This window comes from Syngnathus leptorhynchus, unplaced genomic scaffold, assembly GCF_054491065.1.
Source record: "Syngnathus leptorhynchus isolate UIUO unplaced genomic scaffold, UIUO_Slep HiC_scaffold_48, whole genome shotgun sequence".
NCBI lineage: Eukaryota > Metazoa > Chordata > Actinopteri > Syngnathiformes > Syngnathidae > Syngnathus > Syngnathus leptorhynchus.
Window position 1 is genome coordinate 412 of NW_028232015.1, and position 121,516 is coordinate 121,927.

The following is a 121,516-nucleotide window of genomic DNA, read 5'->3' on the forward strand; positions in this document are numbered from 1 at the left end:
TGTGCTTCTCAAAGTCTCCCATGACCGTATACCAAAACATCAATCCTAACTTATTTTGATCAACATCGCGGCGGTATTTACGGTTGACCGAAGCTGACGCCGTTAGCTAATGCTAATCAAAGCTAACGCCGCAGCTCTGCTTACCTTCAAGATTTGAAATTAAAGTGCTATTGGCATGGCACATCTTATAACTTGGAAGTTCTGTGCGGACAAACACGATATAAGTAATTAAAAAAAAAAAAAAAAAGACTCGCATTTTCAAAAATAGGCGCGGAGTTAAAAAATCGACTGGCGTACGAGCAATTCAAAGCTAAATACACCGTAACGTGACAGGCTGGAGTAATATGTCAACACTAGCCTGCACGATTTCCCCATCAAGATCTGTCGACAGCCTTGTGTGGAAGGCTGAAATGACAAGCTTCTCCAAAGGCTCTGCTATTTAAAGCCTTTGAACTGGGCTCTGCCTGACTTTTCGTACACTGCGCAGTAAGAAGTGGCTTGGAGGCTGGGAGCCTTCCAGTGGGCACGCCACAAAGCGCTTTCATCTACTCCTAAAGCACACAAAGCGCAAGCTAGCCATTGGAGTAAAACCCATATGCAGTCCTCAGTTTGGAGCTAATCCCCGCTAGCTAGCTAGCTAGCATATTGCTAGCGCAGCAAAAGCAATCCCGCCGGTGACGCACGCGGCCAAATCCGTTTCCGATATCCAATGGCGCGCTAATGGCACGCACGCGGCTCTATCCTCTTGCTTCCCAAAAAAAGTCCTATGAAGTCCTAGCATTTTTCGAATCCCAGTGTGTCATGGCCAGGGAACCAACGTATGTAGGTCAATCTGCTTTGCCTCATCTAAAGCCATGCAGATACACATATGTGGCCCTCATATTAATATGACACATCCATACAGTTGTTGCGCATTCTGGAAAATGGATGTTTTCATCCTCATTTTTCCCCATTGAGCAAATAAGTCGCTTACACAAAATGTGGCTCTTCTCGAAGTGCTGAGGTTAACTCTGGCGTTTGGTCAGCGAGCACGCAAAGCAACGCAACGCAAAGCAACGCAACGCAACACAACACAACGCAACAGCGTTGCTCGTGTAGTGTAGCACATGAGCAAAGTGTGGAGAGGCATATCCAGGTGCCTCCTTTCTCAACCCGTCAGTCCATCCGTCTCCAGAGTTCAGCCACTGCTATGAAATCCTCTTTTCGCGTGGAAAGCCACATCATTTGGCAAGCGTGGCTTTGCGTGTCGCTGGCTCCTAGCAATTTGTCAAACCAGTCAAATGTGCTGTTCCCTCCCCTTGGAGAAGCTGTGATCTTCTCTTTCTTGTGAGCCAACTTGTGCTTGCACCCCCCCCCCCCCCCCCCCCCCTTGTCACAGCTGATGTTTTGGGTGCAGCAAATCGCACAGCCAGCACACACGCGCGCTCCGCTCTCTCCTTTTTTTAATTCTCCGCTCGCTCGCTCGCCGTGGCGCCGTTCCCGACTCGGCTCGCCACCTGACATTGCGGGGACAAGAGACCAAAGAGTAGATGATGGATGGATGGAGGGGGGGGGGGGAGAGGGAAGCAAGCGGAAGGAGAATAAGCGGCACGAGACCGAGCCCGGCCACCGAACCCGAGCCACGCACGCGAGCGGCGCATCTGGAACAGCTTGGAACCGGGACTTTGGCTCCTTTTTCCACGTTGACCAGCGGGATCTAGTCAGATAAAGAAGAGGAAGCAAAGGTGCCAGGTCGGAATGAGATGCTGAAGGAGGACAAATCAAGAGTCACTGGCCAGGAACATTCTGTTAGTTTTGGCAAAGCTGCTCCGCAGGTTTACGCACACGCTCGTTGTTTGTTTTGGAGAATGAGCCCAGCAGGCCACGCCAGGAGAGGAGAGCACCTTCCACAGAGCTAATCATCCCCCACCCCCAAATTCCCCTCCCTTTCTCCCTCCCTCACTCCCTCCCCCCAGCGGCCTGCCTGCCTACCTACCTGCCTGCCTGCCTGCGCCAGTCACAACACGCCGGAGAGCCGCGGGGAGTTCCGAGAGGACGCGGGCGCACAGACCGACTCCAGATGATGTCCAAAAGCTCCAGGGGCCGGGCCGGATCCGAGCTGCCCTCCCCTAGGAAGGAATGCCCCGGCACGGTCGCTCGGGCGCAGAGCGTGGGCGAGAAGCCGACGAAGGCGGGCACCGGCGGCCTCTTAAGCAGACGCAAAGCGCCGAGCCAAAAGAGCCCGCCGGGCGAGGCCACCGCCAACAGCGTGGAGTCCGTCGTCCCTGGGAAGAGTGGAAGCAAAGCGTGGAGCCGGCCTCAAAGCAGTGAGTGGAATCCTCAACTTGTATTGGCTCACTTTGAAGTGGGGCCTTCTCATTTTTCACTCGTTCTTTTCTTCTTGCTTCAATTTGGGCATGAAGGCTTCCTCCTTTAACTCTGGCCATCGGTCATCTTCTTAGGCACTTGTTGCGACGGCTTCTTCCAAGATACTACCTTTTCAAATCACAACAGACAATTGCTTTTTTGTCGCAAAAATAGCTCAGACCGAACAAAGGACTTTTATCGTTCCCTTTTGACTTTCGCTCGACTCGGCGGGGCGCCGACTTTCACGCTGGCCTCGGGAATGGCAGCGCCTTTCCAAACGTCTGCTATGGCTTCCTGTCAGCGGAGGAAGGGCCATTTTAGTCTTTGGGTCAGAGAGGCCGGCCAAAAGGGGCTGAACTTAGAGAGTTGACACAAGGAGGTCAGGAATGCGAGCAGGGCAGGCCAGGGCATGCAGGGGACTCAACAGTCCCCCCACAAAAAAAAAAAAAAGCCCGCTAATGGGGTACAAGGGGGGTGGGGGTTGGGCAGCTTTCTACTGGAAACCAGATGTTTGTGGGAAGACAAATTAGGCCGCTGTCTCTTTGTGAGCCTCTGAGCCCGATCCAAACCCTAGCCACGGGGTCACGGACGAGACGAGGCAAAGACGATAAGCGCGCGTGACAGGTGACATTTCCACCGTGCCGACCGAAGCTTCGGAGCTGCCCGCCGCTCGACACCGAGCCCAATTTCACACCTGCAAGAAGAATCCGATAGAATAGGACCTTGACCAAAGGATCGGCTTTTCATTTCATTCACGCTGGCTTGTCCTCTCGCTCGTGTCGTTTGAAAACGCGGGCCCCGTCATGCTAGGATTGGCTCACGAGACCCGGCGGCCGACCGGCTCGCCCGCCCGCCATCTCTTTGGTTGATGACTCACGAAAAGCTCAGCGAGCGTGTTGTGGCGCGAGCCCAGCTCTTGCTTGTGCAAGAAGATGACAAAAGGATTTCCATTCCTTTTGTTGGGAGAAATGTTTGGAGAGAATGAAAATGAGAAGATGAATTGCATTCTTTGAATTTGTTGGACAATGCTTTTGACTTGGCCAGATCTTCATTCAGCACTCACTACCTGTGAGGAGTGCAACAAAGGAGAGCTTTTAAAAAGCTTTTCTTCCAAATGCGGCCCCTCTGAGTCATTGGAGACGCAACGGACTGATGGTGCGTTGCTTGCGTGGCTGGTTGGCGGGGCCCGCAGTCTCACATTTGCAAATGAGCGGACGTGACTGCCCCCGAAAAAGAACAAGTGTATATTGTAAATTCTTCCCACTAGGGACTGCCGTGGGTATAATTTCCAGTGTTGCTTTTTTTTTTTTTTTTTCTCCCCCTTCTCCTCCTCTGCTGCAGAGGCGGGAGCCTGTCGAGGTGATTGGCTGCAGCTGGAGAATGAATTAAAAGAAAAGAGGCCTTCTAATGGAAGACCACCATGGTGTTGCAGCTCCATTTGTTGAATTTCATCTTCTGAGTTGTTCTTTAAAGGATTGGGCAGCTCTTCAATTGCTTCTTTTTCTTTAGTCTCATTCAAACTGAAAATGAAGTCCCAGAATTTGTTTGGGGTTCCACCGGGGACCATCACCTTAACCTTTTATTTTGGCTGTGGACTTGTGAACATTATTCACATGTACAGAACAGCTTAAGGTTTTTTGGACTGTAGGCGTTTTGCCCCCCACCCCCCCCCTTTTGGGCTTTTGGTTGTTCAGTTTCACACGCTCGTCGCTGCCTCTGTTTGGTCTGATCCAGTGTCGGAATCTGCAAGTATTGACTACAGCCTCGTTGGCTCACTGATAGCAAGTTGTGGGGTGGGGGGGGGGGGGAGCCACCTTAGACGAGGGCCTGCCTGTAAAAGTGTCCTTGAACTGCTCTGGGCGCCGAAGCTGGTGTCAGAAAGCCAACGAGTTTTTACAAGTCCCGAGGTCGCTGAGAAAACCAAACGGGATGCGTCAAAGCGCGCACGCACTCAGGGCTGTGCGTCAGATTTATTCCCGACGCATAGCTCCCGGAGAAAAATCCACTTCCTGCCCACCTTTGAATCGCTGTCTGTCTCTCTTTCTCAGCTCCTTCACATAATTGCACCTGGAGGCTCCTTGCTCTTCTAGCACCTTGGCAGGCAGCTGGCGCCCCCTGCTGTCAAAGCCATGGGATTTGAACTTGAACCCTTCATCTGACTCGTGTGGCCGGCGGGCGGGCGGGCGTGCGTTCTGTCAGCGAGTCACGTGACGTTTCCACTTTTATCCCTCCCAGCGTGACTTGTTCAATGAGGAACTTCTGACTAAACGCCCAGATGGTTTGACTTCTCTCATCGCTTTTGTATTGAATCATTGATTTGGGGGATAAGCGCCGCCCTTCCGTTTGCTCTCAGATCAGGGGGATTTTTTGGGAGAAAGGGAATAATACGCTTTGGCCCGGCGATGAAGTCAGCGGTTAGACATTGCAGCTTGTCAACGAGACGACGAGACGGCTCAGCCCGGCCGGCCGCGTCGCTAAGCTGCAGGATGGGGAGGGAGAGAGGGAGGGGTTCTGCTGAGTCAAGTCAAGTCAAGTCAAGTTTATTTGTATAGCCCTAAATCACAAGCAGTCTCTTAGGGTTAGGGTTAGGGTTAGTTATTAGTTAGTTATTGATTGTCTAATCAATTGACAATAATTCTCAAAGCATCCCCTGATCTTAGGCTCCCAAAAGGGCAAGGAAAAACTCAAAAAACCCCTACAAGGGGAAAAATGAGAAACCTTGAGAAGGGACCACAGATGGAAGGATCCCCCTTTCAGGATCACCAGGCTGCAATGGATGCAAAGAGGGCACATAAAATACATCATATGGAAACCAAAAAGTGGATGCCCAGGCCAAAGCCAAGAGCTGTCGGAGGTGCCTTCGATTGTCCTGGCAGTGTCCTCCAGGAGGGTATTCCACTGCAGTTCCCTCATGGTGAATTGGTCCACGAGAATCTAGATAGCCATCGTCAGCATGGGTGTCACCTAACCACCTCCCCAGCCGGGGAGGGGTGGGGGAGTGGGGTCGGGGAGAGGTTAAAGGCCACATCATAGAAATACGTCTTTAAACGTGTCTTAAATGTTTCTACTGAGGTAGCACTTCTAATATCCATTGGCAGGGCATTCCAGAGCTCTGGAGCCCGAATGGAAAATGCTCTAGCCCCTGCAGACATTTTCTTGGCCCTCTGTGTCACTAAAAAACTAGCGTTTTGCGAACGAAGGTTACGAGACGGAACATAAGGAACAACTAAGTCGACGAGATATGAAGGCGCTAAGCCATGCAATGATTTATAGGTTAACAAAAGAACTTTGAAGTCACATCTTAAATGGACCGGGAGCCAATGTAAATTGGCTAATATTGGGGTAATGTGATCAAATTTTCTTGTCCGTGAGAGCAGCCTCGCAGCAGCATTTTGCACTAACTGTAGACTTTTGATGCTGGACTTGGGAAGACCAGAGAATAATGCATTACAGTAGTCCAGGCGCGACGTGATAAATGCATGTATAATAATTTCGGCATCACTGGTCGAGAGGATTGGGCGAATCTTAGCAATATTACGAAGGTGAAAAAATGCTATTCTGGTTATATTTTTAATATGCTGTTGAAAGGAGAGCGTTTGGTCAAATATTACCCCGAGATTAGTTACAGTATCACTCTGAGTGATAGTACGGCTATCTAGAGTTATAGCGGTTTCCTTAAATAAATGTTGATAACTGAGCCGGCCGGCTGGACTTTAAATTGCTTCAGAAAACTGAGAAACATACGGTGATGTCATTTTTTTTTACAAAAGTCGCTTTAGAGCGGAGCGGAGCAGCTCACTCGGGGCTTTGGCTGATCGGAGGCTAAATATATACGGAAACGGTAGCTCCGGGGGGGGATGGAGGGCGACGGCGGCCAAGGCCTTTTAGGCCCTTTTGATGCCACCCCACCCTGCTCTCACTCTCCATATCACTTTGCTAGGAACATGCCCCGGAAGCCAATGCTAACGTGAGCCAGCAAGAGCCTGACTTGTGGCTCTTTCTCACGCCTTTGAAATGTATTTGGGTATAAAACACAAATAGCCAAGGAATGATTTCCATTTTGCTAAGGTCTCACGAGCATCTTTAGGAATAAGCGCATTTTGTGTGGCTAGAAGAGAAGAGGGTCTGTACAGGAGAGTATAGCCCCCCCGCCCCCTTTCCTCACTCCAACATGTGGTGCCCAGACTAAACACCAAGATGAACGTGGCTGGCAAGCGAGGTGGCGCGATGGGCCTCGTGGCTCGGCTGACGTGCGCTTGGGGAACAATTAGAGACGGCTTTTGGAACAAAAACATGGCTTGAGAAGATAACGAGTGGCTCTTTTTGGTTTCACCGCTAAGATAATTGCAGTGAATTACAAATGAGGTTTTATTTTCATAGTTGAGCACATCAGAGCTGAAAAGGGACCAGGTTCGAGCTGAACTATCGGCAGGTCAGGTCAGGAGGTGTTGGGGCAATGATGAAGGTGTTGACGAGGGAAAACAAAAGCTCAGTGTGCTCCCGTCAAGCTGCCTCCTCCCGCTCGGCACCTCCCGGCCCCGCACCCCCAAATCGCACCTCGGAACTGGCCGCCCGACTTACGCTTGGGTGGAGGCAGAAAAGCCGCTAAAAGGCAGGCAGGCAGGCGGGCGGGCGGGCGGGCGGGCGGGCAGGCAGGCAGGCAGGCAGGCAGGCAGGCAAGCAGGCAGGCAGGCGTCTTGTGTTTGGAATTGGGCAGCTCTAAACTTGAGCAGCGAACTACTGGCTTTGGAGAGAAAGTTCCAGACGCATGAAAAAAAAAAAAAAAAAAAAAGATCTTCCCCCCCACCCCTAATTCAAAAAAACGATTCGTCCTCGTCAGACATTCAAGCTGGGAGTCAAGCACCGTTCTCAGTGCGCACTCTCTCTTGCGGGCATACATGTGACAAGCCTTTGCCAAAACAATGGCCGAGCGAAAGGGAGGGAGGGAGGGGGTGAGCACTTTTGTATGGATGACCTGATTGGAGCATAAGCAGCAGCCCAGGAAGTAAGAAAGCGAGCGAGCGAGAGAGAGAGAAAGAGGGGAGGCAGTGGGAGTTGGGAAAAGGAGCGGAAAAAGTTTTTGGGACTGTTGCGTTTGGACGCTTAATCCTAAAGGTGAGTCCCTGGCCTCGCCTGTTCTCGCCGCTACCATCAAGTGTACATCTTGACTTCTTGTCATTTGCATGGCAAAGTCAATTCCCTTTGGGGATCTTTGTCTTTCCCTGCTGGGTTGCTTCCATATGCCTGCCGCTGAAAGCTTGTTTTGCATTTGGGTTGTTGTGTTTTTGTCCTGATCTGAACTGCAGCCAAGCGTTGAGTGAAGCTGCTTTCTGGCTGTCTCTAATTAAACTGCAGGGGTGTTGGGCGGGGGGCTCCAAACAAGAGATTGTGCGTTAAGTCAAAGAAGCGTTTTGTTGCATGCGTCGGCTGCCGCCGCATAGTCATTCCTCCTGAGAAGCTGGCTCTCCTCCCTCCCTCCCTCCCTCCCTCCCTCCCTCCCTCCCTCCCTCCCTCCCTCCGTGGATCACGAGGAAGCCGACAGTCAACGGCTGACTGGGGCTCAGGCTCGCGTGAGATTTGGACGTCCGAGTTTGCTCAACGAGGGGGCGAGCGAGGTTTTTTCCCACGAGGGGACATGCGCTAGCTTCTCTGACGGCACTGATGTCGTCACGGAACTTCCAGCAACGTCCTGTATTTTCTACTTATCAAAGAGACGGAACCTCATCATTGGCCGTGGTCGTCTCTCGCGGGTTTCCTGCGTGCTGATGTTCTTAAATGGAAGGCGACGGCTGCCAGTGGAATTTGGCCAAGCTGCCCGCCTGAGTCTTGAAATGCCATTATATGAGCGGCAGATTCTGTCTTTTTTGGTAGACCAGGTGTTTGTCGATCCTCATTGTGGCGCTCACATTGCATCATTACTGCTTCTGGAGCTGCTTGAATTAGCTTGTGTAGTAGATATTTGGATTAGCATTGCGCTTTCTTTACATCTTTATGACCTCGCTCGCCCGCCACTTGCTTCTCCGACTCTATCTCCTTTGTCGCTTGCCTTTGACAGGGACGGAGGCCCTAGACGAATGTCCCGTCTGGCGCTCTTCTGGCGCTATTAACCTGCCAAGCTCTTTCTCCTCCAGTGTAAACAGAAGCCAGCCCCTTTTAGAAGCGTAGCGAGTAGTTCTTGCTCACTCGCCCGCCTCTTAGCAAACAGATGAAGGTCAAGGAAACAATCTTCAGCAAATCTACCATTGGAAAGAAGTGTCCCTTTTCCGCCCACTCTGAGATGTTTTTGTTAGCGAGAGCTATTTTGGGCCAAAGCTGTCTGTGCGTGATGTGTTAGGAGAACTCCTTCCTGCTCTGATTGATAACTGGACAGACAGCATTGTGTAAATACCCAACCTGATGCAAAGCAAAGTGTCTATACAAACATCTTGGCTTCCCGTCTATTTTGACGCACGCGGCCAGCCCAAAAAGTTATCGTTCAAAGCCCAAAGCAAGCCCTGAAGCGCAGCTGCGCAGACCGTGCGTTCCGGAGAACCTCGACGATTAGCGTCGCCACGTAGCGCCGCAGTAGTTTATTTGGAGTGGGCGCTATGGCGTCCATTGGCTGAGCCTCACTTCTTTTGGGGGCTCTCCACTTTGTTTCCACTGTAGGCGTTTGCGGTCTCCAAGTCGCTCTCCGAGTCTAGACGGCACCCCAGAGTACGTCTTGAGCCATTCCCGCCTCGCCTCGCCTCACCTCACCCGCTGGCTCTACAGTTACCGGCGCTAATAAAAGCGAAACGATTCCCCAGCGTGTAAATGTTTCGGTATGCTTTTTGCGGGCGCAAAATGAGGTCATAACCCAGACGGGCTTCTCGTATCCTTTCCCCAAACTGTACCCGAGAGGTATTGGCCCATTCAAATTCTTGGAAGAAAGCCAAGACTGCGGCCCGGCTTCTCCATTCCTTCCCCCAAGACGGCGACGGCGCTACCTTAGGCAACGTTCCGTAAGCTTTCCGTTGATTTCCAGAATGGCAGGAAGAAGGAAGGCCTGGCAAACACACCACGGGATCTTTGTCTACTTTGTTTTCGAGGTTTTCTTCCTTCCGCAACAGTCTTTCCTTCTCGGCGGCAGTGCAGCAACGCCCCCCCCCCCTCACTCCAGTCCTGAGCCACCAAACCTGCCTGATCCATTTCGCGGGTTATGGGAAAGAAAATGGCACGTAAACCTCCAAAAATAGGCAATTGAATTGCAGCGAAACAAAAGGTCCATTCAGCTCTGACTTGTTGAAGAGGAGCTTTTGGTTATTCGACGCATCCCGTTGAGTGGGTCAGCTCTGACAGCTCGATGGAGGTTGGGAGGACTCGCTCTGTGGGGCCGCGGAGAGACTTCATTATAGTCACGATCGCACTTTGGCTTTAGCGTATCCGTAATGCATGGCTTCCTCGCAATCACGCTCGCTAGCTTGGGCCCGTCTTTCCGACGCGCCAAAACCAAAGTCGCCGCCGCTGTTCCCAAATCCCATTTAGGGGGAGCGTAATTGCAGAGTCACGGCAAACTAACCGGTGGCGACCAGATTTGACCTCCGAAAGATTATTATTTTTTGCTCAACTCTTCTGTCCGTATGGAGAATCAATCCATTGCTTGCTGCTTTGTTTTTGAGCGGGTTGCTCGTTACAGCTGGCGAGGCTTAATGAGCCACGTGTTTTCGAGGCAAAGTCGTGGCTCGTAAATGGCCGACAATCCGCCCAAAGATAGATACTAAAGCTCCGTCTTGAAGCTGAGGGAGACCATAAAGCCGGCCATGGTTTCCGGTGAGCGCAAACAAAGCCATTTGCGCATAAATCCACCTGTCGTTAGAATAATAGCATCGTTATTAATAGTAATAGATGGTTTTCGGCCAACGAGGAGGGAAGGAAGTGTCGGACGGCGAGCCGACAAAACCCATCAAGATTCCAATAAACAGTTGTTTTAATTGGGAGCGGTGAGACCATCTTCGGGCTTAAAGGCGTAGCTCGTTAAAAAGAGTGACGATGGCGTTCCACTTTCCTGCCTTTTGTAAAAACATTCGCAAATGGTTTCTTTGATAGCTTTGCCAGATATCAAAGGAGCATTTGCTTGTATCCTAACTCCTCCCACGTGGAAATTTTGTTCCAATCGGCTCGGCGAGTGCAGCAAGCGGGTGCAAGTGTGCAAAGTTTCAATTGAGGATTTTAATCGAGATGTTCTCGCTGTGACGTATTTGCGCAGCACTAGCTCATGTCCTCCCTTCAGTAAGCTGAATTTGCCGCCGCCGCCGCTTTGATCAGCAAAGAGTCCCGTCGCTAATCCTCTTGAGCTGTGGATGTTTGCCCGGGACACACACTTTCCAAATGTGATTAAAAAACAGATGCAAAGGCCCCACCAAAAAAACAAGTTGGAATCGGAAGTGACATAACGCTGATGTGTACAACTTTTGATGCCTTGCCACCCATTTGGAACATCAGAAAAGAAAAGCCGCTTGAACGTCAGCCCTGCCCCCCATTACATCACTGGTGGAGTTCTGGGAGGGTGGAGCTGTTCCCTGAGAATGATGTCATTCATAACCAGTGGGAGCAGTCTTGTTCCCGACTTGTGGAACCTCTAACACCACACTTTGAAAATGTGAATATTCATTTGAAAACATCCTAATTATTGTGTGTGCAATTTGTAGCATAGAAGTTCTGACCTTTTCCTCGACACATTTTCCCACACCTATCTGACTCCCTCCCAAGATCCAGATATCAAGCTTCAGCCCTCCATCTCGAGGAGCTTAGGAAAACTTCAGGTGAGAGAACTGGGCTCCAATTCCTTCACCCGGCGGCAGCTGTTCAGTGCATTTACACCCCCTCTTAGTTGGCCCACAGAGCGCCGTTGCCACGGGAGACCGGCGAGGCATTCGACTCTCCCTCCACACACTCAGAGCACAAGTTAATGAAGTGCACATTAACGCACGCTCTGTTCGGCTCGGCTCGGTTCAGTTAATGAACGGCAAAAGACGGACGGACTGGACCGACTCCCTGATCGCGTCACAGCGCGGGGACTGATCAGTGTTTGCAAGTTGTGAGCGTAAGAAATGAATGCGGCCTTTGGCATTGCGCGGGCGGCCGAGCTTTGCGACATTTCCGGTATGGCTTACCTGTGCCCAAACTGACAGAAAGCCACATTTGAGCTGCTGCTTTGTAGCACAGGTTGTTCATTTTCAAGCTTTTATTTCATAAAGAGCAATTCAGCTGTGTAAAAAGAAATCCTCATCGTAGTAGCGCTGTTTTTTTTTCCCCCCCCAATGAGCTAAACCATTGAGTAGCGTTTTTGTTGTTTTATTTTTTTTGTTTTTAGGTCCGAGTCAGCACTTTGTGTATCCAGAGGCTTAGTTGCACGGCAGAGTTTGGCACGAGCACGGGGCTGGCTTCATTCCTGCGTACGGCCGGCCGACAGGTGGAGGCTCGCCAAGCTGGATGTTCAAACTGCATAATTTACTCGCGGAACCTTTGTGATGCTGTCAGAAACGGTGGTGGTGGTGGTGGGGGGTTATTTATTTGTTTTTTTTTCATGTGGAATGCTAAGGGGCTGTAATTTTTGGTTGTGGTTGGATACATTTGACTCTTTAGGAAAAAAAAAGATCTTTACAGTTTATCATTTAAAACTGTGCCTCCCGAGAAAAAACTACAACTGATACTAAAACGGATACAAACTCAACTCAAAGCATACGTACCTCAGCAAGAAAAATCAAATCTTCTCTAAAAACTAAGACTGAATTAAAAAGGGCCAAAACAAAAGCAAGAGCAAAATCCCCAAGTTTCTCGAAGCCCGCTCTGTACCTAAAAGCTGCGAATCTCATTTTATGATGCTAGCTAGGCAGCATCTGCAAAGCAACAGGTTGGAGCCTGTTCTCCGGAGCTTTCCGCCTCCATTTAAGGGCATTGCAAGACGCCATGGCCAACAAAAACACTTTGGCAAAGATCCCCGTCGGGGCTGAAAGAGCTCATGAGGGTTGGCGGAGAAAGATAATATTGCATCGGAGACCAGACGTGACCAAAACGGCAGCGGCTGGGTTCTTCTCCTACCGGGTGGGTTCCTAATTGGGAACAAGGGCTGTCGGCTTGGGAGTGGATTTGCTTAGGCTCGGTTTTAGCTCAAATGATAGTCCAAGGATTTAACATGACACCTGGTCATTTTTGTTGTTGTCGCAAGTGTTGTGGCGGTGTTGACACGCACTCTGTGCTTGCCGTAGATGTTCGGAGGAGCGCGAGGAGGCTGGTCGCACTTTGTCCTGGAATGCAGTTGACTTTCTAAATCCCCCAGCAGTCTATCCTGGGGCGAGGGAGGCGGGGGCAGGGCCTATCTCAAGCCCCCCCTTTTTGTCCACGTGAGCTGCTCCTGGAATCTCAAAGCCAGCCAGCCAGCGAGCAGCCAGTCAGAGGGTCAACTGGAGATCCGTCCCCTCTTTTGCGCGATGGAGGAAGAAATGCCAGATGAAGAGTGTTCCTTTGTGGAAGGTAATGAGTTGTTGTTGTTGTTGTTATTTGAGTTTTCGCATAGCACCCAAGCCAGCCATACCGGTCGGTGAGCCCGGTACACTTTGACTTTTTGTTTTTGTCTGCTGAGTGTAACTTAGTGAGCGGTGAGGGGGAACTGTTTGGGTGTTAAAAATAGCTCTCCGAGTACACCAGACGTGCCGTGGCCCCGAATTAGCGCAGGGAGTCGGGCGGGAGGTGCTGTGTTTGGGACAGTGGCTGGCCGGCGACAGACGCCGCATGCTTATGCATAGTCGTCGCTGTTTTTTCTGCGCGTGTGTGTGTGTGTGTTTACCCATCAAAGCTGGGATTCCTCAAGAAAAGATTTGCCGTTAGAAACGGGATCATCAAATTTGCATAAGGTTTCCTCCAATTTGCTCGAGTTCAAAGGCTGCTTGAGCGCAAACGGCATGGCGTCTCAAAAACATTTTCCCGTAAACGACTTGACCTCCGCAAAGGTAAACCTTAACCGATCGACACGTTAGCTTCATTCTGTCATCTTGACTTTATTTTCCCCTTCCGGTGCTTTGACATTTTGTGTTTGCAAGGATCAATCCACATCTGGTATTTTTGGAGAAATGGGCCATGATGATGATGCTGATGATGATGTGTTTCTTGCGCTGTCAAGCGGAGACGCTGTTTATGCGCGCAAACGCTCGGGCGAGTGCGAGGAGACAACTCGGCGCTACAAAAGTGGAAAACTCAAGTGGCGCTCTTTGGTGACAATTGTCAGAAATAGAAAAAAGACAAATAGCATCCCTGGGTAGCGCCGCTCGACAGATAAGAAGCCTTTATTGTCGTTGTATGGTGAGATGAAGAGAACAATAAAACAAGTCAAACATAGAGCATACACCGGATACGCTGCAGAGCAGATTTGATGTGAAATTTCTAAGCATAACGGTGCAATGCAAAATAGGCGGGCGGACGGACGGACGGACGGACGTATGTGTTGTGTGCAGTAGCAGCAATGGCATTTGGAGTTCAGTGCAGTGATGGCCTGCCTGTTCCTGAGTCTGTTTTGGTCCAACGGTACAAGGTCACGAGCAGCTTCTGGCACTAAACTTCTCGTCCAAATAACTTTTGATCTTCGGAACATTTCTCGACCGGCCTACGAGTAGATAAAAGATGGAGCCAAAGTATATTTGAGAAGATCCTTGAAGAATGCAGTATCATGTGTCTTGCTTGACCTTGTGTGTTTTCTATGTTCAGAGCAGACCAAGAGCAACCTCAGGGTCACCTCCCCGGAGGACGCCGCGCACAGGCAGGCCTCGCCAAATGGGCCACCCGCTTCCAGGGCAGCAGACGGCAAAGTCGGCGACCGCGCCGTCCCGCGGAGACACACGTTAGGGGGCGCCCGCGGTAGCCGAGAGATCCTGGCCATGCAGCCGCCCGACATGGACAAGAAGAGGGAGGCCTTCCTGGAGCACCTCAAGCACAAGTACCCCCACCACGCGTCGGCCATCATGGGCCACCAGGAAAGGCTGCGGGAGCAGGTAAGATGGATGAGCTCCGCGGAATGTGTGTGCGTGTGCGTGTGGGGAGGGGCCATATTGCCAAAATTGCATCGGGGACTCGTGGAGGCTGCCGATGCTGTGCACCGATACTTAAAGGAAAACCATCTGACAAAGTGACTGTATGTAGACAAAACAATGAAGGTAGTGGCGACTTTGGAATCAGGCCATGACATCTCTCTCTCTCTCTCTCTCTCTCTTTCTCTCTCTCTCTCTCTCTCTCTCTCTTTCTCTCTCTCTTTCTCTCTCTCTTTCTCTCTCTCTTTCTCTCTCTCTCTTTCTCTCTCTCTTTCTCTCTCTCTCTCTCTCTCGATCATGTTCTATCATCACCTACCACAAGGGGGAGCCTGCATACCACCAGTTGCACGAGGTTGCAAACACTAAATAAATCACTGTGACGTAGCATCCCATCATCATAAATCTGCCATCGTATTTTTTCCAAGCAAGAGAGCAAATCTAATTGTTCAAGAATACGGTATTAAGGTGTGGTTTTTGTTGTTGTTGTTGTTGTTGTTGTTTTTTTTAATGCTGCTTTTGTTTTGCATCATCTAGTGTCTGACAAATGTGTGAGCGCAGCAAAATGCACTTTGCTGTCGCGTGCTTGTCAAACAGGTAGGTTCAGTCAGCTGCAGCCCGGCGTGATTGGCTGGGCCGGGCCGGGCCAGGCTGGGTGGAGTCACGGCCGGTCGCCATGGCGACGCCGCGTGATGTCACCACTGGAGGGGGCTCGCTGGTTAGGAGCTTGACTTGCAGCAGCCTGCCTGCCTGCCCGCCCCCCTGCCTGCAAGAGAAAGAGGTGTCGAGACTGAGCCATGGTCGCACAGCAGAGCTTGCGCGTGGATTATCACATTCTTTGACATGAGCACAACAACTTTTTCCACACTCCGTCTACAATTATTTGTTTACCAGTAAGGTAGGTTGCCATTCTTTTGCCTTCCTCTGAGTCCAAGTTGGAGTTGTTTGACGTGCGCAGACTCGTTTGGCAACTTGCACGCTGGGCAGGTGCTCGTTGGCTCCATTGCAAAACGACCAAAGGGGAAAAAAAAAAAAAACCTGTTGTTATTAATGGGGAAATTGTGCTTGTCGGTGTCGCAACATAATCTATAGAATCACTTGTTGTCGTTTTTACGCAAATGTGTTCCAGAAAAGAATCGAGCGTTCTCATTTGTTTTGGCAATATTGCAAGAGTGTTGCCATTTGAAGTGAAATCTAATGGGCTGTCCTTTCAACAGTCCTACTTGTTGAAGAAATATTTTGGAAGTCATATTTCATAGTTGTATCTGCCATTGCCAAGCTCAATATTTGTTTTGACTGTTGGGTGGCAATGTTTTTGTGTTGTGCCATAATAATGCTCTAATGCATAATGACCTCCTAGTGGCAGAAATGCACGTTATCAACTTGTTTTGTATTATAGTTTACAATATTGGAGGGAGAATTATCATATAGTGTCATTATTTTCTCTTCTTGACCTTTTTGCACATTATTCTGAATTTTGCGAATATTTGGGTGGGCCTAAATGAGTCACCTTTCACTGCGTGATTAATCATAAAAACATTTTGTTGTGATATGTTAGTTGTGGGTCACCTAACCCCCCCGAAAAAATGAAATACATTCAAAAAAAAAAAAAAAAAAAAAAGAATTGGACCACATTAAGCGGTGTCACACTGCACCCTTTTATTCAAGCAAGACTGAACGGACGTTTTTCCCACGCTGTGCCCACCATACAGGAAGAGCAAACCCCGCTGGCTGGCCTGGCCACGGTGCATGCCTCGCGGGTGTCAAAAAACAAAACGCTCTCAGGAGGTTTGAGTTACTCGAGGCGGAGAGATTGAGAAAAGCCCAAGCTATTATCTCACGCCTAACTTCCTGAATTGTCACCTCCAGTGTGTTTGACTGAAATTGCCATTTCTGTATCTGTCTGCCTCACAAAAGCCAGCCCTTTCATTTCCGGGGCTGTGAAAGACACGGATCACTGGAGATGAGATAACATCTACACTGGCAACAGAACCGCTTGACCCCTCGCAAACACACGCGCGCACAATTCCTTCCTTCCTTCCTTCCTTCCTTCCTTCCTTCCTTCCTTCCTTCCTTCCTTCCTTCCTTCCTTCCTTCCTTCCTTCCTTCCTTTCTTTCTTTCTTTCTTTCTTTCTTTCTTTCTTTCTTTCTTTCTTTCTTTCTTTCTTTCTTTCTTTCTTTCTTTCTTTCTTTCTTTCTTTCTTTCTTTCTTTCTTTCTTTCTTTCTTGCCCACTGGAAGGAGCTCAGACCCGATTAGCTGCTCTGATTAAGACACTTGTATTGTGTCGTGTTAAAAACAACAAAAAGCGCCGTCTGGCTTTCGTGGCTATCTGCGGCGATCACATGCAGGCCGATCATGCGGCCTTCTGTCGGGAGGGGCTTAACCCCAGAGACGCGCCGGATTAGACGAGACGAGGGGGCATCAGCGCCACTGCGCATGCCGCTTGCCCCCGAAACTTCAACGGGGGGGTCGCGGTGCACGCCGCCAACTTGCTCGCTTGTTCTGAGTCATTAAGACGGACGGCCTCTGCTACGAATTTGGCCGATGATTGGAAACAGACGCTCTGCTAGGAACCGCAGTGACAATCCTTCCAGGAGGACAATAAATGATTGTTTCCTGCAGGAGTCCATATTCCAGCGTCTTGAGATGTTCTCACCCGAGTAGATCTTTTCACATCAACAAACCCAGGTGAAATTTGATCTTCAGCCAGTCTGACTGGATGGATGGATGCGCTCTTCCTCTTTGTGTTCCACCATCGGTGCTGTGTGTTATTCTGGCCGATTAAAGGGCAAGTCTGGGCAGATTGGAGCAGTGTTACCCCGTCAGCAAATAGTTTGGAGGTGGCAAGAGAGGCAGTTTGGACCAAAGCCTGTGTGTGTGCGTGCATGTGTGCGTGTGCGTGTTTTGTCCATCACCTGCTGAGTGTCTTGCATAGACTGCCGTCTTATCTCCGTGGGATACGAGTAGTATCTCTTTATCTTCCGACACGCCGGCACGAGTGTTGAGAGGCTTTTTGAAATGCATAAGAAGGGTTAGTGCAGGGCAGTGGCTTGAGGTAGACCAGAAAGGAAAAGAGTCAGGAACAGTTGTACAGAGAAAGTGCTACAAGGTCTAAAACAACACTCAGAGGAAGAACTGCTATCCTCTGGACCGGGGGCTTTCCATTTGCACATGTTGGTCGGAGCACCACACCTTCCCAATATGGTAAATGCTGCATACTTTCATGTTTGTTTCTTTGCTCTATTCTTGATGTGAATTTTCTCATGCTAAAGCAATAGCAAATGTTAGCATGTTAACATTTTCCCCTTTGTGTGAGATGCAACTCGGGTTACCGTCTTGCTCTGTTACGGAGCCAAAAAGTCATCCAATTAGACTTCTTGTATGAGCATATTTGAATAGAAAACCCAAAATGAAAATAGCAGAGCCCTTGAGTGCCGTTATGTGTAAATGTTATTCGCATGCTAGCATTTGAACAATTTGACATAGTGTGTGAGAGATGTAACTCGGGTCTTTGCTGTGTCAAGTGCCGAGAGTGTTAACAAGTCATCCATTTGTACTTTTTGATGAACTTTTTATTTGAATAGAAAAGCAGAAAATGAAAATTGCAGAGCTACGGCGTGCTCGTCGTTCCCGGCGGCAGCCGTGTCTGATGCTTATGCAAAGTTGACTCTTGAACGCCGCTCGCTCGCTCGCTCGCTCGTTCGACGGAGCGTGGACCCGATGTCTGCCCGTGATAACCGCGACTAATTTGGATACGCTTGCGAGCGTGAAATCGATCGGACCGCTCAGACGTCGGAAATGTCAGCGAGGTGGACGGGCACGTCATTGTCTCTCCGCTGTTACTGCTCACATGTCGAATGGCTAGGACCAAAAAAAAAAAAAAAAAAAGGCTCCTCCAAAAGTCACGTTTGACCAAAGAGTCATTCCCGAACGAGTCGGCGCAAGTCAGAAAGTCCATCGGTGGAGTTTAGAAGAGGAATGCATCAGAGGAGTGAATGGATGATCAGGGCCGTAATGGCCATCATTAAGGAAGACAGCTCTCGTGATGTGCCATTTGGAAAAACACACTTCCATTATTGAGTTCTTTGGAATAGACAACTAAGCACGCCTGAAGGGAAAGCAGATAAAAGGAAGCGAAAATGTGTGTTTTGCAATGCGCCTCGTCCCGTCCCGTCCCGTGTGTGTTTTGGAGCGAGGAGGCTCACAAAAAGGGACACGCATGAGCGAGTAGGAGCCATTGTTCCAGAAAATGTGACCCCAGCCCAGGACATCCTGGAAACATTTCCGCCGCCTTATTTGTATGCTAGTCAAATCTCACAGGTCAGCGCAACGGCTTGTTTTTGAGCACATATCGCCACGCGCATGAGAAAAAAAAAAGCTTTCAAGCCAACGACCCGTCAGCCTTCGGTCGAGATGGCGCGATTAAAGAAAATTGCCGAGAGTAGCCCGCTGCGAAGTTATTCTAGTGTAATGTACCTGGCGGCAGCCCACACAAAGGCTGCCGCCGCCGCCACCAGATGCCCTTTTTTCCTAGCAAGAGGCGAGGCCTGGGTGTGAATTTGGGAGCACGCACTAGCAGCAATGCACACCCAAAAGAAAAGGTTCCATGACGCCCGCCTGTTGTCGAAAATCCCAAGGCGTTGCTATGGACACGCATGAATCTTTCAAAGCGCGTCGCACGTGTGGTTTTGGGTGAGCCGTGGACTGCGGGTCAGCAGAAGAGCGCATCTTTATTCATGTTTTTAATCATCGGTTTTGTCGGCAAAGCCAATCAAATGGAGCTGGAAGCACTTTTCGCCTCAAAAGTCCCAAAGGCTCAATGATCATTGACACACACACACACACACACACACACACACACACACACACACACACACACACACACACACACACACACACACACACACCTGGGTGTGGTGTCATTTCTCCTCTGCATTGAACCCATCCCCATGTGATTTGGAACCATCCCCCGGGGGATGGGGGAGCAGTGAGCAGCAGCGGTGCCGCGCTCGGGAATCATTTGCTGATCTAACCCCCCCCAATTCCAACCCTTAATGCTGAGTGCCAAGCAGGGAGGCAATGGGTCCCATTTTTATAGTATGACCCGACCCGGCCGGGGTTTGAATCCACAACCTTCCAGTCTCAGGGCGGACACTCTACCACTAGGCCACTGAGCTGGTGTTGTCGTTGTCTCCACGGCAGCGCCCCGTTTGGTACGATGAGCGTCGTGTTTTCCAATCTCGGGCCTCCCTCCCGCCGGCACTTGAATCTGCTCCTTTTCCTTCTCCTCAGTCTCTGCAGGCCATGCTCTCCTCCCTGCGCTCGGAGCTGGACATTCAGAGCTACTTGATGACCATCCGCTCGCCCGCTCGCACAGTTAGTCGGCTCGTCTCGGGTCTCTGCATTTTGCCGTGTGGCGTGTGTGTGTGTGTGTCTTGTAACGATCCGCTTTTTTAGAAGGTCAGTGCATAAAGAGCCTACTGTCCCACGACCCCCCCACTCCACCCCGGCACCCCCACCTCGTCCTCGCGGAGCAGATCGTCTTACCGACGGCACAAAAGCTCGGCGAGCTCCTGGGTCCCGTCCCACACACGGCCGTATGGAAGTTTCGCTTAACCAAGACCCGATCCGATTACAAGCGACGGTCACGTCTCGGAACTCCGTAATGACTGGCTGCGACTTTTTTTTCGTCTGTGTGAGAAACTTTGCCACTTAATGCATCGTTTGTCCGACGTTATCGCACGTTGGCGAAGACGGAGTCGTCGGACTGGGACTTAACAATTCTAGCACGGCTTGACAAACTTGCACTGCATGAGTTTGATCAAAAGTTTTTTTTCAATAGTAACTTTTGTCTGCAGCTTCTTACATTGCATTTTTTTTTGTCTTCCAGAGCAGAAGCCCCAAGCACTGCTCCAGCCCGCAGCCCGGCGTGGACGCCGACCACCTCTCACTCACCTCCTTGGACTCGCTGGAGGCCATGTCCGAGGCGGACGCGCCAATGGGCTTCACCCGGGGCAGCCGGGTCCGCGCCAGCCTGCCCGTGGTGCGATCCACCAACCAGACCAAAGATCGCTCGCTCGGTACGTTGGAGATATGGAGCTTGTGTATGCTTTCACCAAAATCATTTCCCCCCTTGCTTTGTGAGTAGTTTTATTACCTCAGATAGTTGGCAAAGAGGTGCTCTACGTCATTTGGGAGAGGGGGCAGGGGGGTTGTTATGGTGTGACAAGAGGGAGGGGCGGAGTGAAGCGGGGCTTTACTGCCTCGTCCCTCCCGTGATGACACACACACATACACATAGAAAACGCTCATCAAAAAATGTCTGCGCGACTTCTGCTCTGAGAGAGAATATGTGAGTATGGAGCTTTTGTGTTTTTAACTTGGATGGGAGGGTTGCAAGGCCATTTGCGATCGCTCCGTTCGTTCACCTTTGTCCTATTCCGTCAAACATCTGGATGCAGAGTGCCGACAGAGCGGCTCTCGGGGGGGGGGGGCCTTAGCCGCCAGGAATGGGAATGGGAATCTCACCGACATCTGGTAGCTTTTACCAGCTCGCACCAAGTAAAAGCGCGCTTTGTTTGCTGTCCTCCTTCCTCCTGTCGCGCCAAATGGTTTCTTCTGGAAATATGACACTGCGGTCAGTTCAGTTCCTTTCTTTTAGCGTGGAATCTTCACCAGACATTTTATTTCTGTCCGCTATTGTTTGCACAAGTGGGCGTGTCGCAGCGCAGCTGCTTTTTCCAAAATCCTTCCACGTCCGACTTTGATTCCGGCCCGTCGCCCCCTCAGGCGTGCTCTACTTGCAGTACGGCGACGAAACTAAGCAGATCCGCATGCCCAACGAGATCACCGGAATGGACACGGTCCGAGCCTTGTTCGTGGGCGCCTTCCCGCAGATGCTCACCATGAAGATGCTGGAGTCGCCCAGCGTGGCCGTCTACGTCAAGGACGACATGAGGAACGTCTACTACGAGCTCAGCGACGTCAGGTAATACGTAACCGGATTTGAAGTCATCGGTTGGCTGATTGATGGCTCGTTGCAGTTTGATTCTGCCAAATATAGCCTTAAAAAAAACAAAAAAACATTTGTCGGGCTCCGGCAGTAACCGTGAGAATGATTTCAAAAGAATCCATCCCATTTTCCATTGACATTTCAAAACAAATAAGCGCAGCAGCACAGGCCCACTCTCCGTAAGGGGCCATTTTGTTATCTTCAAACGATAAGCGCTTCCACCTCCTCCGAGGCCGTGTGTACTTTGGGCCCGACACGTTTATCAGGTGCTGTAAAATGGCTTTTGCGCTTGCTGAAGGTTGGCACGAGCGTCCCTCCCGCCCCTCATCGTGAGAATAGGGAGCGGAGCCGAGCGGTGGTGTCGATCGAGGCTGCATTTGAAAGCACCATGGAGCGCAGCGGCGGGCGATTGTCAGCGCCCGTCTTGGGCTACGTGCCGCTGGCAGGGCTGCTCAAGAGGAGGAGCGGGCCGTCGGCACCGCGTCGGCCCTATTCCGACGGCGACGCCTGGGCCGCCTTCTTACCCTTGCGCGCCTCTTCCCCCTACAGGAACATCACGGCCCACTCCTGCCTGAAGGTGTACCACAAGGACCCGGCGCAGGCCTTCAGCCACGGGCCCCGGCCGGCCAACGGCGACACCAGGGTGAGCGAGCGAGCGAGCAAGGTCCATTTTCTTCCCTGGAACTGATTTTCAGATCCTTTCATTCAGATCTTGATACAATACGCTGCTGGTTTCTTCTTTGTTGTTTTGAGGGGCTGGGACGCACGATTGCCATTTCAATTCATTTCACTCGGAAAATGGGATCAATCTCATGGTGTCTGTACTCCTTTCCTCTTGGCCTGCAAGTTTAAATTGGGAAAGAAAATTGCATACTATGTTTTACAACAGGCAGTAATGGTGACGCAAAAGAGGGCAGGCAGGCAGGCAGGCAGGCAGGCAGCCAGGTAGGGCAGCTTGTAAACAAGACTTTCTTATCGTCATTCACTGGAAGATGGGTGTCGCGATAGCTCTGTCACTCTTTGACCCGTGTGCGCTTGAACCAGATACAAAAGTTTCGCGTGGATGAGACGTGCGTGTGTCAATGCATTGCATCATGATCATAAGCGGCATATAGTAGCCCGTACATCTAAGAGGACACTGGAAAGTTGAAGAGAAGCCCTAATTGAAAGCAAATGTTTGTGTCATTTGCCAAGCGCTACTGATTCAACAAAGCTCCTTTCTGTGATCTCCAAGCTTTGAGAGATTTATGCGTATTGTGCTGCGAGGTAGCCAAACACGGCTCGGAAATTCTGTTTTGTTTTTCTTTTTTACCATTATTTGTTGTGTTCTATGTGTTGTCCGGTCTCCCTTCCTGCATGCGAGTTTTCTTGACAATTTGAAAAGCACTTAAGTTGAAGTACAAACAAATGGAAAACAAGGCTAGTAAGAGCAGCAACTTAAAAGGCGTCGGCCGCTGTGCTCGTCACACCTCTCCCTTTTGTCAATCTCATGAGAAATGGAGGCCTCAAAAAAAAAAAAAGATACCTGAAGCCCAAGTGAACTTTGCATGTGGCTTTGACTTCCTATGAGTCAGGCTTTTAGTCTGTGTGAACAATAGGTTGTTTGTTTGTCAGGAAGAGTGTTGACTCTGCACTGCGACATGATGGTAGAATTGTTTTTTGTTTTTTTTGCTCGGCACTCCACATAACTTCCCTCACGTTTCACATGAAGACTTGCTGGATTTTTTTTTTCAGGTCTATCTGCTCAATATTTTGTTCCCACCCATAATCGACCTCCACCAGCCCGAGCACGAGGTTAGATTTATTGCCCTGTTTGAGGTTATCGCACCTCACTCCGGCGGCCCCAGATTAGCTGACGGCTGAAATGTTGTCGCAGATTAACCTCTCAGGCTGCGGTGTTATTGCTTGGCCGGGGCCCGTGGGCGCAAGCGAGCGCGTACCCGGCCGGCCGATGGGACCTTTGCCAGCGTGTCTGGAAAATGTGCTGACAACGGCACTTTTGTCGTAAAAAGCAACAGTGTCAAAAATGAGCTGGGTGAATGTTTTTGTTTCAAGGGCAGTTTCCAGAAACTCCGGATTTATACGGGACTCAAGCCAGAGCGCCACTCGGCAAGCGTAAGGAGCAGAATTTGGACGGGCGCCGACTGGCGGAATTTTGTGAATCACGTATTGACAAAAGTGGGAGGGAAAACTATTAGTCTCCATTTTCTCGCAGACCGGTTTTGCCTTGTTGTGACATTCCACTGAAGCTCCACATTTTTGTTGTCCAGATGCACAGCGACATGGTGAATCCTCTGAGGCAGATTCCCACGGGGGCGCAGCACCCGTTACAGGCGGCCGTGCCGCCCTCGCCGCACTCGCCCTCCCGGATCCCGTTCAGCCCGCGGCAGGGCTCTTTGCCCGGCAATGGCACGGTGCCCAGGGAGCGCCTGTCCAACCCCCCGGCCCGCTCCAGCTCGCCCTGCCCCAGCGCCATCCTGGAGAGGCGGGACGTCAAGCCCGACAGCGACGTGAGCGGCAAGGCTCACGGCCTCGCCAGGGGGAACGAAGGCTCGTACGCCGACCCGTACCTTCTGCAGGAGGGACGCACGGCCCACGGAGCGCACCCCAACCTGGGGCCCGACGGTCCCGACCACGGCTTCCACCGGGCGTCCATTCGTTCCATTGGCTCCTACAGCGGGCCCAGCCCCACGGACTCGGTGGACCACCCTTCCCTGTACAGGCAGAAGTCGAGAAACAGCCAACTTCCCACGCTGGGCTCCAAGACGCCGCCGCCGTCCCCTCACCGGATGGCCGACGCGCGGCTCGTCGACATCCACGTTCCCGTGGAGAGGAGCTCGTCACTGCGCCAGTCCTTCCGCAAAGAGGATGCGGCGGGGAGCAAAGCCAGGAATAACGGGGCGGCGTCAGACCCGCAGGGCCACCCGCCGCCGAGTGACATTCAGACACGGTAAAGCAAAAGAGTGCGCCGCAGCATGAGCTAACTAACTCTGCATCCCAGTTTTCAAGCTAACGTCACCTTACCTCACCTCGCGTCACGTCTTCTCCCTCACCCGCCCGAGATGTGCGAGTTGCCGCCCGGCTAATGCGCAGGATCGTCACTTGGGTTTGTGGAAAAAACAGAAGCGGGAGACTCGGATCCATTCAATTGACTGGCTCGTTGTAGTTCTTGGCTTAGATTCTGACTTGGCTTTCACCCTGTATTCCTGAGACTTGACATAGTCCGGCGTCTTTCTGTAAGGAAAAGTGATTTCAAAACCAAGCCTACTGAGTTGGGGGGGGGTATGGGGGGGCAGTCCTCCCTCCCTCCTTCCCTCTCTCCCTCTCTCCCTCTCTCCCTCCCGCATCTCAGGCCTCGGGCGCTGAAAGTAGAATTTTCTGCTGTCTTCTGCAGAGAGCGAATGAAGGCAATGGAGCAACAGATTGCCAGCTTGACTGGTCTTGTTCAGCATGCACTTTTAAAGGGGCCAGACAAGGAGCCTCTCAGGTAAGTAGAAGACGCATCAGAACGGGCATCAGGGCATTAAAAAAGGCAACCACCAGACAAAATAGCTCACAATGACATTGGAAAATCCTTTTGCTGTAACGCTTTCCAAGCAGACGTTTGCCTGCCCGGCAGACAGACGCGTGTGTGATTTTAACCCGGCTTTGTCCGACTCTTCCCGTCCGTCATCCTTGGTCTTGCCGTGTCCTGACTAACCCCCAATGCCTTCTAAATGCCTGCAAATCTTTTGCTTTCAAATTTGCTGACAAATGTCTTTTCGTGGTCGCAGTGAGAGACCCTCAAAGACGTCGTCTCCAGCCCACAGCGCGCACAGCTCCGGTGAGTATCCAAAAAGTTTTCTTTGGACTTTTTTGAGGGCGTGTGTGTGCGTGCGTGCGTGCGTGTGTGTGGCTTTTAAACTGCTTGCCAACAGCGATTATGTGATGATGTGACTCGACAATCGAGTTCAAGTCAGGGCCTGTATAATCTGCGAGTGGTCTCGTCGCCCACGAGACAACGCCGCGGTCACCCTCGCTCGCTCGAGCGGCGGCTGAACTTGAGTTGACATTGGGCGGGCTCGTGCGCACGCTAACCTGCACTTCAAGTCGGGGCAGCTGTCAATCAGCCCGGCCGGCCAGCCGGCCGGCTGGCAGGTAAGCGGGCGTCATTTGTGGTGGAGACACGAATTTATTCCCCAGAGACGGAGCTAGATTGTACCAACCCACTTTCTGAATGATTGTGTTGCCTCTGGGCAGGAAGATAACATTGTTTTATGGTGCTCATTAGTGTTGCTTCGGGAAAAAAAAAAAAAAAAGAATGTCTTATTATTGCAGCACGTTTGGGTGCTGGAGTCATTTTGTGCGCAGAACGCAGGCCAAAATTTGGATTTGCTCTCTCAATTGTTGACCAACTTTTCTCATGGCTAGCGCAATTGTGAACGGGATCCCGGTGAAGTTTCAGAACCACACTGTAACTCGCCTGAAGTGTCCTAGGTTATTTGGTTGATTATTTCTATGTTATTTTGTGATTTTTCACGGTTCAGGTGGCTCACCGGTTTTGGCGCCCAAGTACAACCCTTCCACTTTGGCGGCGGCAGCAGCAGCAACGCAAGACCAGCAGAGCCAGATTCCTCTCAAAGCCAACCTTCTGCAGTTCAGGAAGAATGTGTCGGACCTCAGGATGCAGCTGCATCAGATGAGGCAGCTGCAGGTAAGCAACTGTATGTGAAAACGAAAAAAAAAAAACATCCCCAACGTTTTTCAATCTTTCCTATTCAGCTGCAAAACCAGGAGATCATGCGAGTGCAGCTGAAGCGGGCCGAGCAGGAGCTCGGCGCTAAACTGGCAGAGGCCGTGCGACGCCTGGAGGACCCGGTCCAAAAGCAGAGGCTTCTGGTGGAAGAGGACCGGCAGAAGTACTTGGGTCTGGAGGAGCGTGTACTAACGCAACTGGGGTAGGGAGGCCGCGCCGAGCGCGCGCACGCACGCGCACACCCGTGTTGTCGGGCAAATGTCTCCGAGGCTTGATTTATGCCGAGCCCCGATTTTCAAGACGCAGGTTAGGACAGGGAAACTATGCCGAGCTCTCATTTCCACTTGCGCTATCTTGCCTAGGACAGCCGAAGCCTTTTGACGAGCACAATTTGGCCACTGGCGTGTAAACATTTGCGGGTGAGGTCTGCCACTAAAACAGGTCGAAGCAGTCTGGAAAGTGCAACGCTAATTGTCTGACTTTGTTTGTTTTGTTTTTTTGGGCCCTCTTTAAACATCGTGTGTCATTTCCAATGTTTTTGGTCTCTAGGGATCTGGAGCAATACGTGGGCACGCTGCAGAAGGACTCGTCGGGCCCTCACCGAGCGGCGGCAGCGGCGGCGACCCTCAAGGACGTGGAGGATGGCGCGGTGAGGCTGAGGCAGGTCGGAGAGTCTCTCGCAGGGCTTAAAGGTGACTCTTGGCTCGCTCTTTTACAGTCCACCTACAAAGACATCACTCAATGTGAAATGGCACAATTTGCACGCCACACTCTTGTGTACGTTGACACAAACGTGTTTCTTTGTCTGTCTCGGACCAGGAGAGTTTCCAGCCCTGCAAACCAGGATGCGCGCCGTTCTCCGCGTGGAGGTGGAAGCCGTCAAGTTTCTCAAGGAGGAGCCTCACAAACTGGACAGCATGCTGAAAAGGGTCAGGAGCCTGACTGACACGCTGAGCGCTCTGAGAAGGTGAGGGGCAAAAGTGGGAAACAAAGCCAGCTGATAGGGCGGCCGTAGTCACAAAGCGTGACTTGTCCCCATCACCTCTACTCAAGCATGAGCTGAATTCAGTGGGTGGACGCAGCAGCGCTACCTTTCCTTTTTTTGTACGAAGTAGAATTAGAAGTGATGTCGGTCGCACGCACAGGCGTTTATTCTTTATCCTCTGCCAAGAACGGCTGGAACTTACCGAGGAGCTGCGTATAAGTCGTTCAGTAGGTTCCTCTCATGGTTGCAGATCTGCTAGTGAGAACAATCAGAGAGTAGGCCATCCTTCTTCGAACATCCCGCTGGACAACATCCCGTCTCCAGTGGAGAAGTCGGTAGCCACGGCCGCCCCGCCGGAGTCCCAGAGCTCCAGCGCAAAGCCCTCCTCTCCGCCGCTGATCCATCACGTCCAGAGCCCCTCGGTTCCTGTGCGGCAGTCGACCGGCTTGTCCGTGGCTCAGCCCAGCTCGCCTCTCACGCCCGCGGACCCGCCGAGCCCGGCCCACCCCAAGAGGGCGCACGGGAGCCCGGCGAACCACGGCAACGGGAACGCCAGACAGGATCTGGTCATTGAAGAGTTTCAGCATAGTAAGGACAGATGCAAGAACAGAGCAATGTCCATCGAGGTACGTGCGGCTATTTTTTTTTCTCAAATTAATTTATTCATGGATAACTATCCGGTGAATAAATAGAAGGCAACAACTGAAAGGCTTTTTCCAATTAGACTTTAAAAACAGTCCAAAGAAATCATCTCCTAAAAAAAGGAATAAATGATCAAGGCAATTGGGCTTGATTTTTTTTTTTTCATCTATTTATACTTCAAAAATAATGGTGTATTAATGGCTGTCAAAATTCCAAACCTTATGTCTAATGTTCAGCCTCGGCACTCTACTTTTCAGCCTTTTCTGTTTTTTTCTCCGTAGGCAGCAGAGAAAGAGTGGGAGGAGAGGAGGCAGAACATGGGGCAGTATGATGAAAAAGAGTTTGAAAAGATTCTGCAGGAGGCCCAGGCCAATATGATCAAGGGCCTTCCCAGTCCTGATGTGGAAAGTAACCCAATACTGCCCCCTGCTGTCTGCAGAGAGCAAGCGAAAAGCCCTTTGGAGTCCCCAACAGGTGTCTGCACTAATCAACCTATATGACCTTCAGTGACTAATAAACATTTTTCTGCTTCATCTTAGAGTCACAACATGAGCCTCGGTCGGACAAACCGCCCAAGAGGGTTCTGGAGAAACTTCCCAAGCCGGCCATGGAGAAAGCCGCCAAAGCGCCACCGGAAAGACCCTCCAAGACAAAACCCGCGTCCCTGGATTCTTTGAACAAGCCGGGATCCGAAAAGGTCGCCAAGTCCCCGCCGCCGCCCCCCCCTCCCAGGAAGACCTTTGCCACCTCTGGCATGACCACCACGCGTTCTGGAGAGGTGGTCTACACCAACAAGAGGGACTCTCGGGTGAGTCTCGTAGACTCAAAAAGCACAAAATGCTACAATTGAATTTTTTGGTTTGTTTCTTCCAGGAGGGTGAAGAGGAGGGACTCCTTCCCGCCGCTCAAATCAAGCCCAACAAAAGCGGCCCGCCGGAACCCACCCCACCTCCTGTTGGTGCCAGGGAGGAGGAGGATGATGGTGACAGGATCATGGCAGAACTTCAGGTTGGTCATGCACGCGCGCAGGCACACGTGCGCACGCGCGCGCGCACGCACGCACACACACACACACGCACACACTCTTCTTTCTTGTGTGATTTGACTTGGGTGGCTGATTTCCACACTGTTGGTGTTGGGTTGCCTTCCTTCCCAATGCGGTGAGTGCTGGTCATCGCAACAAATCCAGTTTTCCTTCAAATCCCTTGTCCCTGCAACTTTCCTGCACCAGGTTTTCCAGAAGTGCACAATTCAGGAAGTAGGCCCGCCAAACACGGTGGAGCCCACTACTCACATGGAAGCTCAAATCAGAGAGCTAAGAGCCGAAAAGAAGGTAACCCCCCCCCCCCCCTTTTTTTTTTTTGTGCATGCTGCCTGCACCTCCTAACACTCGCTTGGGCTTCGCTGACACTTTTAACCTCCAAGTCTCCTTCTGCTGCCTCCTCATCACGCTTCCCTCTTTGGATTCTGCCGTTTGAAAGGATTGTCTGCATGACAGGAAGCCTCTGGACACCAACACGGATAACATCTTCCGACCTTGCTTTCACCAAATCGACCCCAAAACAAAAAAAACAGTGCACTTTGATGATCATCCCCAATTGGACAAAAACCTCGAACTGCAGACTCTGTCCGTCCGTGCGGCCTGGGGCGCATGCTTCTCTCACGTCCGTCCGTCGGCCTTTTTTTTCCTTTTTTTTTTTTTTCCGTCTCTGCTTAACTTTCCTCGGCCTCACCACTTCAACCTTTCAATCATAATCGCCGGTACGGTGAGGATACGTACAGTAGGTTCCAAAATCGAGCGTAGAGCCTAGCTTACCACACGGTGATATCATTTCCTAAACTGCAGAGCTCAGAGCCAAAACGGGACGAAAAAGATCCGGACACGGACGAAAACGGAAACACGACTGTGCGGCAAAGCCAAGGGGTACGTACCGCGTCAACTTTGGCTGACTTCCGAATGCTGCCGGGCCCTTCCTTTTTAACGACGGCAAACTTTGCAGGTCATATACTACGTGACAGGAAAGATTCCCAAAGAGCATCCGCCCCATTCCGGAACGGAGGAAAGCCACGCCCATCGGGAGCCCGCCCAGTCTTCAACACAGGTGTCAAATGTCACTCTTAATGACAATTCCCCAGGCCAGCAGGAGCCGCGGCCGTCAAAATCACCGGCGCTCAAGTCCCCGCCGCCAATTTCGCCCAAGCCCGTTGGACTGTCCGCGTTCCGACTGCCCGGGAAGGCCCTCAAGCGCTCGGAGTCCTCCGAGACCAATGCGGAAATTGAGAAGGCAGAGAAAAAGAGTCAGACCGTCCTGGAGTCCGTTCCTTCTACTAAGCATGTCAAAACAGAAGCTGGCGGTGCCAAAGAAGGCTCTAAAAGTTTCACTCCGCCACCACCGCCGCCGCAGAGGAAGTCCTCATCAAGTGAGGAGCAGCATCCAGCCAAAGCTACCTTTGACGAAGAAGCCACTCTTAGTCCTGATTTGCCAGGGGAGGAGGCACCTCCACCGCCGGACAACATTGCCTTTATGATCACCAACACCAAGGTTCAGGCCCTTTCGTGCGGGGAGTACAAGGAGCTGGTCAATGCCAAGAAAGGAAGCGTCCAGACCGTGACGGTCGGCGGAGGGAACAGCACGGGGGATCCCCGCACGCCGCTGGACAACGGCTTCAACAAGAAGCCCGTCATCATTATTTTCGACCAACCCATGGACATCCGGGCCGCCTACAAGCGCCTCTCCACCATCTTTGAGTGCGAGGAGGAGCTGGACCGGATGCTCGCGGCGGAGCGCATCGACGAGGAGAGCGAGGAATCGGACACGGACAAGAGCGGCGGGCCGCAGGGGATAGCCGGAGCGCTCGATGGCGAAAAAGTCACGTCTCCTCCAGCCGCAGGAGATCGCACCAGCCTGTCGTCGTCGTCGTCGTCATTAATCTCGGAAGACGCCAAGCAGGACGGCAAGAAGAAGTTCAAGTTCAAATTCCCCAAGAAGCAGCTGGCGGCTCTCACGCAAGCCATCCGCGCGGGCACCAAGTCGGGAAAGAAGACGCTGCAGGTGGTCGTGTACGAGGACGAGGAGGAATCGGACGGAACGGTCAAGCGGCACAAAGAGGCTAAGAGATTTGAGATCTCACGCCCAAAGCCCTCAGCGGAGGCACCGAGCCCCGCTCCGCTAAAGAGGCAGAACTCGGAGCCTCTGTGCAGGACCGACCAGATCCGCAAGAACACGTACAAGACGCTGGACAGCTTAGAACAGACCATCAAGCAGCTGGAGAGCACCATTAACGAGATAGGGCCCGTCTCCTCCGAGGAGAAGAAGGGAGAGAACGGGAAAGTGTCCGAAGGCCTGAGGAGGTCGGCCTCGCTCCCGACCTACAAGGCCTCGGCGCTTAAGCTAGCCGGCAAAGGTTCTTTCCAGAAGAAGAGCAAACCTCTGCTCCTCCCGCGCCCTGTCGTCATCCCCACCACTGGCAGCGGCGGCAGCGGCACCATGGGTTCCCCCCCCGGTGCTCCCGGCACCATCCAACAGGTCTCTCTCTAGCTCTTGCCGCTCCACAAAGGCTTCGGGTCCTTCTCTTTCCGACCTCCCTCCTTCACTTCGAGCTTCCCCGCTCAAATGACAAAAGCATTAATCCACTCCGCAGGAAATGTTGGAAAAGTCCACCTTGGCTTTGTGTTGGGTTCCTGCCTCCCACCTAACTCCTTCACTTCATTGCTGAAAGGTTTTCAGCGATCAATAATCAAAGACACCTCAATCAATCTCAATGGTTGCATGAGTGTGAGGTTCAACATGGCTGCATGATCTGTCACTGGTGGTGGTGGTGGTGGTGGTGGTGGTGGTGGTTGTTGTTTTTTTCTTTCTCCAACTCTCGGTGCCTTAATGTCTGACTCTTCTTATGTGTTTTGTTGTTCCTCCCTCCTTCTTCTTTTGTTTTATTTGTTGTTGCTTTTTTTGTTCCCCCTTTTGGGTCCCCCTGCAGAACACCAGTTCCCCCACTAGTCGGATGCCTGTCCCTTTGTCGGCCAAGTCCAGGCAGTCGCCGGCTACTACTGACAAAGCAGCAAAACAGCAAAAACTGCAGGACGCTCAAAGGCAGTTCCGACAGGTAGTTTTACTCTAGGGCCACACCACGACCAGTGTTTTGATTGCGGGACACCCCCCCCCCCCCCCCCCCCCCGCTTTGACGGGAAGGCATGATTGACTCTTGACTGTTACCCCATAACATCACTGTATGCTTCTGCATGTCCACACTGCTCATGGTGTTCACTGTGTTGGTGACTTGAAAAAAAACAAAGAAAAGCGGAACACGCCTGCAAAATGCTCATCGCATCTCCAGTTCCCACCACAGCTGAGTTCCTAAACAGTGTCGCCGAACCCTGCCATCGACCCCCCCCCCTCCCCCTTCCAGGATGCTTCCATTTCACACTTGCCCCCAACCCTTCTTCTCACCGTACACCCCAAACAACTGCTTTGACAACTTCTTAACCTTACTCCGACTGGTTTCCTCTCCTATCCAATTTTGAAACTCAACTCACCACGTACTGCCTGCTCACACACAAACACACCCCTTAACTGGGTTATCTCCCCCCAAACCTTCGGTACATCTAAGCTAACACTCCGACTAACAAAGGAAGCTGAAGAGACGTCCCTTCCAGTCTAACCTATGCTGCATCCTGTTTCCTGGTAACGTCTCTCTGTTCAAAGTGTCCATGTGGATCAAGTGACCCGTACCAGACAAAAAGTTGAATCAAAGGCAACTGGACTCCTTAATTGCGGTTGGAGCACGCCAGTCCAAAAATGTTCCATTGAGTGGCCGGCTGGGGGATGAGATACAATTCTGAAAGAAGAAAATGGCGGCGCTAGCAATACTAAGCGAGCATTAGCAGTAAACAAGCCACGTTTAGCCAGCGCGAGTGTGGCTATGACACTAAATTCATGGGTTTCCAATGCACTTAAAATATCCTTCTCCAAGTCATTTATACCTTGTTGTCCAGTTGCCTTGGTTTCAAACCTCCTAAAAAAAAAAAAAATGACGGTGTGCAGATATCAAGAGTGACTGCTGTCTTTCCTCATGCAATCCAAGTAGACCGATTGTGTTCATTGTCTGCGTAGCATTATTAGTCTTCACTGTTGTGTTCCAGTTTGTATAGACTTTTCATGTGTATAGTTGGACCTTTTTTTCTTTTGACAATCAGTTTGTGTTTTGGCATCTCTTTTCACAGGCTAACGGAAGTACTAAAAGAGTGGGAGGGGATCATAAAAGCACTTCCCCCACTGTCTCTAAAATCCCCGCTTTTTATCCTAGCGCTACTAAAGATGCCGCTAACCCGTCCTCTTCTTCATCTTCCTCCAAATCCTCCCTCCTCCCCCCCCACAACGCTCGCTCGGCTTCCCTGCCCTCTTCGCACATCCCCTCGCTGTCCAACGGCTCCCTGAAGCCCCCCTCGCAGCACGCGGCTAAAGCTCTCTCCTTCTCCTCCTCCTCACAGACCCCCAACGGTCGAGTGCACTCTTCCCCCTCCTCCTTCTCCTCCTCTTCATCCTCCTCCTCCACCTCCCCCTCCCCTCTGTCACCTTTGGGCCCGGGCGGGAAGAGCATCCGCACCATACACACCCCCAGCTTCACCAGCTACAGGGCCCACAACGGCAGCGGCGGCAAATCCTGCATCCCGACAGCCTCGGCGGCTAAGGACTAGCCACGCTTTAATCTCCCCGCGGCCCCCACCATTGGTTTTTTTTTTTTTTTTTACACAGAGACCAGGTGAAAAGGCCGCATCTTCATTTTTAATGGGTGGCAGTGGACTAACCCACCTCTGAATACAATCACATCATGTGAAGCAAATTTGAAATCTGATTGGTTAAAAAAAAAAAACAACAACACAAAATTCCCCATAGTTGAAGTTACATCAGCAAGCACCCCTGCTGCTGAAGACCCTGGGAAATGTGATTGGACAAAAAAAAAATGTAGCCAAAAGAAATGTTACTAAATGAAGAAAGTAGATCGTAGGGAATACTGTAAATCCAATAGTCCATTGATCATATATTGGAATTCATAGGTTTTAAAAAGGTCCGTTTTAAACCAGCAGCGATTGCCTTTGTGGCAAACTACTGCCTTAAAAACAAAGTTGAACCTGGCTTTCAGCGCTACAGAGCAGTAGAAACGTGTGACCCGCTGTCCCGTCTCTCGTGGCTTTCTTCTAGTCTGCCTTGCTTCATCCTCATTCGTACGTATAGAAAAGTGTCAAAAATGTACGAGCACTTTGAAAGAGGCAACGACATTCAAATCAGATGTGTAGTGTATTACACAGACAGTGCACAGAATGTTTTATTTTTCATACCAGAGCTTTGGATAAGCGTAGTATATTTAATCGGTTGATGTTTATTCACCCTTGTAAATGCCTTGTATACAGATCGAGTATTTTCTCATAAAAGTTAACGCGTCTCATCTGACAACACTTTGTGGGGGGATTGATAAAGTAGCAACACGTGGACGAAAAAAAAAGTGTGCCTATTTGCCAAAGTTGTCCAGGTTTTGCAGGAAATTTAGGGGGACGTGCGCTCGTGTACCGTCACGGAAACTACTCGAAACAAATCAAAGCGGGGGCTGTAAACAGTAAATGCCTATCAGTGTAAGTAGTAAGTAGTTTTGTTAGCACACCAAAGTTTTTATGCATGATTTCATCAGACACTATAGGAGAGTGGTGTAAAAAAATGTTTGCACAGACAGACCTTGTAAATATGTTTTGTTTTTGTAAAGCTTTAAGTCATATCTCCATGTTGGGTAGCCACAGACATTGAAGCCGGTTTATAAACCAGGGGTGGGCAACCTGTCATAAAAGGCCTCACAAACGTTTAACACGCGAATGCTTGTCATCTCTATAACCTTGTAAAGGTTGTTTCATCTTATTTTTTCATCATTTAAACAAGGAAAAAGGTTCCGCACTCTTGCTGGAATGTGAGCTTCCGTAGTTGTTTTTTTCCTAAATAAAAGGTTTAAAAAAAAAAAAAATCCTGTGTGTGTGTGTGTGTGTGTGTGTGTGTGTGTGTGTGTGTGTGTGTGTGTGTGTGTGTGTGTGTGTGTGTGTGTGTGTGTGTGTGTGTGTGTGTGTGTGTGTGTGTGTGTGTGTGTGTGTGTGTGTGTGTGTGTGCGTGTGTGCGTGCGTGCGTGCGTGCGTGCGTGCGTGCGTGCGTGCGTGCGTGCGTGCGTGCGTGCGTGCGTGCGTGCGTGCGTGCGTGCGTGCGTGCGTGCGTGCGTGCGTGCGTGCGTGCGTGCTATTTTTAGGCCAAAGAAAGGTTTTCCAGGAGTGTAAGATGCATGACTTGTCCTCCCTGAAACTTCTGCATCAAGACCTCACAGGTGAGAAAATGACTAGAAAGTCAATTTTGCATCTTAATATTTGAATAAAAGTTGCATTGTAGGTAAAAGGTAAGCACATTCTATTCAAAAGTGGCAATTTAACCAGTGGATTTTAATTTAAAAGCGACTTCTACACAGTTTGTCCCTTGCGAGTTCCCGTATGCGCTTTTTACACGGTTTGTCCCTTACGACTCCCCTTATGCACTGCCTGTTACCAAGGTAGCCCGGAAGAAGCCCAAGTGAGTGATTGCAGAACGCACATTTTATCCAACATTCATTTTCACCGCGTCAACGTTGCGGATAATATAGTGTTGTTGTAACGCCCCCCCCCCCCCGGTATCCCTAAAAATATATATAAATATATTTTTTTACATTACTGTTTTCTTCGAGAGCCATCTTCGTGATGCTAACGCTAACTAAACCAGCAACAGGTTGTATACGGTCGGTGCTAATTAGCATGTAGCATAGTGGGAGTTTGTGTATGTGGAGTATTTTAAGACAAGTTTCGTTTAATGACATTTTTACGGCAACAATTTGCAACACATACCCCCAAAAGGCGAACGGGGCCCCCTTTGCTACCATGGGAACGGCCTCCTCCCTGGTCAGCCCCGGGGAGGTGATCGAGGATGGCTACGGGGGCGAGGGCGGCGAAGCGTGCGAGATTCCCGTGGAGGTGAAGCCAAAAGCCCGACTCTTGCGCAGCTCCTTCCGCCGGGGACCTCGGGCGATTGGGGCCAGTTTCAAGTCGACTGGCTCCGTAGACCTCGAATACGCCGCCGAGTACGAGCGGCTGCGGAAAGAGTACGAGATCTTCCGCGTAAGCAAGAACAACGAGATCACGTCCATGCAGAAGAAGGAGTCCAAGCTGGACGAGGAGAATAAGAGGCTGAGAGCTGAGTTGCAGGTACTGCAAGACTGCTGAAAGAAAGTAGAAGCTCTGTGCTTAACTCTTAAAAATAGTAATAATAATTTGCAAATACGTACCAAGTGCTTATAATGTTCAGAGGAAATCTGCCGTTTTGCTCTAAGTGTCTTCCATGTGACCCCAGGCTTTGCAGAAGACCTACCAAAAGATCCTGAGAGAGAAGGAGAACGCCCTGGAGGCCAAGTACCAAGCCATGGAGAGGGCTTCCACTTTTGAGCACGACAGGGATAAAGTAAAAAGACAATTTAAGGTATGTCCCAGTGATTCAAACATTCTCCGTCACGTTAATGTTGTTGCATTTGTTCACCAGATTTTTAGAGAGACGAAAGAAAAAGAAATCCAGGATCTCCTTCGCGCTAAGAGGGACCTGGAGTCCAAAATGCAACAACTGCAAGCCCAGGGCATCCAGGTGTACTCTCCCGACGATTCCGATTCGGACGACAACCAAACGACTGTGACCGGTAAGGGCCCGACCCACGTTGAATTACAAGAAGTAAAGCTGCCGGCAAGTTGCGCTATCCGTAGCCAGTGACGTTTCATGTCTCCAGCTGTGGGAACCCAGTCCGAGTACTGGACCGGCGGTGTGCTGGGAAGCGAGCCTTCTATGGGCAGCATGATGCAGCTGCAGCAGACCTTCCGGGGACCCGAGTTGGCCCATAGCCTCATTGACGTCGAGGGCCCCTTCGCAAACGTGAGCCGAGGTAAGGGAGCGAGTGGGATGTCACCAGTAGCACGTGTTCAAGCGGTATAGCGTGCTAGCAGTCGGTGTGCTAACGCCACAGCGACTTCAGTGGAAAGAGCGCAAAAGCAAATTGCTAACGAGAACTCGTCAAATGCTAGACGACTGGGATGCTGCGGTGGCCAGTCTGCTGCAGGTGTCGCCTCACGTGCCTCAGGCCTTGTGGAGCAACACGGTACGCTGCTACTTCATCTGCACGCCGGAGACCAAAGCTGAGATGGACATTTTTACCAAGGTGCGACGAGTGTTCTGACGTCGTCATTCAAAGAAAACCTGTACGGTATTTGTTGCACGCAAATGATCTGTCAAATGAAAACCTTGCACAAATGACTCGAACGCAGAAGCACTCTCTGGCGCTGAGGAGGCTGTGTGAAGGTCTAGGACATTTCTACCTTAACGTCTGCTTCCACGAAGACGCCGCCTCGTTTGCGTCGGCACGCAAACGGGAGATTGAGAGGAGCTCCGTGTGCGTGCTGCTTCTCAAATCCACCGTCAACAGGTCATGCGCCTCCCTCCCAAGCTCGGGCTGAAGCTTCCCTTTGCTAACGTGACCCTGTTGTGACGTCACAGCTCCGTGGTGGAGGATTGCGAGGAGGCTTTTGTGAAGAATCCAGACGGCCATCCATTAGTGCTCTACCTCAGGACGGAAGGAGATGGGAACCTGTCCGGACCCACCAGGAAGCTTCTGGAAAGGGTCAATGTTGCGGACAAGGCTGCTAAAATAAAGGTCCCAGTTGCTGATGCATTTGTCAGTATTGGCACATGCAGACCTTGATACTTGTGTTGAACATGCAAGCAGGTCTTGGATCACAACGGTTCTGCTGAAGATGGAGCCAGCCTCATTTCAGCTCAGCTGGAGAAAGTAATCGAGCAGGTACTTGGCCACACCTGCTTTCGTACGCTCGTCTCATTTTCAAGTGGCGCTTATTTTTCCGGTGCAGGAGTTGCTCGGTTTGGAAGGAGCGGACGCCGACACGAAGGACTCCGGGATGGAGGAGGGCCGCGAGGAAGACGCAGGCGACGTCCTGTGGGACCTTCATGACGAGCAGGAGCAGTTGGAGTCCTGCCAGCAGGCGTGCAGCAGCACCAGCTCTCAGCTGGGCTTCCAAAAGGTGAGCTTCCCTTCCCTCTTTGTCAAGTTTTGGTCAACTTCAGAATCCCCACGAGGTTATTCCTCTCAGTATGTGGAGCGGCTCAACGACATGATCGCCGCCCCTCCTCCGACTCCGCCTCTGCTGGTTTCGGGTGGGCCGGGCTCCGGGAAGTCCCTTCTCCTCGCCAAATGGCAAGTGGAATTCTCCTTTTTGTTTGCGGCTGTCACGTTTGTCGGTGAGAAAAGCAGCGTGACTATTTGCGGTCCTCCTCGGTAGGATGGAGCTGCAGCAGAAGCAGTCACCCAACACCTTGTTCCTCTCCCATTTCGTCGGGCAACCTTTTTCCTCCAGCTCCGAGCCTGTGCTCATCATCAAGCGCCTGACCGTGAAAGTGAGAGATGGCTTCCCTTCTGTTGAATTGTCTCACGTCAAACAAACATTGGTTGTCCGAATGCAGCTGCTGCAACATTTCTGGTCCATTTCGGGCTTGTCCACGGAGCCCAGCAAGATCCTGGAGGAGTTCCCACGCTGGCTCGAGAGGCTCTCGGCGCGCCACCAGGGCAATATCATCATCATTATAGACTCCATCGACCAAATACAGGTGAGGGAAGGCGGGGCGGGGCGATTGCAGTTCACCACCACCACCACCACCACCACGACATTGCCGTGCGTCATCTTTCCACAGCACGCGGAAAGACACATGAAGTGGCTGATCGACCCGCTGCCCGTCAACGTCAGAGTGGTTGTGTCGGTCAACGTGGAGACATGTCCTCAAGCGTGGCGGTCGGTCCCACGCGGCAGACATCCATTCAGTATTTGCACAAATCATGGCAAACAGCGATGAGCCTCTCAGCGCATTTGTGATTTCTTCCCCCCCCCCAGGTTGTGGCCCACTCTCCACTTGGACCCGCTGAGCCCCAGGGAAGTCAGTAGTGTGGTGAACGCCGAGCGCCTCAGCGTGGACCTCCAACTAGGCAAGGATCAGGTAGGAAGGATCAAGTCACCATCTGAGTGCTGTGGGAGTGACTTGACCCTTTGTTCTCAAGGAGCAGAAGCTGGAAAAGCACTGCCGCTCAGCGTCCACCTGCAACGCTCTATACGTCACGCTGCTCGCCAGGATGAGCACCAGGTTCCTTTGATGCCTTCTTTTTTTTTTGTGTGTATCTTTAGGATTTGAAAAATTTACATCACCTTTTTTTTCTTTGTGTGTAGCGGATGGTGGTCGGAGAAGAGCCTGGAGCGGTGCCTGCAGTGTCAGGACATCTTGTCGCTTTACCGCCTGGCGCTCAAAAGCACGCTGGACTCCCTCGGCTCGGACAGAGAGCGACACGTCGCCAGAGAGGTGCTAGGTCGGAAAGTGGCAAACGGGCACTCGTCGGGAAAGTGACACGCCTCTTGTGGTTTGTGTCTGGCGCGTAGATGCTCTGCCTGGTGTATTGCAGCCACAATGGCGTGAGCGAGTCGGAGGTTCTCGACCTTTTCCCGGAATTGCAATTTCCGGCGCTGGCGTCGCTGCTCTTTGGTCTGAGTCGACTCTGCGTGTTCACCCTCCGCTGCGGCCTCATCAGGTTCTGCCATCTGCAGGTACCTTTTTATTAGGTACACGGGAGGAAATTGAAAGGATGTATTGGGAATGATTTTTGCCTTGTGGGAAAAATCTTGACCTTTGTCCCCTCACCAGGCACGGGAGGCAGTGCGATTGGAGTTTCTAAGCGGAGGCCGCGGCTGCGCTTCCTACCGAGAAAAGCTGATCCACTACTTCAGCCGGCAGCTCAGGTGCCGCCGGCCGTACGTCCGTCGTTCTTTTTTTCCATTCGCTCTTTTTATGCGGGATGTCTTGCGGGTGCTAGTCACGACGGCGTGACGTGGCGCGTCGCTGACGAGCTGCCCTGGTTGCTTCAGCAGCAGGAGGACCGCAGCAAACTGCAGCTGAGCCTTCTCAATCTCTTTGTCTCCCAGAACCTGTACAAGAGGTCGTAAATACCAGGCCGAGGCGACGCTCGGCCAAACCTTCAACTAATTGAGTTTGGATTTCCAGGGGTCATTTCTCCGAGTTGCTGGCCTACTGGCAGTACGTGGGCAAGGACAAAAGCTCCATGGCCGCCGAGTACTTTGACTCGCTCAAGCGTTACGAGAAGAACTGCGAGAGCGAGGATGGCGTGACCAAGCTGGCCGACTTGTATGAGACGTTGGGACGTTTCCTCAAAGACCTGGGGCTGCCCAGTCAGGTGAGCTGACGGCTTTTAGCTTCGTGGCTTGTGAGAAGCGTAAAAGCCAGCTGGTTCTCCGCCAGGCGGTGGGTCCTCTCCAGCGGTCGCTGGAGATTCGGGAGACGGCGCTGGACCCCGACCATCCCAGCGTGGCGCGCTCCCTGCACCAGTTGGCCGCCGTGTACGTCCAGTGGAAAAAGTACGGCAACGCCGAGCAGCTGTACAAGCAGGCGCTGGAAATCAGCGAGAACGCCTACGGGGCCGAGCATGGCAGCGTGGCCCGAGAGCTGGAGTCCCTCGCCACCCTCTACCAGAAACAAAACAAGTACAAAAGCGCCGCCGTCGCTGCCCCCTGTCATTGCCGCAGCCGAGCCATCGACTTTTTATCACTGTCGTGGTCAGGTACGATCAGGCGGAGAAACTCAGGAAGAGGTCCATGAAGATAAGGCAGAAAACAGCTCGCCAGAAAGGCCATATGGTGACTATAGAAATAATATCGGGCTTCTCCACATACATATGCTACGCTACGCTACGCTACGCTACACTATACTATACTATACTATACTATACTATACTATACTATACTATACTATACTATAGGTGAGATTGTGTCACAAGACTTGCGTGTTCTCCGCACTGCAGTACGGCTTCAGTGACTTGCGTGTTCTCCGCACTGCAGTACGGCTTCAGTTTGTTGCGTCGCCGGGCCCTCCAGCTGGAAGAGCTCACCCTTGGGACCGACTCGGCCGACTGCGCCCGGACCCTCAATGAACTAGGAGTGCTTTACTACCTCCAGGACAACCTGGAGTCAGTCTCGGCCGCCGACGTTTAGCGCACGTGGATCTTTCCGGAAGCGCTTCCTATCCTCTTTGTGTCTTCTGACCACCAGCGCGGCCAAGGTGTTCCTGACGCGCTCGCTGGAGATGCGCCAGCGCGTCCTGGGCCCGGAGCACCCCGACTGCGCGCAGTCCCTCAACAATTTGGCGGCGCTGCACACAGAGAGGCGGGACTACGAGGCGGCCGAGGACATGTACGAGAGGGCGCTGGACATCCGCAAGAAGGCCCTCTCGCCGGACCACCCCTCGCTCGCCTACACGCTCAAACACCTGGCCATGCTCTACAAGCGCCGGGTGAGGTGGAAACATTCCTTCGGCGCTTGTTTCTTCCAGCTGAGATAAGACGCCTTACTTCAAATGCCAGGAAGGGATGAAGACGTTGTGGCTGGCACAGAAAATCAAAGAATCAAATCAAACATTCTGTCTACGCAGGGGAAGCTGGAGAAGGCGGCGCCCCTCTACGAGCTCTCGCTGGACATCCGGGAAAAGAGTTTTGGGCCCAAACATCCTAGCGTGGCGACGGCACTGGTCAACCTGGCGGTCATCTACTGTCAGCTGGTAAATGCCCATTTTTCCCCTCAATACATACATCTATGTGTATACTATTTTTTTGCGCACGGTCACGAGAGGCTGCGTTCGGGTTGGTTTGTCAGAAGAAGCACGGCGAAGCCTTGCCCCTCTACGAACGAGCGCTCAAAGTGTACGAAGACAGCCTGGGACGCTCGCATCCTCGTGTCGGCGAGACGCTCAAGAACCTGGCAGTGCTGAGGTACGCAACCTGGATAAACACCAGGCGCTTTTTTCTTCTTTGTGTGACGCTCTCCATTTTGCAGCTACGAAGAGGGCGACTTTGAGACGGCGGCCGAGCTGTACAAGCGAGCCATGGAGATCAAAGAGACGGAGCCTCCGCCGACGTGCGGTAACGGGCCGCCGTCGCGCCACTCGTCCACTGCCGACACCTTCGGCCTGAGGGGACCGGCCCCCCTCCCTCAAGGCCCCAGGTGAGTACGCGATGGCTTGGGAAAATGAAAACCTCTACGTACAAATTTCATTTGTTCTGGGACCTACTTCACATGTTGAAATAGTAATATGTTGGATGAGATATTCCCATAAGAGTATGGTGTAATTTAATAAAAGTGCAGATAATTGCACATAGCAATAAAACAAATGCATTATATTGGAGAGATGAAATCAATTGCAAGTTCTAATGACATGACTGCAGTATTTTACAAGTGAAGTGTTAACAAGTGCGAAAATCTCTTATTTGTGTAAGATGTGACTTTGCCAAATCACGCGTTCTACGCAGGCTTTCTCGATATCTCTTCTTCCAATGTAAAGTTTCGATTGCAAAGTTGGCAATGACCGAACAAATGTTATGTTTCTACCGGTATAGAGAAGCTCTTTAACCCAAGTATGTTTAATGCTAAAATATGACTGTCTTACCAAAAAAAGTCAAATTTCACAGCGATGTCAAATTCTAGTTACTCACTTCCATTTCTGAAAAAGCAGCAGTTGTAGTGACTTGTGTTTTTATATGTATGTATGTGTTGTTGTAATAGTGTTCACTTTGTTGCCATTCAACATTGCACATGTATTCTTGCTAATAAATACTTTATTGAGATGTTAACGTTAGCCAAGCATTGTAAGCTTAGTTCATGCATTCAGCTTTTTGTGTTTTTATTGATGGTCAGTCGTGGGCTGTCATCCAATGTATGCCATGATCATTTCTTTCAATTTGCCCGCCCGCCGTGCAGCTTACAACTTTCTCATCTGCGCCATCAGGTCCTCCAGACTCTGTTCCGTCTCTTCCACCATCTCCCCGTCGCCCTTGTTCTGTTTTCAATGAAAAAGAAAAGCCTAAATTGACAACATCCCAGCCCCATCAGTCATCAATGGTTTGTTAGTTGTGAACTGACCGCCGCCGCCGGGACGGTGTAGGCGACGGTGATGCCTTCGGGGAGGTCGGCGACGGCCGCCGTCTCCTCCTCGTTGGCCTCCTCTGACACCAGTTGGATGCCCCATTCGTTGTCCTCGTGCAGCACGTCTTCTTCTTCCTGGACCACCTCAGTCTTGGGTCGTTCCGCTTCCCGTTTCTGGCAGGACACATTGGGACGCCACGTTAGCTAGCCCATGTTGCGACGGTAGATATTAAATTGGAATCCTGCGCAGAGTTCAACTTGACCTCGTACACCTCCTGCTGTCTTCGGCAGTGGCGGTCGTTGCACTGCGGGTTGGGCTTCATAGCCATGCTAGGAAAGAAATCCTGCATGGCGTTGTAGCCCAGGTAATAAGTGACGCGACCGAACTTCAACAAATACCTGCAATGTCAACAAAGTCACGTTGAACCGACAAAATCCATCTCCAAATGAAGGAAATTGACTGTAATTTGCTTATAAAATACCATTTGGAACTTATTACTAATTATTCTCATAATCTTCCACAAGAGTTTTTTGTAGTGAAAAAAACAAAAACCTAATTTTTGATGGAGCTGTGTGTGAAATTTACTTGAGGACATTTTGGACCAGGATGCCAGCGACGACGCCCATGGTCGTGGGCAAGCTGGCGGCGCACACGCCCTCCCTCTTGAGTGTCTTCTCGTCGATGTTGGCAGCCACCACCAGAGGCGGAGCGCACTGCGCAAGGACATGTCAAATACTGACTCGGTAGAAACAATTGCAAGGATGCAGATGTAAGCCTCCGGAAAAGGCGTGTGTATTGCATTTGTTTGTATTTACAGCGAAGCACGCCGTCTCTCCCGGGTTGATGAGCTGTATGTGTCCCGACACGGCGTTCTCGCTAACTCCGGACTCCATCCAAGTCTGTCCGAGTTCATTACAAGCCTTTGCGAAAAAAAAAGAGTGCAACGATGACACGCAGAAACTAACAAAAGCTGAAGAAAAAGTCATCCCTTACTGTATTGATGGCCATGCGGGCCTCAAAGTTGTCCACGCAGCTCAGGACTAAATCCACCGGCTTGTTGTCGTCCAGGCCTCCGTGACTGAGAAGACAGAGGAGAAGTGAGGAAGGACAATTTGGCTGAGTGCGGAAGAGAGAATGTGAGCAAAAGCCACCTGAGACGCTCCATGAAGTGGTTGAAATTGTCCAAGGTGGTGATGTTGTAGTTGTGCGTCTCAAACGACACGTCCGGATTGATGTTTCTGGTCAACGGGTGAGTACGAAAAAGCATTTACTATTATTACTACTACTTTGTCCAATAGGCCAGTAATAAGTGTTACCTTAGCGTGTGTTCCGCGGCCTCCACTTTGCTGAGGCCTGCCTGGTGCGGCTGGAAGAAGAGTCGGTTCATGTTGGCGAGCTCCACCTTGTCGTAATCGAACAGCAGCAGCTGTGGAAACAGAATTAGGTAGGTAAAATACGTACTTTAAAAATGAGTCAAATTCTCATGTTGCAAAGAAGTCCGTTTCCTTTCACATCCCTCACTTACGGCAATTTTTCAACAGTGCAGGTGTATCTAATATCCTGACCAACTTAAAAAAAGGAAAAGAGTTTTGCATCATTACCTTACCGATGCCACACCGAGTGAGCATTTCGGCTGTGACGCTGCCCACTCCCCCGACCCCTACCACGGCTACCGTGAACGTCCGGATGCGCTGTCACACACAATGAAGAAAAATATGGAAACAAACCATGCATAATTTAGGCAAAAAGCTAGGTGAGCTTACCTCGTAGTTATCAACAATGCCCATTCTCTTCAGCGCCATCAGGCGACTGCAAGAACAGCAAAGAGAGAGATAAAAATGAGTCACTCGTCTCCTGATGGGCGCGTCACTCTTCCAAAAACATTTCAAATATCATGAAACATTACCTGTAAGGGTTGGAATCGACAACCTCTGCGCTCATCTTTTCAATTTTGGGTCTGTGTTGCTGCTCGGCGGCGCACTGCTTTTGCTGACACTTAATCAGCTCGTTCTCCAATTCCCTCACGCGTAGCTTCAGTTCCTCTACCGTCGCCATGAGGTCACGCTAAAACTAACAATGAAAAAAAAAATCATAAAATAAGTGTAAAAACGTAAAGTCCAGACAGCAACAATTGACACGGGAAAGAAAGTACACGTCTTCACAAGTCCAATCAGCTGTCAGGGTATGTGTTACAGCAAATACAGTTCGTGTGGAAACGTGGGTGTCTAAGATGTTTCAGATAACTTGCCAATAACATATACAGTATTTTTTTTTTACTCTTTTGCGTTCAAATATTACTATGCGCACGACCAATTATTTTATTGATTGATTGATCGATTGATTGTGGTTGTGTTTTGATCCAATGTGCGTCGCCATAAACCACCCGACATGGCAATTGCGCTAGCTTCCGAGCGAGCAACAGCTGGAAAATAATTAGTCCACTCTTTTCAGGATGGACGAATTGACGACTCCCGTGCGACCGCAGCATAAATTCAACGAGCATAGACTCAAAAAGTATCTGTGCGCCAAGTTGTTCGTGTCAAACGACGACACGCTCGTTGTCAGGCAGTACAGGTGAGTTAGTGTTTGGGTCACAGGTTGACGACTACGTTGGGCTAACATGCTAAGGTCTTTCCAGTGCGGGGCAGTCGAATCCCACTTTCCTGATTCAAACACCTTCCAAAAGTTATGTTCTAAGGAAGAAGCCACCGGGTGCGTTGCTACCTGGCGCACACAAGGTATAAGTCAACTAAAAAACACGACATAAAGTACTGTACTTTGTCACGAATTATATTGTATGTAGTACTAATACTTGTCCAGCAGGGGGAGCTATTTCATGCGAAACCTCTGTGATGGCATTCCATTTTATTTAAACCTATTTTTATTACGAGCCATCACAACATCATTGTTGACTTAATTCAACATGCATACATACATGCATGCATACACATAGATGCATACATACATACATAAAAGTTCAATATTTCTGTCACTCATTTCAGAGCATTAAACCAATATCATTCATTACACAGAGTGAACATTTTTAGCGTTTTTTTCCCCTTGCAAGTTGATGGTTATATTTCACATAAAAGGAAAAGCAAAAATTACTGTTTGCGAGAGTTTAAACAGAAAGAGATAGTTTAAAGATAAATATATATTTGTTTACAGGTGGACAGGGAATATCGTGTCCAGAAGGCATTGCATTCCGCTGGTTTCCCCGTGCCTCAGCCCCTTCTCCACTGCACCGACATGGAGGTCATGGGAACAGAGTTCTACCTGATGGAGCACGTTGTGGTCAGTTTGCAGAGGTATGCCTGAAATATAAAGTGATATATTAGGTAACGGCAATGATAACCGAGCAGGGCCGCGTATTTCGGGACCTTCGTCTGCCCGGAGTGATCCCGGCGGAGAGGGCGGCTCTCTACGTGGCAGCTGTGGAAGTTTTGGCCAAACTGCATTCATTGGACCTGGCGTCGCTGAAGCTCGACGGCTACGGGAAAGGAGCAGGATACTGTAGGAGACAGGTTTGCAAATTCATGTTTTCTTTCTTGAGGCCCAAGCAATTAAAAATTTTTCAATATGTCCCCTTGAATGACATTAGCGGCGTGTCTCTTCTTCAAGGTGTCCACGTGGACCAAGCAGTACACAGCCTCATCTCACCGAGACATCCCTGCCATGAACGAGCTCTCCTTGTGGTTGATGAGCAACCTGCCCGTTGAGGATCAGGAGGTCACGCTGGTCCACGGTGACTTCCGAGTGGACAACTTGGTATTCCATCCGAGCGAGGTACCGTACGCCTTCTCATTTGCTCACGCGACTGTTAGGAGTGACGTGCGTCGTGGCTCCTTTAGGCTCGGCTGCTGGCAGTGCTGGACTGGGAGTTGTCCACCAGCGGGCAGCCCCTGGCAGACCTGGCCTACTTCCTCATGCCTCACTACTGGCCCTTTGGCCTCAACATACTGAGCTCTATGGGTAGCTTGAAAGGAATAGAAGGTGTGATCTCAGCTAACACTCGGCGTTGAAATCAATCAACAAGGCGCCTATGAAACGTTTCTTTCCGTGTGTTGAGCAGGTATCCCCTCAGTGGACGACCTGATTTCCATTTATAAATGCTGCCGGGGGGTCCCGTCACCTTTGCCCTGTTTAAATTTCTACTTGGCGCTCTCCTTCTTCAAAATGGCAGGAATCGCTCAGGTGAGGCTTGAATGAAAAGTTTCTGCGTGAGTCGGCATTCTTGTTTTGGTTCAGGAGTGATCATTGTTTGCAAATGCTCAAAAACATTTGAACTAGGTTTAAAAAGCATCAAAACCTCTGATTGGGTCCTAAGTTTCACAATCTGACCCTCAAATCAAATCATTACAATCCTTCCATCATCATATATGAAGGCCACTGTGATTGACTTTGTTTTTCCTTTCTCTGTCCAGGGTGTTTATGCCCGCCACCTGCTGGGCAATGCCAGCGCTCCCAATGCCGCCGAGTTAGGCCAGTGCGTCGAGCCCTTGGCCGTGCTAGCCCTGCAGCTGGCGCAGAGGTTGGTTATTTCTGTTCACGTGTTTCCCTTCACACCGGTATAAATGTTGTGTCTAGTCCATTTGACATGCGTTCCACCTGCTGTTTGGAGCCTTTGCCAGTAAACGTTGGAATCCAGCATCCGGCTGCTGGGCTGACTTCCGTCTCGCACTCTCCGCAGGCCTCCGGAGGCCGCACAGGAAGCCGGGCTGTTTCTGCAGACGGCCAAAGGCCAGGCGGTGCTCCGGCAGGTGAAGGACTTCATGAGGCAGCACGTGCTTCCCGCCCAGAAGGTCAGCGCCGACACAAAGCCTCCCTTTGTCCACTCGTCGTTTTCCCACGAAACCTTTGGACCTGGTTAATGCAGCGAGAGAACAAAACCTCTATTGATTTCACATATCATACAATTGCCCAGTCGTCACCATCGCGGCCATCTTTCTGTTGTGCTTGTCGAAAGGAAAGCAAATAGAAGATTTTCACGACAGCTTTGTTTTTCCAGGAAGTAGCGGAGTACTACATCAAGTATGCTCACTCACCCCTGAGGTGGAACACCCCCCCAATAATCGAAGATCTAAAGGTAGGTTTTAGAGGGGAACCTCACTTCGGAGGAATCTTCAGAGCATTACATTGGAAGTGGGTGTGGCCAGGTGAAAGCTCGAGAGGCAGGATTATGGAATCTCTTCCTGCCGGCGGCCAGCGGCCTCTCTCAGCTGGACTACGCCCACATCGCCGAGGAGACCGGACGCTGCCTCTTTGCTCCGGAGGTTTTTAACTGCCAGGCGCCGGGTAAACAATAACCCCTTCATGGCCCATCTGCTCACTGACAAGTTATTCGAGTTTCGGGCTTGCCTGAAAAGACGCAGGAAGTAAGTCTGTCATTTGAGGCTCAATTCCGGGGGTCAGGCAAAAGCAAACTTGGTGCATCCGTTTTCAACAGGATCTGCCTATACAAAGCTGGCAGTCCCTTGCGTGTTGCATATTCCCAGTCACGCTTTCCCTCTCCTGTCAACAGACACTGGCAACATGGAGGTGCTGCACATGTTTGGCAGCGAGGAACAAAAGAAGACGTGGCTGGAACCTCTGCTCAGAGGAGAGATGCGCTCCTGCTTCTGCATGACAGGTACACTCCACGCACACTAGAGTAGCGCCTTTATTTAGGAGGATGAAGGAGCGCGCTTTTTTGGCCAAGCTTTTGGCTATACGGCCGGCGGTGAGTCATTTCTCCCAGTGTGCGCTTGCTATGCCGCGTGGAAACAGCTGCAGGCCAGAGGTATTGACAGTGGGCGTCGACCCGCCCCCCGGGTTTTTCCCGTTGCCACTGGCGTTTACCAGATGTAGCCAAATTTTAAGAGGGAAGGAACATGACGTAATAACAATGTGTACAAGACTTGATGTTTGGAAGGACCTCGTAAAACTGAGTCACTACAACACAATGAAAGTGAGGAAAAAGAATGCAAGTGTACAAACTTTTCAAATGCCATCCAACACACAATTTCACCCTGTGAGATTCAAAAGGCACTTGTGGTTCTTCAGAGCCCGAGGTAGCGTCCAGCGACGCCACCAACATTGCCTGCAGTCTCCAACGAGAGGAGGACGAGTTTGTCATCAACGGAAAGAAGTGGTGGAGCAGCGGTGAGTCCGCCCTTCTTTCTTTTCTTTTCTTCAGAAGATGAGTCATTGAACGTGACAGCGCCGCACGTGACGTGGGTTTATTTTCCGGACAGATGACATGCATGCACACTTGTGCTGTGCGTGCTTTCCCTCAGCTTGGCTGTGCAAACATACTTTGTTTATTTGGAAGTGTTTGAATCGGAGTAAACGTTTTCTCACTTGGTCTGAAATTGTTCGAGGCCCTTGAGAGACTTTATGATGACTAATGACATAGACTTCAAACCCTAACCCCGCCCTTGGTCCACAGGGAATCATAACGTCTCTATTATTCAATCTGACCCAAAAGTAGACGTTGATGACAATGACCGAGCGTCGTCTTGAGGGAGTTTCCCTCAAATGGGTCCTCCCTCACGTGCTTTCAAGAATGACGTCCCCCCGTTACGACCCGGCAGCTTTGTTTCCATTGTCTCGCTGTAAACAGCACGCAGGACACCAGATGATTCCTTCCAAATGCTTGCGGTCTCCTCTTGTTGTTTAGCCAGTGCGGTGGAAAGAGGATGACTAACAGGTACTGGGCATGGAAAAAAATGATCAAATGGCATTAGGCTTGAGCAGACTCCAGCTTACTTTTATTTTCTTATGAACACAGCTTTAAAAAACCTAAAGCATTGACATTGCACGGGACATAATCAGTGACTATGTGAAAATTGAATTCATGTGTACAAAGACTGCCCTCCTGTTTGCGGTTTGCTATTCACCTTTTTCATGAATTTGTGCGCGCTTTCTGTCGTGCCCTACAGATGGCGCCAAAGCCCTGGCTGAAAAGGAAGTAGTATTGCGTAACTAATACATCTCGAGTGAGTAGCGGAATGCCGGGGGGAAGTTCAGCCAGGGTTGTTAGTGGTGGTTGCATGTAGCACGTGCGCATCTGGTGTGGTTTTCAAAACCCATCTGTAGCGATGGTTAACTGCACGGGCTTTACGACTTCAGCTATGACTACCTGGTCTTATGTATTACTTAAACACGTTGCTCCAGCTATCTGGGACCATAATAGTATTTATCCTTTTCGGGACTAAAGCGCTACAACCGTTGCAGATTAGCAACTCGCCGTCGTCGCGCCTTTACACGCTGAAGGTGCTGGTGTCCAGTTCCTCAGAACCAGACTGCGATCGGTTTTGATTGCGCACGTTGAGCGAGATCTCCACCGCCGGCTTGCCCTCCTCTCGTCCGGCGCGTCTCCCGAAACGCCGTCCGAGATGCTTTGCGGTTTTGAAGACGCGGCCCTTGAAGGAGGACCCGATGAAAGCGTAAAGGAGCGGGTTGACGCAGGCGTGGGTCAACGCCAGGCTCTCGGTCACCTGCAAGGCACGGTCCAGGCCCTTGCTGACCTCGCAGTTGGTCACCAGCATGTAGATGATGTCCAGCGCTCTGCAAAACTTCACCACATTGTAAGGAAGCTGTGTTAGCAAGAAGACGGCCACCACCGCCAAGAGAACGCGCAAGGCTCGCCACTTTTTGTCCCGCCGCACTCCGGGCGCTCGGGCCAGGGCCCGGCCCACCCGGCAGTAGCACACCGCCATCACCAGGAACGGCAGCGCAAAGCGAAGACTCACTTCCAGCAGCTCCAGACTAGCCTTGGCGGGGCGTGCCATGCTGGCCGGGTACACGGCGGTGCAGTACATCCTGTAATGGGAATGCTTGACGGTGGAGAAGAGCAGTTCCGGGAGCCCCAGAAAGATAGCCACCCCCCACAGCGCCAAGCACGCCAGGATCCACTGCCTCCGCAGCCGGGCGCCCTTTCCGGACCTGCCGGCCGCGGCGTGAGCCACCGCCCAGTAGCGGTCCACCCCGATGCACGCCAGAAGCAGCATGCCGCAGCTGAAGTTGGCGCTGTAGAGGAAGGAGGTGAGCTTGCAGGCGGCCAGCCCCAACCTCCAGCCGTGAACGGCGTCGGCCGCCCAGAAGGGCAAGGTGACGAGCAGGAGCAGATCCGACCCGGCCAAGTTCAGAATGCAGACGTCTGTGAAGGTGCGCAGGCGCGAGCGGGATGCGTACACCGCCACCACCAGTGCGTTGCCCGCCAGGCCCACCACCAGAGCCAGCGAGTAGATGACCGGGAGGAGGACGCCGGCGAAGGAGCGCACCGCCTCCTTGTCGCAGACCGAGTGGTCGTAGCTGTAGTCGTAGCTGTCGTTGTGGCCGAGGTCCTCGTCGTCATGGTAATAGTAATCCTCCATCCTTGTCTGCATGGGGGGGGGGGGGGAAAGATGAAGAATTGAACGGGGAAAGCGGAATGTCTCCTGCGTGGCTTCCCTGACAGTTTAATCCTCACAACCCCTCAATGAGCTTGTGCATTTTTAACTCATCCTTTCTCCTCGGAATGACGAGCAGCGTTTAACCGCCGGAAATTCATCAGAACTTAAGATGACTGATTGAAGAGGATTGTGTTAAAAGAATGCATAAGAAAATATTGTAATTGCAGCAGAATCTAACAAGAGCCTAACATCAATCACAAGTCGTTTTAGCCTTTCATGCAATTTCTAAATGTTTCCTTTATCTTTCTTAATAGCATTATGTAATTAACATCTCTTTAATACATTAATTTTTCATGTGAACAAATAGCAAATTTTATCCTTCATGTGTTATCACCATCTGATTGTAAAAATGGACCTTGACTTATTGTTAAACTCTGAAGTGGTAAACAATTCCATTCCGATAGCATAACAGGAAGGTATAGAATACATTACAAAAGAAGCCAAATAAACATTTATACACTTTACGTATGATGGGCTTACTAACCTCAGCCAAAAAAAAAAAAAAAAAGTCTTACCTTTTTATTCTCTCTCTGATGCTCAGTAATCAAACGTCCAATGTTCACGCACACTGGAACGCTTGTTGTGTCTGTGGAGCCAAGTTGTCGGAGGGAAAAAAAAAAAAAAAAAAAATTCCGCACACCACCCCTCCCTCCTATATCGGAGGACGTCCCACCATTTGTGTTGTGTGTGTGTGTGTGTGTGTGTGTGTGTGTGTGTGTGTGTGTGTGTGTAAGTGTGTGTAAGTGTGTGTGTGTAAGTGTGTGTAAGAGTGTAACAGTAATTTGCGACTCTTTGGCCGGCCAGTTTACACAGCATGACATTCCTGGGTGGCGCAGGAAAAACAAGGCTACGTTTAGCAACCAAATATCACCTAAAAGGGAAAAGGTCGAGCAGACAAGAGGAGTGTGTTTTAAAAACAACAAGAAAAAATGTTGGCAAGTTTGTCATTGCATTCCGGTGCAGCTGGAACATGTTTGGACCTGACAGCTTCTGTCATTCCGTTCAGTGTAACTACGCTCGGCTTGATGCTCAATACTCAAAAGTATTGGGACGGATGCCGGTTAAAGCATCCGTGTAAGGTGCAAGGCAAAATGGGGAAAAGAAAATCTGCTAAAATGAAAAATTCAGACAAGATTTCAGTCATCATGTTTGGCCAAATACTGACAATGGGTATGAACGCTCGAGCGTGTTGCACCGTGCTGCCGGTATTGTCTGGTGTCCATATGTACCCTAACCTGTCCTCAGGGAGCGGAGCCCCTTTTATGGAAGTGGAAATAGGAAGACGGGCCTTTTTCCAGAATCTTATCTGTATGCCCTGATCTGCCTGATCTGACCCCTTCAAATAGTCTTGTTTTGTCACTCCGAGCGACAAAATGGAAACATTTCAGGAAATATAAATCAGCGTGTGGTCGCTCAGCAGTGTCTCACGGCCCGGCCCAGCTGTGCTTTCCAGCTAGGGCCTCATTTCCCAGCACTTGTAGAAAGGTCACAGTGGTGAGACAGTCATTCAACAGTGTTTGTGTGGTTCTCAGGTGCAGGGCATCCCCAATGCAAAGTGGCCATTGTGATGTGTAGGAGCGCCCCCGAGGAGGCCGGCAGCAGGTCGGCAGAACATTCATCGCACATCCCCCCCCCCCCCCCCCCCCACCCCACCCTCACCCCCAATTGTTTTGTCAAATGTCATATTTTGTTGCTCAGAGGTGAGACCTAAGGCTAAGAGATAATGGATGTTTTCTTCCCGTGGTCTAACACTTGTTGCAGACATGCCAGACACAGTATGATCCTGGTGCCAATGGACACGGCAGGCGTGAAGTTGATCAGGCCTCTCACAGTGTTTGGACAAGACGGTACAAACGCGGCGCGGCGTTCGGACCAAAAACTGTTACTTCCTGTTGGCCACTCACTAGACAAATGCACAGCGTGAGTGAAATGTCGACAGTGGGATTTTTATCAAGCGGTTATCTCTCTGCCTTTTTCCAAAGACGCTATCCACGGGGGCCATTTTGAAGTGCACTTTGAGAACGTGCGCGTACCCGCCGCCAACATCATATTCGGTAAGTGGCGGCAGCTCGAGCTTAATTATGGCCGTGGTTTTTAAATGGACATAAATGAAGCCACCTGTCATATTTGCTGCCGTCATGTGTGCTTTTCTCTCTGAATGTCATCTTGTTGGCAGGCGAGGGTCGAGGCTTTGAAATCGCTCAGGGACGTCTGGGTCCGGGGCGGCTGCATCACTGCATGAGAGCCGTGGGCCTGGCGGAGTGGGCGCTGGAACTGCTGTGCCAACGCGCAGCCTCCAGGCGAGTCTTTGGCAAGAAGCTCTATCAACACGTAAGCCAGCGATGCTGATTTAAAATTGTGTCGCTCCCTAGTGGACATCACGTGCCATGACGTGTGTGCGTGCAGGAAGTGGTCGCTCACTGGATTGCAGAGTGCCGACTCCTGATTGAGCAAACGCGCCTCCTCACACTCTGTGCCGCACATGCGTTGGACACGCTCGGCAGCCGTGCAGCGCGCAAGCAGGTGAAAGAAAAGCCACAGATTCATTTAAGTTTTTTACATATTTGTGCACTTTTTGTAGAATTTTTACAACCCCTCCCCATTTAGCCAGTCAATTCCCTTCATTTGCGCAGATTGCACTGATTAAAGTGGCAGCGGGCAGAATGGCGTGCAAAGTGGTGGACTGTGCCATCCAAGTGTTCGGGGGTGCCGGTGTCTCTGGAGACTTCCCTCTGGCGCAGATGTGAACATGTACTTTGATTAAGCAGTCAAAGTTTATTTGTATCATGACCCCCCCCCCCCCCCCTTTCCAGGTATTCCTACGCAAGAACTCTGCGTGTTGCTGATGGACCAGATGAAGTGCACTTGTCCACCATCGCCCGTCTGGAGCTGAGGGATCAATTGGCCAAAGCCAAGCTGTGACGTCTTCATAACGTGACTTCCAACCGCAAGCACAGGAGGTCTCTCACATTTGGATTCCGCTACGGTGACGTAAGACTGTAAGATAGGAGATAGAACATAGGGTGTATTTATGAAATAATACACGGCTTTTGTAATTTCAGCGATACACACAAAATGCGGCCTGCAAAAATGTGCAGCCAATTTCCTGTAACCTCTCAAGATAAACCATGACCCACGCGTATGGTTAGGAGACAAGGGAATTTAGCTACGCAGTTGCTAAATGATCATAGTGTCAAGTGGCAAACCAATCATTTTAAATTGTTGGTACAATATGACATGTCGTGTCTTATGATTCATAATTTAATTTTCTCGGTTTGCCAAGTGTCATGACTGCCTCACGAGTGGGACAAGAAAATGGCCGTTGATAAATACAAAAATGTTGTTTTACGTACAACATTTTAATGTCTCCACTTGGGCATCCTTGAGTCTTTCGAATTGCAAAAGTCTCTCTGAATAATAAACATGGCGGATTTGGGAAACCCGGTTTGTTCCGCCCCAACGAATGTGATGAGAATGATGTGTGAGAAAATGGATAAATCTGAATCGAGTAAAAATAGCTCCCCAAACAGGTCATAAAAGTATCTCTGCAGAACCTGGAGGGGGGTATATATTACACTTTTCTACACTCCTGAAGACTTCAAATACACAAGAAAATGATTTTAAAAACAAAAAAAGTCCATTATCCATGAGCTGTCTCTCTTTATTTAGGTTGAGTCAAAGAGGTATGTGAATATTTGGTTGGATGAGTGTCCTGTATTCAGCAATGGGATGGATCGAGTCCCAGTTTCTTTGGTCTATTTTAATATGCGCATGCTCCTAACTGTTGTTTTTTTGCAAAAATTTTCAACGAGACAAATCTGCCAAGGCATTCAAATGAGCCTTTGAAAGGTAAGCCATTGATTTTTTAAAACACGTTTCTGGTAATTGCGGAAAAATGACATTACGGTTACTCCGTTAACCACCAGTCACAGCTGACCTTCAGAAAACCGCCGAGCAACTGTGACGTCATCAACCCTGAATAAACCCTGAGATGTCATCCTTAATATAAGAATAAAAATAATGTTAAGGACACATCCATTGTGCCAACGCGTGACTAAATCTACTAAACAAAACATATATATATGACGTCATCACGTCAGTCGTGAGGCGGACATGACGTCAATGGGCGGAACTTCCACCGAAATTCAAATCCGTGGGCGCGGCTCGCAACGCGGAAGTAAGAAGTGGATTCGCTGTTCGAATATTAAGGTATATACATACAGACAAGGGGGAAAAGAAAAAGTGCTGAGACGGGACCCGAACCCGCGACATCTTGCTTAAGAGGTGGACATGCTGACCAGTGCGCCGTTATGTCAACACATAACAACTAAGTCTACTAAACAAAACAGTGATTGGCACCACGGTCACGTGAGGTGGACGACGTAAATAGGCGGAACTTCTGCCGAAATTAAAATTCGTGGGCGTGGCTCGCAACACGGAAGTAGGAAGTGGATTCGCCGTTCGAATATAAAGGTATATACAGACAGACAAGGGGGGAATAAAATAGTGCTGAGACCGGCCTCGAACCCGCGACATTTTGTTTAAGAGGTGGACATGCTAACCAGTGCGCCATTATGTCAACGCACAATAACTAAGTCTACTAAACAAAACACTGGTTGCCAACACAGTCACGTGAGACGGACATGACGTCAATAGGCGGAACTTCCGCTGAGATTCAAATCCGTGGGCGCGGCTTTCAACAGGGTAAGTAATGGCGCCAAGGCACACAGAGCGGTTAGTAACACGACGATTAACAAGAGAAATGTTTTATTTTCTGCTTGCAACTGAACCGTCTTGAGCGTACACGGTAAATACAACTCATTGTTTTTTAAAACAATTACTTTTCTAGCCCTGAAAAGCGAGTGAGTGAGTGTCCGTGTGTGGGGGGGACGTCCAATTCGTCGTCTGCTGACTGCCACGGACGCCGAATTTCGACGATTCTTCCTGGTCAAAGGTTGTAAATGATTGCGTTGATTAAAAAATAACTATTTAACTTTAATTTACAGTTTTAGATAATATTACGTCGCAGTCATGTGCCGCGAAATGACGTGAATAGGCGGAACTCCCGCCAAGATTCAAATCCGCGGATACAAACATGAGGATTATCAACAGAAATATCTTTATTTTCTGCTTGCAACTGGACCGTCTAGAGCGTACACGGTAAAAACAACTCATTCTGTTTAAAGAGATTTAGTTTTGTGTAGTTTGACTAAAGCTGTCGATGCAGCTCGCGTTCACTGTGCAATAGTAATGTGTAACTGTGAAGCTAACCCTAGCTGAAACGTAGTCACGTTGCGTCTGTGAATGTTGGTTGAGGCTAAATGTTAATGTTTTGTTTTCTTTCTGTAGATTCCATGGTGTTTGTTGGCTGTACGTTTTCAACTGTAAGAAGAATTAAAAATACAAATCAGTTGTAGGCTCATATCATTGACCAGGAGCTACAATGGTTGGACGTTGGCGAAGACGTCTCAAGTGAGTAACCCTTTCTTCCTCCATTTATGTTAAACGTCTCCTATTAAAACTTCCACTGGCTGCAGACGGCCATGTTTGATCCCACGCAATCCACCAACAGTATTGCAATTAACTCCTAGTGTCCCTTCTCAAACGCATTACATTGATACCACACTTTTCCATGTTGATTACACACAAAATATGGATAAAACATTCATATGGAATACTTGTTAAGTAACGATAAATCATTGTGATATAGGAATAATGATTCTGATTCAACAAATACAATGTAAATCAATAATAAATAATCACTGTTGAATAACATTGCTGTTTAATCCTCATAAATACCCAAAGCATGTCTAACAGGAATTGATTTAACACAAAACCCTAACTAAATTGAGTGTGGACACTCTTAAATTAACATTTGTGATTATACTGCCTAATCTGTCACCGAGTATATTGTTGCAAAGTAATATAAGAAAAGATCCAAAGTTGCAATCCAGAATAGTTTTTAAAAGAGTCCATTAGAATGATAAACAAATCTGATTACCTTGAATATATTAACAAGCTATTTCTTAAATCACCAATTCTTAAATTCAAAGATTTGGGAGATTATCACACTGCTCAAATGATGCTCAAAGTGAAGTAGAACTGTAGACCTAAAGATATTCAAAAGCATATTCAAACTAACTTTAATTCAGAACAGATTTCATGTTAGTCCACTAGGTCTTATTACCAATTTCTATCAATTCAACTAAGTGTTTAATATATCCTTTCAGTCAAGATTTGGCACAACCATGTGGTGAAATTTGGAATTGCAGCACATCCAAGGGTCGGGCTTGAGGCGCAAGCAGTATGTGGCCCGCGAGCGTGCGTAGCGTGCGGGGGAGGTCCGGTCGACAGGCCGGCCTCTGCCCCCCTTCCACCGTCTTGCGACGTCACCGTCCGCCCAAGACACGAGCGGTATGTGGCCCGCGAGCGTGCGTAGCGTGCGGGGGAGGTCCGGTCGACAGGCCGGCCTCTGCCCCCCTTCCACCGTCTCGCGACGTTACCGTCCGCTCACGAAGGTTCAGGAGAGGCGCAAGCGGTATGTGGCCCGCGAGCGTGCGTAGCGTGCGGGGGAGGTCCGGTCGAAAGGCCGGCCTCTGCCCCCCTTCCACCGTCTCGCGACGTCACCGTCCGCCCAAGACACGAGCGGTATGTGGCCCGCACGCGTGCGTAGCATTCGGGGGAGGTCCGGTCGACACGCCGGCCTTTGCCCCCCCCGCCCACCGTCGCGCGGCGTTACCGTCCGCTCACGAAGGTACAGGCGATGCAGAAGCGGTATGTGGCCCGCGAGCGTGCATAGCGTGCGGGGGAGGTCCGGTCGACAGGCCGGCCTCTGCCCCCCTTCCACCGTCTCGCGACGTCACCGTCCGCCCTGCTTTGCCGCCCGCCCCCACCACACCCCGCCCTCGCCAGCGCGCGCTCCACTCAGCCGGCGGCGGACTTTCGCTCGCCATCAAATTGGTCTAGGGCGGCACGCGGCCGGGAAGGGTCGGCCCGGTGCCATCGCGACACCGCCCGCTCGGAACTTACCCCAATCAGTGCGGCGGGCACCCAACTAACGGCCCTCCTTCGGCGGACCGTCGGGGGTTTAATGTCCGCTCGACGCGTCGGAAGACGCGGACGGGCGGCGCCCGTCGCCGTCAGCCGGATCAAACCTATTTTTCATCGGAACTTGGCAACTCGCGCGGCGGAAGGGGGACCCCGGCCGACCCGCGCCGCCGCAACCCACAAACGACAACTCTTAGCGGTGGATCACTCGGCTCGTGCGTCGATGAAGGACGCAGCTAGCTGCGAGAACTAATGTGAATTGCAGGACACATTGATCATCGACACTTCGACAAAGTGTCAACTGCGAACTTTGCCCATCCAAGGAAGGAGCGTAACGGCCGCCTCCTTAAACACGGGCCGAAAAATGACCAAGTGTCAACTGCAAACTTTGTCCATCCAAGGAAGGAGCGTGAGGGCAGGCTCCTTAAACACAGGCCGAGTTTCGCCCCGGACGGGTTAGGGGTTAGGGTTAGGGTTGGAATGGAGTTCCCCTCCGAAGAGAGGAACAAAATGCACTGTCCTGCACACGAAGCATTCTCCCCAGTACTGGCTTCCAAGCAGCCTGCCCGATGCGGCTGTGCCAGCTGCGCTGGACTTGCCGAATTTGGCTTTAATAAAGATCAATTTGGAGCCTGTGACATGTGTTTGATGTTTGTTTCCGTCCATACTTTTGCTTTCCGGTCACCTTTGTATCATAAGTACTAAGTGAGTCTCGACTTGGCAATGGGTGATTCGTAGCTGCGCATGTATTCTCCCTAAGCAATCGTACCTCGCACGTAATTGTTCGTCTCTCCCTGGCTTGGGCGGAGCGAGAGCCTTAGCTCCGTGCGGAAATCATATCGGCTTTCAATTGGGTTCTCAACGGCATCATTTTGTGCTCTGCACTCGCTACTAACTAGGTTTTCATCGGCGCCATTTTGCGCTCGGCATTCGCTCCTAACTAAGTATTCATTGGCGTCATTTTGCGCTCGTTCTCTATCGCGTACCTCTGTGTGGCCTTCGACAACGTTTCGGCATATATTTGCCTTCTTCAGGTCTAACACAGGAATTCTCATCTAATTTAGGAGCTTAATTGGACTAATGGCATGGGGAGACACTTCCTCCTCCAAAGCCGCGTCAAGACTGAGAGCTTGTAGCTCGGAGCGGTCCTTTAATACTCGTTCTTGTGGGCGGGGCCAGCGGCTATCGCTTCAATTTTGGCTTCGTTATTTACTGATGTTAGTTTAAGGACAGTTTGAATTTGCTCTTTTTCCTTTCTTGCACGTCTGATTTGACTTCATGCAGGCATTAGTTTGGCTTATAATTGCCATTTCCGGCGCAGGTAAGTGGACATTTTGGCTTAGACACGTATCCAGGTAAGTATTAGCTTAGTTCGGGGTGAGTATTTTCCCTTTTAGGTTGCTTTACAGTTGCTTACACAATGGGATTACGTACACACAGTCGGCTCATTTGCACACATAATTGGGCTTGTTTACATTCATATTTCGATCTATTAGCGACATATTTGTCATGACGGGATAACAGGGAGGAGCCATGGTTATGGTTAGGGTTAGGGAAGGGATTGGGTTATGAATAGTTTAGGGGACAGCACAACGAACGAGCAGGAGCCAGACAGAAACCAGCAACATGGGGGGACCAAGGTGGCGGCACGGGCGAGTTAGAATTGGAATGGAGTTCCCCTCCGAAGAGAGGAACAAAATGCACTGTCCTGCACACGAAGCAATCTCCCCAGTACTGGCTTCCAAGCAGCCTGCCCGACGCGGCTGTGCCAGCTGCGCTGGACTTGCCGAATTTGGCTTTAATAAAGATCAATTTGGAGCCTGTGACATGTTTGATGTTTGTTTCCGTCCATACTTTTGCTTTCCGGTCACCTTTGTATCATAAGTACTAAGTGAGTCTCGACTTGGCAATGGGTGATTCGTAGCTGCGCATGTATTCTCCCTAAGCAATCGTACCTCGCACGTAATTGTTCGTCTCTCCCTGGCTTCGGCGGAGCGAGAGCCTTAGCTCCGTGCGGAAATCATATCGGCTTTCAATTGGGTTCTCAACGGCATCATTTTGTGCTCTGCACTCGCTACTAACTAGGTTTTCATCGGCGCCATTTTGCGCTCGGCATTCGCTCCTAAGTATTCATTGCCGTCATTTTGCGCTCGTTCTCTATTGCGTACCTCTGTGTGGCCTTCGACAACGTTTCGGCATATATTTGCCTTTTTCAGGTCTAACACACAGGAATTCTCATCTAATTTAGGAGCTTAATTGGACTAATGGCATGGGGAGACACTTCTTCCTCCAAAGCCGCGTCGAGACTGAGAGCTTGTAGCTCGGAGCGGTCCTTTAATACTCGTTCTTGTGGGTGGGGCCAGCGGCTTTCGCTTCAATTTGGGCTTCGTTATTTACTGATGTTAGTTTAAGGACAGTTTGAATTCGCTCTTTTTCCTTTCTTGCACGTCTGATTTGACTTCATGCAGGCATTAGTTTGGCTTATAATTGCCTTTTCCGGCGCAGGTAAGTGGACATTTTGGCTTAGACACGTATCCAGGTAAGTATTAGCTTAGTTCGGGGTGAGTATTTTCTCTTTTAGGTTGCTTTACAGTTGCTTACACAATGGGATTACGTACACACATTCGACTCATTTGCACACATAATTGGGCTTCTCAAATATCGATCTATTGGTGACGTATTTGTCATGACGGGATAACAGGGAGGAGCCATGGTTATGGTTAGGGTTAGGGAAGGGATTGGGTTATGAATAGTTTAGGGGACAGCACAACAAACGAGCAGGAGCCAGGCAGAAACCAGCAACATGGGGGGACCAAGGTGGCGGCACGGGCGAGTTAGAATTGGAATGGAGTTCCCCTCCGAAGAGAGGAACAAAATGCACTGTCCTGCACACAAAGCATTCTCCCCAGTACTGGCTTCCAAGCAGCCTGCCCGACGCAGCTGTGCCAGCTGCGCTGGACTTGCCGAATTTAAAGATTATTTTGGAGTCTGTGACATGTGTTTGATGTTTGTTGCCGTCCATACTTTTGCTTTCCGGTCGCCTTTATATCATAAGTAATAAGTGAGTTGTTTGCTTCTTAATACAATGCCTTAGACCACTCGTCCTTACTACCGACCACTGAGGGCTCCCATGTCAATTCTATTAAAAAGTTAAATTGGCGGATGAATACATTTCTCCACCAGCATCCAGGTTATTGCAGCCCGACTGAGATTTGTTCATAATGTAATGAAGCCTGTATACAACAGAGGCAAAGCAATATGAGTGACAATCAGAATCCAGTTGCGGGTCGGAACCGAATGCTTGTTTGCCGATTAGAGGACATCATGAACAGGTACTGCTGAACAGCCATTCAGTTGTTACAAACTCAGTGGCCTCGCAGTGGAGTGTCCTCCCTGAGACTGGAAAGTTGTGGGTTCAAACCCTGGCCGGGTTGTACCAAAGACTATAAAAATGGAACCCATTGCCTCCCTGCTTGGCACTCAGCATTAAGGGTTCGAATTGGGGGGTTAGATCACCAAATGATTCCCGAGCACGGCACCGCTACTGCTCCCCTCTCCCCCAGGGGATGGATCAAAATTACATGGGGATGGGTTAAATGGAGAGGACAAATTTCACCACACCCAGATGTGTGTGTGACGATGATCATTGGGACTTTTGTTGAAACTTTCCAAATGGTGTGGAAACACTTGCTTAGTCATCTACAATGCTCCACTAGTTTCTGTTTCCACGGCCTTGTAAAACAATGAGCTGGGACCCTCTGCACTGATTAACCAGTTGCTGAGGTGACCACCAAACATGTAATTAAGTAATACATGTAGTGGTAATAGTTTGTCTTTTTTGTTTTTCAAAAAAGTAATTTAGTAGTTTGTTGGAGCTACTATTCACCTATTTCACCCCCACCCTACTTGTTCTCAATAAATATGCTCTTGTAAGAGACTAACGGCAGAGTTTGTTCGAACATTGCTGTACCTACAGTAACGAACAGGCTCTCCACTTGCAACAATAGTTAATTTTGAAGAACTAACTTTGAAGTAACTCCTACTCAGGCCCCCTTCTTCAGGTCTTCCATGTCAAGCTTTGAAATTTGGAATTTCATCTTAGCCAATTCGTCTGGGCCAAATCCAATACACACTCACGCACCATCTCTTACCATCCTATCCACCATGTAACTCCACACACTTTATTTCCTACTTTTCTCCTTTTTCTTTCTATTTGTCCGTCGGCAATGCTGGTGCCTTCTACCGCACCTCGGCGTGTGCAGATCGTTTCGGATCGGATATTTTTTTTCCCTGGGAGCCGGGATGGCTGCGCACATTGGTCGGGACCGGCATGACTCTTTGACGGCCATCCTGCTCATCCGGCCGGTCCCTCGCCTTGGCCTTGCAGTCGCGGCCCCTGTGGGAGGTCCGCTCCCCCGTGCTCGTCGGAACCAACGACCTTAGCCGTGCCAGCCCCATGGTGACCATCTGCATGTGCCCCAGTGGGTGCCCAGGACACTGCTCACGTTTGCCTGTTTTGTGATGTTTTACCGGTTCACGACCACGGTCCATTGGGCGCCGTTGAACTTGACTGACCTACACCTGTTTATGGACCCCGTGGAGGCTATTCTGTGTGTTTCATAGTTTACATGCAACAAATCAATCTTATACTGTTACATGAATATCATATTGTTAAATGTCAATCCATTAATCAGAAAGCTAATTGGTCAATGCAGTCAAGGCCCTGCAGCGCATAGTGAACACGGCCGGTAGGATTATCGGTGCTTCACTCCCCTCCCTGAAGGACATTTACACCTCCCGTCTCACCCGCAAGGCGACCACGACTGTGTGTGATGTGCGTCACCCCACTCACGCTTTGTTTCATCTGGTGCCCTCTGGGAAGAGGTACAGGAGCCTGCGCTCCCGCACCACCAGACTCGCCAACAGCTTCATACTCCAGGCTGCTAGGATCCTGAACTCTCTCCGCCCTCGGCTGCATAACGTCCTGACCTTTTGGGCCGCGTTGGCTGCCTTGCACTACTCTTGCGCTATATTCTGACTGTCTGCTGTATGCACAGTTGCTCCATTTTTGCTCCTCTTATTTGTTTATTTATTTATATTTATTCATCGCTCTTGTTTATTTATTGTCTGTGCGTTCTTGATTTTAGTTTTTGTGTTGTTGTTTTGGATGTTTTGTTATGTCTTGTCACCGTGGGATAGTGGGTAACGGAATTTCGATCTCTTTGTGTGTCTTGGCATGTGAAGTTAATTGACAATAAAGCTGACTTTGACAAATTCGTACGCACACAACACTTTGTAATTGCGTACTTTATTTCTACAGTTCTATGTTTGACACACTGGCGGTTGTCCTTATATGTTCTAAGTTACTGAATAGATATTTGAAAGAGTAATATGGGAAATGGCTTTAAAATATATGTAGTCTCCGCTCAGCATCCGTCGCCATTGAATGAATGCCAGTTTCAAGGCTGAATTCGTGTGTCACGTGACGTGCGTTCGCGTCGCACTGGAAGTCACGTCACGCAGCCTGATAACTGGCAAAAAAAGACTTTCTGAGGATGCAGCCTGTGTATTTGGACACAGCTAGTGCGTCCTTCTTTGCAAGACCAGTTCTCTTGCTAGCAATGAGGCTTTAGCACCTACCGCTCATCAAAAATTCAAACACACTACTATCAAGCAGGGTTAGCAGATGTAGCCGTCTGTCGGACCCTGGTGGGAATTTAACTCACGCCCTCTGATTTACAATTCTAGTGCTCTTATTAGTGAGCTACGCGGCCTTGCTTGGCAAACCTGTGTCAACCTTTTCGAGGATTAACCAAAGAAACACTTGAAAATGTAGTCTAAACAGGACTCTAAGCCAGTGATTTTCATTCAAGGTGGACACATTTGTGTGCCGTGAGAAATTATATTTCCCTTAACATCCTCAAAGACAACAGCAACTCATCACAAAACTGCTGGTCACCAGTACCATGGACAAGATACATGGAATTACACCCTAAACTCTTATAAATCCAGCTTGCGCAGCAAATGTTTAGTATAAAATCAGAATTAAACTCACGACTCCTGGTTTACAAGACCAGCGCTCTAACCACTGAGCTACAAGGACTGTTGTACTGCTGCTAATAATAAGGTGTAAAGTATTGAAGTACAATATTGCAAAGTGGAAATCAGGATGTCACCACGTTTACCTCCCATGCTACTATTCTGCGAGCAAGCAAGGCTAGATAGCTTGGCCAAGTTTGAGTACCTGTTAGTGTGCTCGAACCTCATAGCTGGTTGAAGCGCTGGTCTTGGAAAGCAGGGTCGAGTCATGATTTTGATTCTCCTATATGTACAAGTTTGAATGTGACAACAGCCAGGAACAGCCGTGCTTCACGAGCAAATGGACAAGGTGTGTCCTTTCATAAAAAAAAAAAAAAAAGAGGAGGCGGAGCCAGAACAAGGAGGGAAAAGACCCCTACGACACTAAAGAGGAAGAAGAGGATATCTACAATATGCCCTCATCTGGTCTCTCTTTGAAGAGTATAGATGAGGCTCAACATGCAGTGAGCAAAGGGGCGGAGCCTCCAAGTAGAGCACTTGTCAATAAATGACAACAGAAGAGAATGGAGACCACTGTGGAGGATCGCAAGCAGACGACCTCTTAGCTCCAACATCAGACAGTGATGACATGACGTCACATGCTTCTGACGCTGCACTCTGAAAACAAACACTGGAAATGTTCTCAGTGTTGGAAAATGTGTATATATAATATGTAAGAATACACACAGGAGAGAAACATGTTTCCAAAGATTCTTTCAGAAGAGGCACTTAACAAGTCACATGAGAAACCACACTGGTGGTTTTCCTGCTGAGTTTTTGGAAAAAGACTCTCTAAGAAAGAAACACACACAAGAACCCACACTGGCCACAAACCCTTTTCCTTCTCAGTTTGTGGCCAAAGATTCTCTCAGAAGGTAAACTTAAAAATACATGCAAGAACACACACAGGTGAGAAAGCTTTTTCCTGCTCACTTTGTGGCCAAAGATTCTCTCGGAAGGGACATTTAAAAACACATGCAAGAACACACACAGGCGAGAAACCTTTTTCCTGCTCACTTTGTGGCCAGAGATTCTCTCTGAAGAGAAACTTCAAAATCCACTATTTTGTCGGACCCCTCGGTGTCCAAATATGCAGGGCCTGGAACTGTTCCATCTGACTTGGCCCACAATAGCTCCAACAAGATGTCTCCCAGGTCTCTTAGCTGGCTCGTATCTTTGTTTATTAGCCTTGGAAACTCACCTATCTTTTTTTAGCAGTGCGTCCTCAGTTGCTTCTGAGGAACCATAACACTCTTCAAGCCGTTCCCAAATCATCTTCACACCTCCAGCGAGTACTGCATGAATCCTCTTCTCCTGTTCTACAGATCTTGGACCACCTTGTTAGTAGGTCTAACACCTCTCTTTCTGAAAAATATAAGTCTTTAGTCGCGCCAATAAATGATGCTTTCCATGCCCAATGATTTTCTGGTTTGTTTTCAAATTTCAGTAAACCAGCGCTGACGAGTTAATTGTGGATGAGGTATTTTGCGAAGTCCTGTGCTCCGTTTGCTTTGACTGAGTTTCTATTTGCAGGTTGGAAAGCTTGGGCTAATGGTTTGATGGCGGAGGTGTTGGTTGGACCTTTGTTTACTTCCGGTTCTTGTTTAATGTCCTCCATTCTTGGTGGTGACACGCAACGTTGTAGTTGAGAGTTTGAGCAACTTGTTTTGTTGTTCCACATATGCACTGGCTTGACAAGAGGTTTCATGCTCAGCTCCCCGCTTTCACGTTGTACTTCTTCGTATGCTGTAACCTCAGCTAATGATGCAGCTACTTCTTTTTTACTTTTCAAAATATGAAGACACACACGATTGGTGCTTTATCACAAAAGCAGATGAATGTGTTTGTGGTCTACATAATTTAACCACGACACAAAGCCACGGCGGAGAAGCGCACTTCGCCGAGTCCTCTCTCCACAAAGCCTTGGCACACACTTTGGCAGCATCCGTTACGAAGGTCTCATCTTTGGTGGCGCCAAACACTGCCCTCCTGCGTTTCTGACTTTATCCTCAGAATTCTGAATCAGAATAAAAAATAACTCAAACGGTTAAAATGTTTACATCAATTCTGATTCAGAATTCTGACTTTATTCTCAGAATTCTGACTTTAAAGTCGGAATTCTGACTTTGAAGTCAGAATTCTGAGATAAAAAGTCAGAATCCTGTCACCCCTCGTTTTTTTTTTTCTTCACTGGCCCTAATCCTCTTCCGTAAAAACAAACGGTACCTGTAACAAACAGAGGAAAAATGCATAGAATATTAACATCTAAACATGACAGACTTGCTCATAGTACAAAGCCTACGAAAGCCGCATGCATCATATCAAATACACACGAGATAAACATGAAGTGAACATGAGGTAGATTCACACACACCGGCAGCTGGCGAAGACACACATTTCACACTAAAATCACTATATGAAAGTAAAATAAAAAAAAAAAATACTTACAAAGACGAATGTCTCTCAAGACTTAAGTGTTATGAAGCACAAACTGCGTATTATGATGTCTGTTTACACTTCAACGTTCGAGGTTTCTCTTTTCCTCACAGTTGCGTCCAAGACCCACTATTGCAAAAACGATGCTCTTGCTTTGCTGAAAACCTACACGAACTATAGGGCAGAGGTCTCACTCCGACAAATTTTTATCTCTCTCTCTCTCTCTCTATCTCTATCTCTATCTCTATATATATATATATATATATATATATATATATATAGATAAAACACACTGAGAACGTCACACAAATAGTTAAATTCTACTCTGCAACAAATGTATATATATATTTATTAATATATTAATAAACAGGGCCCTCCCTGTGTGGAGTTTGCATGTTCTCCCCGGGCCCGCGTGGGTTTTTTCCGGTTTCCTCCCACATCCCAAAAAACATGCTTGGTAGGCCGATTGAAGACTCTAAAAATTGTCCCTAGGTATGAGTGCGAGTGCGGATGGTTGTTCGTCTCTGTGTGCCTTGCGATTGGCTGGCAACCGGTTCAGGGTGTCCCCCGCCTACTGCCTGATGACGGCTGGGATAGGCTCCAGCACGCCCCGCGACCCGCGTGGGGACAAAGCGGTTCAGAAAATGGATGGATGGATGGAACATGAAGTAGAATAGAATAGATTTTATTAAGGCGCATTTCGAAGAAGGCCCAGCGCCGCCTGTACTTTCTGCGGAAACTCAGGCGGGCAAGTGCTCCTCCCGCCTTCATGACCACATTCTACCGTGGCACCATTGAGAGCGTCCTCTCCAGCTGCATCGCTGTGTGGGGTGGTGGCTGCTCTGAGTACAACATGAAGGCCCTGCAGCGCATAGTGACCACTGCGAGTAAAATCATTGGGGCTCCACTCCCCTCCCTGAAGGAAGTTTACGCCTCCCGTCTCACCCGCAAAGCGGCTGCGATTGTGTGTGATGAGAGTCACCCCGCTCACTCTTTGTTTGTACTTCTGCCCTCTAGGAAGAGATACAGATGCCTGCGCTCCCGCACCACCAGACTCAGAGACAGCTTCGTGCTCCAAGCTGTCCGGATCCTGAATTCCCTCCCCCCTCCACCCTCTGCTACATGACGTCCTGTTCTTTTGCGTTATGATCTGGCTGTCTGCTATTAGTGCGCTTGCTCCATTTTGCTGCTCTTATTTGTCTATTTATTTATTTATTGTTTATTATTTGGGTTATTTGCTTATTACTTATTTGTTGCTCTTGTCTGTTCGTTTTTACTCTTTGTGCTGTTTGATGTGAGTGTTGTGTACTGTCTAGTCACCGTGGGACGGTGGGAAACGTAATTTCGATCTCTTTGTGTGCCTGGCATGTGAAGAAATTGACAATAAAGCGGACTTTGATTATATATATATATATATATATATATATATATATATATATATATATATATATATATATATATATATATATATATATAAACACACTGAGAACGTCACACAATTAGACATGCGCCTTAATAAATTCTACTCTGCAACAAATTTGTAAAATATAAACTTGTCTTCAACAAAGACCTGATAGTTTCGCCACTTTCCCTTTTTATTGCGGCAATCGGATTTTCAGGCTCCGCTGAGCACCATGGACAATTCCGCACAGTGTGCGGATCTCGGCCGCGGATAGATCTGCGTTGTATATAGTGCAGCACCATGGACAACACCACACCGTGTGTAGCTCAATGCCATTGATAGACATGCGCCGTCTGCGATTGGCTGACAACCGGTTCAGAGTGTCCCCCACCTACTGCCCGATGACGGCTGGGATAGGCTCCAGCACGCCCGCGACCCCCGTGGGGACAAAGTGGTACAGAAAATGTATGGATGGATAGACCTGCGCCGTAGATAGTGCAGCATCGTGAATAGCTCTCACACACTTTCGGCTGGCTATAGGGAAGTGTTCTTGCAATACAGCACCGTGGACAGCGCTCATGAACTTTTTGATTTTTAGGGACGATGATAAATTGACATTACAAAATATCAAACGCTATTAACATATATTCCGCCCTCCTGCGTTTAAACACAATTTTATGAAAGTTGAATGAATTTTTTATTTGATGTATTAAGTTTGTTTTGTTATTGTCAAAGTCTGCTTTATTGTCAATATTTTCACATGCCAAGACACACAAAGAGATCGAAATTCTGTTACCCACTATCCCACGGTGACAAGACATATTACAAAACATCCAAGAAAAAAAACACAAAAAGTAAAAACAAGAAGGCACATACAATGAATAAAAACAAGAGTGATGAATAAATAAATAAATACATAAATACATAAATAAGAGAAGCAAAAATGGAGCAAGTGTGCATACAGCAGACAGTCAGAATATAGCGCGAGAGTAGTGCAAGGCAGCCAACGTGGCCCAAAAGGTCAAATGAATCTTACCGTCTGAGGGAGGAAATTAGCTGGTGATTGAGTTTCCATTTCAATAAAAAATCTGTATGGAGGAGAAATGAAGTTAAAAAATGTTCATTGAAGAGGGTGGGGATACGATGGGGGGCTTCAGGTCAGAATGTTCTTTAGGGCGGGAAAGTATCTAGATTAGTTGGGGGTGTATATATAGATATTTAGACGTGCAACTGTTTAAACAGTCAGAAAAGGCCTTTACAAAGCTCAATCCACCTCAAGTCGAAGTCTCTACGCTCTGCGGATCTTTTAAAGCGATGGTGAAAGGTAGGTATTTTTTTCTAAATAAAAACTATTCTGTTATAATGCGATTGTATTTATGACGTATGTTTTTTTTGTACATAGATATCGTCTATGCGGACGTCCACAATGCTCGTGAGTTTTATTATGTGTTTACATTATTCTGTTATTTTCTCCATCAGAAATGTGATGTAGTTTTTTTTTTTTTCTCAAAAAAGCGCGGTTAAATGATGACTTCAGTGGAGTCTACTTAACGCAGACGGATTACGGTGAATCACACGATCACACGCGCACATGTTTATGTATGCTAATTAATATTAATACGCTGATCTTAAAATGTTTAACTTATGCATGTATGTTAGATCTGGTAGGCGCAGCGGAGCAAGAGATCCAGAAAAACGGTCTGGGTGATACAGGTCGCGAAGGCTACGAAGAGCCAGCTTCACACGTGTCGGATGTGTTGGGAGAAACGGAGGACGAAGGCTCAGCTCCGCATGTTTTAAGAGCATTTGAGGACAGACAAAACAGACTCTTGGCTCAAAAAGCGGATGACGTGCCAGCGGGTCACGTGACGGACGCAGAGCTAGCGAATATTAAGTACGAGGAGTTGAATCAAACTCGCGAATCGTTAAAAGAAATTGAAGGTATGTCGGATTTTGTTTTTATATATATTATTTTTTCTATCGTATATTTATGTTATAACAATGTTTCTTCTGTATACTTCAGGCACTATTGACAGCCAACCGCAGGCTGTTCAGCCTTTGAGACGTCAGAGGACTTGGAGTAGGAGGGGGCGAAGAAGGAGCGGGCTCACACACAACCCCCACCCTTCCTTTCGTGTGAGAGAGAGGCGTCTCAAAGATTCCAGGTCTAGCGCGTGACAGTGAATGTATTTACAGACAGCAACTCCGCTCTTGTCTCAAAGTAATACAGACACTAACATCTGCAATTGAAACATCGTTAGTTTAAAATAAAAAGGCAATGTCTGACCCTAAACTCACGCCAACTGAGGCAGACGTCATAACAAGCATTGGTGAATTAGATTTTGAAACCGATGAAACAAATCATGAATCACGTACAAGGCAGAGATGTTGTGATACCCCTGAACTAGATCAAGAAATCTTGACAATTAACAACGATATTGAAATGTTATCGGATGATGCGCATAGGAGTCAAATATCAGAATTAACATCACACCTGCTATCTGCTCTAGACGGTGTAAATGCGGTGGTGTCGGGTGAGCAGAGTGCCCTCAGCCCCGATGTGCCCAATCATTTACTAAGTGTGGTAGAGGGTCTTAATAATCAAAGTGTAAATGATGGTAGCCAAAGTCCTATACACATTTCTTCACAATTGTTAAACTTGATAACTGAATTAAATAACCTCATCACAATTGATGACATGTGCGTTGACCCCCTGTCGTTCATTAATGGTACCGACACACCGCCAGGCCTACAAACTCGCCAACAGCCTAACAACTGCGTTGTAATAATTGATCATCAAATTGGGGTTATTGATGATGATGATACAACGTCGTCCCAACATATGGCGTTTCAGCAACCTGTTGCTACCTCTCAGCCTCTGAGTCGTGTTCAACACGCAGGCTCGGAACCTGTTGCTACCTCTCAGCCTCTGAGTCGTGTTCAACAAGGTGGCTCGGCTGTAGTTAACAGACCCCATTTCAATCATATTGAAGTGCGGAGCCGTATAAATCCTCCCATGCAATCGGATAGCACGGATTTTGCTTCTTTTTACATGCATATCGAAAATAACATCGAAGGTGTTTTGGAGGAGGTAGATAGCATTGCACAAACGGGCGACGCAATTCAGATTGAGATTGTGGGTGGTGGTGACGAAAGAGCACATACCTACCAGCAAATGACCGATATAGACTCTATGAGGGAGCATGTACAAAGTATGCTAGAGCGTTTAGCACAGTCTAACACAGAACTTATGCTCGATGAAGGTTTAGAATTAGTGGTACAAATATTCAAGCCTTTGCGTGGAGGTATGCGCCGCAAACTGATACAATCCACTAATGTAGAAATATTAAAGAGAAAAAAAACGACATTTGTACATAACTCTTAACAAAGACAACAATCTATGCTTTGCTCTCGCGTTAGCACATCTGCTAAACAGCCCGCTAACAACAAAGCAGGCCACACAGCAGGCTCGGCTCTTACAAGAGAGTGTAGGTTTGAACTGTCACACAGCTGTAAGTCTGGCTGATGTACACAAATTCGAGAAAGCCCTCAAAAGAAAGATAGTTGTAATGTACAGAAAAGCCGACTGCCGTCCTATGACTTTTTTTGAGACTCACTACCCCAAATCAGCCGATGATATTTTGTTTATCCTTTTACTAGAGAATTATTACTACGGTGTTAAATTGATAGAAGGGTTTACAGGTCATACATATTTCTGTAGACACTGCTTCAAAGGTCACGAGAATTGGGAGCAGCATCGCTGCCCGGGGCACTGTCACGTGTGTCTTGATGCGAGATGTAAACAGCTACCCTTTAAACGTGTAATCTGTCCTGATTGTAATAAGACTTGTTATAATGACGAGTGTTTTATCAAACATAAAGAGCCACGCAAGACGAGAAGGTCAGAGATCCTCAAAACTAACTGTGACACATATAAAAAATGCATGCAATGCGGCCTGCAATATTATGTGAAACCAGGTGCTAGTCGTGTCAAGCATCAATGCCTCGCTAAAAAATGTGCTGTGTGCGGTGACGAGTTGAGGGGAGATACAATGCTAAATCCTCATCTGTGTTACATCCAGCCTCTAAAAGCACAGCCTCCTTGTAGAAATGTAATATACTACGATTTTGAAACCTATGTAGATGAAGACGGGTCACTCAAACCATTTCTTGTTTGTTGTAAATCGAATAGTATGGAGAAGCATTGGTTTGGTACCGATTGTGTCGATGGTTTTGTTAGTTTTTTCAGAAACCCTTGTTTCAAAGGTTCGACATTTGTAGCACATAATGCTAGAGGTTTTGATTCCTACATTTTACTCAACAGAATGATCGATCTGGGCGTCAAATTTGACGTTATAATGCAAGGGAGTAAGGTTCTCTCTTTTGTGGATGTTGATTTGAAATCGAGATACATAGACTCGCTCTCATTTCTGACCATGGCGCTAAGTGCGATCCCAAAGGCCCTAGGGTTTGAAGACAAATCAAAGGGGTACTTTCCACACAAATTCAGCTCGTTGGCTCATCTGAATTATGTAGGGTCTTACCCTGAGCCTTCGTATTACGATGTTGAACGCCTGGCCCCCTCAGAGCGTGCAAAGTTCTACGAATGGTATGACAAAAACAGTAAGGGATCGTTTGATTTTGCCCAGCAGGCTGTAGCCTACTGTAAGAATGACGTGAACCTGTTATTCCAGGGTGGTGAGACATTCAGGGGGGAGTTTTTCGAAGCTACAGGTTGTGACCCGTTCAACGCTGTGACAATCGCCTCAGCCTGCATGAGTGTGTTTCGTACAAGATTCCTGAAGCCTCAAACACTGGCCATTACACCTGCAGACAACTACACGGGCCAATATAAAGCTTTCTCACAAGACGCTATCCAATATTTGTTGTGGGTCATGCACAGTCAAAATATTCACATTAGACACGCTTTAAACGGCGGGGAAGTCAAAATAGACAACTTCTTTGTAGACGGTTATAGTGAGGTTGGAGGTGTGCGTGTAGTGTATGAGTATTTTGGATGCTATCACCACGGTTGTTCAGAATGCTTCGATCTTGCTAAAATATGTCCGACGACAAAACGCCCCTTTCAGGAAAGGTTCGATGCCACCCAAAAGAAAATTCGCGAACTACGTCTTAAACCGAATGTGCAACTTGTAATTATGTGGGAGCATGAATGGTTGCGAATGAAAAAGTTAGACGCAGCGGTGGACGAATTCATCAAAAAAGCTAAATTCCCATCACCGCTAAAGCCTAGACAAGCCTTGTTCGGGGGGCGGACAAATGCGTTTGTTTTAAGATATACCCCAAAACCTAACGAGCGTGTGCTTTATGTTGATGTCACGTCACTGTATCCATTTATCAATAGCACCTGTCTCTACCCAATTGATCATCCTGAAATCTTCCACAATGACTTCAAGGACCCCAGGATGTATTTTGGCTTAATCAGCGCTACAGTTAACCCACCGAGGGGGTTATATTTTCCTGTTTTGCCCTACAAATCACCTAAAGGTAAACTGCTATTCACATTATGTCGCACCTGTGGCGATGGCAACAATCAAAATACAACGTGTGCGCACACTGATGAGCAAAGGTCATTAACGGGTGTCTGGACAACCCCTGAATTCGGCAAGGCTCTCGACCTCGGTTACACCGTTGTGAATATTTCCGAGGTATGGCATTACAGTCGAAAGAGTGACACCATTTTTACCGACTATATGAGGACTTTTTTGAAAGGTAAACAGGAATCTTCAGGGTACCCCGCACATGTCATCAATCAGGCTGATAGAAACCAGTATATCGAGGATTATAAGACGCATCAAAATATTCAACTAGATCCTTCCAAAATTAGAGTGAATCCTGGAAAAAGACAAGTTTCAAAACTCTGTCTGAACAATCTCTGGGGTAAGTTGGCGCAGCGTGAGAACATGCCAAGCACAAAGATTGTGACAAAAACTAAGGATTTTCTCGAACTGCTTTTTTCAGGCCTGTATGACGTGACATTTATCCACTTTCTCAACAAAAAACGAGCGATGGTGCAGTATTGTTTCCGAACAAACACTGAGAAACCATTGACGAAAACTACAAATGTGGCTGCGGCGTGCTTTACAACGGCGTACGCTCGTTTGAAAATGTACGGCTATTTGGAAATGCTACAGAACCGGGTTTTGTACACTGATACGGACAGTATTATCTATACAGCTTTGCCCGGTGAAAGCGTTCTCCCTCTAGGAGACTATCTGGGCGATTTGACAGACGAGCTTTCCAACGACAGCATTGTAGATTTTGTCTCCGCAGGCCCCAAGACCTACGCATACAAACTGAGAAACAGTGGGCGTGTCGTGATGAAGGTCAAAGGTAACACACAAACACACGAAAGCGGGCAAAACATCAATTTCGATAGCATGCTTGATCTGGTTCAGGGGTACATCAACAGCGAAGGCGCGTGCTCGGACGTGCTCTCTACCCCACAACACGTCATTGTACGTGATAAAAAAGGCTTCCGATTAAAGAATGCCTCATTCAATAAGAGACTGAGGGTCGTGTACGATAAGAGACGCCTAGTCGGGCGAGGTCAGACCCCTTTTGGGTTTTAACATTTTTTTGTTTTCCATGTGTAAAATGTCTTTGAACCAAATTGAATTTGATCCTAGATTAGAACTACCTTTTGCCTGTATAATTAGTGGCCCTAGTGGATGTGGCAAGACTTTTCTGGTGAAAAATGTTTTAGAACACACAGATCATGTCATGAGACAAAAGCCTCAGAATATTGTATGGGTTTATACTTCGCCCCAACCTTTGTATGATGAAGTCAAAAGTATGAATAAAAATATTGTATTTATCAAAGGATTGCCTGAATCTTTTGACGATGAAAAGTTGTTCCCCCGCAGCAAAACCATCTGTTGATATTGGACGATGTCATCTTTCAAGCGTCAGACAATCAGGAAGTGGTTCGAATTTTTACACAATATAGGCATCATATGAATCTAAGCGTCATCATGTTAACGCAGAACATCTTCCACCAGGGTAAATTTAGCCGCACTATAAGCCTAAACACTAATTATCTAGTTTTGTTCAAAAATCCCCGCGATAAATTGCAGGTGACTGTTCTGGCTAATCAAATTTGCCCCAACAACCGGAAGTTCTTTCTGGAATGTTTTGAAGATGCGACGAGGGATCCATACGGCTATTTACTGGTTGATTTGACGCCCACGTGTCCAGAACAATACAGACTGCGCACAGGCATACTACACAATCAATGGCCTACTGTTTATATTCCTAAGCAATAAAAACAATGTCTAAACTGTTAAAAAGAAATGCGGCATTACTTAAGACTCTCTTTACCTGCAAGCCGGGCGAACGCAAACATTTACTCCTCAGAGCTCCTGCCAGTTTACTAAAAGCGCTATGTGAGATTGCTTTAAATCTCCTAAAAGGCCACATACCTCTAAATTCGAAACAATACAAAAAACTTAAAAAACAAAAAAGGAATATCCGATTTCTAGCCGATAAAAAAAATACTTTAAAGAAGAAAAGAGCTGTATTGGTTCAAAAAGGTGGTTTCATTTTCCCGTTGCTGGCTGCTTTTGCTCCTGTACTTGGAAGCGTCATCGGAGGCCTCATAAATAAATAAATAAATAAATAAAAAATGAGTTTGAAAACTGCGAATAAATTGTACCTCGTCTCCCCATACCAACTAGACAGGATGACTCGAGCGCAGCCAAACATCCTCGATACAGCGGAACGGGATTTAGATCGGCATATGAAACAGGTGTTGGAAAATAAACATTTAAATCAATACGAAAAAATCTAAATGTATCAAAGCCTAATGCAACGTTACAGGGGTTTATTAAAACAAAAGAATGATGAGAGTGTCCCCATCACACTGAGCGTATCGCAAGATCAGATAGAACGCGCCACCCCTTCCAATCAGAACAACAGCGCTGCGGGGCTGACGGAGATGGAGACTAGAGAACAGGTGCACGAGGACCCGCCGGGATTGAAAACTACGCAACAGGTGCAAACGGAGGAATGGACAGAGATTCTAGACGCTATAGGATCACGACATCATCGAAACGCCGCATACGTGTTGAGAAAATTAGCATCGAGCGATATAGGATGGACGCCTCAGGGCGAATTTATATTTAATGGAAATCTTATCAGAGGATCTTATATGACCGATTTGATAAAACAGCTCGTCGTGAGCGGTAAGAAAGTAGGCGGTCCTCCTATAGGCTGGAGTGAATTTTTGGAAACACTAACCCGTCTTAACTTACCGGAATCAACCATTTCTAACCCTTCAGCTCGTTCTGACTTTAAACGTTTAAAATACGCTAGAGCTGAAGATGAAGACATTTCCCAAGCTAAAAATGCAAACGCAAAAAACATTAAGAAAAAAAAAAGAAAAGCAAGCCGCAATGGCTCAAAAATGGGTTAATTAGATATGAGAAAATTGATGTATTGTGAAATAAAAAATGTATATTGTATATGTTAGCATAAAAAAACACACTTGACTCTGTAACTCTCTTTTTAAAGATGTTTTATTGAATAAAAAGAGTTTTATAAAAAACATTAACATGACTACGTACAATGACATTTTTTAAACTTATGCAAAGAACACGAAGTCTGACCCCCGCACACTCGACGAGCCCCACGTGATTTTCGAACAAAGGAGCTAACCATTGCGTCATTGTGTAGGGGATCTGACGTGTAGCTTTCCAAAACATCCTGATAAGTTAACCCACATCCTCGTTGACTTAAATAATAAACACAGTGATGACCGCAGGTGCTCGTCAGTTCGTGTTGTAGTTGAATGTTATGGTAAATTATACGGTTAGAATGTTTTTTCAGAAAATAATATATACTCTGAGGATAATATATATTGTCGGGTTCTAAGCCAAATGGGTCAAAGAATGTGGCCGAACCGTCTTTTTCTAACGTTAACCCCAGCCAGTGTAGTGTCTGGGGGGGGTGTCTGTGACGTCATGCAACTCGTCTGCTGCAAAAACTCCCCCAAAGAGAGAGCCTTGTTGACGCATCATGAAACTGTTCAATTCACGCCCGTTCATCTTTCTATTAATAATAATCCATCATCACCTCTCTCTTGGCGTTGATTTCGATAATTGAATCATAAGCGGCGTAAACAATTAACGTTGTTGTATGGGGAAGTGGATTTCGAAATCGCAGATCCAATCTCAAAACACCATTATTCACTGGAGCAATGGCTCCCGAATCATCTCCCGGATTCAGATTGAAGACAAAAAGCGAGTAACCTTGATTAAAATCATCTTGATCGATAGAGAGTGGTAAATCCTTCAAAAAACGCCCCGTCGCTGTGAAAAGATTAAGGTATTCGCGTGTAGAAAGCCCACCGGCAAAATGAGGCTGAAAAGCTTTGGACGGAATCTGTCGACCTTCTTGGGATAAGGCCAAATATTCAATGTCCCCATGTGTAAAATTAAACGGGTTTAAATCTTTTCTCCCAGCAAAACTCAAGTGATTTACGAGGGCTAACACTATTTGTTTTGGCATATGTCCTAGAAACAAATTGTCTTGGTGGCAAACTCTCGAGTTTTGAGCGATGGAAAAAGTTTTAATGTTAATTCTCGTCAGAGGGTAAAGGGCATGACCTTTTCGGAGCGCTGCCTCATGACCAATAGCGACGGCTGGCGACACAGTTACTTTTTTCACAAACATTGATGCCCCTAATTGTCACGGTTGGAATGGAGCAGGGCGACCAAGTGCAGCTTGGACCAGGGTTTATTGGAGGAACCAAAGACAGACTCTGCAAACTGACATGACTTAACAAAACGATAACATGACTGACTAACCGAAAACAGACTTGAAAACGACAGGGACCAAAAAAGACATGAAGACGACACGACAACAAAATAACAGCAACCGCAACAAAAAGACAATGATCCGACCGGGGCATGAGGGGCAGACATATACATGACAGGTAACAAGAGGCAGGTGAGAATAATCAAACTAATCAGGGGCACACAGGAGGGGAGGGGCGAGCACACAGACAGAAACCATGACAACAGACACATGGTGGAACGGCTGGGTACGAGACGTGACACTAATATCTTGAGACAGACGTCATTGTTAGCCGCGCTCATGAGACAGAAATCATCGCTGGCTCTGGATAATTTCAAACGTAGATCCACGTGATTCAGTAGATGACGCTCGCAGAAAAATATATTGCTGTGTATGGGGCCCATTAGTTGGAACTCTTGTGATTCTGCCAGTCGTAAAGCGCGCTTCCATAGTCCTTCGTTGATATTGGGTCCTTCAAAAGCAAGAGTCCATACGCCCCCTAGTGTCTTTAACAAACATCCCAGCTGAGAATTGTGAATGTTAGGTATCTCTTGAAAAATTTAACAAAGTCTCAATTATTGCCCTATATGGGTGCGTCGCACTAGATTGTGATATAAGGCGATCCCCTAGAATGACGTAAACTTGTGAAAATATGGTATTCAGAGGAAAATTAATAATCCCCACAGGTTCATTCGCTGCTAGATTGCTTCCGTCTTTGTGTAATACTTTTAAACGCAAATGCAGCATTGTATCAGATAGATCGAGATATTTAGAGCCATCTCCGGGGATAAAAAATTCTATTGGGCCCGAATCTGTAATTGCCGATAAAGGAGGAATCTCCACATACTGTGTTTGATCTATTGATAATTGTGTAAGAGGTGGAGCAAAAATATCCACCTCGCTAAGACTACATACTTGGGAATTAAAATGTAAAAGCGACATTTTATTTATTTTTTTATTTTTTAAGAGAATATGTCCGTCCTACGCCTTGGTCGCCTTTTGATGACTGGTTTGAAGTTATTGGTACTGCGCGTCTTTTTATTTATTCTCAATCTGAGGCCCGAGGGTCTTCGGCCACGGCGTGAAAGAACTACAAGTCCCGCACCTCCTTGAGCGGCTTCCGGTTTACGTTTTATTTTTTCAATGACGCGGCCCGCCACATCCGTAGCGATGTTCCGTGCGGCACTTTGAAGATGCGGTCTGGCTAGGTTGAAACCTGATTTCAACATTGGAGCGACAAAACGAAATAGCTTCGCGAATATAGACCCTATCCCACGCCCATACTGAACTGGAGCGCCGTGGAAACCGGGATAGGAACCGCCTTTTTGACTTTCATAATATTTGACGAATCGATATAAATCGGGATGTGTCTCGAGTCTCATATTTTTCTATTGTTTTGGTCTAAAATGCAGAACTAGAACGATCTTCCCGCATTTGAAATCGATTGGTTTATTCTGGTCTGTGCGAATGCTAATATGGATGTGCTCAATGTGACGTTTGTTTACGTCTAAATAATATAAGCTGTTGAAACTTCTATTTATGAGCGATCCAAATTCTCCTTCTATAGGCAGGCTCCTTAGTAAAGGGGCGTGGGCGTCGCCAACAGTCTGGTAGTGTATTACATCGGCGTAAATGAAAAGATGGTAACGCCCTCCCCTCCGATCAGCTGTCCGCGGGGCTTTCGTCCAATCTGCTTTTATTGGATACCATTGGTCAGGCGGCATTCCGACTATGTATGCTAATGGATCGTTAAATTTTATTTCGTAGGGTTCTTTGCTGTGAAATTTAAATCTATGAGTATGTTGGTCGTATTCCACGTTTATTTTTTTGTTGGAAGCTTTCAATAACTGTGCTTTAATATCTTCAGCCAAGGAGTTGAGATCGCCATATATCTCCCCCCGCAGTTTCATCAGGGTGGGTGGGGGTGTCTCGTGAGGCTTAGTTGCTGGTTTTGTCATCTCTCTAAAGTAAAAGCCCCTTTTTTTCTCCGGTACATCTACACACGTGTTCACATATGTAATTTCACAAATAGCGACTTCCCAAGACCCCTTTAAATCGATATTCTGGACCAATTCGACTTTGAAGTCTGTAATTGTATTATTGGGGTATAAATGCATACTTGCGTTGGAGGCCAGGGTTACATAAAAACCATCCCTTACTTCACCCATCTTGATATTTCTGTATAATGATTGTTTTTGTCATTTCAGATATCTTTAACACTGCTGGCTGGCACCCAACTATCAAATTTCGGAGGCCATCCGACCCAGCGTATCAAAAGTTCACGCCTCCCTGAGACCGTTCGGGATTTAAGAATTTTCTGAATGCTGAAAATTGTATTTTTCTTAATTTTCACTTTTTGGAGCTCATCTGCATAGAATACGCCATCTAGCGGCTCTCAGTCGTAATCGCTGAGTTTGTAAACTTTTGGAAAACGATCAAAACATTCTGTTATAGTAAAAAACTAGAGAGAAAGACAAGGTGGCTTCTTTTGATGTCTATTGTTATGCAAATGTAGCAGGTGTTTATGCTAATGAGTATGGCATCCTTGTGTGACATCCGGTCAGGTGTCACATCCTGATTTGGCATCCTTATGTGACATCCGGTCAGGTGTCGCATCCTGTGTCAGGTGTCACATCCTGATTTGGCATCCTTTTGTGACATCCGGTCAGGTGTTCTATCCAGGTGTCACATCGTGTTGTGACATCCTCTGATGTCAGACAGAAAGGCGCCATCTCGTGGGGTCAGGTGTTACATGATGATGCTCGTCCCATCCTGGGTCAGGTGTTACATGGTGATGGTCGTCCCATCCGGTCAGGTGTTCTATCCTGGTGTCAGACAGAGAGGCGTCATCTCGTGCGTCAGACAGAAAGGCGCCATCTTGGCTGGCCAAGATGGCGTCTTCCTGGTTGTCGCGGGGGGAGATGGCCCTATTGGTTATCGCGGCCGGCGGCATGTCTGGGCATGTATTTTTTACTTTACCAAGCTATTTTAGCTATTTTAGCTATCGCCACATTGGTCATGGTTAATATTACGCTGGTGTACATGCTAAACATGCTAAAGTGTTTGATGGCCTGGTGGTGCATGTATTGGGGGGTATCACCAGTCAATGTGTAAATTGATGAAAGCGGATGAAGACAAACTGTCTTCATTTTACCAGAGTGTTTTCGCATCACATATGATGTGTAAATGGATGAAGGTGGATGAAGACGAGCCGTCTCCGTTTTACCAGAGTGTTTTTGCATCACATAACCTCGGAGGTGTGACATTTCCCCCCAGCCAAGTTTGAAGGGCTGATGAAGACAAGCCCCTCCACCAATCATTAGCTTTAGCAGAGTGTTTTCGCATCACATGACCCCGGGGGGTGTGCTCTTTTCCGCCCGCCAAGTTTGAAGTTAGTTTGGGGCAGACAACCATCAATCATTTGAGAGAGCAGACCGGCGCAGAAGCTCTGAGCAGCTGAGTCGGAGAGTGCTGAATACTGTACCGAGATGGTTAAAGGTGAGTGTTGCTAGTTTTTTATCAATATATTAATATATTAAGCTTATTATCAGGCACTAAGGTTATTTGTAAAAACATGATGTAATGTTTATGTATTGTGTCATAGATATCATCGTTTATGCTGATGTTCATGATCCTCGTAAGTAAATGATTTATGAGTTTATTTACATGAATATATTACTCTTATTTTTTCTACTTTATAATACTTTTTTTCATTCACCTACAGCCCCATTCAACGATGATCTTAGCGGGGTTTTTCTTACACAATCAGACTACGGTGAGTGAATGTGGTATTCATCTAGGGTTGTTAATATAAATGCTACTGGTTTAAGATTTATTTTATGTATGTACCAGACCTCATAGTCGCCGCTGAAGAGGATATCAGAAAAAACGGGCTGCCGACAGAAGCTGATTCAGAAACAGCGCAGGCATTAGCAGACATCTCTCAACGGTGTTTCAAAATACCTGAGCCGCAGGAGTCAAGCGCACCAGAGTCACGTGCTAGCATTGGGCCTTGTGCAGACCGGCAGAAGGTGGAGCCGGAAGCGTTGACTGACACAGAATTGGCGGATGCTTTAAGTGCATACGAAGGTGTGAACCACCCTCACGAATCGACAAACAAGGTATAAGGTTATACCTATAAGGTTAAAGGTATACTTTTTTTATATGTTATCATTCGACTAACTATTTTTTGCTATTATAGCTGTTTTACTGATTTTAAATATCTACCCTCCAGCCAAACGCCGTTTCACGAGTCGTGGGGTTCAAAAGGAAAGGAGGAGGAGGAGGAGGAGCCGCCGCTGGGCCGCCATCTACAACGCGAGCCGTCAGACCAACAGCGCGCGAGAGTCGGCACGCGAGGGTCATCACCATAACAATAGAAGACGAGAGTGTGGTGGTAACTGCATTTACAAAAGTCGACTCCAAGAGTCTTTTAGGGTTATACGAATCCTGACGAAATTGGCTGAATCAACATAGATCACTGTTTGTACTATTTCTGTTGTGTTTTTTTTAAAAGAAATATAATGGAGCGTTGTAACCTGTCGTCAACAGAGTCAGATTTCCTAACAAGCATGAATGAAATAGATTTGCAACCATGTTCTGAAACGGGCACAAACCAAAGAAGTAACGCATCTGAGTTAGATTTGCTTAGCGTTAACAATGATATTGATTTGCTATCGGCTGATGCGTCTGACGATTCTCAACAATTCGATTCTCGACGATAACGATTCTCTTGGTTCTCAACAATATGAATGCTGCTGTGTCGGGGGGTGAGAGCCCCCTAACCCCCGATATGCTTACACATTTACAAACTGCCGTAGATGATTTGAACAATCAAAGTTTGAATGAAGGTAGACAGAGTCCTACACCGATCCCGCCACAATTGGTAGAAATTATAGAGGAATTAAACAACCATGCTAATGATAACAACGGCCGTATCAGTCCTGATATTCCTATACACCTGCTAACTATGATCAGAAATCTAAATACACAGCCTATGGTTGACCAGTTGCCCGTTAATCCTGTTGACCCTCTTCCATCTGCTATCGAAGTCGACACACCAACATTTCAACACATGCCTCACCAACCTAGCAACTGTTCTGTAATAATTGATCATCAAATAGATGCTATCGATGCCGACACATCAACATTTCAACACATGCCTCACCAACCTAGCAACTGTTCTGTAATAAACGAGCATCAGATTGATGCTATTGATGCTAATGATGAGAACACACACACAGATATGTTTGTGAATAATGTCAATTCCCAACAAGACGGTTCTGTTGTAGTTAGCAGACCGCATTTCAATAATGTGGAGGTAAGGAACCAGCTAAATATACCATCACAAACGAACATCAATGATTTTTCAACCTTATACCTCCAGATTGAGGATAAGATCGATGATGTCATGCGCGAGGTGGATAGGCTGGCACAACAAGGTGATGTGATTCAGGTTGCGTTAGTGGGTGGTAATGAGAGAGCGCATATCTACAGGCAAAAGGGTGACAAACTCTATCAGAGATAATGTAACAGACATGCTCGAACGTCTAGCTCAATCAAACACAGAGCTTCTTGCCGACGACAGCTTAGAGCTTGTTGTGCAAATAGTCACACCATTACAAGGTGGTCGTGGAATGCGGCGCAGGCTGGTAAACAGTACCAACAGAGAAATTTTGAGGTTGAAAAAACGGCATTTACACATACCCCGTAACAAAGACAACAAGCTATGTTTTGCTTTGTCACTAACCTATCTGCTAAATAACACACTAACAGCAAAACAGGCCACAAGGCATGCGCGACTTTTACACGAGAGTGTAGGGTTGAATTGCCAGACACCTGTGAGTCTAGGGGATGTCCACAAATTTGAAAAAATCCTCAAACGGAAAATAATTGTAATGTATCGAAAAGAGGATTGTCGTCCGATGACTTTTTTTGACACGCGTTACCCCGCATCAGATGAAGACACTTTATTTGTCTTCCTACTCGAGGGTCATTTCTATGGTGTGAAAGCTATAGAGGCGTTTGTTGGTCACGCTTACTTTTGCAGACATTGCTATAAGGGGCACGAGAATTGGCATCAACACCGTTGTGCAGGGCATTGTGATGTTTGTCTCGACCCGTTTTGTAAACAAAAGCGGTTTAAGCGAATCATCTGCCCTGATTGTAACAAAACTTGTCGTAATGAGGAATGCTTTGCCAAACATAAAGAGGCCGGGTGGCGAATCGTGTGAGCAACTGCAGCTCATACAAAAAATGCATCCAATGTGGTCTGCAATATTATGTGAAAGCTGATGGCACAGGTGCTAAACATCGCTGCCCTGTTAACAGGTGTACTGTCTGTGACGAGGTTTTGAGTCAAAACGATGCTTTGTTAAACCCTCATGTGTGTTACATTCAGCCCATCAAGCCTCATCCACCTTGCAAAGATGTAGTCTACTACGATTTTGAAACTTATGTAGATACAGATGGTTTCCACAAACCTTTTCTTATCTGCTGTAAATCAAATAGATTGGAGAAACATTGGTTTGGTGACGAATGCGTTGATGATTTTCTTAGTTTTTTTCGAAACCCCCGGTTTAAACAAACGACATTTGTCGCGCATAATGCGAGAGGTTTTGATTCATACATCTTGATAAAGAGAATGCTCGAACTCGGTATCAAACTTGACATTCTGATGCAAGGGAGTAAAGTTTTGTCATTTGTCGATTTAGACATGAAATCTCGATATATAGACTCTCTCTCATTTCTGACCATGCCCCTAAGTGCGATGCCTAAGGCCCTCGGGTTTGAAGATAAATCAAAGGGGTATTTTCCGCACAAATTCAGCTCTTTAGAACATCTAAACTATGTAGGGTGTTACCCTGACCGTGCACACTACGGTGTCGATCGGATGTCACCCTCTCAACGAGCTAAGTTTGATGAATGGTACGACAATGAAGCTAATGGTGTGTTCGATTTTGCTAAGCAGGCGATAGCCTATTGTAAGAATGATGTTGACTTGTTAATGTTGGGGAGTGAGAAATTCAGGGGTGAGTTTTTTGAAGCCACAGGAACAGATCCATTCAAAGCTGTGACAATTGCGTCGGCGTGCATGAATGTTTTTCGCGCTAACTTCCTCACCCCTCAAACACTAGCCATCACACCTTCAGACAACTATATGCGTCAGTATAAAGCCTTCTCACATGATGCTATACAATACCTGCTATGGATCATGCATAGCCAGAATATTCACATCAGACATGCGTTGAACGGAGGTGAGGTCATGATAGATAAGTACACTGTGGACGGTTATACCGAAATTGACGGTGTAAAAATAGTGTTTGAGTATTTTGGTTGTTATCACCATGGCTGTTCAGAATGCTACGATCTCACCAAAATATGCCCGACAACAAAACGCCCCTTTCAGGAGAGGTTTGATAGCACCCAAAAGAAAATTCAGGAACTACAGCTTAAACAGGATGTGCACCTTGTAATCATGTGGGAGCACGAGTGGTTGCAGATGAAAAAGGTGAACATACAGGTGAAGGAATTCCTGAAAAAGGCCAAATTCCCCACACCTCTCAAGCCGAGGCAGGCCCTCTTTGGAGGTCGAACAAACGCGTTCGTTTTAAGATACACAGCAGAACCTGACGAGCGTGTGTTGTATGTTGATGTAACGTCATTATACCCTTACATAAATAGCACAGGCATCTACCCCATCGGGCATCCGACGATTATCCATGATGGTTTTAAAGACCCCAGATCGTATTTCGGCTTCATCAGCGCCACAGTCAACCCACCACGTGGTTTGTATTTGCCGATCTTACCCTTCAAAACAGCTAAAGGTAAACTTGTCTTCACACTGTGTCGTACATGCGCTGAGCTCAATAATCAACAAACAGCATGTAGACATGATGATGATCAAAGATCGTTAACAGGTGTTTGGACAACCCCTGAATTTGTTAAGGCACTTGACCTTGGCTACACGGTTGCAAGTATTACAGAAGTATGGCACTACACAAGAACAAGCGACACATTTTTTCAGGGTTATATGCGCACATTTCTTAAAGGTAAACAAGAGTCTTCAGGTTATCCGGCTCACGTGGTCAACCAAGCTGATAGACAAAAATACATAGAAAATTACGCAACTCACCAGGGTATCCAGCTCGACCCTTCTAAAATTGCTGTAAACCCAGGAAAAAGACAAGTGTCAAAACTCTGTCTTAACAACTTGTGGGGTAAGCTCGCGCAGCGTGAGAACATGGCAAACACCAAAATTGTGACAAAATCTGAGGAGTTTTTTGAACTTCTGTTTTCAGGCCTGTACGACGTGAGGTTTTTCCACTTCATTAGTGAAAAGCTTTCGATTGTACAGTATTGTCTCCACACAAACACAGAGATACCTGCGTCAAAAACATCAAATGTGGCTGCAGCGTGTTTCACGACAGCCTATGCACGCTTGAAAATATATAGCTATTTGGAGGTTTTACAGAGGAGAGTGCTTTACACCGACACCGACAGCATCGTGTACACTGTGAAACCGGGTGAAAGTGTTCTTCCTCTAGGGGATTATCTGGGTGATTTGACAGATGAGCTCTCGAATGACACCATTCAAGAATTTGTCTCTGCAGGGCCAAAAACATACGCTTACCGAACGAGGGAGACAGGTCGCGTTGTAATGAAGGTTAAGGGGATCACGCAGACTCACGAGAGCGGTCAAAACATCAATCTCGATAGCATGCTCGGTTTGGTTCAGGGTTACATTGACACAGCAGGTGCACACTCAGATGTGCTATACGCCCCCCAACACAGCATTGTTCGTGATAAGAGGGGGTTTCATCTCAGAAACACGTCATTCTCCAAACGGCTTCGTGTGGTCTATGATAAAAGGAGATTACTCGAGCGAGGCACCACTGAACCGTTTGGTTATTGACAACTCTCTATCCATACGTGTGTGTGTGTGTGTGTGTGTGTGTGTGTGTGTGTGTGTGTGTGTGTGTGTGTGTGTGTGTGTGTGTGTGTGTGTGTGTGTGTGTGTGTGTGTGTGTGTGTGTGTGTGTGTGTGTGTGTGTGGGTGGGTGGGTGGGTGGGTGGGTGGGTGGGTGGGTGTATGGGTCGGTTGTGTGTGTGTGTGGGGAGAAATGGCTTTTAATCAGGTTGATTTTGACCCTAGATTAGAACTTCCTTTTTCATCTTTAGTAGCAGGGCCTTCTGGTTGTGGCAAAACCTTTTTTGTAAAAAATGTATTGGAAAATCCTGAACATGTTTTGAGAAAAAAACCTGATAATATTGTTTGGGTCTACACATCATATCAACCGATGTACGATGAGCTCAAAAGGCTGAATAAAGAAATCACATTTATCAAAGGACTGCCTGAATCTTTTGATTGACGAGAAGCTGTTCCCGCCGCAGCAACATCTGCTGATTTTGGATGACATCGTCTTCCAGGCTTCGGATAATCCAGAAGTGGTTCGAATATTCACTCAATATCGACATCATAAAAATGTAAGCGTTATAATGCTGACACAGAATGTATTCCACCAGGGGAAATTCAGCCGTACAATCAGTTTAAACAGTAATTATTTGATTTTGTTCAAAAACCCGCGCGATAAATTACAAGTGAATGTTCTGGCAAATCAGATTTGCCCTAGCAATCGGAAGTTTTTCCTAGAGTGTTTTGAGGATGCTACAAAGGACCCGCATGGCTATTTACTGATAGATTTGACACCATCTTGTCCAGAACAATATAGACTGCGGATAGGTGTACTACATAACCAGTGGCCTACTGTTTATATCCCTAAACAATAAAACCATGACAAAACTATTAAAAACAAACGCATCGCTACTCCGCTCTCTGTTTACATCCAAACCTGCCAAATGTAAGCATTTACTCCTTAGAGGTCCTGCTAGTCTAGTGAAAGCATTGTGTGAGATTGCTTTGAATCTTTTGAAAGGGCATATCCCTCTAAAATCAAAACATTATCAAAAACTTCAAAAACAAAAGAAAAACATCCGCTTTCTGCCTGATAAGAAAAATACGTTGAAGAAGAAAAGAGCTGTGTTGGTTCAGAAGGGCGGTTTTATACTACCACTGCTGGCCGCTTTTGCACCTGTTCTGGGGAGCCTCGCCGGCGCTTTCATAAACAAATGAGAAATGAGTTTGAAAACAGCCCAAAAAATGTACATGATCTCACCCTATCAGCTAGAGAGGCTAAGCCGACCTGCACCAACCATACGTGATACGCTTGAAAATGATCTCGATCGTGAAATGAAACAGGTTTTGGAAAATAAAAATTTAAATCAATATGAGAAAATCAAAATGTATCAAACTCTGCTACAACGTTACATGGGTGTGGTGAAACAAAAGGACACCGAACGAATACCTATCACGATTCAAAGCGATGACAGGGAGACGGTTGAAAGAAAGACTTTTGAGAAGACAACCGGTGGAGATTGGGGAGATATTCTGGATGCCATTATCGTCGCAACGCCAGCTATGTGCTGAAAAGATTGTCAGCCGATGACATAAAATGGACACCGCTAAATGAATTTATTTTTAAAGGAAAAACGGTCAAAGGCTCCCATATGAGTGATCTGTTAAAACATCTAGTTGTGAGTGGAAAAAAACTACTTGGTCATCCTGTTGGCTGGAGCAAATTTTTAAATACAATAGCTAATCTTAACCTACCTGAATCTTCGATCTCCAACCCCCTGGCTCGTGCTGATTTTCAACGTGTGAAATACGCTAAGGATGACAATGTGGCTGCTTCTTACGAGAAAGATGTAAGCGTTATAAGTAAACGAAAAAGGAAGAAAACAATGCCGACTGTAAAGTGGGTTAGTTATTAGATATGAAAATGTTTTTTTTTGTTGTATTACGAACTGTTACCGAAAAAAAACACATGACTCTGTAAATCTCTTTAACATTGTTTATTGAATAAAGAGGTTTATAAAACATTAACGTTGTTTCAAACAATAGCATTTTTTAAATTTATGCAGCGAGCAAGCTATCTGTCCTCCACACATCCGATCTGGCCTTCGCAGTTTTTTGACAAAATTGCGGACCATAACATCGTTTTTTAAAGGGTCAGTAGTGTAATGAGATAACACCTCCTGGTAGGTAAGGCCGCATCCGCGTTGACACAAATAATCCACGCAATGCTGTCCGCAGGTGTCCGTCAGTTCGTGTTGGAGTTGTCTGTTGTGGTATGTTATACGACTCGAGCGTTTTTTCAGAAATTCGTATATACTAGCGGGGTAGTATGGGTTATTCGGTGGTAAACCAAAAGGATCAAAGAATGAGGCAGTTCCGTCGTTTTCCAGCGTTATGGCGAGCCAATGCTCCCCTGGAAGATGGCGGGGGTCGGTATTCACAATATAATGCTTAGGGGGGGTGTCTTTGATGTCACCGATCTCATCCGATGCAAACACCCCTCCGAAAAGGGATCTTTGTTTTCGAGTCATGATCAAATCTAATTCCCGTCCGTTCATCTTGTTAGTAATAATCCATCAAGACTTCTCTCTTTGCATTGATTTCTATAATTGAATCATACGCCGCATACACAATAAGAGTGGCTGTGTGTGGGAGGGGCACACGGAAGCGCATATCAAGTCTTAATACGCCATTATTAATCGTCGATAAAGCTCCCGAGTCATCTGCTTGATTTAGATTGAAAACAAAAAAGGGAGTAGCCGTGATTAAAATCTTGTTGATCGATACATAGAGGTAAATCTTTTAAAAAACGTCCAGATGCGGTGTATAAATTATGGAATTCCCGTGTACATATCCCGGCATCGAAATTGGGTTGAAAAGCTTTAGCCGGAATCTGACGACCCTCATGGCTCAAAGCCAGGTACTCGATGTCGTGATGAAAAAAATTGAAGGGGTTCAAATCACAACGCCCTGTAAAACTGTTGTGATTGACCAAACCTATTACAATTTGCTTGGGTATATGTCCTAGAAAGAGATTGTCCGTGAGTTTTGAGGTATGGAAAAAGATTTAATATTTACTCTTGTAAGTGGGTAAAGAGCATTATTTTTAAGTAAGGCGGACGCATGACCCAAAGCCACTGCTGGGGACACTGTAACTTTTTTTACAAACAGTGAAGCTCCAAGTATCTTAAGACAAGAATCACTGTCAGGAGGGCTCATGATACAGAAATCATCAGGGGCTCTAGTCAACTTCACACGAAGATCCACGTTATTCAACAGATGGCGTTCAGAAAAAAATATGTCGGCATGAAGCGGGCCTAGGAGATTGAACTCACGTGACCCGGCTACCCGCTGTGCGCGTTTGAGTAAACCCTCATTCACCCCCGCCCTTTCGAAGGCGATGGAATCCATACGCCCGCTTGTATCTTTTGCAAACATACAGGCTGTGAATTGTGACTCTAACGAGCTTTTTGAAAAGTTTAGTAACAATTCTATAATAGACCTATAACCATGCGTAGCGCTGGATTGTGAGATGAGCCGATCTCCGAGAGATATATCGACTTGACCGAAAATTGTATTTAGCGGGAAGTTGATTAAGCTTACAGGTTCATTCGGTGGTAAATTACTCCCGTCTCGCCGTGTAAGTTTTAAACGTAGGTGTAGTAGCGTATCCGATAAATCCAGATATTTTGAACCGTCTCCAGGGATAAAAAATTCAATTGGACCTTGGTCCAATATAGCGGATAAAGGCTGAACCTCTACATATTGATTGTCCTCGATAGATAATTGTGTCAATGGCGCTGTAAACAAATCTAACTCGCTCAGAACACACTCTTGTGAGCGATAGTGGAGGAGAGCCATTTCTTTCAAGAGAATATATCTGTACTCCGCCTCGAACGCTTTCGTCTGACAACTGACTTGCGGCTGGTAGAGCGCCTTTTCTTTTTATTCTTAACAACTCTCTTCCTCCGCCCACCAGGATGCAGGCCTCTGCGTGATAAAACTACAAGTCCCGAGCCTTCTTGCGTTGTTTCCGGTTTCCGTTGTATCCTCTGTATAACACGACCCGCTACATCCGAAGCTATGTTTTTAGCAGCGTTTTGGAGGTGTGGCTTCGCCAGGTTAAATCCACTTCTGAACATCGGCGCGACAAAACGGAAAAGTTTAGAGAAAATAGAACCTAGGCCTCGTCCGTATTGGACGGGGCTACCTTGAAAGCCTGTAAATGAGCCACCTGCTTGGTTCTCGTAATAGTTTATAAAACGGTTCAAGTCGGGATGTGTAGTTAAGGGCATCATTTTTTTTTTTTTTTTTATTTCAATCTAAAATGCAGAATGAGAATTACTTTGCCGTATTCGAAATTTAACGGAGTGTTTTGATCTGACCGTAGACTGATCGTAATGGTCTCAATATGCCGTCGACTTACTTTTAAATAGTAAATAGGATTAAATGTCTTGCAAACAACATCACCGTATTCACCCTCGATAGCGACTGTTCTAAGCATGGGCGCGAATGCGTCTCCGATCGTCTGGTGGTGAATTAAATCAGTGTAAACAAACATGTGATAACGTCCGGCTCTCTTGTCAGCGGGGTGGTGAGCACTGACCCCTTCTGGTTTCAGTGATATCCATTGCTCATGGTTCATTCCGACGACGAACGCTAGGGGGCTTTTAAACATTATTCTTAAACCTTCTTCCCCCGTAAACATGAACCTTTGCTTATGATGGTCAAATTTCACAGCGGTCTTTTTATTACTAGCTTTACTTAATAAAGTTTGAATTTCAGAAGCCAAGGAGTCGTAGCTTTTGAAGATCCCACCTCGTACTTTCAGCATATGACGTGATTCCAGGTCGCTCTGAAACCCATCTCCGCGGGGTGCATCCGTCTTGGGTTGTTTGAGGTAAAAGCTGCGTTTTTTCTCAGGGATGTCGAGGATTGAATTAACGTAGGATATTTCGCATAAACCGACTTCCCATGACCCCTCTAACTCTATGTGTCTCGCTAACTCAATTTTAAATTCGGATAAGCTATTATCTTTGAAAACATGCATGCTAGCATTCGAAGCCAGCGTGACGTAAAATTCTCTCTGAACTTCACTCATCTTGTATGTTTCACACAATGGCTGTTTTATCTTGCATCATATGTTTTTGACACTGCTCGCTGGTACCCAACTGTTAAATTTGGACGGCCAACCGACCCATTGCACCAGCATCTCACGTCTGCCTGCCACGACGCGTGATTTCAAAATTCAATGTATGCGGAACATTTTATTATTACTAATTTTCACGTTTTGCAATTGTGTTTCATAAAAAGTACCTTCTATTTCCACATCATCTAAATCAGCTATCTTGTAGACGGGTGGAACACGGCGGAGACATTTTGTTATTCTGAATACCTCATCACTAAAACTTTGCAGATATGCCTTATCAAAAACCCCTCTTAATTTAGAAATCCTCACAATTTCCCCCGGGGTAAAACGGGGCTTTTTCCCATGACGGATAGGAGCCTTTGCATACAGATGACGGAAAACAGTATCTATGTTACCAACGGTTACGGCACTTGGGGCCATTTTTATACTGGTGTGATAGCTGTTGTTATAGCTGGTTAGAAGGCTCGCAATCACGTCCACGTACCTATGTGTATTTTTAGCTGTAAAATATCTCCACATGCGTGTTTTTAGTGTTTTGTTGAATCTCTCCACAGTTCGCGCTTTCGTATCTGAAGACGTTGAAAAGTGCTGGATATTATGGTGGGTCATTAATTTTTGGAAGGGCTTGTTGAAGAATTCTTTTCCCTTATCTGTCTGGAGTCGTAAAGGAGCACCGCTATCTGATAAGACAGATTCAAATGCCTTTGTAACATGCGCTCCTGTTTTAGCTTTCAAAACTCGAGCATATGCATACTTTGTGAAAATATCAATCACGGTTAAAATATACTTATAGCCGTCGTTGTACCGGGCAAACGATTGCATATCACACAGGTCTGCTTGAAATTGTCTTTTTGGGGCTCGGACAAAAACTCTGTTTCTAGGAAAGTTTATTCTGACCGGTTTATGCAGACTATAGGTGTCTTGTTGTGATAAAAATGCTTTCACTTTTTTAATATTAGTGTTTTTACAGCTAACAACCGCTGCTCTATGTAAACGCTCTGGACCACCGAAACTACCTGGATTCTTAGCATTATAATAGACTCTCTCGAGACACCTCTTCCGTGGCATTGTTAGGTTTGTTATGATGCAAATCGGCGTGTGGTGGGATTAATGAAACACACAGAAACGCTTTTTTTTTCTTTTTTTTTAATAGATTGAACATAGAAAAACAATCAGATCACATTAGTGGTTAAAAGAAACAACAACAACAACAACAATCAGATCACAGTGTATAAAAAAACATAAAACACTTCATTTAAAAAAAAGAAATTCAGTTAGTTCTAAAAACAACAACAACAACAACCAAAAAAAAAAACCCGCTACTAAGGAGTAAAAAGCAATCAAGTCACATTATTAAAACACTATTGAGTAAAAACACTGATCAGAGTATATAATACAGAGGGGGAAACCTTTGACTCAATTAGATTTTTAAATCTCTTTAACTCTCCTGTAATATCAATTGGCATATTGTTTTGTATGTGAAATTTAACACAATCTGTAAACAAAGTCAAAACAGTCATCAATTGCCCTACACCAATTTGAGCCCACACATTAAGAATGCAGTTCATTTTTTCAGACAAACCTGCTAAACTTGACATGACAGAGTGGATGACTAAATTGTCCCATGGTGTTTGAAACAATGATTCTGACAGCGATCGGACTTTTGACATTAATGCAAGCATTTTCTGGAGAGAAACATCATTGACATTGTTTTGTGAGATGACTTTCTCTAGAATATCCGTCCAATTTTGGATACGGTAGTAATATTTTACAATCATTTTTCTGATAATGTTACCCATTCTTGTTTTCCAAAAGTTCTGAATAGAAGATCAATGTCTGATTCGGTCAATTCCACAATAGCTTTATATTCTTTTTTTATAGCCCTTAATCGCGTGAAGATACTGCACTCTGGGGCCAACTCTTGTAAAATGAGTGTAGCCGTACTGCGAATGGTTTTAAGAGGGGCTGCTGTATTGAAATAGAAAAGCATGGTCGATAATGTGTGGAGAAAATTCGTGTTGAATAGTTCAGCCATTACCTTAGCGTAATTATTGTAAAAATAAAAGTAGCTCTCTTCAACATATAGGCAGGTATGATGCATTTGACTCCGATCATCAAGAATACAGCCGTCACACGTCTCCTTAGCATGCTCCATCAATGTATTGTACAGAAGATGAACAATCAAAAGTTTGACACGCATGTAATCTTCAACTACTAACCAGTGTAATTGTGGTATTTTCATAGCGAATTCATCCCAGTCAGCATCCTCACCCAGCGGGACAAACTCCTTTGGTTGGTTGTTGCAGGCCTCTGTCGTTGTAGGTTGTTCCAGGATATCAAGGTACCATCCTATATCCATGTCCTCTGTTGATGTGAGCTCCCCGGCCATTGTAGGGTCCATGACGGGGTGTTGGTCATCGGGCCTTACGGGTTGGCTCGCAACGGCATCCTCATAGCCAGCAAAACCACAGTCACCGGCTACCATGATGCCCTGGTCTGGACTGAGCACATGTGTCACGTCACCCTCCGTTAATGGCGCCAGGTACATACCAACTATCGGATATGACACGCATGCGTTGTCAAACAGCTCTACGGAAGGAGACGCTGACCAAAACTCCTCCTCCGCTGTTGCACATCGTGGTCCGTCACCCCTCTGTGGTGATGGCTGTGGGGGCCTTGCAGGACTGCCAAATGCGTCGAAGGCTGATGATGATGATGGCAAAATGACGCCGGGTCCTGGGAAGAGACGGTCAAATCGGCTGGCTTGTGCGTACACCTTTGCCTCCAGGTCGGTTTGCTGCAATAGCGACGGGGATACAGCTGCAGACGTGATGAGAGGCAGCCCCATAGCTGAAGGTGACACGCTGACGCTCGGCCTCGTTGCAGTTGTTGAAAAGTCGACGCTCGGTCTCTCTGGCTGCGGCCTCGTTGTAGACACGGATAAGCTGGTGCTTGGTCCTTCTGAGTTTGGTGATATGCTCCCCAGACCCGACTCTGTGTCGGAGCTGTCAGGAGTAGACCAGAGTGTAACTGTACAATCAGGCACAGTCTGCACACCTCTGGAAGTCTTTTCTCCTGGACCATTCTCCATGGCAGGAAAACTCGGCAGAAGTCGTCTTGCTGGTCTTCTTTGAGGCATCGCTGCTTTCAATCTTCGGTCTCTCTTAGATGGGTGAGCTGTGACGGCTTGGGAAGGCTTGTGGGACGGGCCATACGATCATGACCTCTCTTATACAATTTACACAGGTATGCTAATGACTACGATCCCGCCTTTCTATGACAAGAGGTGAAGGAGGGGGGTTGCGGAGGTGGGGGTGTAGAGAAGGTGTGATTTGGGGAGAGTTTTTGAACAATTTAAAGTTAATTTAGTCTAAAACTAACCTCCGCTTCACTCCTACAATGTTGACCCAAGCACGGCTAGAAAGAAAGAGTTCCGAAATAGTGTCTCCACAGCCTTCCATTCTTTGATACCATTCAGAAAGCGGTATATTCAATAATGTCTGAAAAATCCCACATTCACTGCTAAACACTTGTATGGCGAAATACAGTATTTCATTCACCTCCCCATCTTCCGGGCCATCAATAGTTTGAGGAGAAACTTTAAGACGTAAAAAACATTTCCCGCTCGCTGTAATCCTTGAAACCCATGTGATGTACAACTCGCCCTGTGTTCCATACTCATCAAGAAAATCTTCCATCACTCTGGGTGCCAGCTCACTTACGATGGCCCAGTCGTTTGAGTTCAAAGATCCTTTTGAGCTGTCATCGCCACATGCTGTGCTTGCATCGTCAAACCGGTAGACGTTGGGTGCTCCTGGCGGGGCTTCGTCTCTCATGTAGAATGAAATCTCACCAACCTCATAAGAAAATCTAAACCCCCACACGGCAGTTTTGCTCAAGTTTCTCTGTAGGAGGCCTCTGTACACGTTGGAGAAACATTTTCTTCCTCTTGGGAGCATCTGCAAGTCCAGCTGAGCCTTTGTGGCATAGGTGGATGCTGACCGGCGTTTCCGCAATCATGATCCGATCTTCAGGTTTGTAGTTTAGCAGCGTAGCTTTAGCTTAAATTTTTTCTGTGAACTCACCCCTCAAGCGAGCCGTAATATAGATGCTACCGGTCCCACCCCTTTTCAAACCACACCTCTCTGTATCACATGTTTTTTTAGTCAGGAAATGCTATTAACTTACACAACTTCCATAAACCCATCTAAACAAATTATAACTATCAGAGATACAACCTGCACTAGAACGCTCTGCTAAAGCTTCCTTCAACAATTTGCACATTGACGACTCATACGACGGCTCCATCCTGTCTGATCATCAACCCCCTAAGAAGACGGCTAGAGCCATCAACACCAACACAGAAACGGAGACAATCAAATGGAGACGGCCACGGTGGTCTAGTAATGTGAAAAAACATATTGACCATGCTTTCTTTTGCAGACATTGCTACAAGAAGCATGGATACAACCAAAAAAAAATACAACCAAATACATAAACATGCCCCAACTTACCTCCACCAACGGCTCCATCCTGTCTGATCATCACCCCCCTAAGGAGACGGCTAGAGCCATCAAATGGAGACGACTAAGACGGCCTAGTAATGTGAAAAAACACATTGACCATGCTTTCTTTTGCAGACATTGCTACAAGAAGCATGGATACAATCGAAAAATACAACCAAATACATAAACATGCCCCAACTCACTTCCACCAATATGGCTAAAAAATAAAAATACCGTCAAACACATTAGTATGTAGGGCCATCAACACTACAACCAAATACATTAACATCCCCCAACAGGCCTCCAAAGGGCATGGCTACAACCAAAAAAAAAAAAAAATGCAACCAAATACATAACCATCCTCCAACATGCCTCCAACAATATGGCTTAAAATACCACACACTAACATGTAGAACCGCAGATAGAGGTACTATAAGAGACACGGATACAGTCATGAAATGCAACCAAATACATTAACGTGTTAAAATACCACACATTAGCATGTGGGGCCACAGACATTGCCTCCACCAATATGGCTAAAGCTATAATACCACCAACCAATATGGTGACACCCCAAATACATTTACGCATCATATGTGATGTGAAAACACTCTGGTAAAATGGAGACAGTTTGTCTTCATCCGCTTTCATCAATTTACACATTGACTGGTGATACCCCCCAATACATGCACCACCAGGCCATCAAACACTTTAGCATGTTTAGCATGTACACCAGCGTAATATTAACCATGACCAATGTGGCGATAGCTAAAATAGCTAAAATAGCTTGGTAAAGTAAAAAATACATGCCCAGACATGCCGCCGGCCGCGATAACCAATAGGGCCATCTCCCCCCGCGACAACCAGGAAGACGCCATCTTGGCCAGCCAAGATGGCGCCTTTCTGTCTGACGCACGAGATGACGCCTCTCTGTCTGACACCAGGATAGAACACCTGACCGGATGGGACGACCATCACCATGTAACACCTGACCCAGGATGGGACGAGCATCATCATGTAACACCTGACCCCACGATATGGCGCCTTTCTGTCTGACATCAGAGGATGTCACAACACGATGTGACACCTGGATAGAACACCTGACCGGATGTCACAAAAGGATGCCAAATCAGGATGTGACACCTGACACAGGATGCGACACCTGACCGGATGTCACATAAGGATGCCAAATCAGGATGTGACACCTGACCGGATGTCACACAAGGATGCCATACTCATTAGCATAAACACCTGCTACATTTGCATAACAATAGACATCAAAGGAAGCCACCTTGTCTTTCTCTCTAAAACTCGTCTGAGAAAGATTGTTCATACGATTTATCGAAGACACCCTTTATTTTGGAAATTCTGACGTTAACACTTTTCTGTAGAGATGTGTTGCCGTACAGGTTCTGGAAAACTCTGTCTCTATTTTCCATAGTCACCTCGTTAGGAGACATCTTAATACTGCGATGAAATGAATTATTATAAGCGGATAGAAAATCTTGAATTTTGTCGACATAACGTCTTGTATTTTTCGCAGTGAAAAACTGCCACATCCTGGTCTTGAGAGTCCGGTTAAAACGCTCGACGGTTTGTGCTTTCAAATCCGACGCTGTGGAAAAATGGATGATTTTATGATTTATTAATTTCTGGAATTGTTTGTTGAAAAATTCTTTACCAGCATCCGTCTGCAGACGTACAGGAATTTCGCTGTCTGACAGAATTGATTTGAATGCCTCGCTAACACTGGCAGCTGATTTATCCTTCAGAACGCGCGCATAAGCCTTCTTTGAGAAAATGTCAATAACGGTGAGAATATATTTCATACCATCATTATGTGTTGACAAAATCTGCATGTCACACAGATCGGCCTGAAGTTGTCTCAAAGGACCGCGTGCGAAAACTTTGTTTCTCGAGAAAGTCAGTCTCGCAGGCTTGTGCAATGTATATGCATTTTCCCCCGATAGGAATGATTTCACTTTTTTCAAAGTGATTTTTTTTTTTTTTTACAGCTCAAGAGAGCCGCCTTGTGGAGGCGTTGAGCGCCACCGAAACTTGCTGGATTTTTAAGATTATAATGCAATTTTTTGAGACATCTATCCTCAGCCATTGTTGCAATCGTTGTGACAAATATGGAACCCGTTCGTGGTTTTAAAATGTTTATTGAAAGGAGAAAAACAGGTAAAATTCTTGTTTTTTTTTTTGGTTACAATATATATATATAAAACAAACCATGTGTTAGGCGTATAATGTTTTTTCTGGTTAGAATATAATCAAACAATGCGGTATAGGAAAAACAAGGTACATTTTAAAAAAAGTACATTTAAAAAAAAGAAAGGTACATAGATTGTATTACATTTTTTAAGAACGTACATATGTTATCATAGACCGTATCACACGTTTCGGTACATTTGACTCGATAAGAATTTTGAATTTGTTCAATTCGGCTTTAATATCAATTGGAATATTATTGCGTATATGTATAATAATCAAATCATGGAACAATGTCATCAAAGTAAACAGGTGCGCTACAGTTATTTCAGTCCATTCGCTGATAATGAGTTTCAATTTGTTAAAGACTTCTTCTAAATTTGATAAGATACACACTAGATTATTCCATGTAATCTTTAGAACAGTTTGCGAGATATATCTAACTTTTTCCATAATAGCCAGCAATTTCTGTACAGAACCGTCGTTATTACTGCCCCGTTGTATAATTACTCGTTCCAAATCCTCCGTCCAATTTTGTACATCATTTTTTCTCAAATAATTACCCATTTCTTTCTCCCGCGTGTCTATGAAACACAAACTCAATAACAGAATCAGAAATTTGGGCAAAATCTTTACAAGCAGCAATGCAGCTTTCTAATTTCCCGAAGATGTCTTCTTCAAAGGACAGATCTATCAAAATGACATTGATGATTTGTTTAACGGCTATTTCTTGTATCTGAATATCGAGATGCGTCAGCATTCTGTAAATAGTAGAAAAGAAGCGTCTATTACATATTGATTTCATCACGTCATCGTAATTCTCGTAGAAATAAAAGCTCTCATGTTTAATGTAGAGGCATGTATGTCTCATCTGGGAAAGATCGTCCAATTCACAATCCAAACAATTGATTGCGCTATGTTTTAACAGCGTTTCGTGTAATAAGTAAACTACCAACAATTTGATTCTTACGTAATCAAGTGGCGACACCCGCGGTGGAGCGTTTTCGTTTTCAAAACTGTCACTGTTTGATGACGAGGATGATGGCAACGAAGAAGCCCCGGATGTTGATTTGTCGGGGTCGGTACTCAATACTGCCCCCTTTGATAAATTCTCGCGGTCGTTGTTCGTTGAGACCTTCGATGTTGATTTGTCGCGGTCGGTGCTCATTACTGCCCCCTCTGATGAGTCGAGATCTGGAGGCGCAGGCTGGTTTGCAGAAAGGGAGACATTTTCCGTTTCAAATGGCGGGATTGCCAGCTCGGGACACCATAGCTCCGATTCCACCGGCTTCTCCAGCGTGATGAAAGGCTGTCGTCTAGCCTCCTTTGCGTGCCAGGTCCCCGGCTCCTTCAACAGACGTGTGAATCAACGATCCTCGGGGTGAGATGTTTTTCCCTCTTCTTCTTCTTCATCCGAAGAAATGATGATGATGACTGATTCAGCGATTAGCATCGGTTTGAAATCTTTTAAACATTCTTGACCGCAGTCATCTCGGCCGCATCTGGAATCAGAATGGTGGGCCTCCGGATACGTAACGGTGCGTTCCGGGCAAATCGTTGTGGAAGTCTGCATGTTGATGTCAGCTTCATCAGAACCGCAGCCGCGGGGCATCATGGGTGAGGTTTGAGGAGTAGTTTCAGCCGAACACAAATTAATTACCTCTTCGTGATGACGTTGTAGGCCTTTTAGAATCTTTTGTTCTGGTTCCTTGTCTGCATCTTGGAAGGTAGGCAGAAGATTTCTGGCGCAACGTTTGTCCGACATTTTGTCTTGATCAGCGAGATGTTTCTTGGCGAGATTCGTTGAGGTTTGAGGCTTTGGGGCAGATTTTTTTTCTTATACAGAGCAGATGAAAACGGACCACGCCCTCCCCCCGGAGATTTAGGGGTGGGTGTGCTTGGAGTAGGCGGTACTTTGATTGTAGGGGTTGTAAAAAATTTAGAAGTATTGAGTTGCTAGTCAAATATAATTTTTTTTCTGACCCCCACAATCGTGATCCACATTCTACTACACAAATACTGCTCTGTTATAATGTCAGTTAAGGGATTAATTCTCCTCTGCCACTCTGATAAAGGGACTTGTAGAATCGTCTGAAGAACACCACACTCACTGTTGAAGACCTGTAGGGTGAGTAGACCATCACATAATTCACCGTCTTCCTCCGGGGATAGCTGAGGTGAAACTTTGAGGTGGAAAAACCAGCGGCCATTCGGTCCTAGTCTCGAAATCCAAGTTAGTGTGAGCTCGCCCTTCAGCCCCGTTTCTCCAACAAATTGGGGAAGGAGCCTTGGAAACAATTGACTGATGATGGCCCAGTCATTCGAGTTGAGGGATCCAAATCCATGAGGCATGGTATACTTGCCATCATCCCGCATGAAAAAGACCAATTCTCCCACGTGGTGGATGTACTGGTAGCCCCAGGAAAAAGTACCAGTTAAAGGCCAATTATTCTCAAGCTCCGCCACATTTAGAGGACTCTGTTGCAATCTTCTGACAAACATTTGCTTCTTCCTAGGGGCCTGTAAAAGTCCATCTGCACCCGGGGGTGAGACATGAACCGTTACAGGTGTTTCGGAAATCATACTTCTCAGTAGAAGGTTCAAAAAATCAGATCGACAACCTCCACTCCCCAGACTCTATATACCCGCATTGCCGATCCCACCCACTTTTTGCCTTTCATCGTCACGTGTTATATTTTCAAAGATCTTGTTTGAACATTTTTTAACTTCATTTCTCCTCCATACAGATTTTTTATTGAAATGGAAACTCAATCACCAGCTAATTTCCTCCCTCGGACGGTAAGATTCATTTTCGCCTCATACTATATTTAAATCTTTTTTTTAAATGAAACATACCACGAATAAACAAAATATATGTTTCACAAAACACATCTCTACAGAGACACACACTGACTCCCCCACAACTCCAGACACACGCGGGGTCATAAAAAATCTAACACCCCCGTGATCTTAAGACCAGCCAACATCAACAGGACATGCTTAGACATATCCCCTAACCAAAAAACAAACAAACCAAGATTTACAGACATCCTGAGATACGAATGGTAAGGTGTGCAAGTTTCTTATTTTAGGATGAAAGTGAATGAACCACTTAAACACCCCCTACAGGACGAGGTAGGAAGCAGCAGCTCGCAACACAAAACTCTAAACAAAACACAACACTTTGACTTTCAATCACGCACATTCTCTCACCCTAATCCCTTGCCTTTCATTATTACCAATACGGTCATAAAAAAAAAAACATTTGACCTCACAACCTAACCACAACCTATAACCTATGACCTCATTAACTCATTTAAAAAAAAAAAAAAAAATATTCAGCATATTTTTTTACCTTTTAATTAAGGCCATAAATCACTACTCCATCAAAGTTTGTCATTTAATCCATATTTCCCTCTCTAGCCTGGCCCAGTAGATGGTTGCAGTTTCTGCTTCTGTCGGTAGGGGCGCCATCAGCCACTGACCATGTTGTTAAATACAACAAATACGTTGTAAGCACTGGATGCTGACGCCATCTGGAAATTGAATAATCACTCCCTCTGGCCCACACAGAATTCTGGTTTCAACAGCTGACAACAAGTCCTCCCCATCAAATTGATCGGAGTGTCTGTGGAATGGATGTATTTGTGCCACAGTCTACACCCCGTCCGGGTGATCACAGTTTCAAGTGGTTTGGTAAAAAGCAGAGTTTGTGGTTTTCCCGAGAAGCCGACTAAAGTTGTTGTTTTCTCTGACAGTGAGGATACAGGAAGGGCAGTGTTTATGGATGAATACGTTGCTCCTGTGTCCACCAGTATCTGCACAGGTTTTCCCTCCACTGTCACATGAAGCATTGACTCCGCTGGGCCACTGCTTCTCTTGCTCCCCGGGCAGCCCTATTCAAATTGTCCACACCAGAGATCATCATGTTGGTAGTACTGACCTCCGTGTGTTTGTGGCTGTTGCCAGGGCCGTTCACCAGACGGAGCTGTTCCTGCTTGTTGCATCGGCGCCTCAGGTTGATGTGGCGGGCCTCCGGCTGGGCGGGCGGCTCCGTGCGGTCGATACTGCGGGCATTCTCTTGCCCAGTGATCGGTTTCGCCGCAGATGAAGCATGCGTTGGGCGAATGGTTTTTGTATGTTGCCCTCCCCGGGTAAGCAGGTGCACTCCCTCCCCGGCCTCTGTATCCGCCCCGGAACTGGCCCCTTCCGCGTCCCACCACCTGAGGAGCCTGTGACATTTGCATTTCCTTTTTCTGTGATTTAGACTGTTTAGCTTCACCATGCATTTTTGCCAACTGTAATTTCAACAACTGTTTGGATAATGCGTCTGTCTCGTTATCAACTTTAGCTTGTGACTCAGTAAACATTCTGCAGTGATGCAAAAGATGACGTTTAAATCGTTCCTCGGCACAAACCAGAATGTCAGTGTTAGAGATGTTCCGACTCTAACTTATTGTGCAAGAACCACACGAGACAGTATGCCCTTTTGAACACTTGCACGTGGAGAACTTGTTCGTCATTGTAGATACAACAATGTCCGAACAAATTCTGCAAGTGGAGAGTTTGTTCGTTGCTGTAGACACAGCAGTGTCCGAACAAAGTCTGCCGTTGCATTCATGCAAGACAGTATTTATTGAGAGAAGAAGGGTGGGGGTGACAATTTACATGTGTGGTGGCCAAGGTGGGGGTGAAACACCTGGCCTCTGATCACATCATAGCGGGGGATGTTTTACGATGTTGAGTAGACAGAACAACTTTGATTGCGTCTTCTACAATTGGTCAATCAGTGCAAAGGATCTTAGCACTTTGTTCTACTCCTTTGTTAAGACAGGACAAGCTTAGGTTAATTATTACTGATTACATTCCAACATAATATGATCAACCTAATCTATTCAACCCTAACAGTCAGGGTCTGACATTAGCTGCTTCTTCACATCTGGCGGAAGTCCATCCACCAGCGCCGTCCGGAAGAGCACCTCTGCCTCGTGCGTGAGAGCCGGATGACGACCTGTGGTTTCAATCCAACTCTCCACACATGTTACATAATGTTGGGCAGGTGACATTTTCACATCATAAGGAAACATAGTGGAGGCCAGATCGGTGGGTTGTGGGAAAGTCATTTTAATGTTTTCAAACTACTACTGCTACTGCTACTTGTGGCAAGGGCACCTCCCTCCCCAGTCTCGCTGTGAACGCTCTTTCTGTCTCCACTTGCTCTTCACGTCTTGTCTCACTTTTCCGTTACCCATTTTAACATCTGCGCTTCCTGTCTACGCTGCTCATCAACTTGATCAACTTTCTTCTTTAGCTCCTTGTTCTCGGCACTAAGTCTATGCCAGCTTTCTCTACCTCCTCTGCTTTTCTCACATTAACAACACTTTCTACGGGCAGTTTCTTCTGAGTGGCAAACAAAGCTGTTGCAGCTGTTGCCATATTGTGCAAAGAGCGTCGCTCTTCCTCTCTCTCCCTAATGTGCTTCTCGAGCACCTTGCGCTCACGCCAGCCGGCCCCTTTCTGCTTGTCTTCTAAGGAGAGCTTTCTTTTCAGCACCTGACCCTCTTTTTGCTGCAATTGCCGTGAGAGACGTTCCATGTCCCAAGTTGTTGAAAAACCCTGAAACAATTTGTCAGCTTCCAATTTTCGCGAAGACTTTTCGGTGTCTCACATGCTCCTTTGCCACTTTCTTTCTGTCAATGCCACTCACAATTGGCGCTACCACATTGCATACATTCTTTCAATCTCACTCCATTCATTCCTCTCAGCGCACACACACCTCACATCACACACACTGTCTCACTCCATTCATTCCTCTCAGCACACGCACACCTCACATCACACACTGTCTCACTCCATTCATTCCTCTCAGCACACGCACTCCTCTCATCTCACACACGCACACACACTCCCCCCAATTTGATTCATTTTGGATATTTTAGGGTCTGATCTCTCACAGAAGGAACTGTTACCACCGGATGTTTTCGGGAGGCTTCACTTCTCCCAGGATCTAAAAAAAAACCTGGCTATTTGAATACGCTCGTCAACGTACCTTTGTCCGCCACGACTAAGCTAGGTCCCGGACCTATTCGTAATACGCGTAAGTCCCTGACTTTACCGTACACGTCACACACGTAAGTTCCAAACTTATTCGCCGTATGTATCTCTTGCACACTTTATTTGATCTGAACAACAGTCTCCTCTTAAATTTCCTCTTTCAATTTGCAGAATTTCGACTTATAGTAACAGGCATTCTGCTTACCTTATCAGTGATGAGCTCAGGGTTGAGGAGACGTTGTACCAGCTCAACGTTGTGCACTTATTCCAAACGGTTCGCCAACCGAGAGACAGCGTCCCAGACGCTGTCCGGTGTCCTGGATACAGACCACGAGTTGCCAATTACCCTTCTCTTGACATCACGTCGGGGTCACCAAGAAATTGTTAGGATACGGATTTTAGCTATTGATCTGACTCCAAATTGCGATCAACACTTAACACAAGTTTCTATGTCCCAATCCACACACTGGCGCACCTAACAATTTTGCGAGTTCGTTCTGTCAAAGAGAAGACCAGTAGATCAATCAGACCAAATTTACCAATTGTTTATTCCTAACAAAGCGCACTAATACAGGCCTGGGTCCCGAGTCCCTCACACTAAAACTCGTGCGTTTTTGTGACCACCAAAAGACGACAAATTCTTCCGGGTTGCCCAGTTTTAAAGAAACACAATATGAATATTAAAGCATGCAAAATATTGTGTGATGATTGGTCGACGATCATCTCCTCCCCGTCGAGGTGTCATCACTGGTCAGGGGGTTGGTTTTTTTCCTCTCGAAGCCCAACCACCTGGACGTGGTGTTGTTCTTTGTTCTCGTTCCTCACCGACCTTGAGGTGTTATCGTCCGGTACTCCCTTCGTCCCGTACCATCCCGTACTCCCTGTCTGGTACTCCCTTCCTGGGCCTCCCTGTTCCATAACTCTTAGAAGAAAACAAGTTCATGCAGTGTGCCTGCACATTCCTCACCCCCCACCAATCCACACAAGCACTCCAATACTAGATATTATATTGATATGATTATATGTTTCACACAACCTTAAAAAATATGTTTGCAAACCGCTGAAAGCACATTTCCCTTTAGTACACAGAGCTTAGTAAAGTTCCATGACACATCGTCACAAAACATTCAGTAAATAACAGGACATTCAGGTGATAACATAACTGACCTTATCCTTCCCTCCCATTCCCTTCCTAGTTCCTGATTTTGGTCAGTATAAAGCCTTCTGATCTGGAGTGTGACGTTGTTTCATCTGCTGAAGTGCCTTGTGCACTGACCGCCATTAAACAACCTAAAATCTGTTGCAAAAACATTACTCCACATTTTTGTTTTCCTTGCTCAACGACGCACATCTTGGACAAAACGCAACAGGCCGTTTTAGCTAAACTATTCACAGTCTCGGCTCGGCAAACTGAGGTTCAATTCCCCGACACAGAGTCGATTTCTTTGTGTGAGAAAATTACTTTTACAGTTTTGTAGAGCAAATCAAAAGGATCATAAGACTTGTTTCCAACCTGTTTCACACGAGGGACCTTTAGCGTGTGAGGCAAATGTGATAACCACTACACCATGGAAACTGCACCGACACACATAGCCTTTTGAAAAGCCCGGCAAAAGTTCAACAAAAGTGCGAAACCTGGTCTTCACCCAGTCTCAAATCAAGTACCCTTTAGCGAAACGACTCACAGCCTGGGCTCGACAAATCGGGCTTCAATTTGCCGACACTGAGTTTATTTCTTTGTATGAAAAAATTGCTTTTGCGGTGAAGGAATATAAGAATTTGATCTTGAAATAGTTCATTAGACATCTTGTGCATGAGAGTATGAAACTGCTGAGTGTGTGACAGTGGGAACAAAACAAAATATGTGGTTGGTGCGAGGACGTCTGCGTTCCAGAACAAAAAGATAACCCAGGAGCAGCATGGATGACAAGACCCACAGGGTCACAGCTGGTGGATATCAACTGGTGACCCTATATGGAAATCTACAACCAGGAGGAGCGAGCAAGTTATTCGGCAGGAGAAGAAAGACCAATGAGAGCAAGCTAAAGTTAACTGCAGTTGACACATAGCCAATAGAATAATGACAGAATGCCTTTGTTGATGTGCCATTTGCATATTGTGTAGTATAATTAATGGCTGGGCAACTCGGATGTAGAGTACGTCTGCTGGTGGCAACAGAGGCGTACAGAGGTGTATTGAGAGGGACCCGAGACCCAGGTGATGTATTAGATTTGTGTGTTAGGAATAAATCCACTCGTGTGTGAAAATGCCGGCTTCCTGATACCTTTCTATTGCAGAACGAGCGCGCATATTGTTGGATGAGTGGCAGTTGGGTAAAGTCACAAATTGGAGTCAGATTAGTAACTCGAGTTCATGTTAAATTAGAAAAATATTCCAACAGCGGGCACAGTTTTGAAAAGCAAATCAAAAAGTTCATAAGTACCTGCTTTATTCCTCACTCACTTTTGTTGAACTTTTGCCGGGCTTCCCAAAATAATTTGGACATCACAGCAGTCATCATGTTCTTCTAAGATGCGAAAGACCCCTAGTTTGAAACTGGGTGGAAACAACCTTTTCTAAATTTATTAGTCAGTGTTGTCTGCTTTACAAAGTGTGCCAGGGACACCTCGGCAAACGTGAGCCAGAAGCTCTCTGAGTCAGCAACAGCCAGGTGTGTGACATTCCGCTACAATGCTCCCCTGACCACGTATAGGGCGAAACCAGCCTCTAATCTGTGTTTCAGTGAGTGCAATTTATCAGGGTACAAATTACTTGAGCCTAAACTGTTGGTTCATGGTCACCCCTTATGATCGTTGAAACCTTTTCATGCCCATGTCGCTAATTTTGAGATGCTTTTATTCTTCATCTTGTCATTCAATGATATTGTCATTCTTCGCAATCGTTTCGCCATAGTTAGTTTATTTTTTATGATTCATTATAACTTCAATGTAGATTTGGAGAATCATGTCCACATTATATAGCTGCATTGGGTATTGTTTGTGCGTGTGTGTGTGTGTGTGTGTGTGTGTGTGTGTGAGTGTGTGTGTGTGTGTGTGTGTGTGAGTGAGTGTGTGTGAGTGTGTCTGTCTATATGTCTGTGTGTGTGTTTACACAGTTCTGTGTGTTGTATTCAGAGTAGTTGTGTTTATATAAAATAATGAGAAGATTTGCACACATATGTACATCAAAACGTATATGAGATTGTCTAACCTGACAAAATATGTACACATTGCTGTTGCTCTCTCTTCAACTGCCATCATCCAGTCTATCCTCTGCACCTCCATCACTGTCTGGTTTGGATCGACCACCAAACAAGACAAGCACAGACTGTAACGGACAATCAGGTCTGTGGAAAAGATAATGGGGACCAGCCTCACCAGGACCAGGAATTGTGCAAGTATCATCTCTGCAGACCCTTCTCACCCAGGTCACAGTCTGTTCAAACTTCTCCCCTCCGGACGGCGTTATAGAGAGCTGTACGCAAAAACCAGCAGACAAAGACACAGCTTCTTCCCCAGGCTGTAGCTCTGATGAACTCACACCACTCATAGAGTCTCAGAGACATCACTGTGCAATAACATCCTGGTCTCGCCACTTAAATGTTGTTAGTTACCTGAATGTTGTCAGTCACTTAAATGTCGTACAGAGGCTGAGATCAACTGGAGTCATATTCCTCGTTTGGCATGCACAAACCTGGCAAATATAGCTGATTTAGATTTTATGCAGGGGTTTTGGTGTTGGCAGGATTGGGCAGGTGTTGGTTCTGGATGCTGTTTTGGTAGGGAATACTGTAATGGAATAGTCTGACAATATCCTGGCACTGTCTGTGTCACCAGCTCAGTGGCCTAGTAGTAGAGTGTCCGCCCTGAGACTGGAAGGTTGTGGGTTCAAACCCTGGCCGGGTCATACCAAAGACTATAAAAATGGAACCCATTGCCTCCCTGCTTGGCACTCAGCATTAAGGGTTGGAATTGGGGGGTTAGATCACCAAAAATGATTCCCGAGCGCGGCGCCGCTGCTGCTCACTGCTCCCCTCTCCCCCAGGGGATGGATCAAAATCACATGGGGATGGGTTAAATGCAGAGGACAGAGCCCTTTGAGACTGCTTGTGATTTAGGGCTATATAAAAACTTGACTTGACTTGAGAAAACTGGACAATAAGACCTGGAAGGGTAAGTGTTCCTTTTTTTATGTCAGATCATCAGCAGCAGCTGCTGCAGCCTCGTGTCTCAAGGACATCCAGCCCTAAGGTTACAGTCATCCAGCTCTGCAACCAGTGACAGTCATTTCAGTACGGAGGTCGAGACGGCCGTGCTGTTCTCCGTATCCTTAGGTGTTAGTAGACTCACACATATTTTGACCTAAATGTTAGCGGTTTGGGTAGCTCGGTGGCGCACTGGTTACCATGTCCGCATCACAGTTAGGGGGAGTTCGATTCCACCTCTGACCCTCCCTGTGTGGAGTTTGGTTTGTTCTCCCCGTGCCTGCGTGGGTTTTCTCCAGGCACTCTGGTTTCCTCCCGCATTCCAAAAACCATGCTTGGTAGGCCGATTGAGCACTCCAAATTGCCCCTAGGTGTGAGTGCAAGTGCAGGTGGTTGTTCGTCTCTGTCTGCCCTGCGATCGGCTGGCTACCGGTTCAGGGTGTCCCCCGCCTACTGCTCAATAACTGCTGGGATAGGCTCCAGCACGCCCGTGACCCCCGTGGGGACAAGTGGTATAGAACATGGGTGGATGTTAGTAGCCTATATTAATCATTATGTATTTTAGGGCAACAAAAGTGCGCAAATGATATTGAATAATGGCACTAAATGTAGGAATTTACTCATAGCCACTCAAAGTAAACTGCCTTGACAGGGAATCGAACCCGAGCCTCACACGTGAATCCTACCACTGGACTACCAATGCAACTTTTGGCAGCTACCTATCAGATTTTGGAAAGATGACTCCAGCCATCACAAACTGCTGAACTCACTGATTTTCTTTTGGCAAACTGTCGAAGCGAACATCATCAGAAACCAAAATTAGCTTTCGCTGAAATGCTAAATAATGTTAAAGTTGACTTGGAAAAGCTGTCAATTATTGTCCTAATAGGTTTCAATGGACACATATAATATGGTAGCTTACAATATACTGTTGAACGGGGAGGAAACTTGGGTCTCACCAATAGCTGTCCCCGTCAATATCCTTTGGAGCACCCCGTCTTACAGCCAGTGTCAAATATTGAACAGAGTCCGTTAATGATCCTAGGAAACGTCCTGACATGGTCTGCGCTGCTTCTCACTCTCTGACGCCATCTTTAGAGAACTGATGGCTGAGTCTACTGTGCAATGCACAAGGAGGTTGTGGAAGTACACAATAAACTATCAATGGGGAATTTTACAAAGCACATTGTCCCTCCCTAAGCCTATTGCAAGAGGCCTCAGCTTTCCAGAGGCCGAACAGAAGGCATTTGAACTGCCACACGCTGGTGATGGGTGCTTACTTAGGCTTGACAACTGAGGCTTGTGTAGGAGGAGGATGGTGTAGATACGAGGGAAAGGCGGTTGGCATACAGGGGTTTAAATACACAATTTAAGCAGGGGATTTTATGTTGGTAGGATTGGGCAGGTGTTGGTGCTAGATTCTGTTTCGGTGGGCAATACTGAAATTGAGTGGTCTGACAATAACCTGGCTTCGTCGGTGGATGAGAACACTGGACAATATGATCTGGAAGGGTAAGTGCTCCTTTATTTGTGTCAGAGCAGCAACAAAAGCCAAGTGTCTGTTAGGATACGGATTTTTAGCTATTGATCTGACTCCAAATTGCAATCAACACTTAACACAAGTTTCTCTGTCCCAATCCACGCACTGGCGCACCTAACAATTTTGCGAGTTCGTTCTGTCAAAGAGAAGACCGGTAGATCAATCAGACCAAATTTACCAATTGTTTATTCCTAACAAAGCGCACTAATACAGGCCTGGGTCCCGGGTCCCTCACACTAAAACTTGTGCGTTTTTGTGACCACCAAAAGACGACACATTCTTCCGGGTTGCCCAGTTTTAAAGAAACACAATATGAATATTAAAGCATGCAAAATATTGTGTGATGATTGGTCGATGGCCATCTCCTCCCCGTCGAGGTGTCATCACTGTGGTCAGGGTGTTGGTTTTTTTTCTCTCGAAGCCCAACCACCTGACGTGGTGTTTGTTAGGGTTTATGAACTATCTTGATCGTATGATTATGTTGGGATGTAGACTAGAATGATGAACTTTGTTTTAACCTTCTACCTTTCTTTTACTCTGAAAAGTTTAACCATTCAGTTGTTGCCACTCTCCAAATGGTGTGTTGTTTAGATAGTCATCTGGAAGGCTCCACTAGGTTTTATTTCCACGACCTCGTAAAACAATAAACTGGGACCCTCTGAAGTGGTCAACCATTGTCTGTGGTGACCACCACACATGTAAATTGTCACCCCCACCTTTGCCACTCTCACCCCCACCCGTCTTCTCTCAATAAATACACTCTTGCAAGAATGCAAAGGCAGACTTTGTTCGGACATTGCTGTATCTACAGTAACGAACAAATTCTCCACTTGCAAGTGTTCAAAGGGCATACTGTCTCCCGTGTGGTTCTTGGAAAATAAGTTAGAGTTAGAACATTTCTAACAGTGTTGTTCTTTGTTCTCGTTCCTCACCGACCTTGAGGTGTTATTGTCCGGTACTCCCTTCGTCCCGTACCATCCCGTACTCCCTCGGCCTGTTTTACAACACTTCGCAGAAAACAAGTTCATGCAGTGTGCCTGCACATTCCTCACCCCTCACCAATCCACACAAGCACTCCAATACTAGATATTATATTAATATGATTATATGTTTAACACAACCTTAAAAAATATGTTTGCAAACTGCTGAAAGCACATTTCCCTTTATGTCTCAAGAAGACCTGGGGCTGGGTCTTCTTCTGCAACAAAAAAATGCAGCAAAAATTATCTTTGCATAATCTCAAGGTCACCAGTGAGTCACTCAATATATGTGCTCACTCACCAGGGACAGTCATTACTGAGGTCAAGACGGTCGTGCCGTTTCCTTTTTCCTTAGGTGTTAGCAGACTCAGACATTTTCTTTACCTAAATGTCAGTGGTTTGAAGGAAGCCTTTGTTAATCACAATCCATTTTAGGGCGTTCGATCATTTATGGTGGTACCCATTTGAATTTAAATCTGTCATTTTACTTTAGGAAGGAAACATTTCTTAAAAATCCATACTTGTGATGTGCGAGGAACAACAATCTGGAGCATTCTTCAAAAGGACGGACCAACAGCCGACAAAAATGCACAGTTCCAGACTACAGTTGATAATGCTCAAAAGTCGTATTGTGTCGCGGGATGCTGATGCTTGTATCGAGTATTCCAGGAAGTGTTCAGTGCAGCTTGCATCGAGGCATGTATCATTATGGAGTGGAGACCTCATCGATGAAAGAGGAGGCTTCGTCTGCTCGACGGGTGCCGTGATTGGCTGACACACAGACGAGGCTTAGTCTGCTTGACGGGTGCCGTGATTGGCTGACATATAAAAGCGGCAACGCGTCCCCTGTCTTCCCCGCGCAATTCGAGTTTCTGTGCGACAATACGAGATTTTTTGCTAACGAACCGTTTTCATGGAGCCTAAGAGAAAAAAGAAACATTCCCCAGTAGGATAACATTTTGATCTCGTTTCCCCAAATAAGGTGTTCTTTTGTATGGTGCCCCATTTCATGGACGTTTGGATTTATGTCTTGCATTCTTTTCCAAGGTGTCCCTGATGGTCCAGTGGTTAGGATGCGGAGCTTCCACAGCCCCGCCTCCTGTTTTCGATTCCCGGTCACGTCAGGCTATTTATTGTTTTTGAATAAAAACCAATAACTGTTAGGGTTTATAAACTATCTTGATCGTATGATTATGTTGGGATGTAGACTAGAATGATGAACTTTGTTTGAACCTTTTACCTTTCCTTGACTCTGAAAAGTTTAACCATTCAGTTGTTGACACTTTCCAAATGGTGTGTTGTTTAGTTAGTCTTCTGGAAGGCTCCACTAGGTTTTATTTCCACAACCTCGTAAAACAATAAACTGGGACCCTCTGAAGTGGTTAACCATTTGCTGAGGTGACCACCACACATGTCAAATGTCACCCCCACCTTGGCCACTCTCACCCCCACCCTTCTTCTCTCAATAAATACTCTCTTGCATGACTCCAACGGCAGACTTTGTTCGGACATTGCTGTATCTACAGTAACGAACAAACTCTCCACTTGCAAGTGTTCAAAGGGCATACTGTCTTCCGTGTGGTTCTTGCAAAATAAGTTAGAGTCAGAACATCCCTAACAATAACCATCCCCCTCAATTGCACAAGCACTCCTTGTGATACCCCCACGCCTTTGTTCACCTCCTTTTTCTTAGAGTCGCCATCTAGTGGTGATGGCAGCAACCAAATAAACCATAAAAAATGAAGTAAAATAATATATCTGCAAAAACATGCCCATCATGCATTGCCTCTTTTAACCTGAGAACACTAAAACTATGACTTTGTATTTATTGAAAATCTCCAACATTACCACTGAATATTTTTTTTTTCTGAACAAGTTTTGAAAATGACATTTTCTTAAAACTTTGAGAATAAGAATTGTAATAAAAATTCCTGGAACAATGATATGAAAATCTCAGGCAAAGAAACATCCATCCATCCAGTTTCTGTACCGCTTTGTCCCCACGGGGTCGCGGGCGTGCTGGAGCCTATCCCAGCCGTCATCGGGCAGTAGGCGGGGGACTTTTAGAAACACATTTTAATTGCTGTATATTTTAGAACGGTTACGTAAATTCATGCTGCCTCTCAAGTTGAAACGTCTTACATTTAGATTGGACGCTATCAAGTCATAATTGACTGCTTACTCCTGTAAAGAGGACTTTGAATTTGTTTTTTTTTACATCATACAAACTATTGATTTGACCAGTAGAGGGGGTGCACCGTTCATGTAGGTAATGCAATACCAGATCGATTCGTGTAGTGGATTGGGCAAGCCCCTATTACACCTCCCTATTCCAAAAATCTATTTAATATGTGGTCCCCATATAGGGGCCGTATCAGATATTAAACTGATAAGAACAGATACTACAGTTTTGCATGCTTCCCCTTGAAGAGTGCATAAATGTGTATTTTGCCCTGATATCCACACAGTGGCAGTCAGTGGATGTAAAACTAAGAGAGATCTCTGGAGAAGCTGTTGCTCCCTTGCACCCATGTCCATTCACTCAGCATCTGATAAACATATTGAGTAAGAACACAAAAGACACTCTCGACTCTGCAGCTTCCATTTTACAAAGGAGCGAATCCTGGTTCCTTACAATAGAATATGGTCCAGAGAAAGTAACGTCAGTAAAATTCCAAATTTGTTGTCGTGGCCGAGTGGTTGAGGAGATAGACTTGAAATCCATTGGGGTCTCCCCTCGCAGGTTTGAATCCTGCCGGGAACAGATGTCACTTGCTGTACACAGCTTTGGTTGTCACATCGTCAAATTTCACCTACTATCTTTAACGTTATTGTCTTTCTATCCTAAAATGGAAGTGTTGTCGGGATTTGAACCTGCACGGGGAGGCCCCAAGGGAATTCTAGGCCATCGCTTTAACCACTCGAAGAAGATATTAACTGTTCTTTTTTTTTTTTTAAATAACTTCATAGGGTTTAAAACTGAAACAGAATAAGCCAATATTGGAAGAGGAAAAGTTTCATAAGTCTTCAAAGCATCTGCTGAAGATTTGTACATGATGTGACCGACTGTACTCACAACTGCTGTAAACTGTGTCGGGAGGTCGTCAGAGGCGGCACAGAAGAAGGTGTCCGACACCAGCGGGACTACCACTCACCGGGCTTCGAACCTTACTCTACAGAAAATCATCCAAATGGCCGAGTCAGTTCATTTCAAAGAAGCCACCTTTATCTTCTGAATCCAATTCCTCACACGAGACATTGAGAAGAGATTCCACAGTTCCCTTTGGCACCTCTCCTGCAGACCCATCAGGACTTGTTCACTCTCAACCATCTCCTGCACCACGCCTTCCACCTTCGGAAGCAGATCCATGACGCGCTGACGACAAATGCCCGTCTTACTGCAAGAATTCAACGAGCAAAGAGCGTGTGACTCTACAGAAAGTTTGATGAGGGTCGATTCTTTTGGATCGTTTTTTTTTCAGATATTTCAAAGCAAAATGTTCCTAAATTTGATCCTGCTCCAAAATATAGGCACACTCTCTGCAGGATGTGAAGACATGGTTAGGAACTATTAGGACTTGGTTAGAGGGTTGTTTGGACTTGGTTAGGAACTGTTAGGACTTCGTTAAGGACTGCAATGAAGGACGAAGGAAAGCAATTGCAGTATAGAAGATTACATTCGACTATTCATTACAGTACATTCACAGTTTTGTCAAATAGATGTTTTAGCAACTTCTTCTGCTCTGAAGTGGATGTAAGCATACATCAGTAGCTGAGGTGTGTATAGAAGTCTCAAAGCGTCCTCTCATAGAACTGCACCGCTTGTACCACTAGACGCGAGATTTCCTGATCATCCCCTGAACAACACTGCTCTGGGTGCCAGATGGAAAGTTTCATTTCATGAAGACACAAAAAAGTTCTCAGAGGAGAAAAGATGCATGAAGAATCCAAACCTTTGGGTTTCTCTCTCATCTTGCGCAGCATTCCCATGGCCTTTCCTTAACTAATAGAAAAACTGGTCAAGTTAACAGTGCAGTTCTTAGTAACTGTTGTGTGAAACATTCATTGGGATGTGACTCACAGTGTGTCCAAAGCCTCGCCGCTCCTCCATGGCAGACGCTGAACATCCAGAATGTCTTGTTGCAGGTGCATCATCTCCTCAAAATCACTTACTTTGGTCTGTGCTCACGCACACACACACACACACACACACACACACACACACACACACACACACACACACACACGGCAGTGACTCTCCAATACACATAGATACCAAATAGTCAGGTGACGCTTTCCCGCCTTTTCCGGACAGTATAAAACCTTCTGACGGGGAGATGGGGGGTATTGTTACATCTGATGAAGTGCCATGTGGACTGACTGCCATCAAACAACCCAAGATCTTGTCAATAAAGTACCAATCGTTACTTCACATCTTAGTTTTCCTGACCCAACAACGGACATCATCAACAACACGCAAAGGCCGTTGGTGGAATCGAACCCGCACTTTCCTAACTGTGAAGCAGACAAGCTAACCAGTGCATCACCGAGCCGCCAACGAGTATAAATTTTACTATATTGAGTCAAATACAAGCCAGATTACAGATACAACAATTTAAAACCAACCTTTGATGAGGATGGGATTTAAACCCATTTGTGCAGAGCACAATGGATTAGTAATTTTAACCTCTCGGCCACCTCGTCATGTACATCTTGCATTGACACGTCACGTTATGTACGTTGTGCCAAGATACTTCGGGGGCTGAAAATTTGACGAGGATGCGATATGAAATGATGAGTGGAGAGCACAATGGAGGAGCAACCCATGGCTGAATATCTTAGCCACCGCATCTCACGCATGAGTTGTATGGGCGACGATATGGTAGGTACGGTGTGGTATAAGCCGCAAGGTAATATGATACGATACTTTAGATGTGAAACGAACGAGAGGTAAGCCACAAAAGAAGCGACACTGTCAACAAATAAAAGGGTTTTTTCAATGTTGTCTCACCCCAAATCTTTGCGATCAACGGATCTGCGCATTTGGATAGTTCCACCACCATTTTAACATCAACATACTTTCATGGTCTGCCTGCGCGTCCTGGCTGAAGATCCTAAAGGGTTTTCAACTTACTCTATGCTTCTGCATATAAGCCATGGTCGTGTCTGCGTTGTGGCCGCAGCGACCACGGTTCGAATCTGGGTCATGGCATAATCAAATTACATTGTTGAATTTGTCTGCTGTTCACTGTTGCTAAATAGTCTTCCTTTGGACAATGATAATTTTTCACACAAGTTTACAGTTGATAGCCATAACTTGTAGGGTGAGTGCCACAATGGATCCCGCAGATTCAAGTAATGTCGCCCATGTTTTATTTATTTTTTTGTTCATTTTTGCAAAAGTGTTACAAAAGTGTTATGCGTTGAAGTGACTCACAGACACTGTCAACAAAGAAGTCTTTCCAATGTTGTCTCATCTAAAGTCTTTCGGATCATCGGATCTGCACAGTGAGATAGTTCCACCAACATTTTAACATCAACATTCTTTCATGGTCTGCCTGGGTGTCCTGGCTGAAGATCCTAAAGAAAATACCTTAAACCTATTGTATGCTCTTGCATATTGGTCATGACCGTATAGCGTTGTGGCCACAGCATCCCTGGAACGAATCTGTCATTAGATTAAATGACCTTGCTGAATTTGTCCATTGTTCACTGTTGCCAAACAGCCTTCTGTTAAACACAAGCTTCCAGACATTACGTCCACCTACGTTTTAACATCAACTTTATTTCATAGAGTTTTTCTTACTTCATCTTGGCTAAAGTCCCTCAGGTGTTCCCATCTTTTTGTAGGCCTGGCTGCCACGAGGCAGCGGTAGACACACAATTATGGCCCTGACAGGATACGCGCATGATATTAATCAGAATTCATTAATCACCGAAATGCAGTCCTCAGGTCCATGTCATATTCGCTACCAATCGGAATGTAACTAAGAGAGCTAATTTGGTACGGGACTTGTTGGTCTCAGGGAATGATTCTCGCTTAGGCTGCGAGAGGTCCCGGGTTCAACTACTTACTTTGAAACACTTATGTCACACTCTGCCATTTTCGACAGGCCAATGTCACATGTGCATCATTTACAAGCTGTATTCGTGTGTCACGTGATGCGAATTTGATCACAGCTAAGGACTACCAAATGGAATGTAAGAGTCAGCATGGTTTCAACAAAAAAGTTAGTGAAATATAGCAGTTTTCATCCAGTCTCAAATCAGGTACCACATCGTAGTTGCATCGCGAAATCATTTTAATGTGTCAGGGACTTTGCAAAGGAACCAACAATGACAAGAAAGATCAGAAGTAGCTGTTTCCACCCAGTCTAGAATTCGGTACCTTTCACGTGTTCGGCGAATTATATATCCATTACACCATGGAAACATCTGCTGCAATGGTGTACCTTACTTGCTGGCCCAAAGGTGGGTGCTACTGGACACCAAGCGCACCTGAACAAACCCTACAGTAATCCCTCGCTACATCGCTACATAATGATAATAAGAGTTCTAATACATATTTACAGTGTTGTACCTTGTTATAGAATTTTTTTTATAATAATAAAAGAGGTCTAAAAACATATTTACAGTATGCACACTTGTACCTTATTAAAAAAATATTATAATAATAAAAGTTGTTCCAAAAACATATTTACAGTATGTGTTGAGAATTCTCAACGTTATTTATTTTATTCAGCCGTGCTTTGATTTGAGGCAGGGAGATTTATTTTGAAGGCCGTTTTCATCCCACTTCCTGTTTTACGTTTGCGTACATACGTCGGTTACAGTCGACATCATTGACGATGGTAGTGGACCTGCGTGTAGCTGGCCCACCACCCCACGCAAAATTTAAGGAAAATAGTCGGTTTCGTTTGTGCTGGTTTGTGCCGTAAAAAAAATTTGTTCGTGCAGCAACGGTTTCCTAGTTATAAAAGATTATTTTATAGGTCATCCAGAGTTCACCCAGCCCCCCATCTGCTCCAAAATGAGCCCAAATGGTACCGTTCGTTTGTGCTGGTTTGTACAGCAAAAACCTTCGTAACCATAACTAACTAACTAACGAACTAACGAACTAACGAACTAACTAACTAACTAACTAACTAACTAACTAACTAACTAACTAACTAACTAACTAACTATCATAGAAGGACTTTTGACTTATGATCTGGCTCTCCCTGTGTGGAGTTTGCATGTTCTCCCCAAACCTATGTGGGTTTTCCCCGGGTTTTCCTTTCACATTACAAAAACAAGCTTGGTCAGCGGATTGAGTAATCGTAATTGCCCATAGGTGTGAGTGCAAGTACGAATGGTTGTTTGTCTCCGTGTGTCCTGTGATTGCTGACAACCAGTTACAATGTCTCCACCGCCTACTGCCCGATGACTGCTCGGATAGGCTCCAGCACGCCCGCGACCCCACATGGTACAGATAATGGATGGAATGGATGGAATTGAATGGGGATTAGTTTAGGGCCTCAAGAAGGAGCAACAGCAATGTTACTTACTTACTAGTTTACCCAAACATACATATATACTTCATCATATCAATCAATGTGTAAATACTCTTATTAATTTGTCCAAACATTGTTGCTCAATCAGAGCCCAGACACAGCACACAGAGCTTTGTGACTTTCACAGACACATAGGCAGAGAGCACAGACACGGCACACAGAGCTCAGTTAAGTTTCATGACACATAGTCACAAAACATTCAGTAGATAACAGAACATTAAAGTGATAACAGAACAGATATCTAACTTATAAGGACATGCTTTTCCTTCCCTCCCATTCCCCTCCTAGTTCTTGATTTTGGTCAGTATAAAGCCTTCTGATCTGGAGTGTGACGTTGTTGTTTCATCTGCTGAAGTGTTTTGCACGGACCGCCATTAAACAACCCAAAATCTTGCAAAAAAAGAACCACCTGTCACTCCACCGCAAGGTGGCTAAATTTGAGGAGATGGGCGTGACTTATTTGCGAACGATTACAGAGAAACCTGGAATAGAGTGAAATGGAACGGAGTGGCAATTCTATTGACAATGTACTGTACATGTGAGGCAGTCGAAGCAAATCCCAGACAGTTTTTTAAATTCCCCTCGGACAGATTTTTGGGGCTGAAAAGTAGGACATGTTCGGGGAAAAAGGGACGTCTGGTCACCGTAGCTTTTGTTGCACAGTTTTGAAGAGCAAATCAAAAGGATCAAAAGACCGGTTACCACCTGGTTTCTAACCAGAGACCTTTCCCGTGCGAGGCGAATGTGTTAACCACTACACTATGGACACTGCGCTGACATACACAGCCTTTTGAAAAGCCAGGCAAAATTTCAACACAAGTGCAAAAATTCACCCAGTCTCAAATCAGGTACCCTTTAGCGAAATGACGCACAGCCTCGGCTCGGCAAATCGGACTTCAATTCCCCGACGCGGAGCTTATTTCTTTGTATGAAAAAATTGCTTTTGCTGGCACAGTTTTGAAAAGCAAATGAAAAGGTTCATAAGTGCCTGCTTTCTTCCTTGCGACTTATACCACACCGTACATACCCTATCATGTCGACCCACACAACTCATGCGGTGGCTGAGATTCAGGGAATAAATTGCTGCTCCATTGTGCTCTTCACTCATCATTTCATATCACATCCTCGTCGAATTTTCATGATCTTGTTTCACATCCAAAGTACGTATATCTTGGCACAACGTACATACCGTGTCAACATAACTTGTCATCATTCAATATGAGTTCTGCACATTTGTTGCCTTAAAATACATGGTGATTAATATAGGCTTGTTTGAGACCACTAATTTCATACATCCAGTACCATCATTCAATATGATTTGTGCACATTCATTGCCCTAAAATAGATTGTGATTAATATAGGCTTCCTTCAAACCACTGACATTTAGGTAAAAAAACATCCAAGTCTGCTAACACCTAAGGAAAAAGGGAACGGCACGACTGTCTCGACCTCAGTCTTAAAATGACTGTCACTGGTGAGTGAGCATAAATTGTGAGTGACTCACTGGTGACCTTGATATTATCCAAAGAGAACTTTTGTTGGATTTTTTGGTCGCAGATCTGGGTGCTGACTGTAAACTTAGGGCTGGATGTCATTGAGACACTAGGCTTTTGCTGCTGATCTGACACAAAAAGAGGAACACTTACCTTTCCGGATGGTCATATTGCCCAGTTTTCAAAGCCACAGACAGTTGATTGATTGTTTGATTGATTGGGTAATTAATTGATTGATTGATTGATTGATTGATTGATTGATTGATTGATTGATTGATTGATTGATTGATTGGTTGGTTGATTGATTGATTGATTGAAACTTTATTGATCCCGGGGGTGGGGAAATTCAGGCTCCAGCAGCATTCATACCACAGAGCGGGTATATAAAAGACGCACAACTCAATAGGCTCCTATAAGGCTGCCACACAACAGTGCCACAAAGAAAGCCAATAAGTGCGTAGCCATCAAAGCAAAGCCAAAAGACAAAGGAAAAAAGTAACAGCGGCCAACCAGCCCGCAGTTCAAGGTTATTGTTAGACCACTACAGTACTGTGTTGCCCACAGAGAGAGCATCCAGCACCAATGCCTGCCTAATCTTGTCTGATGGGTCACCAATGTGATTATGCGTGACTAACATTACAAATAGAAAAAAATCCTCGTCAAAATGTGGATACTCCAGAATTGTTTATACGTGATGTGACGTAAAGGCAGCATACAATTATGACACCATAACACCTCACTCTCAAGCTGTTGGGACCGACCCTGTCTCACAGAGACAGCAGCCAGCACCAACGCCAGCTGAATCCTGCCTGATGGTTCACCAAAACCAAAACCCCTGCATATATTGTGGATTTAA

At 46.8% G+C, this 121,516-nt stretch overlaps 6 protein-coding genes, 5 long non-coding RNA genes, 1 other non-coding gene and 1 pseudogene across 50 annotated transcripts; 9 read left to right on the forward strand and 4 right to left on the reverse strand.

Annotated features, from left to right (window-relative positions):
* Positions 1–1,581: 1,581 nt before the first annotated feature.
* kiaa1217 (KIAA1217 ortholog) lies at positions 1,582–35,964 on the forward strand. Of its 14 annotated transcripts, none has more exons than XM_085904924.1 (22): positions 1,582–2,306; positions 14,068–14,351; positions 20,277–20,466; positions 21,176–21,374; positions 21,948–22,041; positions 23,669–24,348; positions 24,793–24,885; positions 25,172–25,221; positions 25,925–26,091; positions 26,160–26,335; positions 26,683–26,825; positions 26,953–27,100; positions 27,369–27,744; positions 28,042–28,234; positions 28,300–28,568; positions 28,634–28,768; positions 28,992–29,093; positions 29,607–29,684; positions 29,761–31,287; positions 31,739–31,864; positions 35,042–35,116; positions 35,819–35,964. In XM_085904924.1, exons 1-21 carry the CDS (start codon positions 2,060–2,062, stop codon positions 35,090–35,092), a joined length of 5,328 nt encoding a protein of 1,775 aa, XP_085761050.1. In that variant the 5' UTR covers positions 1,582–2,059; the 3' UTR covers positions 35,093–35,116; positions 35,819–35,964. The 14 variants fall into 14 exon arrangements, 13 of the variants coding, with proteins under 13 accessions (XP_085761050.1, XP_085761051.1, XP_085761046.1 ...); XM_085904925.1 differs by lacking the exon at positions 35,819–35,964 and adding an exon at positions 35,673–35,813; XM_085904919.1 differs by lacking the exons at positions 1,582–2,306; positions 35,042–35,116; positions 35,819–35,964 and adding exons at positions 7,306–7,461; positions 12,576–12,840; positions 32,982–34,905.
* nphp3 (nephronophthisis 3) lies at positions 35,128–42,552 on the forward strand. Of its 9 annotated transcripts, none has more exons than XM_085904937.1 (27): positions 35,130–36,020; positions 36,166–36,291; positions 36,352–36,502; positions 36,590–36,742; positions 36,882–37,015; positions 37,122–37,279; positions 37,351–37,507; positions 37,580–37,654; positions 37,722–37,892; positions 37,962–38,065; positions 38,151–38,265; positions 38,332–38,475; positions 38,560–38,657; positions 38,757–38,848; positions 38,921–39,003; positions 39,087–39,216; positions 39,294–39,473; positions 39,556–39,650; positions 39,780–39,847; positions 39,913–40,102; positions 40,153–40,409; positions 40,487–40,562; positions 40,764–40,891; positions 40,974–41,214; positions 41,353–41,478; positions 41,550–41,689; positions 41,754–42,552. In XM_085904937.1, exons 1-27 carry the CDS (start codon positions 35,598–35,600, stop codon positions 41,923–41,925), a joined length of 3,987 nt encoding a protein of 1,328 aa, XP_085761063.1. In that variant the 5' UTR covers positions 35,130–35,597; the 3' UTR covers positions 41,926–42,552. The 9 variants fall into 9 exon arrangements, with proteins under 9 accessions (XP_085761065.1, XP_085761063.1, XP_085761057.1 ...); XM_085904931.1 differs by having other exon boundaries at positions 35,131–36,020; positions 38,757–38,859; positions 38,927–39,003; positions 39,294–39,458; positions 39,725–39,847; XM_085904938.1 differs by having other exon boundaries at positions 35,131–36,020; positions 39,294–39,458.
* On the reverse strand, positions 42,515–45,053 carry uba5 (ubiquitin-like modifier activating enzyme 5). Its single transcript, XM_085904949.1, has 11 exons — positions 44,747–45,053; positions 44,604–44,649; positions 44,442–44,531; positions 44,157–44,266; positions 43,992–44,078; positions 43,834–43,918; positions 43,656–43,760; positions 43,426–43,553; positions 43,103–43,238; positions 42,837–43,013; positions 42,515–42,753 (listed from the first exon to the last, which is right to left on the reverse strand). Exons 1-11 carry the CDS (start codon positions 44,893–44,895, stop codon positions 42,676–42,678), a joined length of 1,191 nt encoding a protein of 396 aa, XP_085761075.1. The 5' UTR covers positions 44,896–45,053; the 3' UTR covers positions 42,515–42,675.
* A 20-nt stretch (positions 45,054–45,073) lies between these two features.
* acad11 (acyl-CoA dehydrogenase family, member 11) lies at positions 45,074–55,276 on the forward strand. Of its 5 annotated transcripts, none has more exons than XM_085904942.1 (21): positions 45,074–45,204; positions 45,292–45,414; positions 45,479–45,578; positions 46,009–46,134; positions 46,203–46,364; positions 46,462–46,626; positions 46,692–46,833; positions 46,913–47,034; positions 47,265–47,371; positions 47,531–47,642; positions 47,849–47,926; positions 47,997–48,135; positions 48,362–48,469; positions 48,883–48,981; positions 52,808–52,877; positions 53,037–53,122; positions 53,258–53,329; positions 53,452–53,606; positions 53,682–53,798; positions 53,909–54,026; positions 54,089–55,276. In XM_085904942.1, coding segments are annotated over exons 1-20 (2,199 nt in total). In that variant the 5' UTR covers positions 45,074–45,202; the 3' UTR covers positions 54,023–54,026; positions 54,089–55,276. The 5 variants fall into 5 exon arrangements, with proteins under 5 accessions (XP_085761068.1, XP_085761070.1, XP_085761071.1 ...); XM_085904940.1 differs by having other exon boundaries at positions 45,076–45,204; positions 53,909–54,018; positions 54,089–55,266; XM_085904944.1 differs by lacking the exon at positions 53,909–54,026 and having other exon boundaries at positions 54,089–55,275.
* Positions 49,567–52,230, reverse strand: ackr4b (atypical chemokine receptor 4b). 3 transcript variants are annotated; one of them, XM_085904947.1, is made up of 3 exons: positions 51,791–52,230; positions 50,574–51,203; positions 49,567–50,396 (listed from the first exon to the last, which is right to left on the reverse strand). In XM_085904947.1, exons 1-3 carry the CDS (start codon positions 52,094–52,096, stop codon positions 50,082–50,084), a joined length of 1,251 nt encoding a protein of 416 aa, XP_085761073.1. In that variant the 5' UTR covers positions 52,097–52,230; the 3' UTR covers positions 49,567–50,081. The 3 variants fall into 3 exon arrangements, with proteins under 3 accessions (XP_085761073.1, XP_085761072.1, XP_085761074.1); XM_085904946.1 differs by having other exon boundaries at positions 49,567–51,203; XM_085904948.1 differs by lacking the exon at positions 51,791–52,230 and having other exon boundaries at positions 49,567–51,209.
* Positions 55,277–55,393: 117 nt separating the features above from the next.
* LOC147038563 (uncharacterized) lies at positions 55,394–68,224 on the forward strand. Of its 2 annotated transcripts, XR_015063817.1 has the most exons (5): positions 55,394–55,979; positions 56,125–56,229; positions 56,282–56,435; positions 56,625–56,747; positions 67,854–68,224. It is a non-coding gene; the product is annotated as an uncharacterized LOC147038563 (long non-coding RNA). The 2 variants fall into 2 exon arrangements; XR_015063816.1 differs by having other exon boundaries at positions 56,125–56,435.
* LOC147038564 (5.8S ribosomal RNA) lies at positions 58,511–58,700 on the forward strand (annotated as a pseudogene).
* Positions 68,225–69,453: 1,229 nt separating the features above from the next.
* LOC147038565 (uncharacterized) lies at positions 69,454–75,025 on the forward strand. The gene is made up of 5 exons (XM_085904950.1): positions 69,454–69,562; positions 69,641–69,670; positions 69,754–69,804; positions 69,898–70,179; positions 70,262–75,025. The coding sequence occupies exons 1-5, from the start codon at positions 69,553–69,555 to the stop codon at positions 70,414–70,416; spliced, it is 528 nt and encodes a 175-aa protein (XP_085761076.1). The 5' UTR covers positions 69,454–69,552; the 3' UTR covers positions 70,417–75,025.
* A 4,220-nt stretch (positions 75,026–79,245) lies between these two features.
* LOC147038566 (uncharacterized) lies at positions 79,246–82,669 on the forward strand. 2 transcript variants are annotated; one of them, XR_015063815.1, is made up of 5 exons: positions 79,246–81,552; positions 81,659–81,691; positions 81,779–81,829; positions 81,907–82,203; positions 82,289–82,669. It is a non-coding gene; the product is annotated as an uncharacterized LOC147038566 (long non-coding RNA). The 2 variants fall into 2 exon arrangements; XR_015063814.1 differs by having other exon boundaries at positions 81,907–82,175.
* Positions 82,670–91,127: 8,458 nt separating this feature from the next.
* Positions 91,128–95,380, forward strand: LOC147038567 (uncharacterized). Of its 2 annotated transcripts, XR_015063818.1 has the most exons (4): positions 91,128–91,868; positions 92,672–92,717; positions 94,362–94,435; positions 94,512–95,380. It is a non-coding gene; the product is annotated as an uncharacterized LOC147038567 (long non-coding RNA). The 2 variants fall into 2 exon arrangements; XR_015063819.1 differs by lacking the exon at positions 92,672–92,717.
* An 86-nt stretch (positions 95,381–95,466) lies between these two features.
* On the forward strand, positions 95,467–107,551 carry LOC147038568 (uncharacterized). Of its 9 annotated transcripts, XR_015063810.1 has the most exons (5): positions 95,467–100,217; positions 100,324–101,635; positions 101,929–101,971; positions 102,260–102,297; positions 102,410–107,551. It is a non-coding gene; the product is annotated as an uncharacterized LOC147038568 (long non-coding RNA). The 9 variants fall into 9 exon arrangements; XR_015063809.1 differs by having other exon boundaries at positions 102,260–107,551; XR_015063808.1 differs by having other exon boundaries at positions 100,324–102,297.
* A 249-nt stretch (positions 107,552–107,800) lies between these two features.
* LOC147038569 (uncharacterized) lies at positions 107,801–115,008 on the reverse strand. The gene is made up of 4 exons (XR_015063820.1): positions 114,865–115,008; positions 114,691–114,787; positions 108,268–108,364; positions 107,801–108,180 (listed from the first exon to the last, which is right to left on the reverse strand). It is a non-coding gene; the product is annotated as an uncharacterized LOC147038569 (long non-coding RNA).
* Positions 113,862–114,055, reverse strand: LOC147038570 (U2 spliceosomal RNA). Its single transcript, XR_015063823.1, has one exon. It is a non-coding gene; the product is annotated as a U2 spliceosomal RNA (small nuclear RNA).
* Positions 115,009–121,516: the final 6,508 nt, after the last annotated feature.

What these genes read in the sequence shown, in the direction of transcription:
- kiaa1217 (XM_085904915.1), top strand. Translation starts at nt 2,060, where the DNA reads ATGATGTCCAAAAGCTCCAGGGGCCGGGCCGGATCCGAGCTGCCCTCC. An exon ending in ACGCTGAGCGCTCTGAGAAG is followed by an intron (nt 27,101 to 27,368) that starts GTGAGGGGCAAA and finishes TCATGGTTGCAG; the next exon opens with ATCTGCTAGTGAGAACAATC. An exon ending in AGCTAAGAGCCGAAAAGAAG is followed by an intron (nt 29,094 to 29,606) that starts GTAACCCCCCCC and finishes CCTAAACTGCAG; the next exon opens with AGCTCAGAGCCAAAACGGGA.
- nphp3 (XM_085904930.1), top strand. Translation starts at nt 35,598, where the DNA reads ATGTGGAGTATTTTAAGACAAGTTTCGTTTAATGACATTTTTACGGCA. An exon ending in CTCGCCAGGATGAGCACCAG is followed by an intron (nt 39,004 to 39,086) that starts GTTCCTTTGATG and finishes CTTTGTGTGTAG; the next exon opens with CGGATGGTGGTCGGAGAAGA. An exon ending in TCAGGTTCTGCCATCTGCAG is followed by an intron (nt 39,459 to 39,555) that starts GTACCTTTTTAT and finishes TCCCCTCACCAG; the next exon opens with GCACGGGAGGCAGTGCGATT.
- uba5 (XM_085904949.1), bottom strand. Translation starts at nt 44,895, where the DNA reads ATGGCGACGGTAGAGGAACTGAAGCTACGCGTGAGGGAATTGGAGAAC. An exon ending in GAGAGACGGCGTGCTTCGCT is followed by an intron (nt 43,554 to 43,655) that starts GTAAATACAAAC and finishes GTCCTTGCGCAG; the next exon opens with TGCGCTCCGCCTCTGGTGGT. An exon ending in GACAGCAGGAGGTGTACGAG is followed by an intron (nt 43,014 to 43,102) that starts GTCAAGTTGAAC and finishes GTGTCCTGCCAG; the next exon opens with AAACGGGAAGCGGAACGACC.
- acad11 (XM_085904940.1), top strand. An exon ending in CTCCTGCTTCTGCATGACAG is followed by an intron (nt 48,470 to 48,882) that starts GTACACTCCACG and finishes GTGGTTCTTCAG; the next exon opens with AGCCCGAGGTAGCGTCCAGC. An exon ending in AAAGAAGTGGTGGAGCAGCG is followed by an intron (nt 48,982 to 52,807) that starts GTGAGTCCGCCC and finishes TGTGGTTCTCAG; the next exon opens with GTGCAGGGCATCCCCAATGC.
- ackr4b (XM_085904946.1), bottom strand. Translation starts at nt 52,096, where the DNA reads ATGTCATGCTGTGTAAACTGGCCGGCCAAAGAGTCGCAAATTACTGTT. An exon ending in ATCAGAGAGAGAATAAAAAG is followed by an intron (nt 51,204 to 51,790) that starts GTAAGACTTTTT and finishes CCCCCCATGCAG; the next exon opens with ACAAGGATGGAGGATTACTA.
- LOC147038565 (XM_085904950.1), top strand. An exon ending in CTTAACGCAGACGGATTACG is followed by an intron (nt 69,805 to 69,897) that starts GTGAATCACACG and finishes CATGTATGTTAG; the next exon opens with ATCTGGTAGGCGCAGCGGAG. An exon ending in ATCGTTAAAAGAAATTGAAG is followed by an intron (nt 70,180 to 70,261) that starts GTATGTCGGATT and finishes TGTATACTTCAG; the next exon opens with GCACTATTGACAGCCAACCG.